This window comes from Pan troglodytes, chromosome 21, assembly GCF_028858775.2.
Source record: "Pan troglodytes isolate AG18354 chromosome 21, NHGRI_mPanTro3-v2.0_pri, whole genome shotgun sequence".
Classification (NCBI taxonomy): Eukaryota; Metazoa; Chordata; class Mammalia; order Primates; family Hominidae; genus Pan; species Pan troglodytes.
Genome location: NC_072419.2, coordinates 51,571,536 through 51,712,479, shown reverse-complemented (window position 1 = coordinate 51,712,479; position 140,944 = coordinate 51,571,536). Strand labels below are relative to the sequence as shown.

General features: G+C 46.5%; 7 protein-coding genes and 1 long non-coding RNA gene across 23 annotated transcripts in view; 3 read left to right on the top strand and 5 right to left on the bottom strand.

The window, feature by feature from the left end:
- Positions 1-7,689: 7,689 nt before the first annotated feature.
- LOC104003595 (uncharacterized) lies at positions 7,690-28,878 on the bottom strand. 2 transcript variants are annotated; one of them, XR_676272.4, is made up of 4 exons: positions 28,755-28,878; positions 26,628-26,853; positions 8,455-8,674; positions 7,690-8,027 (listed from the first exon to the last, which is right to left on the bottom strand). It is a non-coding gene; the product is annotated as an uncharacterized LOC104003595 (long non-coding RNA). The 2 variants fall into 2 exon arrangements; XR_010154036.1 differs by having other exon boundaries at positions 26,628-26,817.
- Positions 28,879-30,063: 1,185 nt separating this feature from the next.
- Positions 30,064-42,564, bottom strand: PIGT (phosphatidylinositol glycan anchor biosynthesis class T). Of its 2 annotated transcripts, XM_024352110.3 has the most exons (13): positions 42,428-42,564; positions 39,931-40,296; positions 39,580-39,757; positions 37,295-37,422; positions 36,879-36,979; positions 36,683-36,769; positions 36,050-36,137; positions 35,844-35,941; positions 35,580-35,745; positions 34,689-34,889; positions 31,903-32,068; positions 31,705-31,788; positions 30,064-30,734 (listed from the first exon to the last, which is right to left on the bottom strand). In XM_024352110.3, the coding sequence occupies exons 2-13, from the start codon at positions 40,115-40,117 to the stop codon at positions 30,482-30,484; spliced, it is 1,737 nt and encodes a 578-aa protein (XP_024207878.1). In that variant the 5' UTR covers positions 40,118-40,296; positions 42,428-42,564; the 3' UTR covers positions 30,064-30,481. The 2 variants fall into 2 exon arrangements, with proteins under 2 accessions (XP_024207878.1, XP_063658615.1); XM_063802545.1 differs by lacking the exons at positions 37,295-37,422; positions 42,428-42,564 and having other exon boundaries at positions 39,931-40,153.
- A 3,109-nt stretch (positions 42,565-45,673) lies between these two features.
- On the bottom strand, positions 45,674-50,608 carry DBNDD2 (dysbindin domain containing 2). 13 transcript variants are annotated; one of them, XM_024352109.3, is made up of 4 exons: positions 50,257-50,608; positions 47,675-47,821; positions 47,343-47,480; positions 45,674-46,349 (listed from the first exon to the last, which is right to left on the bottom strand). In XM_024352109.3, exons 2-4 carry the CDS (start codon positions 47,811-47,813, stop codon positions 46,141-46,143), a joined length of 486 nt encoding a protein of 161 aa, XP_024207877.1. In that variant the 5' UTR covers positions 47,814-47,821; positions 50,257-50,608; the 3' UTR covers positions 45,674-46,140. The 13 variants fall into 13 exon arrangements, with proteins under 13 accessions (XP_024207877.1, XP_003317008.1, XP_063658617.1 ...); XM_003316960.7 differs by having other exon boundaries at positions 50,068-50,263; XM_063802547.1 differs by lacking the exon at positions 50,257-50,608 and adding an exon at positions 50,068-50,226 and having other exon boundaries at positions 47,245-47,480.
- A 5,421-nt stretch (positions 50,609-56,029) lies between these two features.
- On the bottom strand, positions 56,030-95,097 carry SYS1 (SYS1 golgi trafficking protein). 2 transcript variants are annotated; one of them, XM_054674271.2, is made up of 4 exons: positions 94,816-94,994; positions 94,438-94,602; positions 92,761-92,828; positions 56,030-56,263 (listed from the first exon to the last, which is right to left on the bottom strand). In XM_054674271.2, exons 2-4 carry the CDS (start codon positions 94,597-94,599, stop codon positions 56,107-56,109), a joined length of 387 nt encoding a protein of 128 aa, XP_054530246.1. In that variant the 5' UTR covers positions 94,600-94,602; positions 94,816-94,994; the 3' UTR covers positions 56,030-56,106.
- Positions 80,063-84,574, top strand: TP53TG5 (TP53 target 5). Its single transcript, XM_525338.9, has 5 exons — positions 80,063-80,258; positions 80,838-80,912; positions 81,109-81,239; positions 82,902-83,415; positions 84,443-84,574. Exons 1-5 carry the CDS (start codon positions 80,211-80,213, stop codon positions 84,545-84,547), a joined length of 873 nt encoding a protein of 290 aa, XP_525338.5. The 5' UTR covers positions 80,063-80,210; the 3' UTR covers positions 84,548-84,574.
- A 14,510-nt stretch (positions 95,098-109,607) lies between the features above and the next one.
- On the top strand, positions 109,608-132,801 carry SDC4 (syndecan 4). The gene is made up of 5 exons (XM_525337.8): positions 109,608-109,771; positions 122,175-122,313; positions 125,027-125,073; positions 127,529-127,727; positions 130,680-132,801. The coding sequence occupies exons 1-5, from the start codon at positions 109,712-109,714 to the stop codon at positions 130,829-130,831; spliced, it is 597 nt and encodes a 198-aa protein (XP_525337.2). The 5' UTR covers positions 109,608-109,711; the 3' UTR covers positions 130,832-132,801.
- A 6,873-nt stretch (positions 132,802-139,674) lies between these two features.
- The window catches only part of MATN4 (matrilin 4), a 24,962-nt gene continuing 23,692 nt past the window's right edge, over positions 139,675-140,944 (top strand). The window contains exon 1 of the mRNA XM_063802540.1: positions 139,675-140,165. The gene's annotated coding sequence lies outside the window, so the exon portion shown is untranslated. The remainder of the gene's footprint in view (positions 140,166-140,944) is intronic.
- RBPJL (recombination signal binding protein for immunoglobulin kappa J region like) overlaps positions 140,294-140,944 on the bottom strand; it is a 10,876-nt gene continuing 10,225 nt past the window's right edge. The window contains exon 12 of the mRNA XM_054675014.2: positions 140,294-140,944. This exon is cut by the window's right edge and continues 486 nt beyond it. The gene's annotated coding sequence lies outside the window, so the exon portion shown is untranslated.

Sequence of the window (140,944 nt, the reverse complement as noted above, 5' to 3'; positions counted from 1 at the left end):
TATACTTTAAGTTCTAAGGTACGTGTGCACAACGTGCAGGCTCATTACGTAGGTATACATGTGCCCTGCTGGCCCACTGCACCCATCAACCCGTCATTTACATTAGGTATTTTTCCCAGTGCTATCCCTCCCTCCCTGAGTTCTTTTCTTCATAGCAGTTATCACCACCTGAAACTTATCTCACTCAATTATTATTCTCTCCAGCTGAAATGTCAGCTCCAGGAGGGTGGGGAGCTTGTGTGCTGCCTTCACTCTTGTGACCCAGCACCTAGAACAGTGCCCAGCACATACAGTTGGCACTCAATCATAGCATGGCTATTGAGTCCTTCCTGAGTGCAGGCACTATTCCAAAGTCTATACGTGTATTAACCTCCCCTCCCTCAGTAACAACCAAAGAGGCAGGAGCTGTTATTACCAACCCCATTTTACAGATGCATCAATAATGACAGAGAAGTTAAGTGACTTGCGCACACAACCAGTAAATTGGCAGAGTCAGATTTGAATCCATGGAGTCTGGTCTGCACTTTCAATCACCGAATACCCTTTCTAAGAAACGTGTGCTGAATGAGTGCATGGATAAATCAGTGTCTACTCAACATCTTTGCCTAGATATCCCGCAGAGATGGGGTTTTGCTATGTTGGTCATGCTGGTCTGGAACTCCTGGCCTCAAGGGATCCACCCGCCTTGGCCTCCCAAAGTGCTGGGATTACAGGCATGAGCCACCGCATCAAGCTTTTCCCCCTATTTGACGGAGAAGGAAACTGGCTCAGAAAAGTGAAGTGACTTGCTTATGGTCACACAGTAATATCTACTAAACAGTCACATGGTAATAGCTACTAAAGCCGAACCCCTCTAATTAGTACCAAGCTCCTTGGCTCACGCCTGTAATCCCAGCACTTTGGGAGGCTGAGGCAGGCGGATCACAAGGTCAGGAGATCGAGACCATCCTGGCTAACATGGTGAAACCCTGTCTCTACTAAAAATACAAAAAATTAGCCGGGCGTGGTGACGGGCGCCTATAGTCCCAGCTACTCGGGAGGCTGAGGCAGGAGAATGGCGTGAACCCGGGAGGCGGAGCTTGCAGTGAGCTGAGATCTGGCCACTGCATTCCAGCCTGGGCGACAGAGCGAGACTCCGTCTCAAAAAAAATAAAATAAAATAAAAATAAAAAAATAAATAAGTACCAAGCTCTTTTCCATTATAAACTTATTCATTATTATTACTAATGAATATTATTACTATTACTTTTATCATCCAAGCATTATTTATCGAGAAGTTATTCTGCCAGGTACTTGTACAAGGAATTTCACAAATATCATAGCATTTAATTATCACTATGGTTCTGTGAGATCAACATGAGAAAAAAAGCAGAGGCTGACTCACGCCTGTAATCCCAGCACTTTGGGAGCCCAAAGCAGGCAGATCACCTGAACCTGAGGTCAGGAGGTCAAGATCAGCCTGGCCAACATGGTAAAACCCTGTCTCTACTAAAAATACAAAAATTAGCCAGGCGCAGTGGCATGCACCTATAATCCCAGCTACTCAGGAGACTAAGGCATGAGAATCACTTGAACCCAGGAGGTGGAGGTGACAGTGAGTTGAGATCGCGCCATTGCACTCCAGCCTGGGTGACAGAGCAAGACCCTGTCTTGAAAGAAAGAAAGAAAGAGAGAGAGGGAGAGAGAAAAGAAAAGAAAAGAGAAAAGAAAAGAAAAGAAAAGAAAAGGAGAAGAGAAAAGAGCAGACCTGACTTCCAGGAGCTGTCCTGACACTCAGCGGGGCCTTGATGTTCTCCTGCTGAACATGAACAACTTTGCAAAACATCAATGTCAGACAAGGCCATGCTCTGCCCATGACAGATCAAAACTAAAACTGCCTAAGCTGTAATCATGTTTGAACACAGACAAAACATGAGCAAGCCACAAAAATAACCAAGCAGCCCTCTCCCCTGGCTAATATGAACATCGGCTGCTTCTTTACCAACTGCTGCTCTTCTTACAGCTCTAATCTCCATCCAGTCATCCCTTCTTACAGCTAAGATGTATTAAGATACCCAGTCATAGAACTGCTGCATTTCCTGAGCATCCGATGCAGAGCAAAGCCTGCTTCTTTAAACCGTCCTCCAAATCAACTAACACAAGCCTGAGTCCTAGAAGTCCTTTCTAACATCCTCTTAATGAGATGTCACTGTGTGATCACCCAGGTCTGTATTCTCCTTTGCCTTAGTGAGTAATAAACACACATTGTTCGACTTCTAGTTCAGCTAGGAAGAGGGGTATTCCTAGTGGTCTCTGGCTGGAGATATTGACAGGTATTGTCATCATCCATATTTTATCAATAAGAAAACTGAAGTTCAGAGAAGTTGAGAAACATATGCAAGACCACAAGGCAGTGAGTGAGAACTAGCTGTATCTAACGCCGAGTCTACGTCCTCACTTGTTTAACAATCCCTGCTATTCCAGCACTCTATGCCTCAGTTTTCTCATCTGCAGCAAGGCAGTTAGACTTTGCTCTCCAAAGGTCCCTCCAGCCCCCATCTTCTCGGAGGCAGGTGTGTGAATGCATTGTCAAAGGAGCTCTACCTGGAGGAGTGGCGAGAATGTCTCTTTGGCTGGGAACCCACTGGATTCCAAACAGATTTTTCCCATGATGCCTTGCAGCTGGAAGGTCTAATAATGAACTTGAAGAGTGGTGCATCCTCAGAAATACCTTCATGAGCCTTGGACCCCTGCCCACCCCTACCTCCTACCCCCTCCTCTCAGCCATCCTCTTTTCTATTTCTGAATTACCATTGCCACAGCTCTTGCTTAACTGGGGGAGGCAAGGCAGGGGGTGACTCAGGAGCTCTTACCCTACTGAGCACCCTCCTCTTCCTACAGTTGCCTCTCTCCCCATCCCCAGTGAGGGGCACCTCACAAGGGGGGCTACCATCTGGCAGCCTCTGCAGATATTGTAGGGAGCTTTAAAAAGAGATTCTCTTAACTATGAATCCTAAGAGACTGAAAGCTCCTGGAGAGGACTTAGCAAAATGTTGCACAAGAACCAAAAATACACTTTGTGGGAGGTGGAAGTACTTTGATTACCATTTCTCAATCTCTGCAGAACTGTCTTAGTACAAAGACAGCTGACCTGGTTAGTGGGCTTCTTGAGAGTAGTCAGGACCCATGTGGAAATGCAGGGCCAGGGGCAAAGGGGACACATATTTGTTTCTTTTTTTTCTTTTTTTGAGACAGGGTTTTACTCTGTCGCTCAGGCTGGAGTACAGTGGCACAATCACAGCTCACTGCAATCGTCACCTCCCAGAATCAGGTGATCCTCCTACCTCAGCCTCTGAGTAGCTGGGACTACAGGTGCATGCCACTACGCCCAGCTGATTTTTGTATTTTTTGTAGAGATAGGGTTTCAACATGTTGCCCAGGCTGCTCTTGAACTCCTGGGTTCAAGCAATCCACCTGCCTCAGTGCTGAGATTATAGGCATGAACCACCATGCCTGGCCCATATGCTGGTTTAATGAGAAACAAGAGTGCTCTTCTAATAATGAGTGCTATCAGCTGGAACCTGGTGCCAAGAGGAGGTGAGCTTCCCATTGGAGAAAGTATGAAAGCTAAGGCTGACTAATGAGCTGACTTCTATGAAACTCTGGGTTTTCATTATTCAGAAGCCTTTCCCAACTTTTCTTCTTCCAGCACCAAATCCCTCTCCCATCCCAACATGCACACACCTATGCCACTCCCCCAATGGGTCTGCTTCTTAGAGGTAAGAAAGGTAGTGGGCTCTCTCCTGATGAGCTGGGTGGAGCAGAGGGAAGCAGGAAACAGGCTACAGGGGAGAAGGGCATGACTCTCATGCAAATGAGGTGGTTCCCCCATCTCTCCTAGGTTACTCCTCTTCCCCTTCTACCCACTGACGGCACTCCAGGTTCACCTATATTCAGGGTTGGGTGAACTTTGAGGAATAAGTTTGGGTCTCCTATGATGCAGAACAGCTACTTGGAAACCAATACAAATACTCCTTTCGGAGAGGTGGGAGGTAAAGGAAATTAGAATCCTTTTTCTAATGCCCACATCTTTGCCACGCCCAAAAGCTTATGTTTTCCTCTTTCTTTCTACCTGATAAAATTCAGTTCATCCTTCAAAATCCAGGATGAGTGCTGCCTCCTCTGCGACGCCAGCCTTGACCTCTTCAGGTGAGATTAAGGGCCTCCACCTGGGCTCCCGCAGCGTTTGTGCTGCTGAAACTATTCCTCTGTCTCCCCTGTTCTGGTCCAGCCAACTCCTAAGTGGGGTGCACTGTGGTACAGAAAGAAAATATTTAGAAACTTCAGTTTATTCATTTCTAGCCTATACTTTATTAAAATTTATATTATTGAATACTTATAATGTACATATTAGTACAACAATATGCATATACTTATAAATACGGGAACTGCACACTCAAAAACCTTTTCCTGGGCCGGGCACAGTGGCTCATGCCTGTAATCCCAAAACTTTGGGAGGCCAAGGCGGGAAGATTACTTGGGGTCTGGAGTTCGAGATCAGCCTGGCCAACGTGGTGAAACCCCGTCTCTACTAAAAATACAAAAATTAGCTAGGCAGACGCCTGTAATCCCAGCTACTCGGGAGGCTGGGCAGGAGAATCGCTTGAACCTGGGAGACAGAGGTTGCAGTGAGCTGAGATCACACCACTGCACTCCAGGCTGGGTGACAGAGTGAGACCCCCATCTCCAAAACAAAACAAACAAACAAACAAAAAACCTTTTACTGATATGGGTGGTGTGAGGGATCAAACAAATTTGGAGGCTACCGTTTTGGTCATTACTGTTTTCCTGGTGCCTATCACAAAACAGGTGCTTAATATTTAGGAGTGAGGCCTGGCGTGGTGGCTCACGCCTGTAATCCCAGCACTTTGGGAGGCCGAGGCCAGAAGATTGCTCGAGGCCAGGAGTTCCAAACCAGCCTGAGCAGCATGAAGAGACCCTGTTTCTACAAGAAGTTAAAAAATTAGCTGAGCATGGTGGCACATATCTGTAGTTCCAGCTACTGGGGAAGCTGAGACAGGAGGATTGCTTGAGGCCAGGAGTTTGAGGTTACAATGAGCAATGATTGCACCACTGCACTCCAGCCTGGGTGACAGAGCAAGACCCAGTCTCTAAAAACATATGTATTATGTATATATGTGCACATATATGTATATAATTATACTATTCCCTACTGGAAAATGAGTGACCTGGATATCATTTACAAACACTAGTGATACATATGTGTGTATATATGCACATATATGTATATAATTATATACATGTGTATGTGCATGTATAATATATATTATATGCATATGTATATAATTATATACATATGTGCATATACACACATGTGTATATGTAATTATATATTAATAGAAATAATATGTATAAATATATAAAATACATATATTATATACATATATGTTATATACATGTCTGTTTTATATATGTATATAATTATATACATATATACACACACATGAGAGTGAATGAACAAGTGAATGAGGCTGCCTGGGTTGTCTATTATAATGATTATATATGTTAGCTGGGTGACATTGGGCAACATACTTCCCTTTCTTAGGTCTGAATTCCTCATCTGTGACATGAGGAAGTTGGATCAGATTCCCTCCCAAATGCCGTCCAGCACTAGCGTTTCTAAGTGATGTCCGGGTCACACATTTTCCAGTAGGGGGCAGTATCATTTAGTCAATAATAATCATAGTTAATGTTTAAGTTGCAGTCATTACATGGTCCAAGGGCTCAGCATGTGTTAATTCACTTAGCTACACAACAACCCCACACAGGGAGAAGACAGGTACAGAGCACACCTACAAGTTAAATCACTTGTTCAAAGCCACATACAGAGTGTGGCAGAAGATATGTGCCCTACCCTTACCCCGGACCTGACTCCTTCGGTGCCACCAGCTGATTTCCAAGTGCTAGTGTCTGCATCTCTTTGCCTGAGGGCTTCCTTGGAAGCCACACAAGGAGGGCCCAGGCCCAGATCAGCCGGAAACCCTCAGTCCATATGAAGACTGGTGCCTGAATATCTCCACTGGTGCATAAACACTTGCTCTCCTAGGGAAAGGGGGTGATAGCTGCTGCGAGGAATTGTCTGGCCCTGCTCCCAGCATTCCCAATGGGATTAAGCTCAGTCACAAACAGTGATGGGGGGCTTGATGCCTCACCCTTTCTCACCCCCATGCCCACCTTACCTAATAAGCTGCTTCTTAGATCCCCAAATTCCCAAATTAAGACAAACCCAGAATTAGGACTCTTATAGCCTGGCTGGAAAGTCTGGGCTCTAATTTACACAATCTTCCTCCCAAAGGACAAAGCCTTTGGGTCTGTCACATATGCCTGGGTTCTGCCATTTATCAGCTGTTATGGGTTGAACTGTGTCCTCCCAAAAAAGCTACTTGGAGTCGTAACCCCCAGGTCCCTCCAAATGTGACCTTATTTGGAGATGGGCTCTTTACAAAGGTAATCAAGTTAAGATGAGGTCATCAGTGTGGGCCCTAATCCAATACAACTGGTGTCCTTAAAAAGGGGACAGATGGGAGAACACTATGTGAAGACTGGATTTATGTGACCACAAGTCAAGGAGCTTCCAGAAGCCAGGAGAGAGGCCTGGAACAGATCCTTCGCCAGCTTCTTCAGAGCAAACGCAGCCCTGTGGACACCCTGATCTCACACTTCTGGCCTCCAGAATTTAAGAGGGTAAATTGCAGTTGTTTAAACCAGTCAGTCTGTAGTCCTTTGTTCTAGTTGCCCCAGGAAAACAATATGGCAGTTACGTGACATCACCATGCCTCCATATCCCCCTCTGTAAACTGGGGACCATAATGCACCCTCCTCCACAGGATTCTTGGGAATTAAATGAAATAATGCGTGTAAAAGGCTAAGCATGGAGCCTGGTACATGGTCGGTGTCCACTAAATGGGTAGTTGTTATTGCTGTAACTGAAATAACAAACCACCACCACCACCCTACAACACACATACAGAGATACACACACACACACACAACTTCAGGGAAGGGGATTTCTTAGATAAGCAGACAATTGACCCTCATGCTCCTTCCCTTCTCCTTCAGAGAGACCAGGAGAACAACCTACCCCTCAATCTGACCTGGCCCAAAAGTAAAAAAAAGAAAAAGAAAAGGCTTTAATGTTGAAACATCACTCAGGTTTTTGTGTAGCTTGGAGTGGCCATTAAGAGGTAGGTGTTGCAGTGGGTTTTCTTCTTACAACTGGTAGGGCCCAGTCTGATGGCAGGAAAAGTGGTGATGCTGCTGTTCTGCAAAATATTGGGAAGATCACCCAATATTAAGGTTCTTAGTTGCAAACAACAGTATCCAATCCAGTTTGTTTAATTGGAAAATGAATGTTTTTAAATATTGTATAAGGCCAGAGAGACAAAGCCTGAAACTACGCAGACAAGGAAAAATGTCCAACATCACAGGGAGCAAGGGGGATTCTTTCATGAAAACCCCCCGCCACCACTACTTGGTAGAGCTGATGCTCAGAACTGGATGCCAGGAACTCCACCCCTGCCATCCCCAAGGAACCCAGTCGGGGGGTGGGGGGTGGAGGACGAAGGTGAGGATGCAGTGAGAATGAGGGCTACGGTGAGAGAGTCCTGGATTCAAACCCTCAGCCTGTCATCCGTCCTGGGCAGAGGAGATGTACTCATGCCCTCATTTATTCATTCATTACGCAAATATTTACAGACTACCTTCTTTGTGCCAGGCACGGTGCTAAGTGCTGGGGGTAACGTGATGAAAAAACAAAGGAATGTGGTTTGTGTTCTCGTGGTGCTCAGTTGATCAAATCAATGCTGAAACAAGCCTGTGGGGAGAGGAAGGAGGCAGGGTTCTGCTGTGAAGGAGAAGGTTGAGGAGGAAGCAGAGAAGGTGCTGCACTATTTCAGAAAGCAGCCACAGGCCCTGTCTGGGGCATCCTCAGATGTCAGCATCTCAAGGCAGCACAGGTGACAGGCTCTCTGCAAAGAGAAAGGAATTTGTTAATTGTCATTGCTGAAGCCCTTGACTTGGACACTGTGCAGCTGGCAGATCCCAGACCCTCCCAGAAATGAGCACCTCTGGTCCTCCCTGCAGTCAAGGCAACAGACAAGAAGGCAGTGAGTTTGCCAAGCCTGGAGGGGGGTGGCTCAGGAGCACTGCAGACTCACTCTGCAGGGTGGCTGCCTCAGTGTTCCCATCTGAAAAAGGGGAACAGGTAAGACGGCTCAGATTATTTCAGAGGTGCTTCTAGCAGTGACCTCCTGCCAAGCTGGCTTTTGGAAGATGTGTTAAGTCTGTGGTTTCACAGGACACGTTGCCACTTTCTCCTCGGAAGGCAGCGAGAGCCTCAGCATCAGAGGAGGGACACTGTGTAGGTGCGAGGGGTGTAGGACCTGTGAACTCTACCTCTTTGCCTCAGATCTTCCCTCCGGACCTGCTCCTCGCCTTAACCCATGCCCTGGGTTCCCGGCTCTCTCTTGTGGCAGATCCTGGCTCACTCCTGCTTCTCCAGGAAGTGGTTCTCCTTCCTTCTGCAGCGGCCATATCCAAAGATCTTGCAGATCCTGGGGCTGGTGTTGAAGAAGGACCTGGAAGGAAGGCTCCAGGTAGAAGGCAGGTGGCGGGGCTCCAGAGACAAAGGAGGGTCAATAAGAAGTTGGTCATCACAGCGGTCTACACAGCAAGCAGCAGAAACAACCGGCATGGCCAAGCATGGTGACTCACACCTGTAATCCCAGCACTTTTGGAGGCCGAGGTGGGTGGATCACCTGAGGTCAGGAGTTCGAGACCAGGCTGACCAACATAGAGAAACCCTGCCTCTACTAAAAATACAAAAATTAACCAGGTGTGGTGGCATGTGTCTGTAGTCCCAGCTACTTGGGAGGCTGAGGCAGGAGAATTGCTTGAACCTGGGAGGCGGAGGTTGCAGTGAGCCGAGATCATGCTACTGCACTACAGCCTGGGCAACAGAGTGAGACTTCATCTCAAAAAAAAAAAAAAAAAAAAAAAAAAAGGTAAAATATTTTGATGAATATTTAAGAATTTAAGTCTCTGCAATTATTCAATGTGTTCATTCAGCCACAGACTTCTTCACCTCTTTAGTAAACCATCAGGTAAACAGACGGGAAAACAAAAACCTGGTGAAATGAGAAAACCTTTGCATTGATGTGGAAGTTGTTTTCTTGGTTTTCTTTTTAAAGCTAGAAATCACATTCTGGTAGACAATTAACACTTTAACTTGACCTTGAAGTCTGGAATGATTTGTACTCAGATTCAAAGCTCTTGGGCTGAGCAGGGCTGGGTTAGGGTGCGGAGAGCAAGGCAGGACTGTGCAGGTGCAAGGTTGGACTCGGTCTTTATTTTAAATGTTTATATTTTGTTCATGGACTTTTAAAATTAATTTTAATTTTTTAAACCATTGCATTTTAATATGATTTATCTTGATGGCTGAGGTTTTTGACTTCTTAAATTCTGTGTCCAAGACCTCATTCATCTCACCCTTGTCCGGAGGTGAAGCCCTGTCCCTTGGGGCTGGATGAATGAGCTGGATCTTTTGCTGAGAGCAGATATGATGGAGACCCAGAAGGAGGATAACACCAGAGCCCTGAGGAGGGAAGTGTGGGTGCCACAGAGTAGAAATCATTAGGAAAGGGAAGGCTGTGGTTCCTGAGGGCAGCCTCGCCTGCTGGGTAGCTCTACCTGGGGCTGCTACTCTTCCCTCTTCACCTTTTGATGAGCAAATCAATGAGTTCCTGTACATTTAGTCCTCTAAAGTAGAATGATTTATCTGTTTTCTTTGAGTTGTAGGAGTTGGAAATCTTTATTGTTTAATGCTTTTCTTTATTTTCTAAGTTTTCTATCATGAGCATATAGTACTGCATTTAGGTATCAGGAAACAGCAAAGGAAAGACATTTAATTACTTATGTAAAGAACGGAATCATCTTCAACAGAGCAAAGCATTCTTACTATTCAACAGACCTGAGACAGACCGAGGGAACAACACATACACACAGGTCTTCAGTGTTTGCCTGGACTGCTGCAGTAGCCTACTCACTGGCCCTCTGTCTCCACCCTTGGTCCCCTACAGGCCACTCTCCACACTGCAGCCAGAGGGATCCTGTGACAATTTGAATCAGATCATGATGTTCCTGTGATTTCCCATCTCTCTTACAAAGCCTAAGTTTTTATACAGTCCTACAAGCCTTGCCCCCACAGCCTCTCTGACCATATCATGTTACACTCTCCCACCCCACCCACTCAGCCCCAGCCACACTGGCCTCATCGCTGCTGCTCAAACACATCAGGCACAGTCTTCCTGGGGCCTTTGCACTAACCACGTCTTCTTCCTGCATTGCTCTTCTCCCAGCTGGTCACGATGCTCACTTACTTTCTACAGGTTCTGCTCTTTGACCGGTCTACATAAAAGAGCAGCACCTCCTTTACCCCCATTACTCCTTATCCCCTTCCACTATTTTGTCTTCAAAATGCTTGTCATGACTCACATATTATCTCCTTATTTTTCTATTGCCTGCCTCACCTAGAGGGTAGGGTCCTTTGCTGCTGTGTTTTGTTTACAGCTATGTGCTCATGGAGAACGATGCCTTGTAGGTACTTGGCAAATATTTGTCAAATGAATTAATCTGCTCATGCTCATTGATGGTGGGGATGGTGCTGCAGTCATTGAATAGAATGAGGATAATTAAGTTCCCTGGAAAAAAGTGTATTTGATCATCGGGCACCTCCTTATTAGGAATCGAGTTCTAACATGTTATAAATGGTCTCGACATGGGAGGTCAGAAGAGGGAATGATTTTTTCCAACTAAGGGATCGAGAGAAGTTTCTCAGGGGTTGGCCCTCGATATGAGCTTTGTAGCACAGTTGGATTGGGACTGGAAGAGAAGCGGGTAGAAAAGTGGACAAAGGGATCGGCACAAGCCAGGTACTTGGGGAATGGGGAGGACTTATGGCATGATTCTGAAACTGCCTTTGTGAAAATTATAACTGAGGAAATTATGACACTGAAAGAGATCAGACCTAACCAACTCTATCTTGCCTCTACCCTTTAAGCTGTCCTTGTTCATTCCTGGGTGTAGGCAGAACTAACCTTAGGAAGGAATTTAGTTTATGGTTTGACTGAAACAAAATTGACACTAGCCCTTTCCAAAACATACCTCCTTCTTACCTGGGTAACAGTCTGCCTTAATTAGCTACAAAATTAGAAATTACAGTTTAGGAATCATGCAGCAAGAGTTTGAACCTCCCCAAATTGCTCCTGGTGATAACATCACTATTGTAAAACCTAAGATCAGTGCTTGATATATTTTGCAGACCCTGCACTTGATGGATCAGCTGACACCACCCAGACCAGTAATCTGGCTCAACCAGTTCTGCAATCCCACCCAGGAACAGAAGACAGCAAGAAAACCTCACTTCAATTCCCCTGTGATTCCATCTCCAACCTGACCAATCAGCACTCTCCACTTCCCGAGCCCCTACCCACCAAATTATCTTTAAAAATTCCAATCCCGGGATACTTGGGGAGACTGATTTGAGCAATCATAAAACTCCAGTCTCCCACACAGCTGGCTCTGCATGAATTACTCTTTCTCCATTGCAATTCCCCTGTCTTGAGAAATCAGCTCTGTCTAGGCAGTGGGCAAGGTGAACCCATTGGGCGATTACAATTCCTTCCAGTTGCAGCTATTGCAGGCTCCCAGGGCCTCTCCCTTCAACCCCCATCACTTCCTTCACCTTCCTTCTGGAATGGCCTCAGCCCATGAATGGAATGGCCTCAGCCCATGAAGATGGAAGGAGGGAGGAAGGCTGTGGGCACTGCAGGAGCAGAGGGCAATCAGAATGTGTAATTTAGAAAGTAGCCCAAGGACTCAGCAGAGGACCTCAGTTCCCCTACTCCTCCATCACCCTAGATGTCTTTTAAGAGATGGAGTCTTCCTCTGTTGCCCAGGATGGTGCCACCATGCCCAACCCTCACCTCACATGTGGTTCAACCCCAGAACCACAAAGCCAGAGATACCTTAGAAACTCAGCAAAGCCACAGGAAGTGAGGCTTATGGAGAGCAATGCCTTGTAGGTACTTGGCAAATATTTGTCAAATAAATTAATCTCCTGATGCTCACTGGTAGTGGGGGGTGCTGCAGTCATTGAATAGAATGTGGATAATTAAGTTCCTTAGAAAAATGTGTATTTGACCATGGGACACCTCCTTATTAGGAATCTAGCTCTAACATGCAGCACTCTCATGCTATGAGATTCACCAGCCTGAAGACACTCAAAGATCTCGAGAGGATAATAGTTGAGACATAGGAAAGTGAGGGCCTGGAGTTATTACTAATATCTTGACAGCTTGGGAGAAGCACACCTTGGCCCTCGAGCAAACCTCCAGCAAACTCTCAGAATACAGAACAAGTTTCTTGCTTTCTGCCTACAGGTGCCTCAGGCAGTTAAGCTGTTCTAGATCCTTCTGATTAATTCTTAGAAGGGGGAAATAAAATAATGATTTCATATCGGATTTTCTTACTTGGAGGAAGGAGGTAGGTAGACAAAGTCTTTGAGAATAAGACATTTTAGTAAAAAATGAGCAAAGAATCTGTGAGGCAGGCATCCCCACTGCACAGATGAGGAAATTAAGAATAAGTAACTTACTCAAGATCACACAGCTAGTAAGTGCTGGAGCCAGGACAAGCTACCATTAAGCCACAACTCAATCATTGAAGAATCTGGCTTCTATAGGGAATTCCTTTTTTTTTTTTTCTTTGGAGATGGAGTTTCACTTATGTCACCCAGGCTGGAGTGCAATGGCACGATCTTGGCTCACTGCAACCTCCGCCTCCTGGGTTCAAGCGATTCTCCTGCCTCAGTCTCCCAGGTAGCTGGGATTACAGGCATGCACCACTATGCCTGGCTAATTTTTATATTATCAGTAGAGACAGAGTTTCACCATGTTGGCCAGGCTGGTCTCAAACTCCTGACCTCAGTTGATCCACCTGCTTTGGCCTCCCAAAGTGCTGGGATTACAGCTGCGAGCCACCACACCCAGCCAGAGAATTCTTAAAATGCAGATAACTGGTAAGAGTCTTGGGGAGGAGCTACCCAAACTCATTTCTCCCCTTAGCCACCAAAGAACAGGGATGAGTGAGTCTGGAGAGTTTTTTCCTAACACCATATACATGGTATTGTCAGAGGCGTTTGAGTCAGAGAGATGCCATCTTGAATAGGAGCTGGGTAAAATAAGGCTGCGACCTGCTGGGCTGCTTTCCCAGGAGGTTAGGCATTCTAAGTCACAGAGTGAGATAGGAGGTCGGTACAAGGTACAGGCCACAAAGACCTTGCTGATAAAATAGGTTGCAGTAAAGAAGCCGGCCAAAACCCACCAAAACTAAGATGGCAACAGAAGTGACCTCTAGTTATCCTCACTGCTCATGATATGCTAATTATAATGCATTAACATGCTAAAAGACACTCCCACCAGCACCATGACACTTTACAAATGCCATCATAATGTCAAGAAGTTACCCTATATGATCTAAGAAGGGGAAGAACCCTCAATTCCAGGGACTGCTGACCCCTTTCCCGTAAAACTCATGAATAATCCACCCCTTGTTTAGCAAATAATCAAGAAATAATGAAAAAAATAGCCAACCAGCAGCCCTTGGGGCTGTTCTGCCTATGGAGCAGCCACTCTTTTATTCCTTTACATTCTTAATAAACTTGCTTTCACTTTACTCTATGGACTCACCCTGAATTCTTTCTTGCACGAGGTCCAAGAACCCTCTTTTGGGGTTTGGATTGGGACCTCTTTCCAGTAACAGTATCTTTTCCAACACCAACAAATTCTCCAACACCAACTAGGTGTTCACAAATTAATTCACTTCTGACACTCCTGAGTTAGAACTGTAAACCAAAAGTATCTGAAACAAGTCTCAATTTTGGAGTTTATTTTGCCAAGGTTAAGGACATGCCTGTGGCACAGTCTCAGGGGAGGCCCTGATGACGTGGGCCCAAGGTGGTCGGCCTATAACTTGATTTTATACATTTTAGGGGGACATAAGACATCAATCAATACATGTAAGATGTACAATGGTTGGGTTCAGAAAGATGGGAGGGGCTTCCAGATCGCAGGTGGATTCAAAGATTTTTTGATTGGCAATTGGTTATTATCTAAAGATCTGGAATCAGTAGAAAGGAATGTCTGGGTTAGGTAAGGGGTTGTGGAGACCAAGGTTTCATCATGCAGATGAAGCCTCCACTTAGCAGGCTTCAGAGAGAAGAGGTTGTAAATGCTTATCAGCTTAAGGTCTATGTTAGTGCTAATGTCCAATTCCCCCTTTCCATCATGGCCTAAACTAGTTTTACAGGTTAACCTTGGAACGCCTTTGGCCAAGAGGAGGGGTCCATTCAGATGGGTGGGGGCTTAGAATTTTATTTCTGGTTTACAGCACAGACCTCACAGGTTAAGGGCTCAGTCCCACAAGACCCTGCTCTCACTTCAGATACAAGCGCAAATTCCAGGAGTCACTCACACTTCTGACTGATTGGCTATACAAATTTCAGTGTTCCACAATCGCCCCTCAAGTTGGATAACTCACTAGAATGACTCTCAGAACTCAGGAAAGCATTTTGCTTACTGTTGTAAAACCAAAATAAAATTCTAAATTCCCCAATCGATGGAATGGAGCCCCTGTCTCAGCCAAGGAGATTCCAAAGAAACCTGGAAAACTAGTTCAGGCCATGATGGGAAGGGGGGATTGGACACGCCACGTTGCACTCCCCTCCCTTTGGAATTCAGGCACAACTGACCAGCAGTAACATTAAAACAGAGATCTTAAGACTAACAAAACAGATTAGCAATAGGATACCAAATTCCAGCCTCACTCTGGTGTAAGTACCACATGCCAGAGAGGCCCTGAAAGAAATCAAAGTATTTTACCCTAAAATATATTTTTTGACATATTTTTGAAATAGCCCTGCAAAACTGTCCCTTGTGGGGAAAATCTACATTCTGTAGAGAATCCCCTTCCCTTTCCAGGTTGTTTGCCTGATTCAGGTGAGAATTAACTAAGAGTCTGGCACTTTTTTAAGTCTGATAAGAAACATTTACCATCTATTGTCTCTGAAGCCTGCTACCTAGAGGCTTCATCTGCATAATAGGAACCTTGGTCTCTATGACCCCTTATCTTAATCCAGACACTCCCTTCTATGCCTTCTGTGGATTCCAGGTCTTTAAATAAACTCCCAACCAATTACCAATCAGAAAATATTTGAATCCACCTATGACCTTGAAGCGCCCCCACCCCATGCTTCCAGCTGTCCCATTTTCCTGGACCAAACCAATGTACATCTTACTTGTATTGATTGATGTCTTATGTCTCCCTCCCTAAACTGTATAAAGCCAAGCTATAGCCTGATCACCTTGGGCACATGTTCTCAGGGTCTCTTGGGGCCATGTCACAGGCCATTGGTCACTCATATTTGACTCAGAATAGATCTCTTCAAATATTTGACAGAGTTGGACTCTTTTTGTCAACATAAATGTGCATATGCGTGCGAACTGCCTGGGGATCTTCTTGAAATGCAGATTCTGATTCAGCAGGTCTGGGGGATGAGATGCTGTGTCTCCAACAGGTGCTCCCCCATGTCCATGGAAAGAGTTAAACTCTGTAAATATTTGAAGAGATTTATTCTGAGCCAAATATGAGTAACCATGGCCCATGACACAGCCCTCAGGAGATCCTGAGAATGTGTGCCCAACATGGTTGGGGTACAGCAAGACAGGAGACTTCAATCAAGTACATTTAAGAAATACGTTGGTTTGGTCCAGAAAGGTGGGACAACTGGAGTCGGAGGATGGGGCTTCCAGGTAGCAGGCTTCAGAGAGAATAGAATGTACATGATTCTTATTGGGCTTAAAGTCTCTGTTGATGTTAACACTGGAGAGTATAACGAGGAATGCCTGACCCCCACTTCCTGTCATGGCCTGAATCAGTCTTTCAGGTTAAATTTTAGGAGTGCCCTGGCCAAGGAGGAAGCTCATTTAGATGGTTGTGGTGCAGGGGTGGGGGATGAGGGGAGCTTAGAATTTTATTTTTGGTTTACATTCTCCCACTTCTGGCCAAGAATTGCCAGAGGCAACATCAATGGCCAGCAAATCTTCATTATGTCCCATAGTGTTTCTGGGATGCCATGGCGGCCTGCCCCTGGTCCATCTTGTCCCTCGATGGGATTCCCTATGGATAAGGGACCAAGAGTCAAAAGACTTACAGCTGGCTGGGCAAGGTGGCTCACGCCTGTAATCCCAGCACTTTGGGAGGCCGAGGTGGGTGGATCACATAAGGTCAGGAGTTCGAGACCAGCCTGGCCAACATGGTGAAATCCCGTCTCTACTAAAATACAAAAAATTAGCGAGGCATGGTGGCAGGTGCCTGTAATCCCAGCTACTTGGGAGGCTGAGGCAGGAAAATCGCCTGAACCCAGGAGGTGGAGGTTGCAGTGAGCCAAGATCACGCCATTGCACTCCAGCCTAGGTGACAAGAGCAAAACTCCGTCTTAAAAAAAAAAAAAAAAAAAAAAAAGGAGACTTACAGCCAATCAAATGTTACAGGCCAGATGGAAATGGACATGGACAGGCATTCATTACTCTTTAAAATTATTATTACTATTTTAAGTAAAAAGCTAACAAACAAAAAGGCAAAAACTAACTTGTCTTTAACTCCTATGTATTCAGCTACTGTAAACTTGGTTTTAATTACAGACTTACAGCAATTAGCTATACAAAAACATAAGCATTGCTCTGTAAAAGATATATATATATATATATATATATATATATCTTTACAACTTATAACTGGGAATATTATACCCAGGAGGCTTTGTCACAAGGCATCTTTATCCTGTCAGTAAATATTTTAATTCTACATGAAGCAGAAAATTGTTTATTGTTGGGGTGGATGCAAAAGTGATACATAATAGCTTAGAAGACAAAGTCCCTTGTTTTACCAGCTGTTTAGGCATCTTTGTACCCTTCCTTGATTTGGAGGGTCTGACCTTGACCTAACTCTATCCCTCAAAACTGGCCCTTACAATCTCACGCACCCGCCTCTTCCATGACAGTCACTGGACCTAGAGGGAGGATGCTTGTATAGTTTTAGCAGCAGGGCATCTGCAGTGAAAAACAGATCCGGCCCAGTGAGATGACAAATGAGGGAGATTGACATCTCTGGTGTTCAGAATACCATGATTTGGGCTTCCTTGGAAAGTAAAACAAGGAGAGATAATAACATTAATGTTTTGACAATCAAAGGGTATTTGTGGGCCGGTGGCTCACGTCTGTAATTCCAGCACTTCAGGAGGCCGAGGCAGGTGGATCACTTGAGGTCAGGAGTTCAAGACCAGCCTGGCCAACATGGTGAAACCCTGTCTCTACTAAAAATACAAAAATTAGCTGGACATGGTGGCAGGCATCTGTAATCCCAGCTACTTGGGAGGCTGAGGCAGGAGAATCGCTTGAACCCAGGAGGCGGAGGTTGCAGAGAGCCGAGATCGCACCATTGCACTCCAGCCTGGGCAACAAGAGCAAAACTCCATCTGAAAAAAAAAAAAAAAAAAAGAACCTATTCCATCCATTAAGGCACCAACTAAAGATATGAAGAAAAATTATAATCTGGTACTCTCCAGAGGATTATTGTAGCCAAGAAATAATGCATGATTCAATCTGCACTCAAAAAAAAAAAAAACTGAGGGCTAAAATCTAGTATCAAGTGTTACACTTTTCCTTTGAAATAATTTCTCTTTCTCTAGCCCCTTTTTATCTATTAATGAGAAATTATAGTAAGACTAATTTGTGTGCAAAGTGAGTTTTAGTCTTATATACTTGACCTGATTATTGCATAAAATGCAGCAGGAAATGATTGGCTATATAGGCCCCTTTTTAGTTGCTTTGCTGGAACTTTACCTGAAAACATGCTATAGCTAATTTTTGTACAATACCCATTTTCATAAGATATTTAGGTAAAGGGGTTGCAAGTACCTTACATAAAGCCTTTTTAAACATCTTAAATTTCATAATTCTATTAACCTGTATGTTTTATGTTCTGGTCCTAGGAACTTTTTTTTCCTACCTCCAGACCATTTTACCTTTTCTGGTTCCCAGCAGGGAGTGGCATCTGTAAGACCCATGACGGATGACAAGTTGAGAAGCCTTCTCAAACAGTTGTATGATTCTGTGGGAGGGGCACCCATGTAAAAGGGGCCCCCTAAACCCCCAAATTTACCATGACCTGGGTAATAGGCATATTCAGTGGGAGGATATCCCCGTCATCATACAGCCAGTCCCACACGGCTCTCATATTTATCTGAATAAACGCCACTGTAAGATCTGTTTGCCTTGAGAAGGGAACTGCCCAACTCTCCCTGTAAAATGCCAAGTGGAGCCCCCCCGATGAAGTGGTTGATATGCTTCTCATAATTCCGGAGAATTCCTGAGAACTCTCGAGAATAAGCTCCTGTGCGTTTAGCTCACATACACTCATCAGTGATCGCCCTATAGGGAACTGTGGGTCCTGCATCAACTCAAACGAGCTCTTAAATTTTGTAGCATTTAAAATTAAGGATTTTTGTCTTTAAAGTAGTGATTTTTACAATAAATTACACAAAAGGCTTCTCAAGAAGCTGATGATACCAATATACAAAATGGAACAATTCCTTTATATTATTCCTTGTAGCTATAGTAGGTACTTGGTTTTGCCCTTCCCCCACATCGACTGTCTTCTTGGTAACCACAGGTCTCAGAGTTAACTTGGATGTAGGAATTGGAGGAAGCCAGAGGGGTAGCGGGAAATCAGGCATGAAGAGCCCCAGGCCTCACCTGCGCCCCTCTCTCTTGAGCCCAGGATTAATTTCAGACAGCAGAGACCGAACCCCCTTTGCCTATCATGTCCCTGGGAGCCACCACTGAATCAGCCACCACTGCACTTGGAAAGGGTAGGACTCATGCCAAAGATGGGACACCATGCCAACATTATCTTGAGGCCCAAGCCTACATTATCTTGTGGCAGAGGCAAGACCACCACAGTTTCATGGTCCCACGCAACATGGCACCTGGTGAGCCCCAGAAAGGCACCACACATAGAGCTTCAGAAGCTGCCATTCCCACGTCTGACCACGCGGGGGCGACGAACCCTCAGATTGGGCCGCGCCCTTAGGCGGAGCTGCCCTGATCCCAGACCCAGGGGAGCCGTGAAAACCCACTGGGCGTCCCAGGGCAGCGCTGCCCTGGGAGCTGCAAACCGAAAGTATCTGCCCCCGGCCCAGAGCGCTCGGGGCCTGGTCGTGTTACGCAGCTGGAAAGCTTGGACCCTTTGGCGGCGTGGGATAAGGCGAGTTTGCCGGCAGAGCCAGCAGCTCGCCCCCGCCTGAAATTCCAGTTCGCAGGGACGGGGATGGTGACACCTGAGGCAATTCCTCGGCTACAAAGCATCATGTCTCATCTTCTTGAGCCAGTTTCTTCTTCTGTAAAAGGGAAATGGTACTGGCATTCATAAGATTTTGCAGGATCAAAGCAGAAAATCATTAGGAAAACACTTTGCAAACTGTAGAGAACATTGCAAATGTTATATATCAGGGTTTTTAAGAAAACTTTTAAATATTCTCTATTTGGAGAAAGAGGTAGGAAAATTCTGGAGATATAGTAACGAACAAAATGTACCATATGTCTGGCAAAATCTGTACCAGGTATCTGGCAAAATCTGTCCCGGTGTTTCTTTTTGAAATTGACTTGAATTTTATTTCCATTCTTAGCTGTTTAATATTTTGCTTAATTTTGAAATTGCTCATTCTTCATGCTACAGCCAGTGTGATCTTTTAAAGAAGGAAATATGATCTACAACTACATGTAATGAACGGATGAACATCATAAACATAGCGTTGAGTTTAAAACCCAGATAGAAAACAGCACCTGCTGGATGACCGCGTTTACATGGAAAGTACAAAAACAGGCAAATAGTTGGAAGTCAAGATAGTGGTTACTCTAGGGGAATGAGTGGAGGGGGTGCTTTTAGGATGCTGGTAATGTTCTATAAAATTCACTGGGTTATACATTTCTGCACTTTTTTCTGGATACATTATATCACACCTCAGTGAAAAGTAAATACTGTATGGGGGAAGGAAGTGAATGAAGCTGATCGTGTCTCCACCCGCCTAAAAGCGTTCAGTAGATTCTGATTCTTGTGAATGTGAAATGTGTCCTCCTTTACCAGGTCCACCTGGTGCCCCTGGCTTCAACACCAATGGGCTCACCGTGGCCACACGGGTCCTCTTTCAGGCCCTTGTGTCACTCTCTCCCATGCTGACCAGCTCTGGCCACAAAGCTGCCTCTTCCATCACTGGGAGCTCTTCCCCACCTCGGAGCTGCTCCCGTCACCTGGATTGTCTTCCCTCCACATTCCTGCCACCTCCTTCTGCTCAGCCTAAAGGTCACTTTCTCACAGAAGCTGTCCCTGAGCCTCAATCTAAACTGCATCCCCACAAGGACACAAAGATGTGAGCAATAAACACTAAGGATTCCAGAAGGGGGGAGGGAGGAGAGCAAAAGTTGAAAAACTACCCGTTGGGTACTATATTCACTGCTTGGGCGACGGGATCGTTAGAAGCCCAAACCTCAGCATCATGCAATACACCCGTGCAGCAAACCTGCACACGTACTTTCTGAATCTAAAAGAATTTCTAAAATAAAATAAATTGTACCCCCTTAGTTCTTTCTGAGCACCCTCTTTTTATCTTCATAACACCATCATTTGTATTTATGGAATGATTATGCATCATTATTTGGTAAATGACCTCACCAGCTAGACTCTAAATCAAAAAGGGCTGGGGCTGTATCTGACATATTCTCAGTTGTATCAGCAGCACCTAGCACGCGGCATCTAACATAAATGATACTTATTTGTGGTTTGGCTTAACTAATACAAAAAAAAAAAAAAAACTTTGGGAGGGGAGGGAATTCAATCAACAGACAAAAAATAATGCTATGTAGGGGAAAGAGAAACAAAATGTTCACAGGTATTGTATTAGTGTTGTAAGAACATGGGCGTTCTTTTTCTTTCTTTAATATCACCTATTTAATCTCTTATGTTCTTTTTATGATTAAGAAAATAAAAAACTTTACAAATATTTTTGTACTATTTAAAATTAAGTTTTCATTTAAAACATAGACTTCTGGGTGTAATAGTCCATTCTCCCACTGCTATAAAGAACTACCTGACACCAGGAGTGGTGGCTCACGCCTGTAATCTCAGCGCTTTGGGAGGCCGAGGAGGGCAGATCACCTGAGGTCGGGTGTTCGAGATCAGCCTGACCAACATGGAAAAACCCCACATCTACTAAAAATACAAAATTAGCTGGGTGTGGTGGCACATGCCTGTAATCCCAGCTACTCTGGAGGCTGAAGCAAGAGAATCACTTGAACCCGGGAGTTAGAGGTTGCAGTAAGCTGAGATCGCGCCATTACACTTCAGCCTGAGCAACAAGAGTGAAACTGTGTCTCAAAAAAAACACACACAAAAAAACAAACAAACAAAAAATGGCCGGGCGCAGTGGCTCATGCCTGTAATCCCAGCACTTTGGGAGACCGGGGCGGGCGGATCACCTGAGGTCGGGAGTTCAAGATCAGCCTGACCAACATGGAGAAACCCTGTCTCTACTAAAAAAAAAAAATACAAAACTAGCCAGGGTGGTGGTGCATGCCTGTAATCCCAGCTACTTGGGAGGCTGAGGCAGGAGAATCGCTTGAACCCGGGAGGCGGAGGTCGCAGTGAGCCGAGATCGCGCCATTGCACTCCAGCCTGGGCAACAACAGCAAAACTCCGTCTCAAAAAAAAAACAACTACCCGAGACTGGGTAATTTATAAAGAAGAGGTTTAATTGGCTCACGGTTCTGCCAGCTGTACAGGTAGCATAGCTGGGGAGGCCTCAAGAAACTTTCAATCATGGTGGAAGGCAAAGGGGAAGCAGACATGTCTTACATGGCAGGAGTGGGCGAAAGAGAGAGGGGGGAGGTGCCACACACTTTTAAACAACCAAGTATCATGAGATCTCACTATCAGGAGAACAGAAAGGGGGAAATCCACCACCATGATCCAACCAGCTCTCACCAGGCCCCACCTCCAATATTGGGGATTACAATTTGACATGAGATTTGGGTGGCAACACAAATCCAAACCATATCACTGAGTAAAGTGCAGATGGCAGGATAGTTTCACAATAGAATGTTCATTCTCTGGTTTCTATTGAATTGGATAGGAGAAAAAAAAAACAGGTAAAAAAAAAAACAATCAGCAGCAGTAAACCACCATGGGAAACAGTAGAACCTCATTCCATAAACTTCAAAAAGCAGTAGCAACAGAAAAATATAGAATATCTTGATGTGTTTCGTCATGGGTCCTATCCCCAACTGCTCTGTTCCAGAAGAGGTGCAGGAGAAAGAGGAAATAATACAAAAGTCCTGAAAATTCTCACCAGTTGTTCCAGTTAGTTGCCTACCAGGATCCATATTTAGTGGCGCAAAACGACAACTATTTTCTGATGCACGTGGATTCTGTAGGTCTGGAATTCAGGCAGGGCTTAGTTGGGGAATACTTTTGCTCCTTGTGGCCATGTCTGAGGTCATTCTGTGGTACCCAGCTGGGCTGGGCTGGGCTGGGCTGGGCTGGAGGACCCAGGATGGCTTCAATCACATGTCTAGGGCCTTGGCAGAAAGGCTAAACTAAAAGGCTAAACTCAGCTGGAACTGTTGGCCAGTGTCCACTGTATGTGTTCTTTTCAGCAGTGGCCTCTGGGTAGTCAGACTTTTCACATAGACATCAGCATCACCCAGAGCCAGCATCCCAAGAGTGCAAGATGGAAGGACAGCCTTTTTTGACCTAGCCTCAGAAATCACACAGCATCTCTTCCACTGTATTCTACTGATCATGATGGAGTCGGCAAGGTCAGCCCAGATTCAAAGAGGGGATTGACCCCAATTCTCAATGGGACAAGTGCCAGAAAAATTGCAGACATGTTTTTAAACTGAGACAGATTAGTTAAAATTTTCCTATATGTAAAATATAACTTCCTCCAAGACCCGTCCCCACCTACCCCCACTGCCCTACTTCCCACTAAAAAAAAAAAAAAAAAAATCTTGGCCAGATGCAGTGGTTCATGACTGTAATCCCAGCACTTTGGGAGACTGAGGTGGGAGGAACACTTGCATCCAGGAGTTCCAGACCAGCCTGGGCAACATAGCAAGACCCTATCTCTACAAAAAATAAAAAATCAGCCAATCACGGTGCCACACACCTGTAGTAGTCCCAGCTACTCAAAAGGCTGAGGTGGGAGGATTGCTTGAGCCTGGAAAGTCAAAACTGCAGTGAGCCATGATCACACCACTACACTCCAGCCTGGGTGACAGAGTGAGTTTGTCTTAAAACCAACCAAACAAACAAACAAACACCTCATCCTATTTTGACGTCAAACTCAGCTCCAATTTCTGGAGCTTATCTACATCAAGTCCAGCTGCAAAGAGGCGTCTTGGGGTCTGTTCCGTGGGTAGAGTTTCTCTCCATCTGAAAACCTGTGAACTAAAGAGACATGTTTTCTGCCTCACATGCACCCAACCTGCAATGGCGAGATTGGCACAGGAAACCACTATGTTCACTACCGTTTTAAAAGGGGAAGTTCAGAGCAATCACTGAGCCCCGGCAATTCTGAAATTGAATTGTGCACCTGTTGCCAGAGGTTCTTGGCTCCACTCTGACTCACACTTCCTTTTCCATAAGAAATGGCTCTTGCTTGCAACTGAGTAGCCTTCTTGTCCTGTGTCTTAACAGAATACCTGAAACTGGGTAATTTATTAAAAACCAAATTTATTTCTTACAGTTCTGTAGGCTGGGAAGCCCAAGGTCAAGGGGATGCACCTGGTGAAAGCCTTCTTGTTGTGGGGACCCTCTGCAGAGTCCTGAGGCAGTTCAGGACATCACATGGTGAGGGGGCTGAGCATGCTAAATTATGTGTTTTCCTCTTATAAAGTCACCAGTCCCACTCCTATGATAATCCATTAATCCATTTATCGAATGGATTAATCCATTCATGACCCAATCACCTCTTAAAGACCCCACCTCTCAGTACTGCCACATTAGGGATTAAATTTTAATATGAGTTTTGGGGAGGAGTGTTAGAGAACTGCATGCAAAAAGTCAAGATGAATCCCCAGAAAATTCAAGTCCCACCCAAGCTCTTGGGGTCTCCACAGAGATAAAAAGCCCACCAAGGTTTGCCATTCCCCAAGGCTCAAATTTCTAATTGGTTGGCTGATCCAAAGCTCCAGGGAAACTTTCTCAAAAATGGAATAACACGTCACTAGAGGAAGCCAACTGTGGTTCCAGGAATTTAAGAAAATCTCCAGAGAGCAGAGCCCAGGCTGCCCATCATAGTCAAGAGACATCTCCAATAGCATTCCTTTCTTCCCTCAACCCCATGACTTTAGGCTCCACAGAAGTGTATAGAAGCAAACTTCAGACTGCAATTTGGGGGGTAGGGATGGACATAACAATAGATCTCAGATATGGTGAGAAGGAAACCAAAGAGAATATACTGACACCAATTAGAATAAGCAAAAGGACAGGGCAGAGTTGCCCAAACTGAGCCTGACGAAGATGAAGGGAAATGACAGAGTAGCTATGCACCATACTACATACTACATACTACATTACATACTACTACATAAGGAAGAAAGAAAATAAAGCAGGGAGGGAGGGAAGAAAGGAAAAAAAGAAGAAAATTAAAAAGGAAAGGACGCTGGAGAAAAGAAACAGACACAGATAACTGAATTCAGCAGAAAATCTGATAAAAGCAAAAATTTACAGGAGGGCTTTCAGCTTAAAAAACAAAAACTTTAATAAAATAAGACATTAGGCTGGGTTCAGTGGTTCAGTGTTCACACCTGTAATCCCAGTGCTTTGGGAGGCCAAGGTGGGAGGATTGATTGAGGCTAGGTGTTGAAGACCACCCTGGACAACATAACAAGATTTCATTTCTAAAAATAAACAAATAAATAAATATTTTAAAATAAAAAAAAATTTAAAAGACCCTTAAAAATGAGTGTTAAAGAAATAAATTGAAGATCTAGGTAATACCACTAAAAAAACTGCAAATAAATTGAAAATCTCAAGGAAGAAACAAGTCAGAGCTACAAATCAAATTACTAGCATAGAATAAAAGTTGGGGATAGTAAGTACCAATAGCCTGGGCCAGGCGCGGTGGCTCACACCTGTAATGTCAGCACTTTGGTTGGCTGAGGTGGGTAAATCACTTGAGGTCAGGAGTTTGAGACCAGCCTGGTCAACGTAGTGAAACCCCGCCTCTACTAAAAATACAAAAATTAGCCAGGCATGGTGGCGCGTGCCTGTCATCCCAGCTACTCGGGAGGCTGAGGTGGGAGAATCACTTGAACCCAGGAGGCAGAGGTTGCAGTGAGCCAAGATTGCACCACTGCACTCCAGCCTGGGCGACAGAGACTCCATCTTAAATAAATAAATAAATAAATCTCAATAGCCTAGAAAGAGGAAAAAAAAAGTCAAATTATTTTTTAAAATATTACCCCATAAAATTGTCCTTCAGGTATAAAGAAAATATGCAAAAATTCAGGGAAAACAATATCCATAAACTCTTCATTTTTGTAGAATTATTTTTGTTAATCAATCTAACAAAATGTTGATGAGGTTATCCTGAAGTTACTGATAGTTGCTTTATATGATAGAGCATCAATGTCCAATATGGTAGCCACTGACCACATGCAACTATTGAGCACATGAGGTATGGCTAATATTAGTTGTTATATGCTATAAATGTTTAAAGTACACACCAGATTTCAAAGACTTAATACAAAGAAAAGTAAAATATTGCATTAGTTTTTATTTCATATTAATTATATATTGAAATGATATATATACTGTACTCAGTTAAATAAACTATCATCAAATTAATTTTACCTGTTTTTTCTTTCTTTTTTTTTTTTTTTTGAGACAGGGTCTCCTTCCCTGTCACCCAGGCTGGAGTGCAGTGGCACAATCTCAGCCCACTATTAGCCTCAACTTCCCGAGCTCAGGTGATCCTGCCCACCTCAGCCTCCCAAAGTGCTGGGATTACAGGCTGAGCCACTGTGCCTGGCCCCTCTTTTTACTTTTTAAAAAAGCTACTAGGAAATTGAAAATTCAATTTATGGCTTGTATTATATTTCTGTTGCACAGCACCATAGTAGACTTTGGGGAGAGATTTCGCTTGTTTGTACTATTTAGTTTAGTTTGATCTTTTAAATAAGTATGGTTATTCATATAAAACAATAAACTCATTATTCCTAAATTGAATAAATAAACCAATGGACAAAGAGCTATGCTTTCTCCCCTGGGATGTTGAGACAACTAGCTGGGAGGCTCTGGATGGGAACCAATAACAAAAGAATGGAGAACAGCTGTTCATTGTCCAGCCCACTCCCTTTACAGATAGGAAAACTGAGACCCCAAAGGTCACTTACCACTCTAAAATCTCATGGACTCAAGTGTGCAGTAGATGAGGCTGAAGACTGGCATTTCAGCTGAGGCAGGAATACTGACTTAGGGGACATTCTCAGTAGCTCCCAGGAGCCCCTCCAAGGTGTGTAGCACCACCTCCAGACAAGGAGTCCACTTCATCCCGGCTCATACCTCTTGCCCAGAGTGCTTCCTCTTCCAAGAAATCAAAAACAAGATATTTCCTTTGTCCTGTGGAAATAGGGACTCTTCTTTTTCTGCAGGTATAAGTTCCAGCCTCCCAGCCCTGGCTCATGGAGCTCAGCCCTTGGCACCATGGAGCTCAGCAGCTTCCGTGCCCTGCCTTGCCATCTGCCTGGTGGGCATGACCAGCTCAGAAAAGACCTCAAGTGAGCTGAAGTGCTATTGGGAAAGAGGACCCTGAGACCCATAGCCTATGGGACAGGGCTGGCTCCAACAGGCTACCCGGTCACTTTCACCTCAGCGGGAGTCCAAGGCCCAGATATTGAAAGGGCTCACCTGTGGTCACCCTTCAGTCTGGGGGAAGACCTGGGGCCAGACCTCCCAGATGCCTATTTGATTTAATTAAGTCTTCATCAAATTATTATTTTATTATTATTATTATTCGAGATGGAGTCTCACTCTGTCGCCCAGGCTGGAGTGCAGTGGCCTGATCTCGGCTCACTGCAACCTCCACTTCCTGGGTTCAAGTGATTCTCCTGCCTCAGCCTCCCGAGTAGCTGGGACTATAGGCACCCGCCACCACGCCTGGCTAATTTTTGTATTTTTAGTAGAAGCGGGGTTTCACCATGTTGGCTAGGCTGGTCTCGAACTCCTGACCTCAAATGATCCACCCACCTCGGCTTCCCAAAGTGCTGGGAGTGGCGTGAGCCACGACGCCCAGCCCAAATTTTTATTTTTATTATAAACTCAACATATACTTTTGTTTTAAAAAGACAAACAATACATAAATTGTTATAAAGTTAAAAGTGAGTTCTCTGTTTTACACAATCTTATTCTGAAAAGTATCCATTGTTAGAATGCTTAGGAGAGACAATAAGTTTTCATACTACTTTAAAAATAAGACCAAGTTCTTAAGCTTGGCTACACATTGGTGTCACTTGGAGACTCTGTGAGTCCCACATTAAATTCTGATTTAACTGGTTTGGGTAAAGCCTGGGCATCAGGATTTTTTCAGTTCCCCAGGTGAATCTAGCGTGCTAGGATATCAATTTGAAATAGGGTATGGCCAGGGAAAACCTCACTGATAATAGTGGAGGTGGTGAAAAGGGGTGGGATTCTGGATTTATTTTGAAGGTAGGGTGCAAACAGGATGAGAGAGAGAAGCAAGGATGACTCAAAGGTATTTGGCCTGAGTGCCTGGAAAGACACCAATTACCTTTTACAGAGATGAGGTGACTATGGTTGGGCATGTTTGGGGTGGGGTGGAGCACATCAGAAGCTCGGTTTTGGAGATATTCAATTTGAGATGTCTTTAGACATCCAAATGGAGAAAGCAAGTAGGCAGTTGGGTAAATGAATCCAAGATCCAGGGAGGAGGTCTGATCTAGAAATATGTGGGTGTTGCCAGAGCGTAGGTTACACGTGGCATGGTAGTGGAGGTCGTTTCTAGGTACTGACAAGGCTGCGGGTATAAAAGAGAGCCAGGCCACAGCTCTGTGCTCTTCTGACTTGGCAGACACCCCATGCTATGCATGCTCCATCCCACGCTAGGCACACTACACAGACCACTTAGCTTTGTGTATCCACTCACCTGCGTTCCTGTCTCATTTACAGTCTGCTCCTTTACTGCTTTTGAAGTAAACTCAAGTAAAAGCACCTTGAACAAATTGCCTTTGCCCATGGTCTAGACTAGCTCACCGCCTTTCCTTCCTACATATGCACACATACCACCCGCATGTGCTGAGGGTTCCTAAAACCCTTCAAGGAACCTACACAGCCCATCTATGCTGGCTACAGAGACACCTGTACCACTGTGTTAAGACTGCTGCACTCACGCATGTGGAGCTTCCAGAGTGCCCCTTGCCCATCCCTATCTTGGATCCCAGATCCCAAGCCAGAATAGCCCATACCCAGTTAATACATTTAGCGTTTGCTGATTGAGCACTTACACGTCCTGAGATGGGTCAGGTCTTAATGAAAGACAGAACCTGTGCCTCCAGGAAGCACACCATCTGGTGGAAGTCAAAAGACAGCAGCCAGCTGATAAGGAACACGTGTTAAGTCCAAGGCAATCTGGAAGCAAAGGCGTGGGGCACGGACACGTCAAGGGAAACTTCCTGGAGGCAGCAACTTCTCATCTGGGGTGTGTGTGTTTGTGTGTGTGTGTGTGTTTGAGACAGAGTCTCACTCTGTCACCAGGCTGGAGTACAGTGGCGCAATCTTGGCTCACTGCAACCTCTGCCTCCCAGGTTCAAGAGATTCTCCTGCCTCAGCCTACCGAGTAGCTGGGACTACAGGCGCGTGCCACTATGCCCAGCTAAATTTTTTTGTATTTTTAGTAGAGACAGGGTTTCACCATGTTGGCCAGGATGGTCTCGATCTCTTGACCTTGTGATCTGCCCGCCTTGGCTTCCCAAAGTGCTGGGATTACAGGCGTGAGCCACCGTGCCCGGCCAGCCTCATCTGGTTTTATAAGAGGGAACCAGGCAGTTGAGAGGTGTGCATGGTTGGTGGAATAGGGCATTCTAGGCCAAACCACTATGATGGGAGAACTGAGTGGGGTAGGAGGTGGGGGGGAACTGCAAATAACACACAGTTGATGCCAAGTGTGCCAGAGGAAAAGATAGAAGATGAGGGCAGTGGGAGGCAACCGCCTAAAGGCTTGTTTTACAGAAATCCAGGGTTATGTAACCAGCAAGGGAGGTGGGTGGGGCGGGCTTCAATCCAATGAGCCTGGCTTCAAAGCCTGGGGGTGGTCTGAGGATGGAGCACAGCAGGAGCTCCTGAGAAGCCTGCTAAAAAGTCAAAGTCTGGGCCACACCCAGACCAACTGAATTAGTAGGATCTGGACCCCAGGAACATACATTATTTTCACAAGTGCCCCCAGTGACTCTGATGCACACTACAGTTAGAGACCCACCACCCAGAGCCCTCCCACCTCTCCACTCTACCCTTGCTGATGTGGACTGACTCTCAATGCCCCCAAGAAGTAGGATGATTCATTTCCATGGCCATGGATTATGCTTTCAGAAACACTCCCAAACAACCCGGGGAGTTCTGGGAATCACAATCAGATGGGGATGGGGAGGACAGGGGGAGCAGATCAGGAGAAGAAATTTCTGGCCAGGTGGGAGGAGGTAGGGTTTTTTGTTTTTTGTGGAGGGGGTTGCAGGCATAGGGTAGGAGGTCCTGTTCAGGCACTCAGCAAACAATCCCCAGTCCCCAGCTCTTCCCAGGACTCAAGGACAAGAGGCAAAGAACCAAGGAAACAGCCGTTTTTATTCCACAAACAGTAAACTCCATCCACTACACAGTGACATACACTGTGCAGCACACCCCATCACCTTGGCCAGTGCTGCCAGCCGACCTTTCTGTGGTGATGGAAATCTTTTTCTGTGCTGTCCAATACAGCAGCCACTGACCACTTTTGCTTATTGAGCACCTCAATATAGAGGTGGCCACTACAGGTGAGGAAATGAATTTCTAAGTTAATTCAAATTCAAATGCCACATTTGGCTCGTGGCTCCTGTACTGGACAGCACAGCTGTAGGCCCTGACCTGGTCCAGGGCACTTTGGTTCAAAAGCCAACTCTGAGGAGAGCAAGTGGCAGAAACAGCCCTTGGGCTCCCCTCCCCAGAGAGAAACGGCAGCTGCAGCTGCTGGAAAGGGCAAGAATCAGAGTGGGGGGACACCTCGGGCACGCCGGATAAGGTTGGCCAGCCGCTTGGCCAGGCCACCTGTGCGGGGCTCCTCGATGTGGAAGGTTCGGGTGAGGAGATTGTAGAAGGAGCCATAGCACACGGCCACCACAGTGCACGTGAGGCAGATCACGTTGTAGGGCATGCTGAAGTCCGGTGTCGGCAGGTTCACCAGCAGCGGCTCCGTGTAGAGCCGCACAAAGTAGTTAGAGCCATCAGAGACTGGGAACCTGGGGTCAGGGGAAGAGCGGTGAGACAGGACTGGCTGCTCCTCCCCATCTCACCCCATCCTCATTCCGGCAGTATTGGGCAATGCAACACAGTGTTTCCAATGTTCTCTTAGGCTCAAAACCTTTCAACAGAAGGCATAGCTCAATCTCTAAACCTGATAAAGGGGAGCGGTGGGCGGGGGGCAAGGGGAGGGAGAGCATTAGGACAAATACCTAATGCATGCGGGGCTTAAAACCTAGATGATGGGTTGATGGGTACGGCAAACCACCATGGCACATATATACCTATGTAACAAACCTGTATGTTCTGCACATATATCCCAGAACTTAAAGTAAAATAAAAAATAAATAAGAAAGAAAGAAAGAGAAAGAAAGAAAGAAAGAAAGAAAGAAAGAAAGAAAGAAAGAAAGAGAAAGAAAGAGAGAGAAAGGAAAGGAAGAGAGATGCCTGGTGTTGAGGTGGAGGAAGGGGGCCCCGCCTTTGCTTGGTTGCTTCTTTCTTAGCCTGGTTTCAGCCTAAATGCCACCTCCTAAATGAAGCCTTCCTAGATAACCCAGTAAATCAATTCCTACCCCACCTCTAACCCCATTACTCTCTAGACCAGAATCTTCCTTCTAGACTGTAAGCAAAGGGAGGCCAGGGCCAAGTCTGTTTTGTTTAATCTTGCACACTCAGTGCTCTCAGAAGCACTTGGCATTTGATAAGTGCTTGATTAAATATTTAAGAGCATCAAGGAGTAAATGTAGGCTGTAAGTAAAAGTATTCTTCTAGAAGCACTTTAAAATCATTTTATAAAGTCTTCACAAATTCCACAGACTGCCAGGATTTTTATTAGGATTGAATTAAATCTACACATCTCTTTGGAAGATGTAACATCTACCCTGAACTCCCCTGCAGGAGCCTGGTCACCTGTGTTAAGGCCCAGCAGGCAGCTGAGGATGTGTTATCAGTGAGTGTGGTCACACTTACAAGCTGTTGAAGAGGGGACTCTCTTCCCAGTCCACTGGCTTGGCTGCTACCATGCTGGGCACAAGGGCGCTGAGGACAGATGGGCTACAGAGAAGCAGAGAGATGGCCCGTGTTCCCATCTGGCTCCCCTATCAAGGGGTAAGCAGCAGAGAGGATAGGTCAGGGGGATGAGAGGTGGCCTGTGGGGGTGGAGCCCACCTGACATAGAAGCCATGGTTAGGATCTGGCGTGTACTCGGTCCACTTCAGCAGCGCCCGCTCAAACTGGATGGAAACCTTGGTGACTGAGTTGGCCGGCAGCTGAATCAGCATCTCCAGGAGGTGGGGTTGCAGCCGGTCCTGGGCAGGCTGGTAGTGGATGTAACCTGCAGACATGCAAGGTCACCCACATCTCTTTCCTGGGGTCAGGCTACCTGCTGCCCCTGTCCCTGCTGCTTGCCGTGGAGCCTCAATCTGGGTGCCTACAAGATGGGCTTGGGAGCATAGAAGCCAGGCAGGCAAGGGAAGAAAGCAGGGGCTAAGAAAAGGGAGAGGATGTTTCCAGGGCAGTGATCCCAGGATGCGATCAAGAGAGGTTGTTAGGAGTGCTGCAGATGGCTAATCAATCTTCACATCACTACAACTGGGGCACCAGACACCAAGTGCCTGATGTGACGCAAGAAGAAGTTCACAGAACCACCTGGGAATTTTTCTTGCCAAAAATGTGGGACATGAATCTAATCAGGTTTCTAAATCTAACCACCAACACACAAGAAATATAGGAGAGGAGGGGTGTGTTAAACACTAGCACAAGGACAAATCCAGAATGTGGAACATTCTATACAACAAATGACCCAGTTTCTTCAAAAAATAAATGACATTAAAAAAAAAAAAAAAGGCATGGGCACTGCTACAGATGAAGAGAGACTGAAGAGTACCACACCAAATACAAGACATTTATAATAAGGGACATTCTGGTTGTGGAGACAGGGAGTACATGGGAACTCTGTGCTTTGTGCTCAGTTTTTCTGTAAACCTAAAACTGCTCTAAGAATAGTCTAGTAATTTTAAAGAAAAAGAAACTTTTTTTTTTTTTCGTGACAGGGTCTCACACTGTCGCCCATGCTGAAGTGCAATAGTATGATCATGGCTCACTATAGCCTTGACCTCCTGGGTTCAAGTGATCCTCCCACCTCAGCCTCTTGAGTAGCTGGGACTACAGGCATGCAACACCACCCCCAGCTAATTAAAAACAATTTATTTTAATCCCAGCACTTTGGGAGGCCAAGGCGGGCAGATCACAAGGTCAGGAGATCGAGACCATCCTGGCTAACACAGTGAAACCGCATCTCTACTAAAAACAGAAAAAATTAGCCAGGCGTGGTGGCACGCGCCTGTAGTCCCAGCTACTCGGGAGGTGGAGGCAGGAGAATCGCTTGAACCCGGGAGGTGGAGGTTGCAGTGAGCTAAGATCGCGCCACTGCACTCCAGCCTGGGTGACAGAGTGAGGATCCGTCTCAAAAAAAAAAAAAATTTTTTTTTGTATAGGTAGGGGGTGCCTCACAATGTTGTCCAGGCTGGTTTCGAACTCCTGGACTCAAGTGGTCCTTCTGTGTTGGCCTCCCAAAGTGCTGAGATTACAGGTGTGCACCACTGTGCCCACCCAAGAGAGGAACTTAGTATAAAGCAACTGCAATGTGAGAACCTTGTTTATCCCAATTTAAACAAACCAATTATAAAAAGACATTTTTAAGACCACAGGGGAAAACAGAAGTGGTAATGATACGGTTACATTTTTAAAAATCCTTAAAGTATTTAAAGGTTAATTGATGCACTGTCTAAGATTTGCTTTAAGATATGCCAGCAGGCAGCGGCTTACACCTATAATCCCAGCACTTTAGGAGACTGAGGCAGGAGAATCGCTTGAGGCCAGGAGTTTGAGACCAGCCTGTGCAACATAACAAGACCCTGCCTCTATGAAAAAATTAAAGGCATGGCGGTTCATGCCTGTAGTCCTAGGGAAGCGGAGGTAGGAGGATTGCTTGAGCCGAGCAGTCTGAGACTGCAATGAGCCATGATCATGCCACTGCACTCCGGCATAGGTGACAGAGCAACAATCTGTCTCTTAAAAAAAAAAAAAAAAGGCTGCAGGGTGTGTACAGGGGATTATTACACTATTCTGTTTGGGTTTGGGTTTGAAATTTTCCAAAGGAGAAGATTTAAAAGAATAATAACAGAAAAACCTATAGAATATGCAGTTAGGATGTCTGAAATAGAGATTTTGAAGGTGGTACAAATAATGGTGCTGAAAATAAGTGAAACTATTCACCGTATGTTTGAAAATATAGGAATCAACTAAAGTACTGAAAGGTTTTTAAGTTTGGCCGTTTGGGATATGGTACAACCTCTTCCTCAGAGGTCTTTCACTTTACTACTAGTCTCCCCCTACACCAAAGAAAGGCAAGTGCTTTAGTGCTATGCCTGGCACCTAATAGGAAGCACTAGTATTATCTTCTCCTTAGAAAAATAATAGAAAATAAAAATAAATTTTAATAAAAATAGAAATAAAAAAATTTAATTAACTGTACCTCTTTACCCCTCCCAAGGAAGCAAAACACCATCTACTCCAGCTCTGCTATCTTCCTAGCTTCAAAAGCCCAACATTGCCAAACCCTTTCCCTACCTTAAAGAGTCTATGAATCATCACAAAACCCAATGCTCCAGAAAGGAGGCAAAAGTAAGTGAAAAAGGAAGCTACTGTCCTTGTACAGTCCTATTAAGAATCACCAGTATTATGTGTTTTAATTATTGCTGTTTTATAAATTACTTCTGAACCTGGCACAGTGAGGCTCCCATTCCAGTTCTGAGAAACTATTCCTTACTCTTTATGCCTGTGTAGCTTTTCAGAGGTACTTCAGGAACTACCCTGGGAAATGAGAGTTTGGGGGACCCGGAGAGGACATGAGAGGGGGTGCTGGGGGCCTGGTTCAGGACTCAGGTCCTCACTTGGTTTGTTCTCCTTGCCCTTGGAGGTGATGGTGAGGGTGTGCACATACAGCCGCAGATACCAGGGTACGGTGTCCAGCAGCAGCACCGGGAAGGCCCGGTATGGGTGGGTGTTGTACAGCAGTGTGCTCAGCTCCCCCTTCTGCAGCCCATAGCCGCTCACGTACCGCTGGGCATGCAGGAAGGGCACTGGGGGGGCCTCTGTGTAAAGAAATAGCAACAGTTAACAGCTGCCAAAGGTAAGAATCACTCCCCACCCCACCTGCCCAGGCCATGTTCAGAGTCCCAAGCCAGTGAGTAGATGGGGGAACAGCCCTGCCACTGAAACTGGGCAATCTGGGTTCTGGAATCATCCCTGTCTTCCCCAGCCAACAAGCGATGATGACAATAGGTTGCTAGTATTGAAGTGCTTACGTGACGAACACCGTGCCCCCTTCGAACCCAATCCAGGTCCTCTCAGGATATTCTGCTCTTTCCCTTGGTAAGGGAACTGAACACAACTGTAATTAATTAACTGACACCTGCCCTAGCTAGTAGACTTATATTTCTTGAGTGCAGTGTCCTCTGTCTTATTCAACACTCTATGCCTGGCACTTAGTATGAATTCAAAAGTATTTGGTTGATTAAGCAAATGCATGAACTAACTCCATTTTTCACATCATCTCATCCAATTCGCTAAGTATACTCTATTTTTCAGATGTGGATGCTGAAGCTTGGGGAGTTTAGGAACCTACCCAAAATTGTAGAGCTTGGAATACCTACAGTCAGCAGCATATGACTCTGGAGATCTGGTCTAAATACAACCCAATCATCTAACGGCAAAGACGTGGGATTGTGAGTCTTTTCTCTGTAGCCGTTGCAACCCAGCAGTCCAACCAACCACCCACTCACCATTCTCTGGGGGTCTCTTCCACTTGAGCTGGATGTTGAGGTTTCGAGAGTTGTTGATCATGGCGGTGTCAAGCAAGTCATAGATGGCATAGGTCTTCCGAGTGCCTAGGATGACGTCCTGATATGTAGTGGTCGGGGGTGGGTGCACCTCTAATGTCTCGTTGTCCTGGGGACACAAAGGCAGGGCTAAGAAGCAAGCAGAGAGGGTAGGCTGGTCCTGGGGACCAGTGGTGTGTTTGTGTGTGTGGCTGGAGACCTTGTTACCTGGTTGTAGGTGGTGATGTCCACATAGACTCGGCTCTCTGAAGCCAGGGGGCAGGGCTCCGTGAGGGTTCGGGAGAACATCCGGAAGAGGGACCAGTCTGAGAAACAGAGCGCAGGGCTGAGCAGGGGCCAGGCCTAGGCCTAGTCCACATAGATAAGGCAGGGCTGGCACGGGTGGGTACAGATGAGTTGCCAAGGTAACTTACCTTTCTTTCCCTGCCCCGTGATGAAGGCATCAAATACAACTGACAGGGTCTGCCTCAGCTCCCAGGAGATGCTAGTACAGCGTGCATTCTATCACAAGGGCCAGATGGCAGCAGTGAGGGGGTATCACTCTCACCACACAGCCCCCAAAAAGACTCCTACTCAGACTCAATCCCTCATCTATATATCTTCACATCCATCGATTTGCTACCACCCACTCCTGAGCACTTGACCTCGTGCCAGACCCCGTGCTGACAGCTGTATGTGCATCAGTTTGATAAACTATCACAACAACCCTAGGAGTGGATTCTACTATCAATGTCATGTGGCAGGGTGGGAAACCAAGCTCAGGGGAATGAAATGATTCACCCAAGGTTACGCCAGCTGGCAAGTGACTGAGCTAGCAATTGCACCCGCATAGCTATTGTTCTGAACCACTATTTTCCATGACAAATATTTATTCAGTGCTTGCTAGGCAACCACTGTTTTCTTGGTGCTTGGCCAATGCCCTGAATAACTGTCATCACACCTACCACTCAGTACTCACTCAGCCTGAGCCAGACACTGACCGCATGCTTTACATGTACCTTCTCTGAGCCCCTGGATGGCAGCTTCCTCTACTCCCCATGACTTACTCTGCAAACAGGGCGGATATGCACTGCCTGGGAGTGGTAGCTGGTGTGGAACAAGCGATCTGCCTTCAGCAGCACAGAGAGGCCTGCCTGGAGGAGATGGAAAGAGATAAGAGAAGCCCTGTATGGAGCACTTGGCATGGGGCGCAGGTTCTCTATACAACCCCCCGCCCCCGGCTGCCAGGCTCTGCGGCCTCACCTTGGAACTACAGGGCAAGAGCTTCTTCCAGGGGGTGAGGTTTTCGGTGCAGACCACCTCCCGTGGCAGCACAGCATAGCGCAGAAAGTAGTGGTCAGTGTCTGAGGGAGACAGAGGTCTGTCTGGGGTGGGCCTTGGGCTCTGACCCCTCGGGATCCACATTCCAGAGATGGGAATGACCCTCCTGCTCCCCACACCACCTCTAGCACCACAGTCTGGACAGTCCCAGCTGGGAGTAGGACTCCCTTCTCTCCTTGGGAAAAGGCATGCAGAGATGGCACAGTATTGGGGGCCTGCACACACAGGGGACTTAGGATCTAGCCCGGGCTGAGGAAGCAGGAAACTGAGGGAAAAGGAGGCAAAGGTTTGGGCAGGAGGTAAGAGGAAGAAGGAAAGGGCTGTAGGGGTTATCTCACCATTGGCCAGACCCAGGGGTTTGAAGGAGGCAGTGGGAGTGACTGTGTTGGTGGAGTCGATGAAGTTGAGAGAGGCGCAGAAGATCCCTGAGAGGACATTACTGAGCTCCTTCCAAGATTTATCCACACTGGATAGAGACACAAATCCACTCACTGTCCTGGGGCTACCTCTGCTCCCTCTTTCAAAGTCCACAGCTGGCTGCTAAACCTATGATAGGAGGAGGCTGTATTCTTAACTATTAGACGGGCCAGCTGATGGAGCTGGAACATTGCTGCCCCCAGCCAGCCCACTTGCTGGGTCTCATCCTACTCAGCCTCTTCTTCCTCACTCTCCTCTGGACATCTCTGCATCCCCATGGGTCTCTGCTCAGGTGATCCTTCCTTCCTTGCAAGCCTTTGCTCACTTCTGTCTGCCTACCTTCATGATCCGGCTCCAGTTCTTACCTCCCCTCCACGAAGCCTTTCCTGCCCTCCTTAAGCACAGTCTCCTCTGTGCAGTCACGGTTCTGACCATCCAAGCATCTTACTAGGTCCCTCCTGGGAGATGGCTAGGTGGCAGCAGCATCGTGTCCTGACCACCTTTTCTCCCTAACTAGGCTGTAAGCAACTTGAGGACAAGGACCAGTCTGGGTCATCTATGTACTTCCCCTGACACCATGGAAAGCGCCTCATATATCAGAGCTGAAATGAGCTCACTGATCTTCCTTGAATGTGCTGGGCTGCGCAAAACAATGCATACTACCCTGTGTATACTCTGGGAATAAAGGTAAGTCCTGATTCTACTATCATGGTGAGAAGTCTTATATCCAAAAAAGCTCACTGAACATGGGAAAAATAACTGTTCTAGGATTTCATAAAAACATCAAATTAAATTAATGTTCTTTTCTTGGAGAAATATCAAAAGAGATTTGCTCTCAGTAATAGAGAAAGCATAAAACTTAATAAGCACTAGAAAGAATTCTAAGCATTTGCTCCACATTTCAGGCAATTACGGGCTGAGGGAAGACAGTGACAGCAGAGTAGACAGGAAAGGGTAGGGGAGCCAGAGTTGAGGCAAGAGAGAAAGTCTTGGCAAGCCGGGGAGTCACTGCTTATTCCTTATTCCTTAGTGTTGTCCAGGAGCTTTTGATAATTATATGTTCAGAGCTTTTCAACTGCTCCAATCCTTAAGCCTCAAATAAAAATGGCAAACTTGAAGCCAGAAAGCTCTACTCAAACCATAAACATGCTTCATTTGGTATGCACAACATTGACCCGCACAGCACTCAAAAAATTTTTAAATTACTTGCTGATATTTGAATTTGCCAATTTTCACATTAAATTCCAGATTTCTGGTATCTCTTGAAAAATGAGGCCAGGTGTGGTGGCTCTTGCCTGTAATCCCAACACTTTGGGAGGCTGAGGCAGGAGGATCGCTTGAACCCAGGAGTTCGAGACCAGCCTGGGCAATATAGTGAGACCTTGTTTCTATAAAAAATTTTTAGAAACATTTGAGTCTGACCACATTAGGCCTCTATTCCCACATGGCAACAATCCATAGAAGCTGAGTGGCAGAGCTGTCCTCGTTAGAATGTCACACAAACTCTCTAGCCTGCCACAATTCCTGCTGCTCCTTTTTATTGCCCTAAAACTTGTTATATCATACTTGCACTATTGATTTCTTATAGTGGGATTAAGAGGAAAATGAGATATATTTCTCATTCCTGTGTTTGTCAATTTTAAAAATACCTTTATTCATTTCTTACCTGTGTGGCCCATGTAGACATGTTTGCAACCACTGCACAGAAAGGTTCTATTCTAAACAGGATAGCCACAGCAGCCACTGGGAAATAGCGGTTTGTAGTAGGCACAGTAACTAGACCTGCCCCCTCCCAAACAAAAGCAGTTCCTCTAACACTGTGATGTAGCATCCTGTTGGCCAGTTGTAACCCACAAATATCTTATGGCTGGCTTTCGTGGTATTTATTATCATTTAAAAAATATTAATGAATGCCTTTTAAAAGGTTATCCAGTTGCCAGTTTTCTACTGCCTTACCTCCAAATAAGCATGAATTGTTTGCTATTTGCCTCTCCAGGGATATGCATGTGCTACCTCAGGTCTGAAAGTTTCAGGATTGGGAAGTTTATTCATCTGTGGTAACATTTCTTACTTCCAATGCCAGCTCTACCCCCATGGAATCGCTGCCTACTGGAAGTGCTGTCCCCAAGAGCAGTGGCAGGATGACAACACTCTCCCAGCCACATTCCCTCCATGGCCTGCAACAGGGCCCAAGGTGTGCACTCACTCAGTGACAGTGTCTTGGAACCAGACCCACAGCTCTGCACCTGATGGGGCCTGCAGGAAGGGTGGCCCCCAGTATCGGGTCCTCCAAAAGCCTTGTGTGAATGACAGGTGCAGCTCCCGTAGAGAATACTTGGAGATCAGCTGCCCCAGGGCTTTGGGAAAGAGCCTGTAATGGGACACTGGGGAAACGGGAGCAGGTGAGTGACGATCCCCACCTTGTCGGGGTCCACACCCAGGATCCCGAACTCCACCCAGGAATTAGGCCCCGCCCCCAAAGTTTGCCTTCATCCCACGGCCCGCCAGCCAGCAGGCACTACGGAAATCTTTCCCTGGTCAGATCTCGCGCCCTCACCTCCTTCCCGCTGAAGCTCCGAATCCCAGCGCGTGCGGAACTGGAATGTGGCGGCTACGTCCCCGGAAGGCAGCGGGGTGATGACAAGTTCCTCCCGCAGGCTGTCGCGTGGGGGTTCTGCAAGGCACCAGCCGCCGGGCCCCAGGAGCAACAGGACGAGCAGAGCAAGCGGCATAGCCGCCGCCATGCCTGCGGCTACTTCCGCCTACCCAGCGGCGCTCGGCCCCATGAAAAGCCGGTATCCAATAAGAAAGGCGTGTGAGAAGTGACTTCCGCTGTCGTCCCGGAAACCGGGATGCGGTTATCAGAGCGACCGCCTGCGCAGGTCGCGAAGATTCCCTCAGAGCTGATGGGTCTAAGGGGGTACTGGGAGGACACGAGAGGGAGTAGGCAGGGCGAGTAACCAGCTTGAGGCCGCACCTAGTTCATGGCGTTTCCACCCACCAGGAAATGCTTAATAATATGAAGCTCCTTCACTGCCATTTTACCCATTTGATAGTTGAGGAAACATTGACTGAAAAAGGTCAATTACTTTTGGGAAAACCATTGTGGTTTTAATTTGCATTTCCCAAAGTAAGAGGAACCTCCTGCCCCTCTTAGCTTCTAGTGTCTCCATTTGCTGCAAAACCCCCAAATAAGTGGTTCTTTTATTACGAAAATGTTCAAACAAAATTGAAAGAATGAGCACCTGTTACAATAAACCTATTTTCCACCACCTAGATTCTACTATTTACATTATACTATACTTGTACTTTACCACATATTTGTCTATACAACCATCATTCCATCTTGTGTTTTGGTGCACTTCAAAGTAAATTGCAGATATTAGTACACTTTCCTTTAAGTAGTTAAGCATGCATATAATTAACTAGAGTTGAGTATTTGATTGCATTTTGATGTAAAATTCACATACAGTGAAATGCACAAATCCAAAGTACACATTCACTGAGTTTTGACAAATGCACACACCTATGTAACCCGAACTCCTATCATGATACAGAACATTCCTAAAACCCCAGAAAATTAGCAATACCCTTTCCTAGTCAATCCCTGCTCCTCTATCACCTTCCAGAGGCAGTTAGTACCCTGATTTTTTCCCACAATAGATTAATCTGTTCCAGAACTAAATATAAATGAAATCATATAGTATGTATACTGTGTAAGGCTTTTTTTTTTCTCATGGGAAGAATGTTTTTGAGAATCATCCATGTTCTTGCATGTATCCACAATTCTTTTTATTACTGCGTAGTATTATTAATTTATCCATTCAACTCTTGATGGGCACTTTTAAAGTTTTTGGTTATTATTAACAAGGCTGCTGTCTGTGCAAGCTCCTTTGTAGACGTATATTTCTCATATCCTTTGGCCAGGTATTTAAGAGTGGAATTGCTGGGTCAGAGAGCAGGTGTATGTTTAATTTTATAAGAAACTGTCAGACCTTTCTCCAAAATGTATCATTTTATGTTTCCATAAACTATGAGTTTCCATTGTACCACATCCTGGTCAGCATTTGAAGTTTCTGATTTTTTGTACTTTTTAGTTTTGACCACTTGGGTATGTATGTAGTGGTTGCTCATTGTGGTTTTAATTTGCATTTCCCTGGTAACTAAAAATGTTAAGCATCTGTTCATGTGCTTATTTGACATTTATTTTTTAATTTAATTTTTATTTTTTTGTGAAAGGTCTGTTAAAGTCTTCTGCACCCTCACCCCTTTGTTTACTGGCTTGTCTTTTTATTGACTTTTTAGGAGTTCCAAAGTTAAAGTCATGCTTTAGTTTTTCCACCTGCCCTATGGGAAACACATTCATGAAGGATTTCATGAACAGTCTCTTGGTGAAACTCATGACCACACTTCTAGAAAGAGCCAATTTGGTGTCAGGCAGGTCTGCCAAGATATGCACCAACCAACCAGACATTTCCAGAAAGGAAATGTCAGGAAGATGTCTTTATCTCATTATGCCTTCATTCTGCCTGCATTCTGCCTGCATTCAGTGTTCCTGCCCCATTAGACACGAAATATTAGGAAGGCCATGGGCTTAGATGTCAGAAAGACAGGAGTCCAAATCCCTATGCCAGCCTTTAATCCATATGAGCATGATCAACCCAAGTGTCACTTTTCTTCATTTGTATAATGAAGAAACCTACTTTCAAGGTTGTTGTTAAGATGAGAAATTATGTACATGTAGGATATGGAATGTAGCAAGTGCTTAATAGTAACACTCAACCCTGTCACCTAGGCACTAATATGTAAATGTAGATAATAGTGCCTAAGTGATAGGGTTGCTTGAGTGTTATTATTAAGAAGTACATAAACTAAGATAATAAAGATTACAATGAGTGATGGAGCTAGGACTATAGTCTACACTATCAAACCTCAAAATAATACTTTTTAAAAGGTAGCTGCCATCATTATGACTATTTCGTACTTCTCTGTTTTCCTTTTGAAATTGCCCATCTCCATCATTCAGGACCCAGCCACCTCTAGTGAAGACTTACCTTCTCCTCCTCTAGTGGTCTACAGGCTTCATGTACTTCTGCTACATCTCTCATCACATTGTTTCCATTACCTGTGTCTGTGTCTGCTCCTGGAAGAGCTCATGGTCACCTTAGTATTTCTGTTGCCTAAGCAAGGTGACTATCACATAGTAGGTGCTCAGTAATGTGTGAATGAATGAACAAACAAGATGACATCATAGCACAGTTCTGTATTTTCTCTACTCTGCCATGCTGTTCAGTGTCAAGTTCTGTGCACTCCTGGGGTTGCTACAGTGTAAGCCTTCTAAGGAAACTTTTTCTGAGCTGTGGTGCCTCCTTTCCGAAGTGTGTCAGGATGTCCACCCTATGACAAGTCCGTGCAAATATCAGAAGCCACGCTGTAGCTTGGAGACTGAAAGCTGGGCTCCTTGACTTAGAGTTGGCTCCAGATCTTCCTCCCACCTCCAAAGGCACTGTGTGGCCTCAAAAACCAGACAGCTAGGCTCTGGGCTGCCATAAACCACGGTTTAACTTTAATGCAACACTATAATCAAATGGTGAATCTGAAGATTATCATTTTTTTAAAAAGTGACCATATTGAATATGGTGTTTTATAATCTACTCTTTCTTTCAAGAGTTATCATAAATGTCTTTCCACTAAAAATATGTGGTGGGTAGATGATACAATCTTGGTACTATTTTGATGATTTTTTAAGCTGTATGATGAGAACCTGGGATATTTTTCTTTCTATATTTGTTGTACGTTTGAAACCCCCATAAGTTTTTTAAAAAAAACAAAGAAACAAAAAACAGTCAGCTGGAGATGATGGTTCTGAAGGCCAGCCAAGCCCCTGTGGTTCGGCAGAAGAAAAGGTTATTGTCCCAACTAGGAAGTAGTCCTGGGGTCTCAGCTGACACTAGACTTTTCCAGGCAGGGCTGGGGCTCATAGCAGCCAAACTGAAGGCTCCCCATAGGCTCAGAAACAATTCTACTTCTCTAGAGGGCTGTAAATCCCTCTCCCAAGGCAGGCTCCCCACAATCTTCGCATCATGTGCCTGGGCTACTAAGAGATTTATTGACATGTTGACGGCAACCAAGCCAGTCTAGCTTCTCGTCGTTCACCATGGAAGGAAGGGGGGTGATCCTGGGAGCTGAGAAGCCCTGCACAGCAAAGCTATTGGGATCATGGGCCGCAGCCCAAGAGATGGCTCAGCCACAGTCAGACAGGAGGTAGATAGAACCTTGCTACTCTAAAGGAAGGAAGGAGAGAAGCCACAAGAGGACAGAGATTATGTCTTCTATGTGCAGCAAGGTCATAAGCAACCCAGAAAAACCCCAAAAGTTAATAGAGGACTGGGCCCTGGCCCAGCTCAGTGGATGATCTCAACTTGGACCTAGAGGCTTTTGCACAGAAGGTATTCACTCCACAAGCTTCCTGGAGACAGGGAATGGCTGGTGGACACTCCTACTTCCCTGGAGTTCCCACAGGTTTCTCACTAGTGTTAGGAAAAACACTTAGGAACAGATACTTACACTGGCCTCCTGCAGGGGTGAGAGCAGGATGGGACAATAGGAAGACTGCAGCCTTGTCACTCAACCTTGGGTGGCACAAAAAGCTTTAGGATTTTGGCTGAAGGTCACTGATCCCATGGGTGATGTTCAATGTATGAAGGGAGGTGGACTGATTTTTTTTTTTTTTTGAATGTGAGAAATGAGTTGATGTTCCTTAAGACTGGGTCCTATAACCTCTTCTTTCATTCAGCATTCTCTCCCTGGGCATTCTCTCCTGTCATTCGCACCCATGGCTTCACTTACCACCTATACACTGAGAACTGATCGTTTTCTTTTTCCAGCTCAATCCTCTTATCTAAATTCCACATGCATGGGTGCAAGGGCCTACTCAACATATCCTCTTGGATGTCTCAAAGACATCTCAAACTCAACATGTCCCAAACCAAATTTATGGCCTTCTTCTCAAACCTGGTCCTTTCTGAAACTCCCCATCTGGGTGACTAGCCCTCTGTTCCAAAAAGGATGTCAGGAGCCAGAATGGCTGGAGTACCCCCTCACTTGACATGCCAAGGAGTTCACGTCTATCTGGAGACACTGATTTGAGAGACTCTGCTGGAAGACTATAGGATGGTTGGCCAGGTGCAGTGGCTCACGCCTGTAATTCCAGCACTTTGGGAGGCCAAGGTGGGTGGATCACCTGAGGTCAGGAGTTCGAGACTAGCTTGACCAATATGGTGAAATCCCGTCTCTACTAAAAATACAAAAATTAGCCTGGCATGGTGGTGTGCGCCTGTAGTCCCAGCTACTCGGGAGGCTGAGACATGAGAATTGCTTGAACCTGGGAGGCGGAGGTTGCAGTGTGCCGAGATCGTGCCATTGCACTCCAGCCTGGGCGACAGAGTGTGACTTCATCTTGGGGGGAAAAAAAAGAACTTCCAAAAATTTCTTCCTAAATGGGAATAGACTGGCTGTGCCCTCTTTGCCCATCCCCCATTTCCTCTCCTGCTTTCTGCCAGTCTCAAGGTCATGATGGCTGGGGCTTTGACAGCCACCTTAGATGTGAGATATTGCTAAGAATGCAAACCATGTGAAAAAGAGCAAAAAAGGAGCCCAATGCTGAGTAACGATGGAGCTTTCATGTAGACCTGTACTTTTTAACTTCTATATGAGGAAATAACTTTATATCTTAAGTCGTGATCTTTTACTAGCTGTCAAACTGAAACCTGATCCAGGCTTCAACGGATTTTACAACCTGACCTTTGTCAGTCTTAACTCTCCCTTCATTTCCTCAAATCCAACAATTCAGCCAAACGCAGTGTTTTTTAGCTCCTCAAGGATATGCTCTCTCCGTTTGAAGTCTTCACGAGCTGCTCATTCTGCCTGGCTTACGGACTGTGCCTGGCTAACTCCCAATCGTCCTTCAGCTAAAAACAGCTCTTCAGTGACCACAGAAACTAGGTTAACATGCCCCTATTTTCTGGTACCAGAGTAGTTCCTCATCATGCTATTTATTACACTGTGAATTGTAGTATTTACTTGATTTTCTCCTCCATAAACAGTAAACTCTATGAAGGCAGGTATACAGTACAGCCTGTCTTGCTCAAAACTGTATTCCAGATGCCTAGCATGGGTGTTCCATAAACATTTCTTGAATAAATGGAATGAGTGAGTGATAGGAATATGGGATCGGTTAGAGAGCTAAAGACATGTAGTGGGTTTGATATCTTTGCAATATGAAAAATGAAGTTGAATGGTTGGCATATTATTATTAGTTTATTATTTATACCGTGCTCTGTTCCAAAAAGGATGTAAGGAGGCAGCATGGCTTGAGTACCACCTTACTTGATGAGTTAAGGAGTTCACATCCATCTAGAGACACTTGTCTGAGAGACTGTATTAGAAGACTACAGGATGGTTTAGGGGAGGGAAGAGTGCTAAGAAAAGCAGTGGCATCTTGTCCAACCTCATCTTCTCTCTCCTCATTTGTAAATCATATCTCAAGAGTAAGCCAAAAACTGGTGGGAGGGTTGCAGCAGGAAACAATTAGCAGTAAAGCAGGAGAGGGTTAATTCTTAGAAAGGTACACAATCCCACCATCCTTCCCACCTCTGGTGCCTACTGCAAGTAAAGAGTCTGGTCTTCTCCCGACAGGCTCTGGCTGGGCCTATGGTCTCATGTGGAGAATAGCCAGCGTGGTCAGTCTGAAGGCAGGGGCCCACTGCTAGCTGCAGGCTCCAGGCTCTGCCCCTCCATCACCCCTTTCCTCCTCTTCATCCGACTGTGCCAAGGGCGTGTCTGCTCCATCATCACTTGGATTTGGGCTATGCAGGTTGGTGGAGGAGTCGGAGGAGGAGGAGGATGAGGTCCTAGATGTGGTCCTGTCTGATGTAGGCACTGGCAGGCTCAGCTCCTCCAAATGGTTGTCCACCCCTGCCCAGAAAGAAAAGCTGGTCAGGCCACAAACAGGGCTTCAGAGAACTCTTAAAGATTATCTGGCCAGGAGTAACTAAAGTCCACAGGGGGGCAGAGACTTGTCCAAAGTGACTTTGCCAATCCAGCAAAGAGCCAGGATTAAGATCACCGTCTCCTGACTGCCAGCTCCTTCCACGTCATTACACCATGTCTGGGATCTAGAGTCAGCTCAATCAATGGCAAGAGTTCAAGTTCCACCTACATCACTTATTGCTGCTGAGTGGCTTTGAGCAAGTCACTTTCCCTTTCAAGGACTCTGTTCCCCCTCTGCAAAATAAAAGGGATACCTACATCCCCAAAGGGTTTTGGGAATAAAACCTAAGAATGCTTATAAAATGTCTGGCATAGTAAGCCATCAATAAATAGTAGCAGTTTTAATTAAAAGAATATCTATCTTACAAGTTAAGCATATGGGCTTTGGAGTCAGACAGACATGAATTCCAGTTTATCTACCTTCTGGCTACAATGTGACTTAACTTCTCTGAGCCTAATTTCCTGCTTATAAAATAGGGATTATATCACCTACCCTGACAGGATGTTGTAAGGATTGAGATAATATATGTAAAGTACTTTAGTACAGTATTGGAACCTACTAAAGTACTCAATACATATTAATATCATTATAATTACTAAAACTACTTAAGTTGCCAAATATAAAAATTACAATTTTACATTATTTTAATTATAGTGACTAATTATATTAATATAACAAATGTAAAATTAAAGAAGAGATTGACCGTTCCCAGAATTTTGGATTAGAGATGTGTAACCCAGTTCTCCCTCAGGGTCAACTTCCCTAAAATCAGAACAGGCAGCTGTTTCATTGGTAGAAACACCCACTTCCAGCCCTTACTTGTGTACTTCCCCAGCCCAGCCTTGTAGCCTCGTTTCAGAGCCTGACATCCGGCTCTGGCTGACTGGCACTGAAGTCCCCAAAGCAGAGGGGCATACCAGACGACTGGGGGGTTGGTGGAGGATCTTCGCAAGGCAAGAACACATCTGATCCATCCGGGTCCCCAAGGTCAATAAGTTCTACTTGCTCCAGTGTGTCCACATTCACTTCCATGGATGAGATACTACCTATGGGGGCTGCGGATCAAGAAGTGGGCAAGTCAGGAGGACCCAAGCTGCACACCAGGACAGTGAGAGTTACATGTCAGGTCCCAAGTTAGAAGCATAGAGGGCCAAGAAAACCAGAGGGGAGAGAGTGCCACAAGATTCAGGACCCACAGGACATCCTCCCTACCCTACCCCAGTCCCTCTTCTCAGGACTTGGGACTTACGTCTCTGCGACTCGAGATGCAGATGGGACAGAGGAAAGACAAACTCTGTCTCTGGCTGTAAAATGTCCTCGAAGAATTTTTGCCGCTCCCGAAGGCGGAGCTGCTGGCGCTCCAGGGCGGCCCGAGGATTTGGGTCCATGTCAGCTCCTGCGGGTAGAGGAGCAAAACAAGTACAGCTGCAAAGTCGAAAGAGAAGACAGAGGGGACCCGGGCTTGGGGCGCCCCACTGCAGCCAGCATCCCAACAGTAGGGCCCCTGGCTCCAGCCTGGAAACCTCTGCCCTTGGTGACCTCTTTCCCCTTCCCTGAAACCAAGTGTGTCCCACAAACCAAGTCTCACGCCGAGGCGGGGCTTGCCCTAAGCTCCACAAAGGGGATGCCAGTTCCAGGCACCGCAAGAGAGATACTCTGTATTCAGGGAACACAGCCAATGCCCAACTCTCCATATCATGCCCTCCTGAGAGGGGTTGGAGGGATTGGTTCAGCACAGATGGAGGAGGTACGTTTTCCCCTTAATTGGCCCCGCTTGCCTCAGAAGGCCAGGGACAGGATAGGATAGAGACAGAGATCTCAGGGTGGAGGGTTCCCTTCCTCCAGTGCTGCAGCCCACCCCTTCCCATCCTTCAAAACCCAGACAAAGGCTAAAGCAACTCCTCCCGCGCCCCTCCTTTTCTCTCCACACACACAAACACGTACACACGCATGTGCCATCTACCCCAAACCCTTGCTCTGAAGTCACAGGCCTGACTTCCAGACTAGGCTCTGCCCCTAAGGAAATCACCTTTCTGGTCTTAGTCTCCCCATCTGAAAATGGCATAACCAACCTACCTGCCTCAAATACAAGACCCTGCTTGTGAAGGTGAGCTATTTAGGAGACGACCATCTTTCCTTTGAACTCCAACAGCTCTTTATGCGTCCCCCTCCTGGGACACATCTCACTGACTTATCTCCCCATTAGTCAGTGAGGAGCAATTGGAAAGGCGGGTTCTGGGTCCAGTTCAGAGCAGGCCTCCTGACCCCTAGGGCTGAGAAGCTGAGACCCTGCCAGAGCACTGAGGCTATGGGCCAGCCCAGGTCGGTGCATTCACTCCCATTCGCTCATCTTCCCGGCGTTCTGCTCTGAGCCCATCACCAGAGGCAAGGGAGTTTCTAGCTTGAGGATCAGACGTCATCCTCCGCAGACTGCCTTCCCCACCTCATCTGCACCCAGCGTATCCCAGACCCTGGCCAGCTCCACGGGCGCCACAGAGGTGGAGAGGGACCCAACCCCGACTGGCCAAGGCAGGGCCACGGAAGTCTGGGGAGACCGTGCGGCCGCGGGCTGGCGGCGGAGGAGCGAGGCGCTGACGCCGATTCCCGGGAAAGGCTCTTAGAGCTGCCGCCCAGGTCACAACGCTAAAAATACCCAGGGCCCCTGGAGCCTGTGCTCCAGCAGCGAGGAGGGGGAGGGAGAGGCCGAGGTGGGGGAGCTGACGGGAGCCAGGGGCTCTGGGACACCCCCTCTCTTTTCCCCTCCCCCTAACCCCACCGATCTCACGAGACTGAAGGAGCTGTCCCCCGGGGGGCCGCGGAGCCCAGAGCTGGAGAAAGGGAGTTGTTTACGCGACCTATAGGTACTGGAAAGGGGGTGAAGAGATTTGGGGGCAGGAGGCTGCCAGGGGCCGGGCAGGAGCCAGCGAAATGGAGAACTCCCTCTCGGTCTCAGCCCCACCCGCACTGGAGCCAGCAAGAGGGAAAAAATTCCCTAAAAAGGGACACGAGGCGTCGGCGGAGGACGGGGGGAGGGCGCTCCCCCAAGGCCGTTCCCCTCGTGCTCCGGTCCCCTCCGCGGTCCACCGCGGCACCTGCGCCCACCGCCGCCGGAGCCCCTACCTGCAGCGCTGGCGCCCCCTCTGACTCAGTCCGTCCGCTCCAGCGAGGCCGCGGCGGGGGCGTGGGAGCGAGCCGCGTCGGCCGGGGTGGGGCTGCGCCTCCAGGGCTCCCGGGGGACCGACGGGCCCTGGGAGCCGGGAACGAGGAAGAGGCGGGAGGCGGAAGTGGGGGAGGGGCGGTGGCGGGCTCACTCGCTCGCAGCTCGCCCGGCGGTCGGAGGCAGCCCCTGCGAGCGCGGCTACTGGTACTTCCAAGGCGGTCAAAAAGTTACCCGCACCCATCCTTCCTCCCTCCGCCCAGCCGGGCTCCTCTGCACCACCCTCGCCACCGACGCCGGTGCGCTAGTCTCCGCTCGCTCGGATGCACTTGCTGCGCCCCCGCCCCGCGCAGACCCGCGGCGGGCGCCCGCGCCGGCTCTGCCCACGCACACTTGATGCTCTGCGCCTTTTGGGCAGCGCCCACGCAACGACTACGCACCCGAACCCTGCCTCCGGCACCCTTGGCCACACTTGCCACACTTACACGCGCGCACTTCTCCAGAGGACGCACGATGGGAAAGAGAGAGTTGGGACCCGCAGGAGGGGGCAGGGCACTGACCCGGTGCCGCCCAGCAGGGCAGGTGCAAGGCGGCGGAGGACCCCTGCCCTGGGACTCGCCCGGCTGCCCCTGATTCCTGGCTCTGGGACTAGACAGAGCCGCCGCCCAACCTACCAAGCACACTGGGCGGGGTGGGCGCCGGGCCGGCCGGGCGGGTCAGAGCTGGAAGGGTGGGCCGCTACGCCGCGCCCCCCGACGCCGGCAAGGAGCCAGCACCTCCACGGTGCTAAGAGGGGCGCTGCGCTGCTGGCCAGGCGGGGGTGGAGGGGCGAGGCGGCAACTGCGAGAGGAGAAACGTTTGCCCTCTTTTCGCAGCGTCTCCTGGCTCAGACCAGTGCTAGAAGTGTCCAGTCTAGCAGCTCCTGGACCAAGACTCCGTGGCCATTCCCTTCCTCCTGCCTTCCATCCACCCCCTTACGGTCAGAGCTCCGAAGGCAGCGTGGTGACGGGTGCGGGGAGGGGAGTGGGGGGATCTCTCTGAGATACTTCTGCCTTGGGGTCACTGGATCATTCATTCGACAAACATCCGCGAGCAAGTCAGGAACTAGGAGTCATCCTTGCCACCTCCCTCTCCCTCGCTGCCCATATTAAAATACACCTCCATTTCCTGTCGATTCTCTTTCCTAAATATCTTTCCAGTCCACCATTCCTTCCGTTTGCCCCACCACCTCCCGCCTGGGCTCCTAATGCAGTAACCTTCTATCTGGTTTTCTTGTACTCATTCTGGCCCGGCTACACTCCATTCCCTGCATTACAAGTCAGCTGTCATTTCAGAACACAAGTCTGGTGTGCCCCCCTCGACCCCCCCGCCACGCGGCGTTGCCTAAATTTCTCCACTATTAGAATAAAATCTGGACGCTGATATCTGAGCTAAGTCTTGAAGACATGAGTTCAACAAGCAGAAAAGAGGGAGAAGGGCATGTGCAGTGGGAGGGAAGTGTGAACAAATCATTGACACATTCAGGTTTCCCTGTCAGGGGACCAGCACTCTGTACACTAAAGCACTGCCTCTTAACATTATTGGGATCTCAAAACAACCCTGTGAGATAAATACAGCATGCAACTTTCCCACTAGTTTACAAGCATGGAAACTAGTTTGTGGGAGGCAACAAATGCAATGGTTAAGAGCACAGGCAATGCAGTCAGACCCTCTTGGGTTGTAAACCTATTGATTCCTCTAGCCAGCTGGGTAAACACTTCTCTGATCCTTGATCTCTTACCTACTAAAGAGGAATAATTAATCCCTCCCTCTTATAAGATAATTTATATAAAATGGTTAGTTACAGGACTTGGGCACTTTGGAAATGCTCAGTAATCGTTAGCTGTTTTGATGGTAATGGGTTCTGAGAAAGGGAGGGAACTGCTCTCTTCCACAAATTTCTGAAATTATAGGAAGTAAGCCCTAATTGTTAACACTTCCACAGAGCTTATTATGTGCCAGTCACTATTATAAGTGCTTTACAAAAATTAATCCTTTTAATCCTCTTGCTGTTTCCACTTTACAGATACAGAAGTTGAGATACAGAGAGGTGAAGGAACTTGTCCCAGGCCCTACAGCTAGTAAGTGATGGACCTGGAATTTAAGCCCAGGTAGACTGCCTCCAGAGACTGTGCTTACAACCCTTTTATCCTGTGCCTGTTCCCCTTTTATCCTGTTGTAGTTTTCATCTTCTAAGAACTATTTCATTGGGTTGGTTTGATTCTTATTTCTCATTAATGGATAGAGTAGATACTTCATCTAATTTTCTAGCACAGAAAATGAGGGCCAAGTCAGGAGTACAGTGGATAAGAGCTTAGCTCACTCCCAGTCATGTCCCCATTTTCAGAGATGTATCCCTTTTTTTTTTTGACAGAGTCTTGCTCTGTTGCCCAGGCTGGAGTGCAGTGGCACGATCTCAGCTCACTGCAACCTCCACCTCCTGGATTCAAGCAATTCTCCCACCTCAGCCTCCTGAGTAGCTGGAATTACAGGTGCACTCCACTATGCCTGGCTAATTTTTCTATTTTTGGTAGAGGGGGGTTTTTGCCCTGTTGGCCAGGCTGGTCTTGAACTCCTGGCCTCAAGTGATCTGCCCACCTCAGCCTCCCAAAGTGCTGGGATTATAGGCGTGAGCCACTGCGCCTGGCCCAGATGTATCCTTCAGAACACGACTCCATGGATTATTTTGAGCCCAAGATGAAGAAAGATCAGGAACCTCTGTCCCTTCTCTTTGTCAGATATTTGCCATAAAGAAGGAATGGAGAGGGGGAAACATCTAACCTGAAAATATTTCAGGGGGCTAAGCTGGAAGGGTGTCACCCAAAAGAAAGACCCAAGCAGCAGGCCAGGAGTAGGTGGCCAAAACGTTGAATAGCACCGTGAAAAGGTAGACGGCTTGAGACTCCGGCTTCCATCTAGGATGCAGAAACCTGGGAAGAGCATCATTATCAAACTAATAACAGTTTTTAAAAATTGTTGGGTAATTTACAAAATCACAACTTTTGTCAAACTTATCAGAGACCTAAGGTTGCAGAGCAACCAATTAACCAGCATTCCAAAGAAGGACAGGAGCCTCCAGGAAGTGACGGGATGCAGGCACTCACTCAGTTGTGTAGCAAGAGAAAGACAAGCTCTCCTTACAAGTAGGTTAGAAGAGTTCAGCTAATGTTTATGTTTTTATTTTTCAGAGACAAGGTCTCACACTGTCCAGAGGCTGAAGCACAGTAGTGCAGTCATGACTCACTAAGCTCAAGGTATCCTCCCACTTCAGTCTCCCAAGTATCTAGGACTACAAATGCACATCACCACACATGGCTAATTTTATTTTATTATTATTATTTTTTTTTGTTAGAGATAGGGTCTTGCTATGTTGTCTAAGCTGGTCTCAAACTCCTGGCCTCAAGTGATCCTCCTGCTCCAGCCTCTCAAAGTGCTGGGATTATGGGTGTAAGCCAACATGCCAGGCCAAAATTTTTATGGAATTACTAAAGACCCAATATAGCTAGCATGACTACATAAAATTTGTAGGAGATATAGACACTGAAGTAATCATAGAAACAACAAAACTCAAACCTAATTCAACTCCTGAAAAAACTGACTGAATCCCCCACACTAATGGCCTAAGAGAAGAAGAGATACGACAATTTCCAGGCATAAATAATAATGAACTCAGTCCTTGCTATTATAAACACTGTGTCCAAAATTCAATAAAAAATTACAACACAGGCTGGGCGCAGTGGCTCACGCCTCTAATCTCAACACTTTGGGAGGCCAAGGTGGATGGATCACCTGATGTCAGGAGTTCGAGACCAGCCTGGCCAACACAGTGAAATCCCATCTTTACTGAAAATACAAAAATTAGCTGGGCATGGTGGTGGGTGCCTGTAATCCCAGCTATTTGGGAGGCTCAGGCAGGAGAATCGCTTGAACCTGGGAAGCAGAGGTTGCAGTGAGCCAAGATCGCACCATTGCACTCCAGTCTGGTTGGCAAAAGTGAAACTGTATCTCAAAAACAAACAAACAAAAATTACAACACACACACACACACATAAATTTTAAAATACCAAAAAAACCTACTGTCAAGAGACAAAGCAGGCCAGGTGTGGTGGCTTATACCTATAATCCAGCACTTTGGAATGCCAAGGCAGATGGAATGCTTGAGGCCAGGAGTCTGAAGACCAGCCTGGGCAATATCGTAAGGCCCTGTTTCTATATTAAAGAGAGAAAGAGAAAGAGAAAGAGAGAGAGAGAGAGAAAGCAAGACCAGGTGCAAGATGCAGATGCTGTAGTTATCTGACACAGAACTTAAGACAACTATAAGTAATACGTGAATATGAAAGGCTCTTGTGGAAAATGTAGACAATATGAAAGAACAAAAGGGGAATTTTTGCAGAAATATGAAGACTACAAAAAAAGAGACATAGAGAAATGCTAGAAATAAGAAAAAACACATACATATAACAGATTTGAAGAATGCTGTTGACAGGCTTATCAGTATACTAGTCCTTTCTCACGCTACTACAAAGACACACCTGAGACTGGGTAATTTATAAATGAGAGATGTTTAATTAACTCACAGTTCCACAGGGCTGGGGAGGCCTTAGGAAACTTACAATCATGGCAGAAGGGGAAGCAAGCACGTCCTTCTTTGCATGGCAGCAGCAAGAAGTGCCCAGCGAAGGGGGAAGCCCCTTATAAAACCATCAGATCTCATGAGAAGTAACTCACTATCACAAGAAAAGGATGGGGGAAACCACCCCCATGATTCAACTGTCTTCACCTGGTCCTTTCCATGACGTGGGGATTATGGGAACCACAATTCAAGATGAGATTTGGGTGGGGACACAGTCAAACCATATAATTTTGCCCCAGCCCCTCCCAAATCTCATGTCCTCACAATTCAAAACACAATTATGTGCTTCCAACAGTCCTCCAAAGTCTTAACTCATTCCAGTATTAACCCAAAAGTCCAAGGCCAAAGACTCTTCTGAGACAAGGCAAGTCCCTTCCACCTAAGAGCCTATAAAATTAAAAGCAAGTTAATTACTTCCTAGATATAATGGGGTTATAGGCATTGGGTAAATACCCTCATTCTAAATAGGAGAAATTGAAGGGGTAAATTGGCCCAAACAAAGGGGCTACAGGCCCCATGCAAGTCTGAAATCCAATAGGACAGTCACTAAACCTGAAAGCTCCAAAATAATATCCTTTGATTCCAGGTCTCATATCCAGGTCACACTGATGCAAGAGGTGGGCTCCCACAGCCCTGGGCAGCTCCACCCCTGTGGCTTTGCAGGGTAGAGACCCCCTCCCTGCTGCTTTCATGGCTGCCATTGCGTGTCTGCAACTTTTCCAGACACTCAGTGCAAGTTGTTGGTGGATCTACCATTCGGGGCTCTGGAGGACAGTGGCCCTCTTCTCACGGCTCCATAAGCAATGCCCCAGTGGGGACTCTGTGTGTAGGATCTGACCCCACATTTCCCTTCCGCACTGCCCTAGCAGAGGTTCTCCATGAGGGCTCCACCCCTGCAGCAGACTTCTGCCTGGACATCCACGCATTTCCATACAACCTCTGAAATCTAGGCGGAGGTTCCCAAACCTCAATTCTTGCATTCTGCACACCTGCTGGCCCAATACCTCACGGAAGCTGCCAAGGCTTGGGGCTTGCACCCTCTGAAGCAATAGCCCGAGCTGTCCTTGGCCCCTTTTTGCCATGGCTTGAGTGGCTGGGATGCAGGGCACCAAGTCCTGAGGCAGCATACAGCAAGGGAGCACTGGACCTGGCCCAGGAAATCATTTTTCCCTCCTAGGCCTCTGGGCCTATGATGGGAGGGGCTGCTGTGTAGGTCTCTGATATGCCCTGGAGACATTTTCCCCATTGTCTTGGTGATTAACATTTGTCTCCTTGTTACTTATGCAAATTTCTGTAAGGGGCTTGAATTTCTCCCAGAAAAAAATGGGTTTTTCTTTTCTATCACATCATCAGGCTGCAAATTTTCCAAAAGTTTATTCTCTGCTTCCTCTTGAACGCTATGCCACTTAGAAATTTCTCCTGCCAGATACCCTAAATCATCTCTCTCAAGTTCAAAGTTCTACAGATCTCTAGGGCAGGGGTAAAATGCCACCAGTCTCTTTGCATTGCAAAAGTGAAGTTTACTCCAGTTCCCAGCTAGTTCCTCATTTCCATCTGAGACCACCTCATCCTAGATTTCATTGTTCATATCACTATTAGCATTTTGGTCAAAGCCATTCAACAGTCTCTAGGAAGTTCCAAACCTTCTCACATTTTCCTGTCTTCTGAGCCCTCTAAGACTTTAGGAAGTTCCACATTTTCCCACACTTTCCTTCTTCTTCTGAGCCCTCCAAACTGTTCTAACCTCTATCTGTTACCCAGTTCCAAAGCTGCTTCCACATTATCAGGTATCTTTATAGTTGCACCTCATTCTACCAATACCAGTTTACTGTATTAGTCTGTTCTCACACTGCTATAAGCACATACCTGAGACTGGGTAGTTTACAAAGAAAAGAGGTTTAATTGACTCACTGTTCCAAAGGGCTGAGGAGGCCTCAGGAAACTTACAATCATGGTGGAAGGGGAAGCAAACACGTCCTTCTTCATGTGGCAGCAGCAAGGAGAAGTGCCTGGGGAAGGAGGAAGCCCCTTATAAAACCATCAGATCTTGTGAGAACTAACTCACTATCATGAGAACAGGATGGGGGAACCACCCTCATGATTCAATTATCTCCACCTGGTCTCTCCCATGACACGTGGGGATTATGGGAACCACAATTCAAGATGAGATTTGGGTGGTGACACAACCAAACTATATCAATCAGTAAACTTGACATAGCTGAGGAAATAACCAGTGAACTTGAAGATAGGTCAATAGAGAATACTCAAATTGAAACAGAAAAAGAAAAGAGTGAAACAAACAAACAAAAACCAGAACAAATATCCAAGCGCTAACATATAAGTGATTCACATCCCAGAAGGAGAAGAAACAGAGAAAAAAATATATATATATATGTAGATACAATATTTATTTGTAGATATAATAGCTAATAATTTTCCAAAAATAATGAAAGATATCAAACCACAGAGCCAAGAAACTCACAGAATCCAGAAAAGATTAAATGCCAATATACAAACACAACAAAGAAGCACATGCAAACACAACCTAATATATCATATTCAAATTGCTGAAAACCAAAGATAAAGAGAAAATATTGAAGGCATCTAGAGGAAAAAGGCACACTCCCTACAGAGGAACAAAGAATTACAGAAGACTTCTCATCAGAAATTATATAACCAGAAGATAATAGAGTCATATCTTTAAAATGCTGAAAGACAAAAAACTGCCAATCCAGAATTCTATACCTAGCAAATACATCTTTCAAACATGAAGGAAATACACTTTTTCAGATCAAAAAAAAAAAAAAAAGAGAGAGAGAGAGAAAATTCATTACCAGTGGACGTTCTGTAAGCAGAAGAAATATGATACCTGAGAGAAACTTGGATCTACATAAAGAAATGATGATCTCTGGAAACAGATAGAATAAAGGTAAATATAAGAGACATTGTTTCTCATTTTTACTCACTTTAAAAGGTAACTGCTTTACTAAAGCAATGCATTGTGGCCTCATAGCATATATAAAAGTGAAATGTATGACAATAACAACAGTAAAAATGAGGAGATGGAGGAATGGGAAATATGCTGTTAAAGGGTCCTTATGATATATAAGAAGTGGTATAACATTATTTGAAGATAGACTGATTAAAGATATAGTAAATTCAATAGCAACCACTAAAAAAAATTTTTTAGAGAGGTGTAAGTAACAAGCCAATAATAGAAAATGGAATCATAAAAATGCCGGAATAGGTAACTATGTGAGATGATGGATATGTTCGTTTGCTTCACTATAGTAATCACTTTACTATATCTATGTATTCCATAACATCATGTTGTATACCTTAAACATATACAATAAAATTTATTTTTTAAAATGACTGTTGAACATGAAAACAAGTACATATAATAATTTTTTCTAATGTTGGGAGGCTTCCTCCCTAGGCCACTTGTGTCCAACGTGTCTTGCTGAGTATGTCAAGATCACAAGGCCCAGACCTCTCTTTCACCTGGGTCCTTGTTCAGGATTGTTAGTACAGCTAGAGTTTTGAGAGGTGAGATCATTTCTCAGACCAAGGCAGGCTTGCTTACTGCTTGCTATAAAAATGTCCTGGGACCAGGCATGGTGGCTCATGCTTGTAATCCCAGCACTTTGAGAGGCTGAGGCAGGAGGATCACTTGAGCCCAGGAATTCGAGAGCAGCCTAAGCAACACAGTGAGACCCTGTCTCAAATAAATTAATTAATTAATAAAATAAAATAAAATAAAAAGTGCTGGGCCTAGGTCCCTCAGCTACAATGCAAACCCACTGTGTGAATACCATGCATCTGGGCTCACTGCATCATCTGTTGAATGTAGGACCAGGGGAACGAATACAACTATGCTGATGTTCACACTGTTTGTTGTGCTATGAATAATAAACTATTTCAATCAGATGCAATACATCTTGTCTACTTGCAGCACCCATGAGATTGGGAGTTTTCCTTTTCAAAACATAATCCAAATCAAGGAAGAAAAAAGAAAAAAAGCACAGATGCAAGATTAGAAAACAAATAACAAGGTGATAGATTTTAATCCAGTGTATCAGTAAAAAGACAATCAATTAAAAGACAAATTAGCAGATTGGGAGCAAAGTAAGAGGCAATAATATGTTGTCCACAAGACCCACTTTAAATATAAAGAAATATATGGGTTAAAAGTAAAAGGATGTGTAGAGGAATTGGATCCCTAAAAAAAAAAATGAATGGAATAAGACACACCATACAAACATGAAACCAAGCAAGTTGGAGTGACATTATTAATATCAGACAAAGTAGATTTAAGAAGGACTATTACCAGGGATGAAAAGTGGTATTATTTAATAATAAAAGGTTCAATTCACCAAGAAGACTTAACAGTCATAAGAGTGTATATACTAACAACAGAGCTTCAAAAATATATGAAGTAAAAACCAGTAGACCTGAAATAAGAAACAGAAAAAATCTATATTGCACCTAGATAATTCAACCCTTCTCTCTCAATAATCAATAAAATAAGTAGACCAAAAAAGCAAGGATATAGAAAACCTTAACACTATCATTAATTTCTCCTAATTATATTCATGACACTTTACCCACCAACAGCAGAATAAACATTCTTTTCAACTGCACATACAACATTCAATGAGAGATTCATCATATTCTGGGCAACAAAAACAATCCTCAACAAATTTAGAAGAATTTAAATTATGTTGTATGACCATAACAGAATTAAATAGAAATAATAACAGAAAGATAACTGAAAAACAGTCCCAATACTTCAAAATAAAACATGAGTCAAAGATGAAGTCCAAGGGATATTAGAAAATACACGGCTGGGTACACTGGCTCAGGCCTGTAATCCTAGCACTTTGGGAGGCTGAGGCAGGTGGATCGCTTGACCTTGAATTTGAGACCAGCCTGGGCAACATGACAAAACCTCGTCTCTACAAAAAATATAAAAATTAGCTGGGCATGGTGGCTCATGCCTGTATTCCCAGCTATTTGGAGGCCTGAGGTAGGAGGATAACTTGATCCTGGGAAGTGGAGGTTGCAGTGAGCTGAGATGCCACCACCGCACTCCAGCCTGGGCAACTGAGCGAGACCCTGTCTCAAAAAAAAAAAAAACAAAAGTGTTGAACCAGGCACAGCAGCTCATGCCTGTAGTCTCAGCATTTTGGGAGACTAGCTGGGAGGATCGCTTGAGCCCACAAGTTTGAGACCAGCCTGGGCAACATTGGCAGAAACTTCATCTCTACAAAATATACAAAAATTAGCCAGGCATGGTGGTGCATGCCTGTAGTCCCAGCTACTCATGAGGCTGAGGCAAGAAAATCGCTTGAGCCTGGGAGGTCAAGGCTGCAGTGAACCGAGATCACACCACGGCACTGTAGCCCAGGTAACAGAGTGAAACCCCATCTCAAAAAAATAATAAAATAGGCCGGGTGTGGTGGCTCACGCCTGTAATCTCAGCACTTTGGGAGGCCGAGGCAGGCGGATCACTCGAGGTCAGGAGTTCAAGACCAGCCTGGCCAACATGGTGAAACCCCGTCTCTACTAAAAATACAAAAATTAGCTGGGCGTGGTGGTGGGTGCCTCTAATCCCAGCTACTTGGGAGGCTGAGGCACAAGAATCACTTGAATCCAGGAGGCGGAGGTTGCAGTGAGCCTAGATCATGCCACTGCATTCCAGCCTGGGTGATAGAGCGAGACTCAGTCGAAGAAGAAGAAGAAAGAAGAGGAGGAGGAAGACGAAGAAAAAAGAAGAAAGAAGAAGAAAAAAGAAAGAAGAAGAAACAGCCAGGTGCAGTGGCTCATGCCTGTAATTCCAACACTTTGGGAGGCTGAGATGGGTGGATCACTTGAGGTCAGAAGTTCGAGACCAGCCTGGCCAACATGGTGAAACCCCGTCTCTACTAAAAATACCAAAATCAGCCAGACATGGTAGCATGCATCTGTAATCCTAGCTACTTGGGAGGCTGATGCAGGAGAATCACTTGAACTTGGGAGGCGGAGTTTGCAGTGAGCCGAGATCACGCCATTGTACTCCAGCCTGGGCAACAGAGCGAGACTCTAAAACAAAAAAAAGGAAAAAGAAAAAAAGAAAAACATATTGGATGGAATAAAATGGAAATTTTTGTAGCCACAGTCAGCCACAAAACACCTCCCAATGTTCCTTACCACCTATCATGTACATCTGGGCAGTCCTCTCCTACACTGTACCAAGGTTATGTCACGGGATCCTTTGGGTGTCACTTTGTCAGTGCAAAACCTCTGTGGCTGGTGGTGCCTCTGCTGGAGTTTTGCTTGTGCCCACCCATTCTGCCCACTCACCTGGCAGGCTGTGCTTGGCTAGTGCTACCAGCCCGGATCCCATGCCTACCAAGGGTAAGCCAGGCATGGAGTGGTGGGGGGGTGTGTGAGCAAGCGTGAGGTCCAGTCACCACACAGAGCCAGGCACACAAGCTGCCGCAGCCACGTGAGCAGCTCCAGGCACTGGCACAGGCACCAGCTCCATGCAAGGCTCTGGCTGGACCAGACCTACCCCAAGCGACCTCTGCTGTAGGCACCAGCGTCTGGACCAGGGGAACGCAGTGGCACCTGAAAGCTCTGAGACACCAGGAACTGCAGAGCCCCAAAGAGGGTGTTACAGCATGTCACAGCCCTGCCTCAGGGAGCCCCGAGATCTGGGCCCCCAGAAGGGCTGCAGCTCTTCTCTCTTTCTCATCACCGGCAGCAGCTCAGCGAGGTGGGGGTGCTGTATTTCAGGGGGTGGAGTTTCAGCCCATTTGTGTTACTGCTCTTTCAGTCCTGCCACCCTGCTCCGGCCTGTGGCTCCTGGGCTGGCCTGGCCCCGCCACTGCTTCCTGTTGCATGGGGTGGCAGCCTGGCGCTGGCAGAGGGCAGGAGAACTAGTGTGTTACCGCTCTGGCTCGGAGAATCCCGAGGTCTGGGCCTCCAGAAGGGTCTCCACTCTTCACTCCAGCAGTTCAGGAATGTGTCACCACCTGCACCTCAGCGAGCTAGCCAGGAACGTGTTACAGCCCCTTTAGCTCCCACCTGCAGCTCAGCGAGCCGGCCAGGAAAGTGTTACAGCTGCTTTTACTCCCGCATTTGGCAGGTCCTGAGTTCTTGACCAGCATCCGTGAAGAATGAGGTTACACAGACAACTGGAAGGTGAGCAAGGCAGAGAACAGCTTTATCGGGTGACCAAACAGCTCTCAGAGGAGAGGAGACCCAAAGTGGGTAGCTCCTATCTGCAGGCAGGTAGTACCAACGAGTCCATGAATCTGGCCGGGTCAGGAAAAAGCACCATCTGATTGGCCAAAAGGCATCAAGGAAGTTCTCACTTTAGGTAGTGGACTCCACACAGAACTGGCGGCCTGGCTGTCAGGCTTCAGGTCATCCCTGGCTTGAAGGTGGGGTTTCACCAAGGACCCACCCCTTCCCACCTAGGAACCTGTCTGCCTCCTGCCACCATTAGTTTACCTATGTGACCCACAGGATATGCCAGAAATGATGGTATGTCACTTCTAAAATTCAAATTAAAAAAAAAAGACTACAGCTTCTGTCTTTAGTGTGTACTCTATTTTTGGGGTCACTCACTCTGGGAGAAGCAAGCTGCCATTTTGTCAACAGCCACTATAGAGAAGCCCACATGGCAAGGAAAGGAAGCTTCCGGCCAAGAGCCCGTGAAGGCTGAGGCCTGCCAGCAACCACATGATTGAGTATGGAAATTGATAAAATTGCCCTAGTAAAATCTTGGGATAATTACAGCCCTGGCCAGCAGTTTGACTGAAACCTCATGGGAAACTTAGGCAGAACCACTCAGTTAAACCACTCCTGGATTCCTGATACTCAAGCACTTTGAGATAGTAAATACTTCTTGTTTTAAGATGCTAAATTCTGGGATAGTTTATTATGCAGCAATAGGTAACATATTAAAAATCTGTTCATTGGAACATATAAAGAAAAAAATTTTTAAAGGGGAAAAGAAAGATTTTGGTACTGGGTAAAGTACTGCTGTAACAGTACTCTCATATGCAGGAGTGGCATTAGAATTGGACTTTGACAAGAGTGTAGTAAAAACCTAAAGCGCCTTGAAGAAGCTGTTAAAGAAGCCTCGGCCCTTAGATAAGGTGCAGTGAGGGTATGCAGGAAAGTGAAGTAAATACTGTTTTTCTGTTTTTTTGTTTTTTGGGGTTTTTTTTGTTGTTTTTTTGTTTTGTTTTTGACAGAGTGTTGCTCTTGTTGATCTCAGCTCACTGCAACTTCTGCCTCCCAGGTTCAGGTGATTCTCCTGCCTCAGCCTCCCAAGTAGCTGGGATTACAGGTGCATGCCATCACACCTGGCTTTTTTTAGTAGAGGTGGGGTTTCACCATGTTGTTTAGACTGGTCCAGAACTCCTGACCTCAGGTGATCCACCTGCCTCGGCCTCCCAAAGTGCTGGGATTACAGGCACGAGCCACCATACCCAGACAAGTGAAGTAAATACTATTGGAAACTATACTGTGACACAAAAATTAGCAACCCTGTTGCCTTCAATAAAGTGGAAAACAGAAAATGTGCCTAATGAATTTGATGATCTGAGTAAAGCAATTTCCAAGCAAAATGTTAAAGGCGCCACCTGCTTTCTTCTTGCTGCCTATAGTGAAAGGGAGGAGCAAAGGGATAAACTAAAGCAAGAGCTCTCCAGTGAGAGTGACACTGCCTCCCAAGGGATATTTGGCAATGTCTGGAGGCATTTTTAGATGTCAAAGCTGGGGAGGTTGCTACTGCCATCTAGTTGGCAGAGGCCAAGGATGCTGTTAAACATCCTACAATGTATAAGGCAGCCCCCCTCAAACCACCCCAATCCCCCCACCAAACACACACACATCAAATAATTATCCTAGCTGAAATATCAATAGGGCTCGAGTTGAAAAACGCTGAACTTTTTAAAAGGAAAGAATGTTAAACATGAAAGAGCTAAGACTTCATGATTTAGAAAATGCTTATCCTCTCCAAATAGCAGATGATAGTAAAATTTAAAAATGGCTTCCTAGCAAAACTCAAATACAGGGCACTGCCAGGAAAGCCTGGTCCAAATATGAAACTGAGAATATTAATGTACAGCCTGGCCAACATGGTAAAAGCCCATCTCTACTAAAAATACAAAAAATTAGCTGGGCGTGGTGGCACATGCCTATAATTCCAGCTACTGCAGAGGCAGGATAATCACTTGAAACTGGGAGGCGGAGGTTGCAGTGAGCCGAGATCATACCACTGCACTCCAGCCTGGGCGACAGAGCAAGACCCTGTCTCAAAAAAAAAAAAAAAAAAAGAATATTAATGTAAAATATTTTGTTAACATCTCAGAAAGACTTAAGGCAGTGCCTCAGAATACTATTCAGTCATATTTAAAGAGTCTAAACAAATTATGGATATGTCTCACAGATCCTCCAAATCAAAACAATAGTGATTCTGGAAATCTTACGGCTGATTGTTGTCTCTTAGCCATCTCAGCAGAAGCCTAGAGTAGAGAAGGGCTTATTGCAAAGAAATCTGTGGGCATGTCTTTTGTCTAACAGAGTAATATTGAATAAGATTCAAAGTGACCCACAAGTTTTAAAAAGGATTATATATCCAAAAACATCACCTTGGATTTGCAGGGATAAAAAGAGTACAAATAAAAAGAGGATTTCGGCCAGGCAGGATGGCTCATGCCTATAATCCCAGCACTTTGGGAGGCCAACGTGGGCAGATCACCTGAGGTCAGGAGTTCAAGACCAGCCTGGCCAACATGGTGAAACCTCGCCTCTACTAAATATACAAAAATTAGCTGGGTGTGGTGGTGCACACCTGTAATCCTAGCCACTCGGGAGGCTGAGGCACGAGAATCTCTTGAACCTGGGGGCTGGAGGTTGCACTGAGGGGAGATTGCACCACTGCACTCCAGCCTGGGTGACAGAGTGAGACTCCGTCTCAAAAAATAATAATAAAAATTTTAAAAAAGAGGATTTCTAGTTTTGGACAAGATAGAGGAGATGTATTCCTTTCTATCTCTGCCACTATATACATTTACAATGCTGGGAATTATATATAAAACAAGCATAAGAAGGCAGAACAGCCTGAAATCTCAGTATTGGAGGAATGATACAGAAGTGAGTCCCTGGATTTTTCCTTTTCCAAAGCCTACAACCTGGAAATGCCACAGGTACAGACAAAAATGTTCCCATGAAAAGATTGCTCTCTCTTGTCAAAGGACTGGGGAAGGGGCACCCTAGCAAGACAAATCCTCCCTTTTTTTTTTTTTTTTTTTTTTTTGAAATGGAGTCTCACTCTGTCACACAGGTTGGAGTGCAGTGGCATAATCTCAGCTCATGGCAACCTCCGCCTCCTAAACTCAAGTGATCCTCCTGCCTCAGCCTCCCAAGTAGCTGGGACTACAGGCATGTGCCACCACGTCCGGTTAATTTTTTCTATTTTTAGTAGAGGTGGGGTTTCACCTTTTTGGCCAGGCTGGTCTCAAACTCCTGACCTCAAGTGATCTACCTGCCTCGGCCTCCCAAAGTGCTGGGATTACAGGCGTGAGCCACCGTGCCAGACTCCAAAAGCCTTTTGATATTGAATGCCTCCAGCAAAATCTCAGGGGTGGGAGGGGGGAACTTCCTCCCAAACTCCATTAGCACAGGTAGAGGGAAAAGCTAGACTTTAATCTTTGGTGATAACAAAACATTCCTCCCACTCACCTCCAGGTGGTGTCAGAAAAGGCTGAGTGGGAAGCCTGGGTTTTCATCACTGCCCAGCATTAACTAAGTGCCTCTCCCCATCACCTCCATGATATTCGTGGAGGCCATGTGGAGAACCTGTGCTGCTATCCCCATCCAGTAGTAGCAAGGCTCCATTCCTTTCCCTACAATGTAAAGGAGGACAACTGTGGAGCCTAGATTTCCACCTCTTCCAGCAATAATAGAGCAACCCTCCCTTTTCCCTATGGGGAGGTGTCAATGGAGGCCATGTAACAAGGCTGGACTACCAGTTTCAGCAGAGGCCTGTTAAACAGAAGATGTAAATAAGATCTCATAACATAATATCCAAAATGACCAGATTATAAGTGAAAATAACTCACCATGCCAAGAATCAGGAAAATCTCAACTTGAACAAGAAAACACAATCAACAGATCCTAACACAGTTTGTTGGAATTAGCTGACAAGGATTTCAAAAGAGGGACTACAAAAATGCTTCAACAAGAAAGCACTTACAAATATTCTTAAATAATTGGAAAAAAAAGAAAATCTCAGGAAAAAAGACACCCAGAACTAACCTCAGAATGTACCTTTATTTGGAAATAGGGTCTTTCCAGATGTAATTAAAGTGAGGTCATACTGGATTAGTATAACCCCTAAATCCAATGATTGATGTCCTTATAAAAACGCTATATGAAGACACAGAGAGGCACACAGAGGAGAACAGGTGGAGATGGGGCAGACATTAGAATGATGTGTCTACAAGCCAAGTAACAACAAAGATTGCTCCCCACCATCAGAAACAAGGAGAGAAGCATGGAACAGATTCTCCCTCTGAGCTTCCAGAAGGAACCAACCCTGCCAATATCTTCATTTTGGACTTTTGGCCCCCATATTGTTAGAGAATAAATTTCTGTTGTTTTAAGGCACAAAGTTTGTGGTCCTTTAATACAGAAGCCCTAGGAAACTAATACAGTAGCCAAAAATTGTTTAAAACTCACCAGATGGGTTCAATAGGACAGAAATATGTAATGGACAGAATGTTGGTGTCCTCCCTCACCTCATTCATATGTTGAAGTCTTAATCCAGTGTGGTTGTATTTGGAGATGGGGACTCTATGGAAGCAATAAGGTTAAGTGAGGTCATAAGGGTAGGACTCTGATCCGATGAGTATCTTTATACGAGAGATACCAGTGAACTCTGTGTGTGCACACAAAGATGTCACGTGAACACACAACGAGATGGTAGATGCTTACAAGCCATGAGAGGAGGCCTCAGAATCAATCTATCTTGCTGTCACCTTGATCTTGGACTTCCAGCCTCCAGAACTAGGATAAATAAATGTATATTATTTAAGACATCCAGTCTGTGGTTTTGTTATGTGCAGCCTGAGAAGACTAATACAAGACAACCTACGAAAGAATCAGTGAATTTGAAGATAAAACAGTAGAAATTACCCACTCTGAAAAAGAGAGAAATTGGATTAAAAAGAAAGGAAAGAAGGAAGAATGGAAGCAAGGGAGGGAGGGAAGAAGGGAGAGATGAGAGAGAGAGAGAGAGAACAAAGCTTCAGGAACATGGAAGATTATAACAAAAGATTTAACATTTGTGTCATGGGAGTCCTAGGTGAAGAGAAAAAAAGAAGGTGGAGCTAAAAATGTGTTCAAAGAAATAAAGCTGAAAGTTTCCCAAATTTGATGAAAGACATACACACACAGATTCAAGAAGCTGACTAAACCCCAAGCATGATAAACCAAAGAAATCCATACAAGACACACCATAAACAAATTTCTGAAAACTAAAGTCTTGAAAGCAGTTGCAGAGAAATTAACCTTACCAATAAAAGAGCAACAATTTAAATTGCAGCAGATTTCTCATCAGAAACCGTGAAAGCCAGAAAGAAGTGGCACAATATGTTTAAGTACTGAAAGAAAAAACTGTCAACCCAGAATGCTAAGCAAAGTGAAAAAATCCTTCAGGTATGAAAGTCAAGACATTCTCAAATGAAGGAAAAACTAACATAATTTGTTAACTGAAGAACTATAGTAAGTCCTTAATGTCATCAATAGTTTCTTGGAAACTGCAACTTTAACCAAAATGATGTATAATGAAACCAAGTTTATCATAGACTAATTGATATTAACAAGGTAAGTCCATACAGCATACTTCTGGTCACAAAAACAATACCACGCTTCTAAATAAATGCCCAGACACATCTAGTATTAAACATTAAAATAAATGTGAGCTATACATACATTTAAGAAAGATTAATAAAACAAGGAAGTTCATTATTTACTCACCTGTTGGTGATGTAATTAAAGTGAGGTCATGCTGGATTAGTATAAGCAGTGAGTGACAGCAGTCATCATGGTGGTGAGTTAAACCAAGGAATAAATCTTTGCAGAGCAAAAATTGTAAGGAGTATCTCCTACCACCATGCAGTTCAAAAACAATAATAAATATGGCAGGCTGGCTGAGTGCTCTTATACCAAATTATTTACTGTTATGCATTTGTATGATTATTATATACTTTACAAATTTTTATTTTACAATAATTTGTATTCACTTATTCTTCATTTCCAACCTGCTTATTCCATTTCAGGGTCCTGGGTGGCTGAATCTTATTCTGGCAGCTCAGGGTGCAAGGCACCCTGGAAAGGATGCCATTCCATCACAGAATGCGTGCACGCACACACACACACCCCTCACTCATACTTGGATAATTTAGATAATTTAGATACACCAATTAACCTAATGTGCACATCTCTTGGATGTGGGAGGAAATTGGAGTGCCCAGAGAAAACCCACACAGACATGACGAGAATGTGCAAACTCTACACCCACAGTGGCCATGGCTGGGAATCAGTTGTTGTTTTTTTTTCTCATCAACATTATAAAGAAATGACGTTAAACAAAATAACATTATTTGAGGACCTGCTGTACCGTAAAAGAATGGCTAAAGGAAGTTCTCCAAACATAAAGGAAATGATGAAAGAAGAAAACCCGAAACATCAGGAGTGAAGAAAGAACAATGGAAATAATAAAAATATGGGTAAATATGATGGGCTATCCTTCTTCACTTGCATTTTCTAAATTATGTTTGATGGCTAAAACAGAAATTATATAACATGGTCTGATGTGGATTCAATTTATGTAATGAAGATATTTAAGACAATTACATTATGAAAGGAGAAGGGTAAAGGGACCTAAATAGAGGTCAGGCTTCTATCCCTCACTCAAAGTGGCAAAAGTGTCGATACCAGTAGATGGTCATAGATTATGTTATGTATGATGTAATATAGAAAGCAGCCACTAAAAAACCTACACAAAGAGATACATTTAAAAAAAAAAACTTCACCATAGATTAAAAAAAATGGAATTCTAAAAACTGTTTAACCCATAGGAAGAGTAGAGAAATAGAAGAATGAAAAGCAGAGGGAACAAAAAGAAAACAATCAAATGGCAGGCTTAAACCCTAACAAATAATTGCATTAACTGCCAGTAGTCTATAAATATACTTTATAACTCTGAGACTGGCAAAACAGAGTGAAAAAAATGACCCAAAATAAGCTCTCTACAAGAAACTCACTTCAAATATGACATAGGTAGACTGAACATAAAAGGATGAAAAAAGATACACCATACAAAGATTAATTAAAAGAAAGCAGAGTTAGCAATTTCAATATCAGATGAAATAGACTGCTGAGCAAAGAAAATCACCAGGGCCAAAAAAAGACATTAAATGGGTCAAATCACAAAGAAGACATAGCAATCATACATGTGTACATACCAAACAACACATCTTAAAAATCTATGAAACAAAAATTGGTAGAACTGAAAAAAAAAATAGACATCTACTATTAAAGTTGGAGACTTCAACACATCTCTCTCAACACTTGATAGAAATACTAGACAGAAGGGTGGGCATGGTGGCTCACACCTGTAATCCCAACATTTTGGGAGGCCAAGGCGGGTGGATCACCTAAGGTCAGGAGTTCAAGACCAGCCTGGCCAACATGGTGAAACCCTGTCTCTACTAAATATAAAAATTAGCCAGGTGTGGTGGCGGGCGCCTGTAATCCCAGCTACTCGGGAGGCTAAGGCAGGAGAATTGCTTGAACCCGGGAGGCGGAGGCTGCAGTGAGCCGAGATTGTGCCACTGCACTCCACCCTGGATGACAGAGCAAGACTCTGTCTCAAAAAAAAAAAAGAAACACTAGACAGGAAAGCAGCAAGGATGTATAAGAACTTTAAAAAGCCATCAACCAAAAGAATCTAATTAATATTTAGACAGTACTTCACATAACAATAACAAGATTCACATTCTTTTGAAATGCTTATGGAACACTCACCAAGACTATATCTTAAGTCACAGAATAAAAGTCAACTAAAAAAAATTTTTTAAAAGAGACAGCATCTTGCTCTATTGCCCAGGCTGGAGTGCAGTGGTGCCGATCATGGCTTACGGCAGCCTTCAACTCCTATCCTCAAGTGATCCTCCTACCGTGGCATCCAAGAGACTTGGGATTACAGGCATGAACCACTGCTCCCGGCCTCAAGGAATTTTTGAAAATCAAAATCGCACAGCATGTGTTCTGAGATCACAATGAAATCAAACTAGAAATCAATAACAAAAAGATAATAGGTAAATCTCCAAACATATGGAAATTAAACACCACATTTCTGAATAATACATGAGTCAAGAGGCGCAGTTGTGCACTGGGTCACCAAGATGACTCTCCCAAAGTATACTCCATCATACCTGGCCCCTCTGCCCATGACCCTCAATCCAGCTGAATATGACATACCTCCACAAACTGCAACCTGAGCATTTGGCCATAAATCTGGGTTTAAACAGGGGTACTTATTCAGCACAATGACCCTAACCAATGATGATTCATTGAGGGCTCATCAAACATCTTGGCTTAATTTGTTGGACTTGTGTAAGATCAGCACATGTCTATCCCAATTTCAGACCCATTATCAAATACTCATCCAGTAGCTCTATGTGGAATCGGATCCGGTAGGGAAAGGAAAGAAAAGCTTATCCAGGAAGAAAAATTGGATTAAACATTTAACATCTCATATTAAGTCTAGCAATGATGATTTTATGTATTCCTGCTTAAATACACTTCTATTAATCCAAAAATCCCACCACATTTCTAAATAATACATGTGGGCTGGACGCGGTGGCTCACACCTGTAATCTCAATACTTTAGGAGGCCAAGGTGGGTGGATCACCTGAGGTCAGGTGTTCGAGACCAGCGTGGCCAAAATGGTGAAACCCTGCCTCTACTAAAAGTACAAAATTAGACGGGTGTGGTAGCATGTGCCTGTAATCCTAGCTACTCGGGAGGCTGAGGCAGGAGAATCACTTGAACCCAGGAGGCGGAGGTTGCAGTGATCCAAGATCACGCCACTGCACTCCAGCCTGGGCAACAGAATGAGACTCCATCTCAAAAACAAACAAACAAACAAACAAATTTCTAATATTGGTAATTTGTATCTTTCTTTTTCTAAAAAAAATTGGTTAACCTGGCTAGAGATCTGTTAATTTTATTGATAATTCAAAGAGACAGCTTTTGGTTTCACTGATTTTCTCTATCATCTTCTGGTTTTCAATTTCATTGATTTCTGCTTTGATTTTTATTATTTCCTTCTACTTACTTTAAGCTTAAATTGCTCTTATTTCTCTAGTTTCTTCTTTCTGAAGCTTAGATTGACTTTAGATCTTTCTTCTTCTCTAATATATGCATTTAATGCTATAAATTTTCCTCTAAGCATGGCTTTTGCTGCATCCCACAAATTTGGTAAACTATATTTTTCATTTTAATTTAGTTAAAAATATTTTTAAGTTTCTCTTGAGACTTTTTTTTGATCCATGTGCTACCTACTAGTGTGTTGTTTATTCTAGAAATACCTTGGGGACTTTCCAGCTCTCTCTCTTATTGGTTTCTAGTTTAATTCCATTGTGGTTTGAGAACATACTTTTTATGATTCTATCATTTTACATTTGTTCAAGTGTGTTTCGTGGCCCAGCATGTACTATCTCTTGAATACTCCATGTGAGCTAGATATGAATGTGTATTCTATTATTATTGTATTAGAATGTATATTCTATTATTGTTGGATGGAGTGCTCTATAAATGCCAGTAGATCAAGTTGATTGATGGTGGTATTCAGATAAAATATATACTTACTGATTTTCTGCCTACTTGATTTATCAATTATTGAAAGAGGGTCGTTGAAGTCTTCAACTATAATGGGATTTGTCTATTTCTCCTTGGAGTTCTACCAGTTTTTGCCTCATATATTTTGGTACTCCATTGTTAGTGACATATACTATATGTGTCATATATCCACTCAAGATCAAAAATAAGGCAAGAATGTCTGTTCCCACCACTTTCATTCAATGTAGTGCTGGAAGTCTTAGCTAGTACAATAAGGGAAGAAAAGGAAATAAAAGACATACAAATTTAGAAAGAAAATACTTGCAAATCACACATCTTACACAGGACTCATATCTAGAATATATAAAGAACTTTCAAAACTCAAAAGTAAAAATACAGACAAACAGGTTGGGCACAGTGACTCACACCTGTGCCCAGTGCTTTGGAGGCCGAGGTGGGAAGATGGCTTGAGGCCAGGAGAATTCAAAACCAGCCTGGGCAACACAGCAAGACCCTGTCTTGAAAGAAAAAAAATTAGCTGGGCATGGTGGCAAGCGCCGGTAGTCCTAGCTACTTGGTAGGATCACTTGGGTCCAGGATTTCAAGGCTGCAGTGAGCTATGATCATGCCACTGCACTCTAACCTGGGTGACAGAGCAAGACTCTTTTTCTAGAACAAACATCCAAACAGTCTAATTAGAAAATGGGCAAAGGAAGTGAACAGATATTTCACCAAAGAGGATACAGAGATGGCAGATAAACATATTAAAATATGTTTGTTTGTTCATTTGTTTGTTTGTTTTTGAGACAGAGTCTTGCTCTGTTGCCCAGGCTAGAGTGCAGAGGCACGATCTTGGCTCCCTGCAACCTCCACCTCCTGGGTTCAAGCAATTCTCCTCCCTCAGCCTCCCAAGTAGCTGGGATTACAGGTGCATGCCACCACACCCGGCTAATTTTTGTATTTTTAGTAGAGAGGGGGTTTCACCATGTTGGCCAGGCTGGTCTCGAACTCCTGACTTCAAGTGATCCACCCGCCTCAGCCTCCCAAAGTGATGGGATTATAGGCATGAACCACTGCACCCGGCCTAAAATGTATTAAACTTCAATAGCCATTAGGGAAATGTAAATTAAAACTATGGTAAGATATCATTACACACCTATTAAAACAGCTAAAATAAAATAGTGACCATTCTAAAAGCAAGTCAAAATGCAGAGAAGGTGTATCAATGTATGAACATTGCTGATGTTCTGGAAAATTGTTTGGCAGCATTCATACTCCTTGAAGGTTATTCCAGAGAAATGAAAATTATGTGTGGAGACAAAAACCTGCATAATAGCCCTAAATTGGAAACAAACATTCTTCAGTGGGTGAATGGCCAAACTGTGTTATATGTAATAGCACTCAGCAAAAAAAGGGACAAACTACTGATACAACTTAAGTGGATATAAAGGGCATTATATGGAAAAGCCAGTACAAAAGCCAATCTTGAAAGGTTACATACTATATGATTCCATGTATATAATATTTTCAAAATGACAAAATTATAGAGATGAAGTGGGACTTTTAGGGATTGGGGTGAGAGGAAGGAGGGGTGACTGTAGCTATGAATAGCATGAGGAAGCCTTGGGATAACAGAACAGTTCTATACTTGATTGTGATGGTGGTTACCTGAATTTATACATGGTTCTGATATTATACCAAAGGTATGTAAGCTTTTCCCACCTATTGGAGGAAAATGAGCAAAGGGTACACAAAACCTCTATGTATATTTTTTGAAACTTTCTGTGATTTTTAAAGTACTATTGATACATGCAATAACTTGGATCTCAAGAGCATTATGCTGAGTGAAAAAAGCCAACTTCAAAAGGTCACACACTGTATGATTCCACTCATACAACATTTTTAATACCTTCACTTGCTTTTATTCATATACTATTCTTGAAATGACAACAATTATAGAGTAGATAATAAATTAGTGGTTTCAGGCTGGGCACAGTGGCTCACACCTGTAATCCCAGCACTTTGGGAGGCTGAGGCGGGTGGATCACCTGAGGTTGGGAGATCAAGACCATCTTGGCTAACATGGTGAAACCCCACCTCTACTAAAAATACAAAAGATTAGCCAGGCATGGTGGCACACGCCTGTAGTCCCCGCTACTCAGGGGGCTGAGGCAGGAGAATCACTTGAACGTGGGAGGCGGAGGTTGCAGTGAACCGAGATTGCGCCACTGCACTCCAGCCTGGGCAACAGAGAGAGACTCCATCTCAAAAACAAAAACAAAAACAAAAACAAAAAAACAAAAAACAAATTAGTGGTTTCCAGGGATTAGGTACTGAATGGAGGAGGGAGGTATAGATGGCACAAGAGAGATCCTTTTGGTGATGAAACACATAAATGAGTGCATGTAAAACTGGTACAATCTGAACACGGTTTGTATATTGTACTACTGCCCATTTTATGCTTTTGATATTGTACTAGCTTTGTCCAGTGTTACCTCTGGAGGAAACTGGGAGAAAGGTACACAGGACCTTTCTATTTTTGCAACATCTTTGACTCTATAATCATTTCAAATTTTTTAAAAATCTTAAAAAGTAAAAAGAGGCCTTTGCATCCCAAAATTCTACAGGCAGGAAGCAGATTGAGAAAAAAACTCAACTGCAAATGCACAGAAAAAGGAAGGAATGACTCAGAACAATGAATCCAAAGGTGAATCAAAATCCTAGTAGGATTTTATGTAGAAATCAGTAAGTTGATTTTAAAATTCAAAGGAGAGAGGTAGTCTTTTCAAAAAATCATGTTGGGGCTGGGCATGGTGGCTCACACAATGGGAGGCTGAGGCAGGCAGATCACTTGAGGTCAGGAGTTCGAGACCAGCCGGGTAACATGGTGAAACTCTGTCTCTACTAAAAATATAAAAATTAGCCAGCTGTGTTGGCACACATCTGTAATCCCAGCTACTTGGGAGGCTGAGGCAGGAGAATTACTTGAACCCAGGAGGCGGAGGTTGCAGTGAGCTAAGAGTGCAACACTGCACTCTACCCTGGGCAACAGAGAGAGACTCTGTCTCTGAACAAAACAAAACAAAATCCTGTTGGAATAATTGGATATCTATAAGCAAAAGAAGAACTTTAATCCATACCTTAGACTATATACAAGTTAACTAAAAAATAGATCAAATATCTAAATTAAAAAAACTAAAACTATAAAATGTTTAGAAGAAAATATAGGCATAAGCCTCTGTGACTTCAGGTTAGGCAAATATTTCTTAGATATGACACCAAAAGCATAGCCCATTTAAAAAAAGTGATAGTGGCCAGGTGTGGTGGCTCATGCCTGTAATCCCAGCACTTTGGGAGGCCAAGGCAGGTGGATCACGAGGTCAGGAAATCGAGACCATCCTGGCTAACATGGTGAAACCCCATCTCTACTAAAAATACAAAAAATTAGCTGGGCGTGGTGGCGGGCGCCTGTAATCCCAGCTACTCAGGAGGCTGAGGCAGGAGAATGGCATGAACCCGGGAGATGGAGCTGGCAGTGAGCCAAGAGAGCGCCACTGCACTCCAGCCTGGGTGACAGAGCAAGACTCCATCTCAAAAAAAAAAAAAAAAAAGTGATTAAAGTGATTGGACTTCATCAAAATTAAGAATCTGTTCTTAAATAGATAGTTAAGAAAACGAAAAGATAAACCACAGGCTAGTGGAAAATACTGGCAAGTCATATATCTGATAAAGAGATCCTGAATTAGTGAAGAACACTCAACACAATTATATTTAAAAGAAACAACCTAAAAATGGGCAAAAGACTTGAACAAAAACTTCATCAAAAAAGACAGATGGCAAATAAATACATGAAAATATGTTCAACATTATTTGTCATTAGGGAAATGCAAACTAACACAACTATAAGATATGATGACATACCTACTAGAGTGGCTAAAAACAAAACAAACAAATAAAAATCTAACAGTACCAAATACTGCCAAGAATGTGAGTCAGCTAGACCTTGAATATATTGCTGGTGGAAATATAAAATGGTACAGCCACTTTGGAAAATTCTGGCAGTATCTTCTAAAGTTAAACATATAATTACCATATGATCCAGTAATCCCACTCCTAAGTATGTATCCAAGTGAAATAAAAACTTGTATTCCCACAAAAACCTGTACACAAATGTATTTAGTAACTTTATTCATAATCACTGAAAACCAGAAACTAGCCCAGATGTCCTTTAATGATTACACATACAAACTGTGGCATATTTATAGAATGAAATACTACCTAACAATGAAAAAAACCCAAATTATTGACATACCCAACATGTGCAAATCTTAAGTGAAAGAAATACAGATTCAAAGGGCTGCATACCGTATGATTCCACCTATATGGTGTTTTGGAAAAGGCAAAGCTATAGAGACTGAAAACACACATCAGTTTGTTGCCAGGGCTGGGAGTGGGAAGAGGAGTTAACTACAAAGAGGTGGCTTGAGGGAACTTAGGGGGGTTATGAAGCCATTCCATATATTGACTGTGGTATTCTACACTAGTATGCATTTGTCAAAACTTAAAGAACTGTATACTAAAAAAGGTAAATTTTACTGTATATAAAATATACCCCAGTAAACCTAACTAAAGAAATTAAAGAACAAAGTATGAGAGGAAATAAAACAAAAGAGTGGAACTCCCACCCATTAAGATGGCTACTATCAAAGAAACAGAAAATACCAAGTGTTGGCAAGGATATAGGGAAACTGGAATCCTTGTACATGGTTGGTGGGGATGTAAAATGGTATAGCCACTGCGAAAAACAATGTGGTGGTTCCTCAAAACATTAAAAAGGGAATTACCATATGATTCGGCAGTTCCACAATTCCACTTCTAGGTATATACACAAAAGCTGAAAGCAAGGCCTTGAAGAGATGTTTGTATATCTTTGTTCACAGCAGCATTATTCACAATAGCTAACAGGCAGAAGAAACTCAAATGTCCATCGATGAATGAACAGAGAAAGAAAATGTGGCCTATACATACAATGGAATATTATTCAGCCTTAAAAAGAAATTCTTTTTTTTTTTTTTTTCTGAGACAGAGTGCTGTTCTTTTGCCCAGGCTGGAGTGAAGTAGCACAATCTTGGCTCACTGCAACCTCCACCCTCCAAGTTCAAGTGATTCTCCTGCCACAGCCTCCCAAGTAGCTGGGATTATAGGTGCCCGTCACCATGCCTGGCTATTTTTGGTACTTTTAGTAGAGATGGGGCTTCACCGTGTTGGCCAGGCTGGTCTCGAACTCCTGACCTCAGGTGATCCACCTGCCTCGGTCTCCCAAAGTGCTAGGATTACAGGCACGAGCCACCGTGCCCAGACAAGAGAAGGAAATTCTGACACATGCTACAACATGGAAGACATGTTAAGTGAAATAAGGCAGTCACAAAAAAAGACAAATATTGTATTAGTCCACTTATATGAGGTTCCTAGAGTAGTCAAATTTATAGGGACAGGAAGTAGAACGATGGCTGCCACGGGCTGGGGGAGGTAAAAATGGGCAGTTATTATTTAATGGAATACAGAGATCCAATTCCATAGGATAAAAAAAGTTTAAAGATGGATATCCATGATGGTTGTACAAAGAGAAGGTACTTAATGTCACCCAACTACTTTTTTAAATGGTTAGGGCTGAGTGCGATGGCTCATGCCCATAATCCCAGCACTTTGGGAGGCCGAGGTGGGCAGATCACTTGAGGTCAGGAGTTTGAAACCAGCCTGGCCAACGTGGTGAAACCCCGTCTCTACTAATAATACAAAAATTAGCTGGGCGTGGTGATGTGTGCCTGTAGTCCCAGCTACTGGTGAGGCTGAGGCACGAGAATCACTTGAATGCAGGAGGTGAAGGTTGTGGTGAGCCAAGATTGCGCCACTGCACTCCAGCCTGGGCGACAGAGTGAAACTGTATCTCAAAAACAAAAACAAAAATGGTTAGAAGGTAAATTTTGTGTTATCCATATCTTATTATGCCATACTTAAAAAAAAAAAAAAAAAAAGAGTGGAGGTTTTCACTCAAGAGTCTTGGATTTAGTCCACAAGGCTTACCAGCTGTGTGTCATTGGGTAGGTCTCTTTACCCACTTCTCCAGTTTTCACCCCTGCCACTCTTGGCTACTGCTTTCTATTCTAGCAACATCCAATGTACAACATAATTCCATTCCACACTCATATTCTTTAAGCTCCCTCTTTTGAGAATGCTCTGCCCACCTCCCCCGACCTGCCCCATACCGCTATGCTTGGCCAACATCTACTCATCCTTCATTCCTCCTCACCATCTCTAGGAAGATCCCCTGACATCCTCAGGCTGGGTTGGGAGGCTCCACCTCTGTGCTCCTACAACCCTCAGTATTACCCGTATCATGCTATTTATTTCATTTTTCAAAAAATACTTTTTGGGCACCCATTGTCCACCAGGCACTGTTCTAGGATCTGGTGGCTTATCAATGAATAAAACGGACACAAATCCCTGCCCTTGAGGAGTCTACCTTCTGGGGTACCTATCCCCTTGGCCTGTGAACTCAGAGGCATGCTCTGTCTATAATGTTGCTGTCCCTTAGTGCCTAGCACACAGTGATTCCCCAGCCCTGGAAGCTCAGGAGTTGAGTAGCGAGTATAGGTGATTCTGATACAGCCCACCAGGCACCGGGGCCTCAGAGCAGCATTGTTCAGTTAAGTCCAGTTGATCAGAGCTGAAATTGTGTGCAAGGAGGGGTATGTCTGAGCAGGCAGAGCAGCCAAGGAGTATGGGGGTAGACAGGAGAGAGAGAGGGTGCACCCTCTGTGTCTTCCTTGCCAAATTACCACATTGCTTTCTTTCCTAGGCCACAGCAGCAGTTTAACCCACTACCTAACCTTCACTTGAATAAGAAAGGATATTTACATATGAGAAGCTGTCCCACAGCCTAGGTAGGGTTGGCCCCTCACCCCTCCATTCCGAGCTAAGCACCCACCCCCTGTGCATGTACATCTCTCCCCACTAGAAGTGGAATGGTGTGGAGTGGGTCCTACATTTGATTGGTTATCTGACTGGCCTGCTGAATGGGGTGGTGCCCACAAAAATGTTTTTCACAAGCTCTTCATACTATTCTGATGCAGCCAGCTGGGCACCAGGGATTCAGGGCAGCCAGCGCCCTTTACAGCCTGTTGTGATCTGCCTAACCCACCACGACTCCCTCTCTGCCTCATCTTCTCCCACCATCATTCATTCTCCTCTTCCCTCTCTCTCTCAGGTGTCTGCTCAAATCTCATCTTATTGGTGAATCTTTCCTAGACCACCTTTTTAATATACCAAATCCTCTACCTCTGCCCTCCCTGTTCCCTTTACCCTGGTTGCTGTTCTCCAGGCACTTATTTCCATCTGACGTAGCATTGGCGTGCTGGGGCTGACTCATAAGGGCTCACAAGTCTACTGTTATACTTCTAGGAATTCTGCAGGCTGGTTGTTAGGCATGGCCATCATTAAAATGCAATTGATAGCAACTTCCAATTAAATAAGTGATATTAAAAACATAGGGTGAAAAATGCTTAAACTTGTCACTTTCTATTTTTTACTACCTTTTACTATTATCTATGTTCTTAGGATTCTTTATATCTGTATATCTGTAGAGTAGAAATATATCATATATGAATCATATGTAGATCTGAAAAAAGACCCCCCAAAAACAACAAAAAAAGAGAAAACATAAGCAAGTGTCCTGCCCATAGCTATTCGATTGTAAATAACAAAAAGAATCTGAGAAATATACCTCCAGTATTCAAAAACTATGGTCTAATTCAGAAAATAGGTCAATGAAATCATTGATAAATGAGTTAAATTTCAATATCTCTGTTGTTTCACTTTTTCACCTTCTTCTTACTGTTTAGTGTAAATGAAAATACAAACATTAATGTTGGTATTATACTTGTTTATCCATTACAACCATAGGTTGGCTATAAATAGAGGGGTTAGGCAAAATCCAAGAAAAGCATACTATAAGAAGCAACTCACTAATAGAAGTTACAATAAAGAGTATTATAGGATTTTATTATTTGTTGATTTCTATCAGTAAAATTTATAATACAAACACATATACATTTTGCTTCAGAGAGCCAATTATTAAACATTTACAAGTACACACACTGTTTCCCCTCCACTAGAATGTAAGCTTGAGGGCAAGAATTTTCTGTTATTCTAGCACTTAGAAAAAGCACCTAGCAAGGCCAGGCGCGCTGACTCATGCCTGTAATCCCAGCACTGTGGGAGGTGGAGGTGGGTGGATCACAAAGTCAAGAGATCGAGACCATCCTTGCTAACATGGTGAAACCCCATCTCTACTAAAAATACAAAAATTAGCCGGACGTGGTGGCAGGTGCCTGTAGTCTCAGCTACTTGGGAGGCTGAGGCAGGAAAATCGCTTGAACCCAGGAGGCGGAGGTTGCAGGGAGCCAAGATCTCACCACTGCACTCCAGCCTGGCGACAGAGCGAGACTCTGTCTCAAAAAACAAAAAAACAAAAAAAGAGAAAGAAAAGAAAAAGCACCTGGCATGTAGCAGGCGCCCAGTCAAAACAGGCGACATGACTGAATGGATGAGCATGGTTTGGGAATCCCTGGTTTCATGGGTTGACTATCAGACCTTGGTTAGGTTTCCAGCCCACTATGATCTAGCTGGGCTAGATCTAGTGTGGCCTTGAGTAGATTATTCAACCTCTTTGAACCTTGGCTTCCTCATTTAAAAAGAGGGGATAATCCTCTTACCCCACAGGGAGGTTGTGACAATGCACACAGCTGTCTGTCGCCTATTGTCTATATTTCTTTCTCACCCTCTACCCCTCACCTCTGCCACATACACTCCTTGGAGACCCAGCCCTGCTACTGTCACATTTCAGTGATGTCACAGCTGCAGGTGGTACAGAGCCAGCACCACCATCTGATGACCAGCCTGAGTGCTGGCTGAACTGAGAGGAACAGGGTTGGTGCCTGGCACTGGTGTTGCTCCATTCGTCTCTGAGGTCTCACAGCCCCAGCATGAGTCCATCAGCAAAGAAGAGGCCCAAGAACAGCAGGGTTTCCAAGGTCAGACTTGGGACTAGACCCTGGGGGTGAGTCCCTAGAGGGGACCTTAACAAAGAATCCACCATGCCAAGGAAAGGGGCTTTCCAGCATGGGAGAAAAGGAAAAGGTGAAGGGTGAAGGGAGGTCAGGAGAGTTAAAATGGTCTCCCAGTTCTGTCCCCAGACCAAGATGACAAAACTCCCAGCCTAGGATTGGTCAAACCATGCTCAGCCAAATGAAGAGGCACATGGAGGAGTTCAGGAGGATTCCTCCAGTGCCTCACTCTGTGTCGCCCAGGCTGGAGTGCAGTGGCGAGATCTCAGCTGACTGCAGCCTTCACCTCCTGGGTTCAAGTGATTCTCCTGCCTCACCCTCTTGAGTAGCTGGGACTACAGGCGCATGCCACCACACCTCGCTAATTTTTGTATTTTTTTTTTTTTGGTAGAGTCAGGGTTTCACCATGTTGGCCAGGCATCTCAAACTCCTGACCTCAAATGAGCCACCCACCTCGGCCTCCCAAAGTGCTGGGATTACAGACATGAGGCACCACACCTGGCTGATTCCTCTGGGTTTATGTCTCTCTTATCCTCTGTCCCTCAGATGCAAGATGAGAAACTGCGGGACGAGACAGAGCAGCCTGTGAGCAAAGTAATTGAGCGGAACCGTCTGAGAACGGTGAGACGCCCTGTTTTGGCCCCAGCTTGGGGAAGCTCATATACTCATGCAGTACTGCCCCTGGTTGCCAGGCTGAGTGGCCCAGGGGAGCCAGCAGGCCGGCCCTTGGCTGAGCAGAGCCAGAGGCCGGCAGGGGAGAGGGAGGCTGTCCAGGAAAGCTGAAGCTTCTATTTACCTGGTTTCTTGACCCTGGCAGGTGTTAAAAAACTTGTCGCTCTTGAAGCTACTCAAGAGCTCGAACCGCCGGATCCAAGAACTGCATAAGCTGGCCAAAAGGTGTTGGCATTCACTGCTCAGTGTTCCAAAGATTCTCCGCATCTCCTCTGGGTAAGCTGGGGCCTGGCCCCCATAATGGACCCAAATGCCGTCTTTCTGGGAACAGGCATTGTGCTAAGGAATTTAGAGAACAAGTCTAATTTTCACAAAGCCTCTGTGAGAGAGGTATTTATTAACTCTATTTTACTGCTGGAGAGCTGAGGCTGAAGAGGTGAAGTGACTTGTCTCATTCAGTTAACTCAACTGATAAGTGGCAGAGCTAGGATGTGAAGCCATTCCTGTCTGATATTAGAGCTGCGGCCATAACAATGGTTGTAATCATCCAGTTGTGGCGCTCACTTCACCCTGGGGCACTGAGACAGACAGGTTACTCCTCCTCCTCCTCCCCTGCAAGTCAATATAACCCAGAGAGTCACCTGCAGACTGACCCCTGAAATCTGAAGATTAATCTTGCTGAGGCTTGGTTTCTTTATTAATTTATTTTTATTTTTATTTTTTTTTTTACCATGCCTCCGAGACAACTTCAAACCGTTTCCTCATAAGTCACATGACAGTATTAAGAAAGCTAACATTGATTGGTGCCTGCTAAGTGCCATCCTACAGTGTTAAGCACTTAAGAATTTTCCCATTTAGTTTATTCTTCACAACAATCCTGTTAGGTAGACAGAATTATCCTAGTTTTACAGATAAGGAAGCTAAGGCTCTGAGAGGTTAAATATCTTGCCCAAATCACATAGGTGGTAAGAGGCAGAAGCAGAATCTGAGCCCGTTTGTCTGAATCCAACACCTGTGCTCTGTAAGCCACTCTGCTTCACTGCCTTCTACTTCACAGAAATAGTAAGGATCCCAAGTTGTAAGGGTCCCGAGTCTGGCATAGAGCGAGGACTCAATCAGCGGGAGCCATTATTATCATCACAGTATTGCCATTATCTGCAGCCCAAGGCCTCATCTCTCTCCACGCCCTTGGCTAGGATGGTGTTGCCACTGGGGGTTTGCAGGGGGCCCAGTCTGTTACAGACACCCTTTGGGAAAGTCTCAGCATTTAATATTTCTGTCAAGGCCACCTTTCTGGGCTCCTCTTTCTGATTTGGCCTCTAGTCGCAGGCAATCAGGAAACATAGAGCTAGAAGGATCAGGATCATCTAGCCCCATCATTTTCCAAGTTAAAAAATTTTTTTTTGTATGGAGACAGAGTCTCACCATGTTGCCCAGGCTGGTCTTGAACAGTTTTCCAACTTTATTAAAGCAGTGAAACCTCTGTTCAAATATCTATTTCCAAGCCCCAATTGTGTTGTTATGAGCTGGGGGGAGGTATCCTGCCCCCAGTGGGTCAGGGGAGGTGACATTGAGACACCTCCTCAGAACCCTAAGGTTCTTGGAGCACAATTTAGAAAAACTACTGGACTGTTCACCCTCCCAGCTGAAGTCCAGAGAGACAGAACCCTAATCTAGTGGCAGATGATGTAGACAACATTCATTCTTAGGGGCCTTAACTACTAGTCATGGCTTTCACCTTCCCAATCTCTCACATCCCTCTGCCAGTGCTCATCACACCTCCTCACACCAGCACAAGGCCTCTGGGCAGTAGAGAAGTTTCTTTGCAGGCCCCTCTAGCCTTTCTTAACAGGCTCCCCTGAGCTGGCTACATAGCAACTGTCTCGGGAACCAGGGCCTCGGTCCTGCTGTGCTGACTGCCTTTCCTCTCCCTGCCAGGGAAAACAGTGCCTGCAATAAAGCAAAACAAAATAATGAAGAGTTCCAGGAGATCGGGTGCTCCGAGAAGGAACTCAAGTCCAAGAAATTAGAGTCCACAGGGGACCCTAAGAAAAAAGAGTACAAGGAGTGGAAGTCCCAGGTGCAGTCAGGGATGAGGAACAAGGAGAAAACGTCATCGGCGGCAATGCCACGGAAAGAAAAGCATATAGAGCCTGAGGTTCCAAGGACATCGAGGGATGATAGCTTGAACCCTGGAGCCCAGGGGAGGCAACCACTCACCGAGGGCCCCCGAGTCATCTTCATTAAGCCCTACCGCAATAGAACTCCCATGGGGCACATGAAGCAGCTGGATGTAGCCGACCAGTGGATCTGGTTTGAGGGGCTGCCCACACGAATCCACCTCCCGGCGCCCAGGGTGATGTGCAGATCCTCCACCCTGCGTTGGGTCAAGCGCCGCTGCACCCGCTTCTGCTCCGCATCACTTGAAATGCCTATGTGGCATCCATACAAGGTGGGTGTGACAACAACACTGCCAGGCTAGGTGAGATGCAAGCCCCAAGCCAGGCCCAGAGCTGGGCCCCAGAGTCAGGGTTCAGGATCTGGAGTCTTGAGTGGTGTGTGGCTGGCAGTGCTGGGAGGCTCCGCCTTCATGTCCAGAGAGGGGGAAGCCTTAGACCAACATCATACAGAAGGGTAGTGACTAGGTTGAGGGGTCTCAGGATACAGCTAGGAGATGTGTGGAAGGAGGGGCACTGAAGTGAGCCATCTCACTGCCTGAAGGCCTTAGCAGAGGTGGAAACTGCTGTGGCTCTGAATCTCACAGTCAGAGGCCTACATAAGTGGGTTTAAGGATTTCCAAATGTGGGAGGGGGGAGATGGTCAAGTAGGGCTTTGCTGCATCCCATTCCCTCTTAGATCAATTCAACTCTCCATTTATGTTTGATTGATTCATGCCTCAAATAAGATTTACTCTGAACAGGCTAGGCATGGTGGCTCACGCCTGTAATCCCAGCACCTTGGGAGGTCGAGGCAGGAAGACTGCTTGAGGCCAGGAGTTCAAGACCATCCTGGGCAACATAATGAGACACTGTCTCTACAAAAAATTTAAAAATTAGCCAGATGTGGTGCCTTGCGCTTGTAGTGTCAGCTACTCAGGAGGCTGAGGTCGGAAGATCGCTTAAGCCCAGGAGTCGAGGCTGCAGTGAGCTGTGACTTTGCCACTGCACTCCAGCCTGGGCAAGAGAGCAAGACCCTGTCTTAAAAAAAAAGAAAGGAAAAAAAGATTTACTCTGAGCAGAAAGTTCCTTAGCAAAAAAAGAAGAAAATACCGCAGCCCTTTCGTGGGAGAATGAAAGTCCCACGAAAGGAAGGGGGTGAGTGCCCACCGGGTCTAGCTTAAAGGGAGGCTTTTCCTTTTTAGCAAAGGCATTTCCAACCTACCAGACACCACAGCACCCTTGTCCCTGCGCCCGCTCCCCAAACGACCAGCGCCCCCTGGGGACAGTCTTAGCGCCTAACACCGAGGTTTCTGCTGGCAGGTTGATGTGACCTGGACGAGAGCCAGAGGTGCGAGCAGAGGGTGGAGATCGCGCAATCAGCTGAAGGGGAGGGATGGGTGGCGAAATTCACGAGTCTACAAATAAGATCTTCCATATGGCACCTAAGACGAATACTGCTTACTCTGCCTGTTTGTCTGGGGCTGGGAAGGATGAAGGAAAGAGGCCTTCGGTAGAGGGAGCCTGTGTCGCGACTTCAGGCTTCCCCCACCCCCACCCCGAGGCCCCTAAGGTCAGTCTAGAACCAAAGAAGCCAGCGAGCAGCACCCCTCCCCCACCTCTGCGAGCTGGTCTCCTGAGTGGCGCGCTCTGTGAAGTCAGGGCGCTCGTGTGCTTCCTGGGTGCAAAGTGCCTCACAATCGCCCCGCGAGCTCGCAAGAGGAAACCGCGGCGCGGAGGCAGCAAGTAACTTGTCCAGGCTCACTCAGCTAGAAAGTGGCAGGAGCAAGGGCTCCTGGTTGCTCCCCATTCCATTTTCCCAAGAAAGGGAAAAGGCGAAATGAGAGCCTGCTCAGAAGTCACGAGGCAGGCGGAATAGCCCCAGCACCCTGTAGGTCATGCGCGTGCATTGCGACCTGATTGTCAAAAATTGATTGTCAAAAACTGATTGCACTGTGGCTGGTGTCAAAAAGTGGATGTCAGCTGGGCCTCCAAATGTGTCCTGCCTTGGTCACAGATCACAGAAGGCACCGGATCAGGCGGGGGAGCTGGTACTGCATCTCTACTGCTCCAGGGTGACATGGCAGGTCCACCCTCAATCTGAAGACCTCAACCCCAAGCCCTGGTCGACCCCATCTGGCCGGGGTCACCCTCTGTCAGTAGGAGTCACAGGGTCCTAACCATGCCGTTGGGGAGAGGAAAGCCAAGGGAGCTCGAGTTTTCTCCGGACGAAGACCTCCATATTCCCCAGAGGCAGGCTGCATGGAGTGGGCGCCCTCGGGAGAGCAGTGGAGCCATCGAGGGGCACAGAGCTCTCCGGGATTGGGGGTCAGGGCAGCGATGCAGATAGATCTCCAGTTTGGGACAGAGGGAGAACGATTGGATGGACTCTCCCCCCCTCCCACCCCGCCCACTCACACACTCCTCCCCACCATTACTGGGCACCAAGACTGGGCATCAGCTGCCGCGCGGACCAGCCTGGGCGGAGCCACAGCGCGGGGACTGCTTAGCACCTCATAGTGGCTGCTGCGTGCTCCCGAGCTCCTGCTCCCAGCGCAATCTTCCTGGAGCTCCCCTACGGTCGGTGCCTACCTCCGCCCCCACCACCCCGCTAATTCCCGTGCAAATTCCACCCCAGTAACCACTTTCAGCGGTCTTCCCACCCAGCTTGCACTCCAGCCCATTTCCTGAACAGTCTCCCTTGCAGTTCCCTTGCTGGGTATTTTCAATCCCATCAACTTTCGAAAATAATCTCTACTCACTCTTCCATTCCATCAACCTTTGCGTGAACTTCTGTCCTGAGTGCGCTGTCAGCCGGCAGTCAAGACAGCGCCCTCCCAGCTAAAAAATCTGACCCTTTCTGGGGAGCTCCCTTGCACTAGCCTTCGTGGGGGCCTGCCCAGGGAGCCCCAAGTGGAGGCTGGATTGGGTTGGGCCTGAGTGAGACTGGCAACTTCCACTTTGCTCCAGAGAGCCGGAGTTGGGCCCCAGTTGCCCACTGGGAACGCCACCGAATATATGGGAGGGCTGTATACGAAGGCGGGGACCCAGCATGGCCAGGGCAGCAAGGGGCAGGTCTGGGAGTGAGGGAATCCCAGCAGTACATCCTTCCACCTCATCCCACCTGCCCCAGCACTTAGGCCTCTGGCCACCTGCCTCCCACAATTCCACAACCAGGGTCTCCCCACTACCACCCTCTCTTTGTTTAACCATTTCAACCTAAAGCTCCTCCTCTGGGCCCAGTAACACAGATTTGGGGAGGAAGCCACCCTAGAAATGGCTGCTTAACAGTTAACTGGGAAAAAATTGAAGTGTTTGAATCTGATTTTATATTGAGTGACTTTTTAGAAGTCACATGACCTCTCTGAGCCTATTTCATGTTTATAAAATAGTGATACTAATGTCTGTTTCAGGGGGTTTAAGCAAATCAAGCTTGATGTAGGAGAAGCCAGTTTGTGGGGCATTGAACAAATGTTTGGCCTTTTCCCACGCCACGCCAGGGCCATCATAATAAAGCCCTGTGGCCAGTCAGTCCCGGCTCCATTTCTCACTTATCAGCAGCTACCTAACTACTCACCTTTATGGAACTAGCTGCTTGTTAACAAGCCAAACGTACGTTTACATTCACAACCTTTTGCTAATATGGCATTTAGATCCCTAAGACTGTCCGTCTCACAATTGTCTGGATCACACATAAACATAACTGGAACGTGAAAAGCAGATGAGGCAGACAGGCCTAGCTTCTTACCAACTTTGTAATGGGGAAAAAGTTGTTTACGCCCAATCCTCTGTTTCTTTGTCTGCAAAATGGGGGAAATAGCAGTGCTTACCTTATTGGACTGAGTAAGAATACACATAAATCACTTTGCAGTACATGCCAGATAGGAGCTCAATACTTGGTAGTGGTACCTAGAGGAGTGGCAAGCCTATCCCCCAACATTTGAAAACAGAGGCTCAGAAGAAAAATGTCTCCTGTTCTGTAAAATGGATAGGGGGGCGGTAGCCTAATAATTGTCTAGAATTATGGATCACTTCCTACGTGCCAGGGGCTGGGCTAGGCGCTTTACACGTGACATCTTATTGCATCTTCACAATAAAACCAGGGAGGGAACACTTTTTCCATTTTAAAGAAGTAAGTGTTGACCTACCAGAAAACAAGACAAAACAAAACCCAGGGAAATAAGTACCATTATTACCCTCATTTTACATATGAGGAAATCTAGGTAAGGGAGGTAACATAGCTTACCCAAGATCTCACAGCTAGTAATGGGACTCCAGGACTTTGCACTCCACTGCAGCTCTCTAAAGCCTTCCAGAATTGGACCTATGACTGTGACTTGCCCAGGTAGTGGCAGGGCAGGGATTAAAACCCTCAGCTCCCTCTACTCCCTCCTGCCTCAATGCTATTTCTACCACCCTTTATTACTTTACAACAGAAAACCTTAAGACAGTGGTTTTTAATCTCTCCACAGAGGAGTTCTCTTGTACCTTGATTCCATCCCTACTCCTCTGCCCTAGGTCCCCAGGGCCCTACTTCTGAGACTCCGTGGTCCCTGGGCTGCCGGTACAAGGAGGTGTTGCATACCTGCGCACTGACTGCCTTCTGGGGCTGGCAGAAGGAAGCTACTCTGACCTGGGAGTCGCTGAGGAAGGAGTCCAAGGGGATTCCTGTCCAGGGGAGACTGTTTGAGCTGTGTACCCTCCAGGATGTTGGGAGTCCTGGAGCTTCCCATTGTACCCCCTGATGTCTGCTGGCTGCCATCGTGGCTCTCATTTGGCACTGATATGGACAGGGCTGCCTAGAGCGAGGGGTTAGAAGTACCCTCTGAGCCAGACATCCCTTTTTCCTTTCCTGTCCTCCTTTAAGGGTTATAAACTATTCTGACCATCAGCTATGTAGGAGTCTCCACTTTTCTCTCTGAATGGCCAGAGTTCAGGTGGTGGGTGGGAAAAAGGGAGGTCAACTTCAGACACCTGGAGAGTTAAGGGATATGCCAACTCAGTAGTGGGCTAGTACTCTCTTATCTAGGTACCTTCCTTTATCCTTTGGAAATAGATTTCCCACATTCCTAAGATCATCTGAAAATCTCTGGCCAATGCTGGGCACAGTGGCTCATGCCTGTAATCCCAGCACTTTGGGAGGCTGAGGCGGGTGGATCACTTGAGAGGCCAAGAGTTCGAGACCAGCCTGGCCAACATGATGAAACCCCGTCTCTATGACAAATACAAAAATTAGCCAAGCATGATGGTGCCAACCTGTAATTCCAGCTACTTGGGAGGCTGAAGTATGAGCATTGCTTGAACCCAGGAAGCAGAGGTTGCAGTAAGCTGAGATTGGGCCACTGCACTCCAGCCTGGGTAATGAAGTCGGAGTGAAACTCTGTTTCAAAAAAAAAAAAAGGCCAGTTGGGCTTGGTGGCTCACACCTGTAAAATCCCAGCACTTTGGGAGGCCGAGGCAGGTGGATCTCTTGAGCCCAGGAGTTCGAGACCAGCCTGGGCAAAGTGGCAAAGCCCTGTCTCTAAAAAAATAAAAATAAAAATAAAAATACAAAAATTAGCTGGGCGTGGTGGCATGTGCCTATAGTCCCAGCTACTTGGGGGGCTGCGGCAGGAGGATCATTGAGCCTGGGAGGTTGAGGCTATGATGAGCCAAGATCACACCAGTGCACTCCAGCCTGGGTGACAGAGTGAGACCCTGCCTCAAAAAATAAAAAAAATTAAAAAAAAGGAAATCTCTGGCTATATTTAATGTACTGCATATCAGCTTTTCTTAGAAAGCTAGTAATGTTTATAAAGTACTATTCATCCTCGGTATTTAAAAAAATTGACAGGACAAGAAGATATGATTATAAGGTGATAAACTATTTAACCAGACTGTTTAGCCAGTCAGAACTTATACATCCCTAACTACTGACCTCTTCAAAATGAGCTTATTAATATCACTATTACAGCCCAAATCCTGGCTCTGCCAGCTCCTAAAAAGTCACCTTGGGTAAGTTCCTTACAACTCCCTCATCTGTAAGATACAGATGACGTTACTTCTTACTTCAGAGGGTTCTTGTGAAGATTTTGAAAAGAGACATAAAGCACTCAGCCCACACTGCTGGACACCTCTTAAGCACTCAATAGATGTTATTTATTATTAAAATGACAAACATGTCACTGCCATTGCCCTGCCCTCTCTGGAACTCAACTCTAAAAACTGCTTTTATTGTTACTTTAGAAATCATAAAAATCTCATTAAGGTCACATATTTTTGATCCCCAACTACCATGCAGCTCAGTCTCCATATTACTGAAAAAAAGTTTGGATCACGTGACTTTTGGCCATTTCTAAAAATCAAATTAACACTCAGGGGACAGAGATTTGTCATCACAGAAGATATGCAGAAAAATAGGCACAAGACCTTGAAGTGAATCCCAAAGAGGCGCTCCAACCACAGATGGAGTAACCACCACCACGGCTGGTCAAGGGTGACAGCAGCCACATGATGGGTGTTCTTTCAAAGTTAGTCACATGCCTGCAGAGTTTGTGTTGTCTAGAGGGAAACTGATTAACCCAGGGAAGGTCATCCCAGCTGGTCTTACCTCCTAGACCCTGCAGCCAGGATTACTGTGCCTCATTAACAAACTGCTTCCTTCCAACTTGGCCAAGGTACCATGAGTTACTGAGGTGCCTCACCCTAGAACCTTCCCAGTCTCTTCCCAGGCATATTTATTCCTAAACCTTCATCCTGTCAGCATCAACTCCCTACTCTGTAGGGCTGAGAGTCAGGAGGTCAGATGAGCTTCTCAGAGAGATAGCAAAACTCATTTGTGTTACCATAAACTCATTTGTGTTACTGACAGCTGAAAACTGACAGCTCTCTTGGGAAAGCTCTGAAGAAACCAAAGAGGAACAGTGAAGGTTTCAATGCGGAAGTGGGTCTAGACTGTGTGCCGCTCCATTGAACATGTTCAGAAATCACTAGCAAGTAGGAACGGAAACCCAAGAATTATGTGGTTCACCTGAGGCATAGCAGGGGACGCTGCAAGTGAAGGAGATAGGATGTAAGAGTTCCCTGCACTGAGTATTTTAACCAAATGGAGGAATGACTCTGGGGTCCAGGAAAGGGAGAAGGTGGCCTAATAATTCTTTAAAGTTCCCTTGCCTGGCTGCGCTGATCTCTCTCAATCTCAACCGTGGCATTACAAAGTAAGTGCAGGCAGAACCATGGAAAATACTGTATTTGTATACACAGGAAGGATAGCTGCAAGCCCCTCACAGAGGAAACTCCACCCCAAAGAAAAATCTTAGCAGCAAATTCCTATCTCCCTCAGCACTATCAGCACAGCCCAGGCCAGAAGGTTGGGCTTCTTGTCTCTGGGAACCCATCATACCCTTCCCGCCAAAGAATTCTAAATAAGGCAGGAAAAAAAATTGGAGTCCAGTGGGAGCTGGGTGCCTGGTCATTCCTAGAAGACAGGCAGTGTCTTTATGATGGTTAGACTTTGAGCAACGCTGGGATTCTTCTCTGGGTCCTATGGCCTGCTATGTTGAGAGCTGGCAGCAGGATGGGGACCTGGTAGAAGGAACTGGAAGAAAGTCATAGGTTCTTGGGTGCACACGAACGTGTGTATAACAGGGCACAGGTTGTGCATTTTCCTTGTGCTTGGTGCCTCCATCTGCCATCCTCTCCCTGACAGCAGCCTAATACTTCACACCTACATTTCTTTCTGTGGCTCTGGATCCGGAAACCAAGCGTTTCTCCAACAGAACTGCTGTGATTCGGCAACACTGCAAAGGTAACTGCTGTGATTCGGCAACACTGCAAAGGTAACAGCTGTCCCAGGGAGGTAAGACAGATGACTAAAGAAGTGGTTTGCTCCAATCGGATATCCTTGATTTTTTTTCTCTCTTAAAACAACAGGCTGGTGACAGGTATTGTGGCTCAAGAGTGGTATGGTTCCAATTCTGTTATTACCCTCAAAGAGGTCCCCTTCCTGACCTCTCAGATACCAAGGCTTCAACAGACAGAGGTCATTCTTGCAGCTGTCATGCTGACTGCTACCTGCCTTCTTTGACAGGCCCTCACTATCTCTCCCACACCAACAGAGACTTCACATTTCCAGGGTTCCTCTCAGATCTGGGCTGGACCTCATCTGGAGGGTCTGAGCAGCCCAAGGTGTTAAGGGGCCCAAGTGTCAGCAGGATGTCCAAAGGGCCTGATTCTAGACATTGGATTTAGGGGCTGAGTTGAGGGGTATCTCCTTGAGCTCCGTCCGCATGCACAGGTACTCCCCGATGACAGCCATGAGTGCAATGCACACGGCTTGGACCAGCCACCAGGTCAGCGCCGAGGGGAAACGGGAGCTGTAGAACCAGCAGCCCAGGAGGTGAAAGAAATGGACAGTGACAGTGAAATCCAGACACTGCTTTCCTCGCCGGATGAAGTACAGCAAGCCCAGGGCACTGTGGGGAGAGGACAGCAGTGAGTTGTCACTGGGTTGTCCTGGCCTTAGGTTATTTGGGAGGGTAGGGACAATTAGGACGGCAGCATAGTGGTCAGAAGTGACGAGATAAGTGTGAAGCAAGGGTTATGATACTAGACGCCTAGAAGAACCTGGCGGGTAATGTCAAGAGTGAAGCTGACTGAGTATGAGCTTGATGATCGATGGCAATTGTCACTAGGGGATCCTAGGAATTGGTGGGGATCGTGACACCCTGAAGCATACATGTTCTAGCTAAAGGGGGGCAGTAGCTACTTGCATCTAGGCAAATCTTATCATGCTAGAAGGTTGGCCTGGAATCAGTCAGTCATTCCATTATTCAAGAGAAGCCAGAAATCTGGATTTTTATATAAAATAGCCTGATTTTCAACTAAGTGAAAAAAATGTTTTAAACACCATGTGTGGGCTGACATCTATGTAAGCCAAATAGAACCTATCTGGAAGACAAATTTAGGTCAAAGTCAGCCCACCAGTTTTCAACCTCCGGTGTAAGGACAAGAATAATAATAACATGCAAGGCACTGTTCTAAGTCCTTCTTGTGAATTAACTTATTTAATCCTTACAACTATGAGGTAGGTAATATTACTAGCCCCATTTTACTGATGAGGCAACTGTGGTAGATTAACTTGTCCAAAGTCACTAGACTAGTGGTAAAGCTGAGGTTCAATGCCAAATGAGTCTGCCTCCAGAGCCTGACACCTTGACCACTATGCTAAACTGCCTCTTAAGAGACAGGCAATGATTACGTGTGACCTTAGACATCACTGAGTCCAAACCCTCATGGACAAAAGAGGAGCCTGAGGCCCATGGCAAGTAACTTGGCCAATGGCACACAAACCAAGAACAGAACCCAGTTCTCCTGCCTCTCGGTTGAATCCTTTCTCAGCTCACTCCACATCAGGGAAGTTATCTGAGATGGAAGTTGTCTTGCAGGCAGCACAAACATAGTGACATAAGAGCTTTCCAGGTAAGTCAAAACAGCAATGGAAGGAGGCCCATTATACAGCTGGTCCCAGAACTGGCCTCTGTCACCCACTTTACTCCACCACTCCCCAGAAACAAGTGCCAGCCTGTCTCATGTTCAAACTTAGGAAGTTAGTCCCAGCACTAAGAGCCCAAAAGCTGGATAGCAAAACTGGTGATACTCACCAGGTGAGGGCGTTGAGGATGAAGGACATCATGGAGAGCCGGCCTGGAGGGGTGGAAAAGCCCAGGATCTGAGGGGGAATCACAAATGGAAATATACTGGAGAAGTGACTTGGCAGAGCCCCAGGATCTCAGCAAGCCTCCTAAGGAACAAGCATTCTTCCCAGAGCACAGAAGATAATACCTCCCTACATCTGTACGGCAGCCTATTTCCAATAGGTGCTTTCATAGACATCCATTATGGGATTTCATTTGTTTCTCACAGCAGGTGGAAAGGGATTATTCTCATTTTACAAAGGAGGACGTAAAAGCTCAGACAAGTTAAGTTGCCCAAAGTAATAAACAACAAGAGTAAAGTCTAGAACAGCGTTCAGCTGACTATGGCTCCATAGGCCCGGCATCTGCTCCTGTACATAAAGTTGTATTGAAACACAGCCACACGTATTCACTTATATATTTGTCTATAGCAGCCTTCTGTGCTACAATGGCAGAGCTGAATAATTGTGACCTAAAATCCTTACTACTTCACCCTTAAAGGAAAGGTTTGCTGATCCCTAGGCTAGAACTCAGGTTGTGTGCATCATATGGCTCTTCAACAAAGCCTGGCATTCCCACAGCTCTTCCCAGGAGGATAGAGTCTCCTACGAGACTACAACTAGGCATATGGTGGGTGTGCAACCTCCACTATCCAACACAATACTATCAAATGCCAAACATCTGCACCACACTTTCAGCTGACAAAGAAAGGTCTTTGACATACATAATCTCATATTATCCCTAAAAAAACCTCACAAAGCCATTCTTCTTCTTTTAATTCTTCTCACTTTTTGGATAATAACTTGCCCAAGGGCTAACACAGAGAACAAGCAGCAGGAGCAAGGACTCCATCCTAGGTCTCCTGGCTTTAAGAACTGTGCTCATCACCACGCCACAGCTGCCTCTTAGATGTAACAACTTATAGGCCTCCTTTACACTTTACAAAGTACCTTCTTATTCCTAAACCCCTCTGGGCCTTGTAACATTTTGTTGAGGGCAACATGGTAGGAGCATCCAGCCCACTTTTCAGAAAAGGCTCAGAAAGGGGAAGCAACTTGCCCAAGGTCCCACAGCTAGTTTTATATGTTTAGGCCTAGACTGAACCCTTGCTTTTCTGAACCCAAAGCACATGCTCTTTATATTGCAGTCCACGACCTCTCTGCAACTAGTCTCATGGTTTTGAAGACAGGAAAACAAGTTCACAGAGGTGACATTTGCCCCAGGTCACACAGCTAGTAAGTGGATCTTAAACGGACGCCTGTCTGACCCCAAAGTCCAGGCAGTTTCCACTGTACCCGCATGAATGCTCTTTTATCCACCCCTCTCTCCGATGTGGCACCTGACAACCTAGCTCAGAGAAATCAAGTCACTTTCCCAGAGTATCAGAAAGGAAATGTATCAGAGTTGCCTGGAACACAGACGTGTTTATTGTATTAACATCCAGGCCCTTTTCTTTGTACTAATCAGCCTCTGCTGTCATTCCATTTTATGGATGAGGCAGCTGAGGCTCAGAAAGGTGAAATCCCTTTCCCAGGGCTACAAAGAAAGAAGGTGACCCAGCCACGTCTACACCACAGTAGTGATGGACCACAAAGCCTACTCGGGGAGGCCGAGACCCCACCCGCCCCAGTCCGGGGACCCTACCTCGGCGTCGAACATCTGGTCCAGCGAGGGGCTGCTTCGCACTAGCCCGTCCACCAGCGCCAGCCACAGGCCCAGCGAGCCGTAATACACGGTCTGCATGAGGACGATCTGCGACAGGATCAGCACCGGGTCCCACACGTAGCTGCGGAACTGACCCGCCATGCCCTGCAGGGACACGAGCCGGGCCTCAGCCAGCGGCCCGTCTCCATGGCAACGTCGCCCCGCCCGGGAGGAGGGACTGGAACCAAGGGGTGAGCCCATTCCAAGAGTCAGGGGGAAGGCGGGGCGGACAGACCCATTCTCAGAGTGAGGGGAAATCCAGCCCATTCCGCCTGCGCGGCCCCCGCCCGTACACGAGCTCCTCTGGGGTCTACTCACCAGTGACAGACTCGACGATCGAAGTGTCTGAGCGTGGCCCGGCCTCACTGGCGGGCTCCCAAAACAGCGCTGACAGACAGGACCATGGAGGAGAGGCGCTGCCGGCCTAGAGAGGCAAAGCTCCAGCGACCACAGCGGCAGGAGCGGCTGCGTAGGAAAGAAACGTTTCCGGGGAAAGCAGCGGAGGGGCGGGGCTGAGGTTGCGCAGGCGTAGTGGGTGCAACCTCTGCCTGAACCTCCTGAACCAGGTACAAGCAGCCGGAGAGCGAACTGAGCACATGCGCAGAAGGAAGAGTGAAGGCAAACGGAAGAGAGGAACGAAGGCCGCAGAGCTTGCGCGCCCTCTAGAGGGGAATTCTTTTTTTAAAGGAAGGCGGCTAGGGGAGAGGGAAGTGGGGTGGCTTAGGACGCGGTAATGATGTTTGGGAATTAACGAGGTGATAAACTGTGTCGTTATTTTCAGCCTAAATTCTCAATGTTTTCTCCTAGTTAGAGTCTGATAACTTGAAGTGGACCTGCAAGCTCCTCCACGTAGGAGTTTGCCAATGTTCCCGCTGTACAGATAGTTAAGCTAAGGGCCAGAGAAGGAAAGCAACATACTGTTTCAACGACACAGTTAGTAGCAAAGTAAGGATTAAAATTCAAGTGTTGGTCGGGCGCGGTGGCTCACGCCTGTAATCCCAGCACTTGGGGAGGCTGAGGTGGGCGGATTACCTGAGGTCGGTGTTTCGAGACCAGCCTGACCAACATGGAGAAACCCCGTCTCTGCTAAAAATACAAAATTAGCGGGGCGTGGTGGCGCACGCCTGTAGTCCTAGCTACTCGGGAGGCTGAGGCAGGAGAATTGCTTGAACCCGGGAGGCAGAGGTTGCGGTGAGCCGAGATCACGCCATTGCACTCCAGCCTGGGCAACAAGAGCAAAACTCCGTCTCTAAATAAATAAATAAATAAATAAAATTCAAGTGTTTCCTCAACACTACAACATTGATTTCGCACCTACTGGGTGGCAGGAAGGCTAGAACATGTATATATAAGACAGCCCCTGCCCTGAGACACAGATGAACTATATTAGAAGGCAGAGTAGTGGGTGTTTTAAAATGTGGGTGTCCAGTGGAAAAAGGCACAGGTTCTGAAGTCGCACATAGGAGTAAATCCTGACCCTCTCTGCTGCCATGACTGTTTTATCTATCTTCCAAATCCGAATAGTGGACAGTCAGTAGATATTTGCTGAATGAGTTAAGAACAGAAAAAGCAAGAGCAAATCGATAACTCACTTACTCCTACTCCAGCAGACGAAAACCCATCAACTTCATTGATCCTAGGTTCCCCCTCTCTGGAGTGGAAAGACGGGAAGTAAGTGGTTCCAGGAAAAGAATTTGGGTTTTAGGGCCAGCTATGCCACCCAGTGTGACCAGCAAGCCACTTCCTTCTTTAAACCTCAGCTTCCCTGTTTATGAAATGAGGAGTTGGACATGATTAACGTTTTCCACCATTTAATCTACCTTCCAGTAATTATTTTCTCATTAAAAAAAAACTTAGGCTGGGCACAGTGGCTCATGCCTGTAATCCCAGCACTTTGGGAGGCTGAGGCGGGCAGATCACAAGGTCAGGAGTTCGAGACCATCCTGGCTAACATGGTGAAACCCCATCTCTATTAAAAATACAGAAAATTAGCTGGGCGTGGTGGCAGGCGCATGTAGTCCCAGCTACTCGGGAGGCTGAGACAGGAGAATGGCGTGAACCTGGGAGGCGAAGCTTGCAGTGAGCCGAGATTGCGCCACTGCAGTCCAGCCTGGGCGACAGAGCGAGACTCCGTCTCAAAAAAAAAAAAACTTATCAAAGAGCCATGTAACTGCCAATCAGAATTTCTGAACAGCTTGTGATAGCCGTGTTATCACCTTGAGCTGATACAATTCCAGACAGAAGTAAAGAAACTTGAGACTTTATTGAGAATGTGCGATTGTCCTTATCATTTGGAAATACCCTGAACAGTTCCCCTGGACTCCAGTTTGGGAGTTATTAAGGCCCAAAGATTTCTTAGGTGCTTTCCAGCTCAACCATTCTTTTAGGCACCTCAATTCAGTCCAACAAATATGTATTCAAATTCCTCTAGTTCCCTGATTATGCACATGATCTAGTGTTTCTGAGAAAACATCTGTTTCTTAAGTGCCTACATGATCTTGTTTAATTCTCACAATCTGAAAATATAACTATTGTCCCCTTTTTATAGGGGAGGAAACTAGGCTGGGGGGGAGGTGGTGTGACTCTCTAGGTCAGAGAGCTCACAGGGAGCAGAGCTGAGATTCAAATTCAGGACAACTGACTCCAAACATCAAGATGCCTTTTAGTTTAGTTTTGGTTTGGTTTAGTTTGGTTCTTTGAAACAGGGTCTCAATCTGTCACCCATGCTGGTGTGCAGTGGTGCAATCATGGCTCACTGCACCCTCAAACTCCCAGGCCCAAGCCTCGGCCTCCCGAATAGCTGAGACCACAGGCATGTGCCGCCACACCTGGCTTTTTTTGAAACGGAGTCTTGCTCTGTCGCTCAGGCTGGGGTGCAGTGGCATGATCTTGGCTCACTGCAACCTCCGCCTCCCGGGTTCAAGCGATTCTCATGCTTCAGCCTCCTGAGTAGCTGGGATTACAGGTGTGTGCCACCATGCCCAGCTAATTTTTGTATTTTTAGTAGAGACGGGATTTCACCATGTTGGCCAGGCTGGTCTGGACTCCTGACCTCAAGTGATCTGCCCGCCTCAGCCTCCCAAAGTGCTGGGATTATAGGTATGAGTCACCATGCCTGGCCCGCACTTGGCTTTTTTGATTTTTCATTTAATTTTATTTTTTTGTAGAGACAGGGTATCCCTATGTTGTCCAGGCTTGTCCTGAACCCTGGGCTCAAGCAATCCTCCCACCTTGGCCTCCCAAAGTGTTAGGATTACAGGCATAAGCTGCTGTGTCCAGCCAAGATGCCATTTTAGAATAAAAGAACAGGAAAGAAGGGAGGAAGGGAGGGAGGGAGAGGGAAATAAAGGAAGGGAGATAGTAAAATAGTCAGGTGGTGGAGTAGCAGGAAATGGAAAAGGGGCAGTGAATCTCTCTGCTCAGTTAGCCCTGGGGTGAGGGATTAGGGAGAAATGGGAGGAAAGGCTTAGAAAAGGGCTGCAGAGGTTGACAATACCCAGGGCAGCTGTCTTCCTTGCAGATGCTGGAATGCGTGGCTCTTCCTGGACTCTGCTCCCTTCACGTCACAGCTGGGCCCACTCCACCCCATCTCCTCCCAATAGGAAAGGCCCTCCCTACCCATTCTGCTGAACTAGAAAACACAGGTAGCTTTTGATATTAGGGCTGGCTGGAATGTCTGATGTCATCCCTGGAGTCCGGAGCTCACCTCTGGGAAAACCCCACTGGGCGTGCAAGCTAACCTCCTGCCCTTTCCTTTCCCCTTTGGGAGTTCTTGGATTCCCGCCTTGCCAAGCTTCGGAAATGTACACCATCCTCCGTCTTAATTTGGATCCAAGAAGGAAACCAAGAGCTGGGGAAAATCATGGCAACCCCCTTGTTTAGCTTCATTGGCCCATTTTCAAATTTGACCACAAGCAGTCTGCTTCAGACCACAGAGTCTGAACTAGAACCCCACTGGCTTGCTATGTGACCTTGGGCGAGTCCCCTGGTGGGTCCCAGTATCCCAAACTATCAAATGAAAGAGGGACATTGGACTCCGATTGCAGATGCTGTCATGGCCCTGTGCCATCTGAATCACCTGAGGAACATACTGGATATTCAAATTTCCAGTCCTTGTTTGCAAACCTAAGTCCAGTTCAAGTCTCCCAAAGCAGAGTGTGGAAATCTGTGTATTTAGAGAGCTCCCCAAGTGATTCAGAGGTGCACCCACATTTGATAACTACAGCACAAGATGATCTGTAGTTGACCCTAAACCGGCTCCTTCATCCAACAGAAAACTGCTCTGTGACCTTGGCGAGTCACATTCTGGCTTCAGGGTTTTCTTCCATCTGTAATATGAGGGGGTTGGATTTGAATAGCTAGCTGGTCTACGAGGGTTCTTCCTACGCTGCCAAGTCTGTGGTTCCAAACTTATGAATGAAATGTTAAACTTTAGGTCAGAGGCAGAGTGACGAAAAGCCACAAGCTGGGACAAACTGTCCTTTGGGGGGAGGGGAGGGGACTGCCTCTGGTCACTTGGTCTCTTTCGTCACTTTCACACTGGGGCCCCACTGCATGCATGTAAGGACAATCGCTAAGGTCACCTTCTGGATCCACCCCCATAAATCCCTTGGGAAATGTTCTCCCATAGGCCCATAGGCTTGAGAGCCCTGCTTAGATTCGAATCCTGGCTCTCCGGCTGTCTTGCTGTCCTGCTGGGTGACCTTGGGAAAGTTACTTCATGTCTCTGAGTCTCAGTTGGTTTCCTCTTCTATAAAGTGGAGTTCAGAATAGTACCCACGTTATGGGCTGTCCTGAGGGTCAAATGTGTGCTTAGTCCACCGCCTGATATGCAGTGGGCACTATGTTAACCTCAGCAATGTTAATATGATTGTTATTATTTCTTCCTTTGGAATGTGGGAACGGAAATGCCTGATCTCAGATTTATGGCAAGGATCTAACAATGTATCAGACAAGTCAAGCCCGGTGGCTGGCCCATAGTAAGAGCACATTAAATGTGATACCTTCTCTTCCTCCTCTCACCCCTACTCTCGTGTTCTCTAGATCCCTCCCTCTCTCCCTTCCTCCCCCGCTAGGCTGCCCTACTGCCCTGCTCACATGTTTCCTTTCGGGGAATATTTGATGAAGACACTTCAGTAGAAACACGTGTCTCAGGGACACGTTATGCAACTCTGTGCTCACAGGTTTTTGGAAACCCCACGTGGGAGGCTTGGAGTTGGCTGCCTGTCCTCTACATCGGTGACCATCCTGGGCTCTGGCCAGTGAGTTCCTCTCTTAGAAGGGAAACCGGAGAGAGAGCTCATTAGCTGCCTGTTTTCTCCTCCAGACTGAAAACCCCTTTGTTACCCAGGTTGCTTTAAGTGCTGTTTGTATCTGTGTTTGGGGAGGAATATTTGCTGAGCATCTACTGTATGACAGGCACTTATATAATTTAATCCTTATTTAATTTCTAAAACAAGCCTGTGAGTCGAGAACTATTAATAGCCCCACTGAACACATGCAGATCCTGAGGCTCAGAGAAGGGACATTTACCCAAAGCCATGCTGCCAGTGAGTGGTAGAGCTGAACTCCAACCCAGGCCAGTTTGACTCCACACACTATTCCTTCGCAGTGTGTAACAAAAAGTGCACTGAAGGCCAGGCAAGGTGGTTCACGCCTGTAATTCCAACACTTTGGGAGGCTGAGGTGGGTGGATCCACCTGCAATCAGGAGTTGGCGGCCAGCCTGGCCAACATGGAGAAACCCTATCTGTACAAAAAATACAAAAATTAGCCAGGAGTGGTGGTGCATGCCTGTAATCTCAGCTACTTGGGAGGCTGAGGCAGGAGAATTGCTTGAACCTGCGAGGCAGAGGTTGCAGTGAGCTGAGATTGTACCACTGCACTCCAGCCTGGGTGACAGAGTGAGACTCTGTCTCAAAAAAAAAAAAAAAAGGCACTGGACATTACAGTGACATACAGCTTTCATCTACCTGACCTCATCTTATTGTTGCAACAGCCCCAGGGATGTAGGTATAAACATTGTCCCCATGTTACAGGTAAGGAAATTGAGGCTTAGAGAAGGAAGTGACTCACACTCAGTACACATTGAGGTGTGGCGTGTCTTGTCAGCTGGAATAATCAAAAGTTAAGAAACATCTGGGGTGTCTGTCTTTCCACTCTAACTTTCCACCCCAACCTCCCTGTTCTTTCCTTCACACCAGAGGGAGTCAGGAAACTGGTTTTCTGTGTTCTGTGTCTAATGATCAGGGGTTTTCTGCAAACCCTCTATCTATGCAGGGTGGATGATGCCAGGCATGACAGTGGGTGGAAGGACCTCTGAGTACAGCCATCCCTCAGCATCCATGGGTGGTTGGTTCCAGGACTCCTGGCAGATATGAAAACCCAGAGAAGCTCAAATCCTTTATATAAAATGGTATAGTATTTGCATATAGTCTATGCAATCTTCCCACATTCTTTAAGTCATCTCTAAACATCTAATACAATGTAAATAGTTGTGAAACTATATTTTAATTTTTATTTGTATTATTTTCATTGTTGTACTGTTGTTTTATTTTATTTTATTTTTAAGACGGAGTTTCACTCTTGTTGCTCAGTCTAGAGTGTAACGGTGTGATCTTGGCTCACTGCAACCTCCGCCTCCTGGGTTCAAGTGATTCTCCTGCCTCAGCCTCCTGACTAGCTGGGATTTACAGGCATGTGCCACCATGCCCGGCTAATTTTGTATTTTTAGTAGAGACGGGGTTTCACCATGTTGGTCAGGCTGGTTTCCAACTCCTGACCTCAGGTGATCTGCCCACCTCAGCCTCCTAAAGTGTTGGGATTACAGGTGTAAGCCACTGTGCCCGGCCTTTGTTGTTATTTTAGAGACAGGTCCTTGCTCTGTCACCCAGGCTGGAGTGCAGTGGCGCTATCATATCTCACTGCAGGCTCACACTCCGGGGCTGAAGCAATCTTCCCACCTCAACCTCCTGAGTAGCTGGGACTGCAGGTGCATACCATCAGGCCTGGCTATTTTTATTTTATTTTATGTAGAGAAGGAATCTCACTATGTTGCCCAGGCTGGTCTCAAACTTCTGGGCTCACGTGATCCTCACGCCATGGCCTCCCAGAGGGCTGGGGTTACAGGCATGAGACACTGTGCCCAGCCTCACACCTTCAAGTTTTCTTACCTTGATTCTTGACCCCATGATGTACTAAACTTTCTGTCCCTACCTAGAAATTATTCTTTATTCTGACCTTAAAGGACTCAGGGCCTTGTTTTAAGATGAAAAGTTGTTTTTTTACACTTCCTTTTTATCATTATTTATTCATTCAATCATCTACTTGATAAATATTCATTGAGCATTTATTATGTGCCAGAAACTGATCCAGGTGGTATGGATATAAATGAATAAAGTGAATAAAGAGAAAATACTCTAATCTCGTAGAGGAGAGAGATGATAAACAAGTCAATCAACAATATAAAATCTAGCGTCAAGGAATGTCAGTATACTCAGAACACCAACAGTGCGGGATTCTGTTATAACATCAGAAAATGGATGAATACAATATTTATCTCTGCTCCTTTTAGGACAGGACACTTGGGAATCAGGAACAGGAATCAGGGCTGTAAGTTCAGTGAGACAGCATGGTGATGCAGACAGAATCAAAGAAACTTGAGTTTGAATCTTGTATCAGTCAGCTTTTGCTACATAACAAACACCCCACAAATCTCAGGGGCAACAGCAATGGATTTCTCAATTGTAGATTTGCAGGTGGGTTAGGGCAGCTTTGTTACAGTTACGGTTTTGTTGTCATTTCTCCTTGCTCAGCCTGTTTTCTCATCTGTAAAATAGAGATAAAACTACTTACTTCACAGCATCCAAGTGAAGATGATGCTCAACACTCCCTTCTGATTAAACATACACTCTGCTCAGGGTATGTGAGAAGCTAAATGTTCACCCTCTAGGCCAAATAGTAATCCAAAAAGTGGTCTGGGCTGCAGGCGCTTACTTAAGGAATAAGGAAGGCCATTGGCCAAGCCAATGAGTCTTGTGGTCCCCTCCCAAAATTTAGACTAGAAGAGAGAACCAGTAAGTCAGTAAAAGAGAGAGAGGCACACATCCAGGAAAAAGAAGAGACACTCTTAAAGAAAGAATAAGCAGGCTTAAAGAGCAAGAGATGAGTCAGCCAGCCTGTGGCATCATCTCAGTCCTTGATGTTTCCCTTTCAGTTTTAACCTTTAGCCCTCCTGGTCCTCCTAATAACTCCTAAGCCTTTTCTTAAGGAGTCCTGAGTGAGGCATGTTTCCTCGCAATTGCAAGAACTGAGCTAAGACAGAGAAGATGCATATAAAGTTGCCAGCCCACAGCTTGGCATATAGTAGATCCTCAGTCTACTGTATAGCTGGCAGCTATTGTCCGCTAATCAGGGAGCTGCTTAAGAACACGGACAGGTCTTGTTCACCAGGATTTATCGAAAAGCTTCTCACATACAAGATATTCATCCGATGGTTTTTGGATAAATGACCAAGTGAGTGAATTGCTACATCTGAGCCTCTAAGGGAAAATGTCCAAATGGCATTCATCCAGTTATCCATGCGACAAGCATTTACTGAATGTAAACCTCTGCCAGACCTTGGACGAGGTGCAAGGGATGCAGTTGTGAACACAACAATGTTCTTGCCCTCATGAAACTTACATGTGGCAGAGAAAACAGAAAATAAACAAGTAAAAGAATAAGTGCGTGATGGCAGGTAAGGGAAATGTTACGACAAAAAAATAAAGCAGAGCAAGTGGAAAGAGTAATTGGAGGTGTTATTTTTAGAATTCTTCAAAATGCCTGTGGTGGATGCTGACTCACCATGTGGGCCTCGGTTTGCCTATCTTACAATGCGGGTACTGTTGGATTGAATGATTTGAGAGGACCCTTCTGGGCCTAGTGTTCTTAGTTTCTGTGGTTATGCAAGGCAGTGGCTGGACATTCCACAGCCCCTGGAAACTCTAAGCTGTCATTATCTGTAGCTGGAGAGAGATTTACATAAACTGAGGAAGACCAGAAAGGGTTGGCACCATTCTGGGCGAGAGCCCTATGGCCCATTCCTTTTTCTGTTCTGAAAATAGTAATGTGTTACCTGTTATTAACCATGTGTGAGGAGCTGCTGGGGAGGGGAGTAAGTCAAGACTCTTATGGGGAGGCCCCCTTGATTATAAAAATAGATAACACTTTGATGCTCCATATTGTGCTAAGCACCGTAGTCTTAACATTTTTATGATGTTAAGAACTATAATGACCCTCAAATTACATGGGGGGACACATGAGAAAACTGAGGCACAGAGAGAAAAAGTGTCCTGCTCCATACCACCAAGATTGCAATCTAGGTCTCTTTAACTTTGAAGACTGTGCTCTTCACCTAAAACTAACATGAGTGAGAAAGGGATGCCTGCCCAAAGAGTGGGACAGATAGAATCCTAGAAACCTCAAGGCAGGAAGAAATGAGAATTAAAAGAGGATGGAAGATTCCAGGAGAAGGTAGCATTTAAGGTGTCTCTGGATGTACCAGGTGTGCACCTAGCCTTGGTTAACTCTGGCCTAGGAAGTCTGAGAAAAGGGGGAGGGACACCACCTCTGCTATAGGCTGGGTCTCAGCTCATTTTTTAGCTCCATGGGAGGGGGCTGCCTGTTGATGTCCTGGATCATTTCCTTTTGCTTGAAAGGAAGCTAGGGGGAGGATGTAAAGTGTTTGACCAATGCCATCTCTCAGACTCACTCAATCTCAGGTTAGAATATACAGAAAGAGTGCTGGACCCAACATAGGTGAGTATATGTTATGTGTTCACCACTTCACCTTATTCCATTCTCCTAATTAGTTCAAGAGGGAATTATCTCCATTGTAGGGAGGAGCAAAGGGACTCACAAACTTTCCTCCAGTTGGCAAGTCCTGGAAACAGGATTTTAATGAAGAACTTCTGGCTGTAAACACTGTGGGTTTTGTTTGGTTGTTTGGGTTTTTGTACCTCAGCCCCATGCAGGAAATTAGGAACTCCTATTCAGTATTACAAACCTTTGACTACTGCATTTTGTTTTTTGGAGGCCAAAGAAGAACCCAATAAAACTTCTCAAAGAATCTCAGGTTTTGGACAAATTATTTTTAACTCTTTGGGGGTCAGGATCACCCAAAAGGAGGATCCCCCAAACATCCTCTTTTTGTGGATATAAAGAAAGAATCTGAAGTTTCTTGCCCCAAAATAATGTATGCAGAGACACATAACCTAGAGGAGTACTGACCATGCATGTGTCCTCTGCCCCCAGTCATGGAGCCCAGGTTAAAGACCCATACATCCACAAATAATTATATTCAAACATGTTGCATCCCTTTAGAGATTCTCAGAACTTGGGGAAGGGGAAATTATTTCCTTAATTCCAGGAGGTTAAGATAGTTTTATAGAAGAACTTCCATTAACTCTCTAAACGAGCTGTTTTCAGTTTTTGTTTTTGTTTTTTTGCTAGTGTACTCTGTAAATGATTATTTTAAGACTAGGTACTCCTTGACACAATTTTTAGTTGATAGCTTAACATTTTTCATCAAAAGTTTAAATAGTTGCAAAGGTTGTAATTTCTGGCATATTGTAAATTTATACACGTAAAAGTAAAACAATTACATCACTCTTTTAAATGTATCCAGTTAAATTAAATGCCCTAGCAATTCGATACCTACAATCATCCATTTAAAAAATACATGAACAAGCTCTTTTCTAAGAGTCAGACATTTTGCATCATTTCTTTTTCTATTTGAAGTCAAATTTCTACTCCATGTTCCACCACAAAATTTTATCATAATGTGTTTTTTTTAATGCGTCAGAGGCTTACTGATGACTCTTTTAAAAAGTCCTACAATAATTTAAACAGCTTCATTAAGGTACAACTGGCATAAAATAAGCTATACATATTTAAAGTATACAATTGACATAAATATATGCTTGCTGTGTTAGGCTGTTTGCGTTACTATAAATACATGAGATTGGGTAATTTATAAAGAAAAGAGGTTTAATTGGCTTACAGTTCTGCAGGCTATACAAGCATGGCTCCAGCATTTGCTTCTGGCGAGGGGCTCAGGAAACTTCCAATCATGGCAGAAGGTAACGGGGTAGCAGACATCTCACATGGCATCAGCAGGACCAAGAGACAGGGAAGGTGGAGTTCCCAGACTCTTAAACAACCAGATCCAGCGTGAACTGAGAGTGAGAATTCATTTATCACCAAGTGGATAATGCTAAACTATTCATGAGGGATCTGCCCCAGGATCCAGTCACCTCCAGGCCCCACCTCCAACATTAGGAATCACATTTCAACATGAGATTTGGAGGGGACAAACATCCAAATCACATCACTCTCTAAACCAGTCCTACAAACTTTGATAAATAATTATTAAGTAGAAAAAGTAAAGTTGTTTTAGAAATACCTGTCTTAATTAGGTGGCTGTGGCAATTTTTCTCTCCAATTAGCTCACTAAAACCTCCATGAGGTTGGGTATAGTCGCTCATGCCTGTAATACCAGCACTTTGGAAGGCCGAGGCAGGCGGGTCACTTGAAGTCAGGAGTTTGAGACAAGCCTGGCCAATGTGGCGAAACCCCATCTCTACTAAAAATACTAAAATTAGCTGGGCGTGGTGATGTGCACCTGTAATTCCAGCTACTTGGGAGGCTGAGGCACAAGAATCACTTGAACTCAGGAGGCTGAGGTTGCAGTGAGCAGAGGTTGTGCCACTGCACTCCAGCCTGGGTGATGGAGTGAGACTTTGTCAAAAACAAACAAACAAACAAACAAACAAACAAACAAACACCTCAACGAATATGGCTAGAATGAAACAGGTTTTAGCAATAATTTTATTCCTATTTTTCATTTTTTATAGCTGTCAAACCATGGTGTGCTAAAGCCATCTTGTAGTGGTTCATGAAAGTCAATTTTTAGAAATTTTGTGGCTGGGTGCCATGTAATCCCAGTACTTTGGGAAGCTAAGTTGAGAGGACTGCTTGAGCCCAGGCATTCAAACCCAGCCTGGGCAACATAGTAAGACTCTGTCTCTACCAAAATAATAATAATAATAATAATAATAACAATAATAATAATAATTAGCTGTGCATGGTGGCATATGTCTAGTCCCAACTACTCAGGAGGCTGAGGTGGGAGGATCTCATAAGCCTGGGAGGTCGAGGCTGCAATCAGCCATAATTTTGCCACTGCACTCCAGCCTGGGCTACAGAGAGAGATCCTGTTTTTTTTTTGTTGCTTTTTTTTTTTATGTCATTAGCCAGTTGTTAAACGTAACTATTACTAAAAATTAAATTATATGAACATACAATTATATTAAAAACAAAGGAGGCCGGGTGCAGTTGCTCACACCTGTAATCCCAGCACTTTGAGAGGCTGAGGCGGGTAGATCACGAGGTCAAGATATCGAGACCATCCTGGCCAACATGGTGAAACCCTGTCTCCACTGAAAATACAAAAATTAGCCGGGCATGGTGGTGTGTGCCTGTAGTCCCAGCTACTCAGGAGGCTGAGGAGAATCGCTTGAACTTGGGAGGCGGAGGTTGCAGTGAGCCGAGATTGCGTCACTGCACTCCAGCCTGGGTGACAAATTGAGACTCTGTCTCAAAAAAACAAAAACAAAAACAAAACGATAAAGGAAATAAATACTCAAAACTCATCACTTATTAATTGTCTCACTACACTTTACTGTTATCCATGCTTTTGAGATTATTTGCACCTATTGTATCTGTGTGGTAGAAATATATCTTCCCAGCTCCATGTTCAGTGACATCTCATTGGTAGCTTGAAATCAGCCATGCTGGTAGTATTTACACTACAGAAATTGGCAAATTAGCACTCGCCACTTCCCCTAGCCAATTGTCAAACATTTACCAGCACACCACTGGCTGTAAGTGCTGAGAAACTTATAAAAGTTGGTAGGAACAGAAGAACTCTTGTTACAACAATGTGACAATAGATAACTAAAATCACAGTTATCTATTCTATATTTAATGATCTATCTACTGACAACTAGATTAGGCCCCCCTGCAATTTTGTGGAAAGCAAAGATTGCAAACCATTTAACTTGCAAAAGGATTTCTTATTCTGGCATGAGATTTCTTCATTTTCTCAGTTTTGTTCCAAATCCTAGGGAAGCATGTTAAAAACCACTGAAAGTCATTGCTTACCTTTAAATCTGTGGAAACCCCGTGGTCAGCATTTGAAGTTTGCTTTACTGCCAAGGTTCTCTGCCACAAGAGACTTTTATTCTTTGATAATAATTAAGAGGTGGAAAAAGGGAAGTCACTACCAATTCTCCACTCCACAAAGTATATGAATTCGTAATATGCCAACAGTGGCCAAAATGTCCTACTTCTAAGGCTATGTTACACCCTTAGAAAGATTTATACATAAGTCAGGGAGAGACAGGGTTAGGCTTCTTTTGTACTTCGATCATCGTAGGATGCCCACCTTCACACCCTGCAATAATTCCAACAGTACGTGTGCTTGGGGACCCAGAGAATTTTACAGTCTCCATATAGCACCCCCCTCCACTTCTTCCCCCAACCTGCTCCAACCAATGCACTGTTAGGAGGATGAAGGGTAAGGAGGACACACAACTTTCTCTTATAAAGGGTGGAAGCTGACCCTAAGAATGGAAATAAACTTGCAGACCAATTCTCAGAGAGATCAAACTTTTGAAAAAGTTCAAAATCTGGCAGATGAAGCCCTTAGAACAGACGTCAGCCACTCTGAGACCAGCGTCAGAGTGGTCTCAGAGTGGCTGAGGCCCACCGCCTATTTTTGTTCAGCCCACTGCTAAGAATGGTTTTTGCATTTTTATTTTTTATTTTTTTGAGACGGAGTCTTGCTCTGTTGCCCAGGCTGGAGTGCAGTGGGGAGATCTCAGTTCACTGCAACCTCCGCCCCTCGGGTTCAAACGATTCTCCTGCCTCAGCCTCCAGAGCAGTTGGGATTACAGGCGCAGGCAACCATGCCTGGATAATTTTTGTATTTTGTAGAGACGGGGTTTCAGCATGTTGGCCAGGCTGGTCTCAAACTCCTGAGCTCAAGCGATCCGCCGCCTCAGCCTCCCAAAGTGCTGGGATTACAGGCATGACTCACTACATCCGGCCTGCATTTTTATTTTAAAATGTCATTTATTTATTTATTTATTTATTTATTTATTTATTTATTTTTGAGACAGGGTCTCACTCGGTCACCCAGGCTGGAGTGCAGTGAGCGATCATGGCTCACTGCATCTTTCACCTCTCTGGCTCAAGCAGTCCTCCCACCTCAGCCTCCAGAGTAGCTGGGCCACAGGGGTGCACCACAATGCCTGGTTAATTTCTTAAAAAACTTTTTGTAGAGATGGGGGTCTCATTATGGTTGCCCAGGCTGGTCTCCAATTCCTGGGCTCAAGGGATCCTCCTATTCCTCGGCCTCCCAAAGTGCTGGGATTACAGGCGTGAGCCATAGAGCCCAGCCGATTTTTGTATGTTTAAATGGTTGGGAATAAAGTAAAAAGAATAATAATATTTCGTGACACATGAAAATTATATTAAATTCAAATGTCGGTGTCTATAAATAATGTTTTATTAGGACCTAGCCGCGCTCATTCCTTTAGTATTTATGGCTGCTTTTGAGCTACGACGTTCGAGTTTGAATAGTTGCCACAGGGATCGTATGGCCCGCAAAACCTAAAATATTTAGCCCTTTACAGAATAGTTTGCTGTCCCCTGTCTTAACACTGTTCACATCCCATTTGGGAAGTTCTGTGTCTTCAGAGGGGAGCACACCCGGTTTGAAGGCTGGTCTAAACTCAACACCCTAGGGAAGTCCTTCCCGTCCCTGGGCCTTAGTTTCCCCAACTATAAAATGGGGTTAGCCGCAGTGATCTCTGGGGACCTGCCTGGCAGTGGGTCAAATAAATAAAGGGAGTTGGAGCTCCCGGAGGGTAGGACTAGGGGTTGAGTAGGAGCCGGCGGGCTCGGGCAGGGCGGGTCCCTTGGGGTTTCCAACTCCGCGGGCGGGCGCAGTGCCCCGCAGGCCTCGCTTCCACTGGGGAATTCCGGGCGGGGTGCGGGCGGCGGGGCGGGGGCGGGCCGGGGCGGGGCCGGTAGGCCGCCTATAAGACGGGTGGCGCGCCCGCCCGGGGCCACTCGCCGCAGCCTGCGCGCCTTCTCCAGTCCGCGGTGCCATGGCCCCCGCCCGTCTGTTCGCGCTGCTGCTGCTCTTCGTAGGCGGACTCGCCGAGTCGGTGGGTGCTTGGAGGTTCCCAGGCTGGGGGCGAAGCGGGGGCGCAGGCCGGTGCCTCCTTTGTTCGTCGGAGCGTGGGATGGGGGGGGCAGATCAGGGGGTACGCCACCCCTAACCGGACACCGAGGCCCGGGAAACTTTGTTGGAAAGTTTGCTCCGGGGTCACGGGCCAGCTCCGGGATGGCTTCACGCGCCGTGCGCCCCTCGCCTGTTGCTCTTCCCGCCTCCCCGGGCCTCAGCCCCGCCGCGGGCTACGGGCTCGTTAGTGACTAAGCCGGTGTCAACTCTTCAACTCCCACACCCTCGTCCCTTCCCTGGTGACCCTGGGGCAGGCTTGGAGCGCTGAATCCCCTCCTCGCTCTCGGGGCGCCCAGAGCAGACAGCTTTAGGATCCGAGATGGCCCTGGGGATCGGGGGGCTGCGTGTACTCGGAAGGGGGAGGGTTTTAGGGTTGTGCGAGGCCCTCTTTCACACACCAGGGAGAACTGAGCCCTAACCTCAGTTCTGGCCCCAGCTCTGTCATTGACTTGTGACTTAGGGCAAAGTCCTGCCCTTCTGAATCTCTTCCCAATACTGCACCAAGGGTCTGAGGGAATGGGGCAAGAGGGGACTGCTACTGCGTTAGGGTTTCTAGAAAGTTGGGGACTCTGCTCTTTTCGAGGACAGAGGAGAGGAATGGTTTAGACTCAACACTTAGCCAGGAGCTGAGCCTCTGCTTTCTGCAAGAAGTGTGTTCATTTTTTCTCAATTGCAGATAAGAAAATTGAAGCATCCACCTTGAGTGAGGTGAAGGGGGTGGGCGGGGAGAGAAGGCCTCAATCAGCCCAGGGAAACCTTTCCTTCTCACTGTCCACTGGCCTCCGTCATAGCTGTCCCTGGGCCAGCAGAAGCTCTATCCATGCCCGCAGCCGGCTTAGGAGGAGGGGGGCAATCTCATCTGGGAAGTTGGGGGGCATGGGAATTACTGGTGAAGGCAATCTGTCCCCCACAGCCTGAGCTTTGTGCCCCCTTTGTGCCCTTTAGCCCCAGTTTTCAGAGCGAGTGAGTCCTTGCAGTTTAACCATTAATGTTAATTTCTTTGAAAGCCTTGGGGCTCCTATTCCTCTGAATTTACTTAGGGGAAGGTTGATTCTGCCTGCAGGCTCTTCTTGAGGAATGAATGAGACCCTAGGCAATACTTCCAGCACAATTCCAGGCATGCCATGATGATTGCAAACATGGAGCGCCTTTGTGGGGGGGCCAGACATTGCTCTAATAACTTTCTAATGGGTATATCAAGGAGCTTAATTCCAACAGCAATCTTACTGTGTACTGTTCTTAAACTGGTCCTGAGGCTAGAGAGGTTAAGTAACTTGCCCAGGGTCACACAGTTAATACACAATAAATGGGTGAGTCAGATTGAAATTTAGGCAGCCAGGCTTTCAAGTTTCTGCTTTAGCTTAACTTCTACTCTTTGTGCTACTCCAAGTGTCCCATCGTTGGTAACTAAAGACGGGTTTAGAATAGGTTGAGATTTTAGGCTGGAAGGCAAAGGAATTCTGAGGTGGAAGGAAACAAGGCCAGAGTGAGGTGATGACTTAACCTAAACCAAAGGCTACCTTGCCTAAAATGTTAGTGGCTGAGGACCCAAGCCTCCTGCCTCTAGCACAGTGCTCTAAACTAGGCCCTGAAGGATGTGTCGGGTCAAGCAACTGGGGAAGCATCCGAAGGGATACCACCTAGGCAGTACAGGGAAAAAGAGGAAAGGACCCAGGAGGTTGCTGAGGTCACCGTGTGCCCAGTCACATGCCAGTTTCCTCCCAGGGGCTGCTGAGCCTTCAGGTGCTTCAGGGTGCTGAGCAGTCAGCTGTGTCCTGGGGGCATTCTGAAGGATGTGGTTTGGGGGAAGGGGACTGTGTCAGTCCTGCCTGGGTGACCCATCAGCTGCAGGAGACATCAGCCCTGGGCAGCTGCTTCCTGAGATAGGTGTCAAGTCTCATCCTGACCTCAGCTCTCCCCTTCCTGGCTAATGTCACAGACCTCCTGCCTGTAACTGGGGCACAGGGCTTCCCCTTTGGCCTATCCCCTCCCTCTTTTCTAGGTTGTGGTTGGAAAAATCAGACATAGTCACAGTTGGCTCGGACTGAAGAGATGAACCAGCGTGTCCTTTTCTTTTTGCAGGTAGAGAAAAGTGAGGCCCAGGGAGAAGGACTTTGCTAATAGCAGTTAGGAGTGATAGAGTACTTTTTATATGACAGATCTGGTGCATTTTGTCCTCACAAAAAGACCTATCACATGGGGATTCTATTATGCCCACTTTCCAAATGTGAGAGGTAAAATGGTACTACTTTGGGTTAGTAGAGGGCATCCAGGACCCCAGGATCTCTGACTAGTAGCCCTCCCATTGTGGGTGGTGTTCCCCCCACTGTTCCATCATTCCCCTTACCACCCCCATATTTTGGAAGGGAACCCAGGCACAGTACCCAGCTGTCCTCTCCTCTGTTTGGCTGGGCTTGCTATACTAAACCAGTTCTTCCTGTCCAGCTGGGAGCATTCCCTGATCTGCCTTCCTGCCACTCCCTCTCAGGCCAATTAAAGGCAGCCTTGTTTTGGGAGTCCCCTCCACCCAAAGGTGTTCCTACCCAGGGGCACAGCCTACTGACTTGGCCCCAGGCCCAGGCAGTTGTGGGGAAGTGTCCCCCACCTATCAAGTGTACTTTAGCTTAAGGACATTTCTGGTCTTCTACAGCGTCCTCTTCTTGATTACATGGTAGTTGGGGTGGGGGCGGAAGCCTAGGGGCTTCTAGGACCCTTGAGTGAACAGTGAGAGCTCTTGGGACTTCTCGAGCCCAGGGAGTTATCAAACACCCAGGAAAATATTTGGGCCATGATTTGGAGGGTTCCATGAGGTTGGGGGCAGGCCTCTTTCCCCACTGGGCTGACATCCCCCACCTTAAAATGAAAGGTTTGAACAGGGTAGCCTCCAGAGTCCTTTCCATCTCTCAGTTTGATTAATAACTTAAGTACCTGCTATTCAAAAGAGGTCTCTCTCTTGAAGGAATTAACTTGAGGGAATTAACGTACTCCACCAAATTCTGAATCCCTCCCTCTCTCCCCCCACACACCGAGGGCAGGAACTCTGCTCTATTTGTTTTTGTGAAATACCTGTCCCCTAGTTTGTACTCAGGAAATGCTTGTATGAATGAATAAATTAGTGCATGTAACTTTATTCTAAATAGTTCATTAATGTTATTTACTGCTAGTATGAATATCTCCCAGTACTGTGAGGTACCATTTTCTCTATTTTTACAGGAAATTGATGCTCGGAACAATGCAGTGGCTTGCTAAGGTCAGAACCAGGTCCTTCTGATAGGGCAAGGTGTCTGGTTTGAGTGTCCTCAGAATATTCCAGATGAGGAAATTTGCTGGGTTTGAAGGTAGATACCTTAGGTCCTACTTCTGCGTTGCTGGGTGACCTTGAGCAAACATGCCCTGTCTCTGGGTCTCAGTGTCCCCAACTCTAAAATAAGGAGGCTGGACCATTGCCTTCTAAGGGTCCTTCCTGCCCGGAGAGCCCATTGATGAGGGGAGGCGCCCTTTGCTGGCCTCCTTGGTGAAGAGTCTAAACAAATCCCAGTCTCAGAAGAGAAGTTGGGGGGGGGGGGGCGGGGACATTCAGCTCCTGCCATCCCCAGCTCCTAGAAACAGAGGGCTTTTCCAAGGACTTGGAGTGCTGAGCCTGCCTGAATGAGGAGCTGGGGAAGCCAGGCTGGGCTCCCAGCCCCAGCTCCCTGTTGGGAGAAGTTGGCTCCTAGCTGTCCTTCAACCTCCCGGACTGGACAGGCGAGTGTGATTTCCAAATGAATGCTTAAAATTGGGGTAAGGGGCTGGACCGAGCGCTGTGAGTCACTGCATGCTAGTGTAGCCTGCCTGAGTCACCCATTTCCTTTCAAACTCTTGGCTAATAGGACAGCTCTGTGGTGGGGGTGTTGGAATGAGCTCAGAGTTTTACCTCGTCCTTTGGGAGTCATTGTTTCAGTGTCCGGGGCCTTGAGGGGACATACAGGACATGTTTGTACTAGGTTCTGCACTTTCACAGCCCCTTGCCTGCATGTAGACTTTGACATTGTACATTGTGCAGCCAGTCCTCAAAATTGGGCTTTCGACCTCTGCAGAGCAGGTAGTACTTTTTCCCTCTTTAAGGCAAAACTGAGGCTGCAACTGACCTGCATTTTTTCATAGAGCAAAAGCTGGTACTGTTCAGGTTTGGTGTGACTCCAGGATTTTCTGATGTTTGTGAGGACCCCTCTTTGCTTCCTGGGGCTGGCCAGAGAGCATTGAAACATTGGCTTGGTGTTACACAGACCTAACTCCAGACGTGCGAAGTCCACCTCTTACTGGCTACATGAATTCAGTCATGCTACTCCACCTCTGAGCCCCAGCCTCCTGGTCTGTTAAGAAGATCATGATACCGGTGTGGCGAAGCTTAAAGGAGACGACAGGGCTGTAAATAAAGGCACCTAGTACCATGCCTGGTAGGGAGGAGGTGTTACTTAGTGACAGTTCCCTTCCTTGCCCAGGCCACCTTCATGCCAGGGGGTCCTATCTCTGAAGATTCTGAGCCCAGGTCTCCTGGAAAGCTTTCTCCAACCCCCTTATCCCCCTTATCTACCCCCACAGCTGGGAGGTGGGAAGGGAGAAATCTAGGGTGGGGCTTTTGGAGTCCAAATCTCCTATTTGTTTATCTTAGAAGTGGGCTGTTTGCTAATTATCGAATGGGTTTATGTTTAAACAAGAACCAGTTCTGGGCAGCTCCACCTCTCCTGCTGGGATTTGCTGGAGCCTCGTGCTGAACAGTTTGCAGCCTGGAGGGAGAGGGGGCAGGGGGTTTGCCAAGGGTACCGGACCACTCTGGACACTGTCCAGGACCTGGGGTCACCCTCCTGTGCTGGAGGGGCAGAGTTTCTACCCTTAAGGAGGCTGAGTGATTGCAAATAGCACTTTGAGGGGTGGGGTGTTGGTGGACAGAAAAGGTACAGTGTTCTGAAAAGCCAGTTTCTCGTATGCTTTCACTGCATGGTGCCCTAGAGAGGGAGGAGAGAGAACACATATGTCAACAGTTGGGGTCTCATTTAACCTTAGAAGAATAAGCCTGACTTCTTGGGCTGGTTTGTCATTAACTAACACAGTGGTGACCTTGGGCACATTCTTGCACCTCACTGGGGCCTCTCTGGTCCCATCTGCTGAAGGCTGGGTGACTGAAAAAGAGGGTACAGAAAACTCCAGCCCCCGTCCTAGCTCTGCTGCTCACCCAGGGACACACACAGTTAATATGTCACTTTGTTGATGTGAACTCCAGTGTCCTCTATAAAACACCTGTGGCACTCAAAGGTCATCATCGCTGTTTGGCAAACTTGTAAAGTTCTGGCTTTATTAGCACCTAGACAAGGGTTCTTAACCCGGCCAGAGTTTGGCTTTGGGGAGGTGGTGTCTGTGCATATCTTGAAAATGTAAACTCAGAGTTACAGTTATTGGGGTTTAGACCTTTTTATCCTTTTCAGAGGGCTGCAGTACTCCCCAAAAGGGCACTCTGATCTCAGCAGTTCTTTCTGGCTTTGACCTTTCTACAGCCATCCTTCCTCCCTCCCCCACTTCCCAGCCTTGTTCTTGCCTCCTGCTTCCCCCAACCCCCACCTTCAGCCCAGACCTTCCTATTCAGCGGCCCCCACCCCTTCAGGCTGCATCTCACCCCTCCCCCGTCTTCCAGGCCAGGGAGCTCGGCTGCTCCAGTTTTCTCTGGCACAGTAGAAGAGGCTGCTGGTCAGGTGACACCTGGGGTAATGGAAAGGGGAGGCAGGGAGAGGCTGGTATGTGTGGAAACAGTGACTTGGTGAAGCCCAGCAGTCAGTGGCCAGGACTGCGGGGACTGGCGGTGTCACTCTAGCCTCTGGGCGTGGGGGCAGATGTGGCACATGGCTGGCCCGGCTACCCAGAGTGGGGATACTCCTTGCCTTGGAGAAGCCCTGCCGGAGCCGTCTGTGGGACAGACTGACCTGGTCTGGAGGATGGCTTCCTTGGGGGGCGGTGAGGGAGGCTGGGAAGAGGCAGGAAGCCAGCACCCAGGGCTGATCTAATCAGCCGAGATAAGGCTGCAGCGTGGGCTCTCTACTCTGCTCTGAGAACACAGGAGGTTTGTTTACATCCCGAGAGCCTCCCTAGCCCTCATATCCAGCAGGGATTTCGGATCTGCTGCCTAGATTACAAGCTCCAGCTTCAATGCACCTCTGTCTCTGAGGCCCTGAGGGAGCCAGCCCCCTCCTGGCTGTCTCCACCGGTAATCGGAGCAATGCCCAGCTTGGTTACTGGGCTGGGACAGAGGGAGGCTTGTCTCTTTGAGACCTGTCTTTTACAGATTGGAAAACTGAGGCTCAGAGAAGGGAATTGTCCACGATCATCCAGGGAGTTAGTAACAAGGGTGCTGGGTCAGCTCCTGGCAGGGAGACATCCAGAGGCTCCTGAACCCTTCCCCCATTTCTAGCTGGCACCCTAGGATCCTGGAGTTCTTGCTGTGGGAATGGGCTGCCCTGGGGCTTGGTGAAAAGCTGGTTGCGGGCAGTGCCAGGCCTGGCTCTCTCCTGAGTGATTGTGTTCAGAGTAACCCGACCTTGAAGGCGACATTTGAACCCTCACTCCACCCCCACCCCCAGACCTGGTTTAACCATTCAGGCACCAGAGCACCAGACCATGGATTGGTGTGTAGTTTCTTTTTACCTTCTAGATTTTTATTTATTTATTTTGTCCCTGGGGACCCAGGTCCCCAAGTAGAATTTCAGGTGTTTCTGGTCACTGTCATTTGCACCTTCGGGGAAAATAAAAATGGTCTTTACCTCTGTCTGCTTAGGACAGGTGGTCAAAGCTGTGTCTTGGGCAGGTCTCTGACTATCTCTGCATCTTTTTTTCACAGTCTGAAGGGACCTGATTGGTTGTTGAAAAGTCTCTGGGCTCAGAAGCAAAATGATAACCCATTATAGGTTATATTCCTTTACAGTTTACAAAGCACCATCTCCCTGTCCCCAGGCTACCTTCCTTCCAGCAACAGAACTGCCTCTGCAAGTTTTCCCAGGCCTCTGATCCTTTGAGCACTAATCCCACTGGCCAGGAGGAAGGCAGGTGGGGGTTAATCACAGCCACTATTCATTGATCACGTGCTGGGTCCCTTGCACACACAAATGCATTCCTCTTAATCCTCATCACCCTGCAAGGTGCTACCAGCCCTGGTCACAAAAGAAGAAACTGAGGATTTCAGAGATGAAATAAACTCCCAAGCTCATATAGTTAGGAAGTGGCAGAACTCACACTTGTGAATCTGCCTTGATGCACAACCACTCTGGGTGGTAGAGTCACAGTTGTGGGCCCCCGGTTTTAGCCATTCTGGGGAATGTCTGGCCCTTAAGAAGTGGGTGGGGTGGGGAAGAACAGTTACGAGTAGTGTACGCTGCTGGGGGTCTCCTGCCAGAAATCGTTCTGGTGGGTCCAGGTGTTGGAGCCCCAGGTACTCACCATCCCCTCTCCCCACTAAATTTGGCTTGCCCAGTTATTACCCTTCTGGTCTTGCCTCCTGAAAGAAGGGTCAAGTGTGTCCCCGACCCTACCTCCCCTGGGGAGGAGCCAGGTGTGGGGAGGCTCTCATTAGTTCACAGTTATCCAAGCCCTGACCCTGAACTCCTCTCTGGTGCCCCAGCCAAGTTTCTGTTCCTTTGTTTAAGTGATATCACTTTCACCTTTGTTTACTCCTAGGCAGGGACAGGGTTGCCCTGGAGCCCTGGTCCAGCCAGTGTGTTGTGGACTGGCGGGTTAGGCTGGAGAGAAGTGAAGAGTGGGTGGCAGTGAGAAGCCTAGTTGTGGTTGGGACGTGTTCTTGAGGAAGATCTGGATTTGAATGCCAGCTCTAGCTTTCTAGTTGCATGACGTTGGATAAGTGACTCAGCTGAACCTCAGTTTTCTCATCTGCAAAATGGGTAGAGCACCTTGCAAGGCTATTTTGCCATTTAAATGAACTTGTATAAACAAAGTACCCAGCATGGTGCTTGGCATGTAGTGGATACTCCTTTTAGTCACTCATGCTTTTCCTGGGGTGATAGAAGCCATAGGATTTGGGGATAGGGTTGGGACAGGACCTTTTCATAGCTTCATGCCTATAGCCAAAAGACTAGATGGGGAGTATAACTGTAATGACAGCTGCTGCCTGTGGATTTGCTGAGACCCTTAGGGGCAGCCAACACCCTGGAAGGGGAGAGAAGGTAATTCCAGTCTGGGAGCCAGGAGACCTAGGTTCTAAGTCCATCTCTGCTGCCAGCTGCTTGGATGACCTTGGCAAAGTCCCTTGTCTTGTCTGTTTGCTAGGTTATAAAATCAGATACCTTCTGTTGGCAGGTGTTAGTTTCTGTAGAACAAAAGAGCACTTCCCCTCCCTTCTTTCTCCCCAACAGTCTGGGGAAGAGTGTAGGATCTCTAAACCCCCAGGCACTAATCCCAGATCCCCACCAGCCACAGGGCCAGCAGAGTCTGTGGGACCTAGGCCCATTGCCCTATTTTTTATGTTTTGGAGACAGGGTCTTCCTCTGTCACCCAGGCTGGAGTGCAGTGGCACGATCGTAGCTCACTGCAGCCTCGAACTCCTGGGCTCAAGTGATCCTCCCACTTCAGCCTCCCGAGTAGCTGGGACCACAGGCGTGCACAACCACATTTGGCTAATTTTTGTAGAGATGGGGTTTCACCATGTTGCCCAGGCTGATCTCAAACTCTTGGGCTCAAGTGAGCCTCCCACCTTGGCCTCCCAAAATGTTGGGATTAAGCCACTGTGCCTAGCCACCACTGTCTTATTTAGTTGGTAATTTCTGTTGTGTGTTCATGAAAGGGACAAAGATACAAGGAGACTTGAGAGCCCAGAGAGGGTGCCTGTGCATGTACACACACGAACACACATGCCTGGGCAAAGGTGGGGTGAGCTGAGGAGAACAGACCACATTCTTAGCCAGGAGCAGGGCGGGGTCCATCTCTGGTCAGGGCTGGGCCTGGCTGCTGGGTGGCCTGGTTCTTCAAAGTCACCCCAGACTCAATGGGCTTTATCTGAAAAGAGGGCGGAGGAGAGGAGGACCGTTGGTGCCTTCCCAACCTTTACACAAAAAAGAGTGATTGCCCACAATCCCACGGGGCTTGGCCCCGTCTTGCTGGCCTAGTCCTAAATGGCTCTTGTCCACTTTGGAGTTTCCTTCCCTCTTGTCAGAGGTCATGGGTGGAGAAGGGACCAAAACAGGGCAGAGAGGGGGCTTCCAGAGCTCAAGGAGAGATTTAATTCCCTGTGTCCTCCTATCACCACTGGGAGCTGGAAGAAGTTTCTTCCCAGCCCCTTGACTTGCTGTAGGAGGGAAATCCTGGGCTCATCTAAATGCAGCCTTTGAAGACTCCATCTTTTCAGAGCTTTGGAATAGGATCGAATCCCAGCAGTGCCACAGAGCCCCGGGGTGACTTTAGACTAGACTAGTTTCTTTTTTGGAAACTGAGTATAAAAATGAAGGGTTAAGGATGAACAGGTGCCCGCAAAGAGGGCTGAACTGGGAATAAATCTTGGTTTCAGCCTTGGTTTTGCTGCTGACTTGGCTGCAAGATCTTCACGCCCCACTTTCGCTCATAGCCTTCATTTCTCTAATGTAAAACGGAGGTAATTCCTAACAGCCAGTGGGCATGCTAATCCCATGGGTTGTTTTGAAATACCTCTTAGCACTTTCACATACTGAAAGAGAGGCTGGATGCATAAACTACCTTCCATGGCTCCTGGGGGCAGTGAGGGGTGGGAAAAGGTCTCTCAGCCTGAGACAAGTCTCCTGATGGAACTACAGCCCCTGTTGAGGACTTTGACCTGGTCAACAGTTGGCCAAAGTGTACCATTCTTTCTTTCTCCCGGCTGGATTTGACCCCCCTACTTAACAGGGCTCCCTTGGAGCCTGGGGCAGGCTGGTGACCCCGTGTACATATGTGTTCATGCATGTGTTTATGTGTTTGTGGTTAAATGTCCAGGTCAGTGAAGCCTGGGTTCTGGCCCAGTGTGGCTACTTCCTGCTTGTGTGGCCTTGGACAAGTGACTTTACTTTTCTGAGCCCTTGTTTCCATCTCTGCAAAAAGGGACTATTAAAAGGACCTAGACAGGCTGTGTGCTTGGTTAAGGCCTGTCACTTGGGTTCTTGGGGGATTTGCCACAGGAGATGGAGGTAGGAGCACAGGGACCCTGCCCTTAGGTATAGGCACTTGGGCAGCCATGAGGAGCCTTCCTCCTGCTCTGCCAAACCAAAGCCACAGGCACGGGCTATGTGCGGGGGCTTGAATTCCAGCACCAGCAGCCCGGCAGCTCCTGATTCCCGAGTCATGAAGTCATCTCTGAGCAGCACTTAACCTCTCTGGCTTTCCACCCCCACGGGTGCCAAGCGTTCAGCATTCTCCCCGCTCCCCGGGAGAGAGTGATTCCTGGCCACTGCCTTCCTTGTGGCCTGACCCCGCTCCCTTCCGAGAATCCAGCATTCTCCCTCTGTGGGGGTGGAAGAGGGGGCATGAGGGTCAGGTTCCACCTGCCTCTCCCCAGAAGCCCAGTGGGGAGAGTACAGGAGTGGCTCTGAAGCAGCTTTCCTGGGCCTCTCCTGCAATGATAATAACCTTATCTTAGGGACAGATGTTCCTTCTCAGACACCCTCCTTTGTCAATGGCAGTCTCAGCTGAGTGAAGGACTGCCTGGGGTGTCCGAAACAGAGACCTGACCTCTTTCTATCCTGAGTTATGTAGCGAACGCTCTGTGTGACCTTGGGCAAGTCCCTGCCCTGTTCCAGGCTCAGATTCAAGTTGTGTGAAACGGGAGGACAGGAGCTCCTTGGGTCCTGGCATTCTGTGATTCTAAGCAGACCCCCAGCTCCTGCAGTTATGGCGTCTGGAGAAGATGGGAATGTCTTTCAGCGGGAGGGGCATGGTGTATTGAACTTAATGAAAAACCCCAACTCTCCTGGCAAATACTAGGCACTTTAATGTTTGAATTAATTAGTAGAATAATGAACTTTGCTCAGAGCTGCTGTTCTCTGGGCAAACAGAAGCCTGAGCCCAGAAGCTGGAGGAAGGGTGATGGGCATCCAAATGTTTCCTGTGCTCTTGAGGGTACATTGTTCCCACTCCGTGGAGCTACAGGATGGGAGCAGGGTAACTGATGTACTGTAGGGCTGCCCGGGACCTTTGACACTTTCTTTTGGCAAGCGGTTTGGTGGGAGTGGACCTGAGACTCTGTCCTGATCAGCTGTGTCTCCACAGGGTAGTGGCTGAGTGATGATTATGGGTCCTGGAGTGGATGGTCTGTGAGGGTAGGATTGTGCCTCTCAGTGTCTGCATGGTGCTGGCAGCAGAGTAGATCTGTGGGAGATGTTTGTAAGGCAAGACTGAATCCAGGAGTGCACTCCTGAGTCATCGGGTCTGGGCAGCGCCCTGACTTGAGGCTGTCTTAGGGTGTGCGTGAGGCAGCCCTGTCTGTCCCGGCCCAGACTGACTCAGCTGGGAAAAGTATCCTGGACTGGGCAAGACCAGAACCAGCAGCCCACTCCCTGTCCTGTGTGAATCAGCTGCCACTGCATCACAGAGCCCTGGAGTGTAGCATCCCAGGGCCCTGTGCATGGAGACTCCTGGCTCTGAAGTCAGGCAGCCCTGCGTATGCAATCCTCGCTCTTCCATCTGCCAGCTGTGTCACCAAAGGAAAATGACTCCCTCGGCTATAAAAATAAGTGAATAACATGCCTCCAGAGTTATTAAAACAGAGCCCGGCACACAGCAAGTGCTTGGTAAAGGATATCTAGCCATATTAATAATTTGATTATTACCTCATTTACTGTTTTTATTTTTTTTGAGATGGGGGTCCCACTCTGTAGCTCAGGCTAGAGTGCAATGGCGTGATCCTGGCTTATTGCAACCTCCGCCTCCCGGGTTCAAGCAATTCTCCTGTCTCAGCCTCCCGAGTAGCTGGGACTACAGGCGTAAGCCACCACGCCCAGCTGATTTTTGTATTTTTAGTAGAGATGGGGTTTCACCATGTTGGCCAGGCTGGTCTTGAACTCCTGACCTCAGGTGATCTGCCTGCCTCTGCCTCCCAAAGTGTTGGGATTACAGGTGTGAGCCACTGTGCCCAGCCTCATGTACTATTTTTATTTGCCCAGAATGGGCAAGAGACTTGCCTAAGGACACGCGGTGAGTTAGAGGTAGAGTGGGATCCAGGATGCAGGTCTCCAGGCCCTGGCCTGGTCTCTTTCTAGTTTCTGAATGCCCACTTCACTAGCTTTTGGGCATCAGCTGTCATGGAGCACTGGGGATGTTGGCTGATGTGTCTCCTTTCTTTATCTTAGATCCGAGAGACTGAGGTCATTGACCCCCAGGACCTCCTAGAAGGCCGATACTTCTCCGGAGCCCTACCAGACGATGAGGATGTAGTGGGGCCCGGGCAGGAATCTGATGACTTTGAGCTGTCTGGCTCTGGAGATCTGGGTACGGAAGGTGTGGTGGGCAGGCGTAGGCACAAAGCTGGAGGGAGTGGTGGCTTCACCAGCCAGGAGGGTGACCATGCCTTGAGACTTGGATTTTTGTGGGACTTTTCCTAGAGTGCCCTTCTTCCTTCTCAAAAAAAGGGGAAACAAAAGTAATGGATTAACCTATTCCATCCCTGAGAGCCCCTGGGGACAAGCTGTTTGCTGCTTTGAAGTCATTGGTAGCTCTGGGTTTTCTGAGCTCCAGCCTGAACCTGTCCTCATAGGCTCTTCTCTTTTCTGCAGGGCATGGTGGGGGTGGGGTGAGGGTAGGATGGGTGGCAGGACAGGGTGGGAGTGGGGAAGGAGGACCCATAGAGTGTTTTCCTTTTTTTGAAAGGAAAAGTTCCAGCCTGGGCCACATGGTGAGAACTTGTCTCTACAAAAACACAAAAATTAGCTGGATGTGGTGGCGTGCACCTGTAGGAGACCCAGCTACTTGGGAGGCTGAGGTGGGACGATCCCTTGAGCCTAGGAGGTTGGGGCTGCAGTGAGCCAAGATCATGCTACTGCACTCCAGCCTGGGTGACAGAGTGAGACCCTGTCTCAAAACAAAAAAGGAAAAGTAGCAGCTTAGAAGTGGGGATGGGGTGGGAGGGGGCATGAGTGGGCAGAGATGTAGTTGGGAAACCAAGAACAAGTCCCTGCTTCAGTGGGGGTGGGGGCGGGTGAAGGGCCCAAGGCCTCTAGGCCAGACAGCTAATAAGTGTCCCTCCTATGTGCAGAGAGGTGTTAATGATTGCAAGTTTTAGCTTTGCAAGTTTTAGCTTTGGAGTCACATGGTCCTGAGTTCAAGCCTCCATCCTGTGTGAACTGAGCTTCAGTTTTCTAATCTGTAAAATGGGAATAATAAAGATAGTACATCAGTGTTGTGGGGACTGAACTGACTTAAAGCTTTTGGCACCTACCAAGCACTCAGTACGTGTGTGTTTGGTTTAAAAAAAAAATAAATTTTATGGCCGGGCACGGTGGCTCATGCCTGTAATCCCAGCACTTTGGGAGGCCAAGGCAGGCAGATCACGAGGTCAGGAGTTTGAGACCAGCCTGGCCAACATGGTGAAACCCCGTCTCTACTAAAAATACAAAAATTAGCCAGGTGTGGTGTCGAGTGCTTGTAATCCCAGCTACTTGGGAGGCTGAGGCAGGAGAATTGCTTGAACCCGGGAGGCAGAGGTTGCAGTGAGCTGAGATCGCGCCATTGTACTCCAGCCTGGTGACAGAGCAAGACTCTGTCTTGAAAAAAAATAAAAAAAAAAAAAATAAATTTCATTATATGCATACAACATGATATTATGGGATACATATAGATACTAAAAACGTTACTACAGTGGAGTTAATTAATATATCCGTCATCTCACATAGTCGCCCAGGAAATGTTTTAATATTGCAGTTAGAGTTTTCTTTCTCAAAAGTTAATTCCCTGGGGATCTTGTTAAAATGTAGATTTTGGCCGGGCGCGGTGGCTTACACCTGTAAGTGAAGCACTTTGGGAGGTCAAGGCAGGCGGATCACAAGGTCAAGAGATTGAGACCATCCTGGCCAACCAACATGGTGAAACCCCATCTCTACTAAAAATACAAAAATCAGCTGGGTGTCATGGCGCACCCCTGTAGTCCCAGCTACTCGGGGGGCTGAGGCAGGAGAATCGCTTGAACCCAGGAGGCAGAGGTTGCAGTGAGCCGAGATGGCACCACGGTACTCCAGCCCAGGCGACAGAGAGAGACTCTGTCTCAAAAAAAAAAAGTAGATTTTGATTCAGTCAGCCCTGAAATTCTACATTTCTTCTTCTTTTTCTTTTTAACCAATGAATTATTTTTACTCTTTTTAAATAAGTGAAATATTAGCTTTAATGTTTTCTGATCATGACAATATTTTTAGATAAGAACATTTTAAACATTCAACAGTAAGAGACTATTGAAAATAAATGAAATTCAGTGAATAGAAGTAATTAAAATAATAATGTAACTCTTTAAGCATTGTAATGGAAAGGTGTTAATGATATATTGTTACGAGCCCATTATTGGGAAAAATGTATTTAGGAATACGTATGGAGGGAATTTATTTATTTATTTTTTTGAGACGGAGTCTTGTTCTGTCGCCCAGGCTGGAGTGCAGTGGCACCATCTTGGCCCACTGCAACCTCTGCCAACCGGGTTCAAGTGATTCTCCTGCCTCAGCCTCCCAAGTAGCTGGGATTACAGGCGCGTGCCATCACCCGTGGATAATTTTTGTATTTTCAGCAGAGACGGGGTTTCACTATGTTGGCCAGGCTGGTCTCGATCTCCTGACCTCAAGTGATCTGCCCGCCTTGGCCTCCCAAAATGCTGGGATTACAGGCGTGAGCCACTGCGCCTGGCCTTGAAATTCTACATTTCTAACCAGCTCTCAGGTGTTGCTATTGGTTTTTGGATCCACACTTTGCAGAGCAAGGGTTTAGAGCTGATGAAGCCTCTGCCCAGCTGCCAGCTCACACATTCCTGTGAAAGAGCCAGGGGGTGGGTCTGAGGAGCCCCATTTTACAGATGAGATGACTGAAGTAGGGGTGGGGAAGCTCGCTTGCTGGACATTGAGCATTTGGAAGCTGGTTGTAAGGTGGAGCTCCCACCGGTCCTGGCTGAAGGGGTCATTTTTCTGGGGTAATGGACCTCACTCACACAGCTATTCTGACCTTACAGATGACTTGGAAGACTCCATGATCGGCCCTGAAGTTATCCATCCCTTGGTAAGTAGCTACATGCTTCTGCCTCTTCCACTTTGCTCCTCTATAGCAGACCTATTGGGAGAGGCAGAAAATACAGCCCCCATAGGCAGAATAAGTGAGGGGTCTTACCCCACTATGCGGGAAGGCTTTTTAAAAATCTGGCCCTGGGGTGGGCATGGTGGCTCAGGCCTGTAATCCCAGCACTTTGGGAGGCTTGAGGTCAGGAGTTCAAGACCAGCCTGGGCAACATGATGAAACCTGTCTCTACATAAAATACAAAAATTAGCCAGGTGTGGTGGCATGTGCCTGTAGTCCCAGCTACTTGAGAGGCTGAGGTGGGAGAATGGCTTAAGTCCAGGAGGCAGAGGTTGCAGTGAGCCAAGATTGTGCCAGTGCACTCCAGCCTGGGTGACAGAGCCAGACTGTGTTAAAACAAACAAACAAACAAACAAATCTGGCCCCAGGCTCATTTTGTAGGTTGCTGGTAGGCCATCCTCCCTGCAGGGATAGTCACCGTCAACACCAACTCCTTTTCTCTACATTTATAGCTATTTCCTAGCATTGATAGAAAAGTATATATATAGGCCGGGCGCAGTGGCTGATGCCTGTAATCCCAGCACTTTGGGAGGCTAAGACGGGCAGATCACCTGAGGTCAGGAGTTCGAGACCAGCCTGGCCAACATGGTGAAACCCTATCTCTACTAAAAATACAAAAAATTAGCCTGGCACGGTGGCGTGCGCCTGTAGTCCCAGCTACTTGATTGGGAGGCTGAGGTAGGAGGATCGCTTGAACCTGAGAGGCAGAGATTGCAGTGGGCAGAGATTGCACCATTGCACCCCAGCCTGGGCGACAGAGACTCCCTCTCAAAAAAAAAAAAAAGAAGTATATATATAATTCTATGAACTGCGTTTTTCACTTAGACTGGTCATGAGTATTTCCCTGCATAATTTAATGCTCTTGTCATTTTTATAGGCTGCGTAATAGTTTACCTGATTCCCTTTATTGACGGAAAAATGGCTTATAATTTGTTAACATTTTAAAATTATAACACTGCAGCAAACATCTTTTTTATTTTTGCAAAGCGATAACAAGTTTATTAAGAAAGTAAAGGAATAAAAGAATGGCTACTCCATAGGTAGAGCAGTGGCATTGGCTGCTGGTTGCCCATTTTTATGGTTATTTCTTGATTATATGTTAAGCAAGGGGTAGATTATTCATGAGTTTTCCAACAAAGGGCTGGGCAATTACCAGAACTAGGGGGTCCTCCCCTTTTTAGACCATATAGAGTAACTTCCTGACTTTGCCAGGGCATTTGTAAATTGCCATGGCACTGATGGGAGTGTCTGTTAGCATGCTAATGTAGTATAATTAGCATATAATGAGCAGTGAGACCAACAGTTTCATTGCCATCCTGTTTTGGTGGTTTTTGGCAAGCTTCTTTATTGCAACCTGTTTTATCAGTAAGGTCTTTATGACCTGTATCTTGTGCAGACCTCCTATCTCATTCTGTTACATAGGATGCTTAACTTACTGGGAATGCGGCCCAGCAGGTCTCAGCCTTATTTTACCCAGCCCCTGTTCAAGATGTAGGCACTCTGGTTCAAACACCTGACATTTTCCCTCTCCCTTTTGTAAGAAAACCCTTAATCCTAAGGGTTGCAGAGGGACAGAGATCCATCTTCTGTAACTTCTTCATGCTGAATAGGGTGATGATATTCCTGCTTAACTATTAGGGCCTCTTGTATCCATGGTAGAGAGGGGTTCAGTCAGAAAGGGCCAGTATGGTGAGGGCCATTCATAACTCTTAGTTCTGACAAAAGGTGATATCCAAAGTCCTCCAATCAGTGCTGCAGTCCATTTCCTTTGATTCAGGGGTCTCCTCCATCTCATCCCTTCTGTGGTTCTCCAGAAAGATGTTACCAGAAAGGGGTCCCGATCCAGACCCCAAGGGAGAGAGTTCTTGGATCTTGCACAAGGTAGGATTCAGGGTGAGTCCATAGAGTAAAGTGAAAGCAAGTTTATTAAGACAGTAAAGGAATAAAAGAATGGCTACTTCATAGGCAGAGGAGCTGCAGCAAGCATCTTTTACACGTAGTCTCTGAAGAGCTCCTTACAATAGAGTTTCCAGGGCAAAACTGCCACCTTAAAGGGCAAGCGATGTCTAAGGTTTTGCCAAATTGCTTCCAGAGTGGTTGCTCTAGAATAACCAGTGGCCAGCAGTGCAGGAGAGCACCTGCTTCCCTGTTCCCTTGGGTGCATTCATTTTTCATTTGGGACAGATATACTAAAAAAGTTGGGGATAAGGATTTTGGCAGCATAATTGTGGAGACGGTGTTGCCAATTCCTGCTCCAGGACCATATGGTTCAGCTGAATATGGCAGAACCAGATTCTCTGCCTGGCTGAATGTCCCTGTCCCCTGCCCTGAGTCTCTTCCAAAATACGCTGAGTGTTTCTTCTCCTTTCCGCCCATCCAGGTGCCTCTAGATAACCACATCCCTGAGAGGGCAGGGTCTGGGAGCCAAGTCCCCACCGAACCCAAGAAACTGGAGGAGAATGAGGTTATCCCCAAGAGAATCTCACCCATTGAAGAGAGTGAGGATGTGTCCAACAAAGTGTCAATGTCCAGCACTGTGCAGGGCAGCAACATCTTTGAGAGAACGGAGGTCCTGGCAGGTAAGTCCCCATGCTGCTTATAAGATGCCTTGAAGGTGGAATGGGGCTCAGCGGGGGAGAGCACCTGCAGGCAGGGATGCCTCCAGCCATGAGGCTCCTTGGTGCCCCTTCCTTTTGCCCATTCAGGTTGCCCTAGAACATTGAAAGACTACACCTTCCTTATGGGGTGGCTCTGACTGTGCAGCCTGGTGGAGGGAGAGGAAAAAGCGCCTATCAAAGGCTTCTGGAAAATAGGCATTGAGTCATTCTTTTGCCTTAAGTCCTTCTCATTTATTTTGCAAAGGACTTTCACTGTATAAGTTTGGCATCTGGGAGTTAATCATTAAAAGTTAATTTCCCTTGTAAGTCTGGAGGCTCCTTCAAATTGGGTTAGCTTCCCCTCCCCCTACTCTATCACTTGGCAGCCTTGTGACCTTGGCTGAGAAGCTTTTGAACTTGATGAGCCTCGGTTTCCTTATCTGTAAAATGGGTACAGTGATACCTTCTGGGGTTGATATAATGAGTCCATGAAAAATAAAATATGAAATAACTTTGCACACTGTAAAGGGCTATTCCGATTTGGCCTCAGTTGAGAGCTCTTTACTGGAATGTGCATGGTGAGGAATGCTTTGTCCCAGGTGTTGACAAGAGGGATGGAGGGAACTCCCCAAGGTCATGGCCAAGGGCCAGCCTGGATGAACCGGCCTGGCAAGTGGGCACCCTGGGCCCATGCTGGGTAACTCCTGTCTCCTGGGAATCAACAGGGCCAGCAGCTCCAAGGAGGCTTGAGCTATAGGGACAGAGCTGACTTCATCCAGGACAGATGGAAGGTCTCACCTGCCTCTTGTAAAGAGGGTTCCTGGGAGCACAGCCCCTGGTGACTGGGCCCACCTCAGACCTGACCCTGGCTTCCTGGTATCTGAGCCAAAGTTCTTTTTACTTTTCTTTCAGAAGTAAAAAGATTTGCATAAGACTTTGGATTTGCATAAGGTTTTGCTCTAATTAACTAAAGGTGCTATTGCTTCTAAAGAAAAATTTGAAAACCATTGATTAATCCAAGCACCTGCTTCTTATACATGGGGAGACTGAGGCCCAGGCTTTGGGCCACATAGTAAGAAAAGAACTGAAGCCAGGTTATTTCTTTAATCTTCCATTTGAGAATTATACAAGCCTAAGAGCCTCATGTGAAAAGTTATATTGTTAGCTGGTGTGGTGGAATCCCCCATTCCAGAAGCTTTAATCAGCACCCAGGAGCCTTATTAAATGCTTGCTGTATGCTGTATGATTCCTGTGCCCCTCATTGAGTCCGTACAACACAAAACTTAGTCTAAAGAACTTATCCGAAGTCACAAAGCTGGAAGTGGCAGACCTGGCATTTGGACTGAGGACCACAGTCAGCTTCTGAGCCTGTGCTTGAAACTTGACCCTGTGGGGCATCCCAGTGCAGACCCAGGAACTCGTGGAGGAACTGGGGTCATCAGAGGGAAAGGTGATAGAGACAAGAATGGGGTTGATGCCTGATATTCCATGTGCTTTCTCTGGCACCTCCTGGGGGTACTTTTTTGTTGCTTTTTCATAGGATTTTACCCAAGAAAGAACCTTGCTTGACTCCTCTGTGCCACTCTGTCCCCATTGTGTACATAGATTTGTAGTGTGTGCAGGGATGGAAAATTAATCTTCTTAGCCCAAGTAAGACCGAATTAGGGGACTCAATCTGCCACAGAAGGGATTCTATGAAGCATCCCTGCCCCTAGCAAACAGGAATGAGTCATTCAGGCCACCTGGCAGAGTGGACAGGCCAGACCCACTCACCGTTAGAAGCCCATCTCTGCCAGACACTAGGCAGGTTCTCCTCTCAGAGCCTGAAAGTGTCATTTATTAAGCACCTCCTGTTGTGCACACCTGATTCAGGGGGTTCGGGACACAGATATAAACCTTAAACCCTTACAGTTAATGAATCTTGAGAATATGCTATGCACTAGGCATTGTTCTAAGCACTTTGAGTGGATTAATTTATTTAATCCTTAGGACATGTATGAGAAAGGTATGGCTATTCCCATTTTGCAGTAGGGAGATGAAGGAAACTTGCCCCAAATCACACAGCCAGGAAGTAGGAGAGGTAGGAGTGGAAACCAGGCCTTAGCTACTGAGTTCTATATGTAATTGTAACATAAGAGTTTGGAATTAGTATGTTCTGCATGTGTGCACTTTGAATGTACATACCTGTCTATGAAGTGTAGGCTGTATAGGTAAATATGCACACAGGGAGAGCTAGAGAGTGCCCTGTGCTAAGGACTGCAGGATAAATATGTCTACAGGGATTTCCATAGCCTACTGTTTTCTCCTGTTCCTGGTTCAGTTAGTGCTAGACTGTTGCAGGGGAGTCCGCTTGGTGTTTGGAAAGAGCCTAGGCTTTAGATTCAGGCAGATGTGGGTTAAAGTAGTGGCCTTGGCCGAGTGCGGTGGCTCACGCCTGTAATCCCAGCACTTTGGGAGGCCGAGGTGGGCAACGTCAGGAGTTCAAGACCAGCCTGGCCAACATAGTGAAACCCCATCTCTACTAAAAATACAAAAATTAGCCGGGCATGGTGGCACGTGCCTGTAGTCCCAGCTACTCAGGAGGCTGAGGCAGGAGAATTGCTTGAACCCGGGAGGTGGAGGTTGCAGTGAGCCGAGATCACGCCACTGCACTCCAGCTTGGGCAACAGAGTGAGACTTCGTCTCAAAAAAAAAAAAAGGAGTGGCCTTACCACTAGCCCTGTGGTCTTCAGTGACTTAAAATGCCAACGACCCACTTCTTATAACTGGGGTCATGAGGTCAACTTAAATAAGAAATCAGCTTGCCTGGCACAGCCAGTGGTGATGGTGAGGATGTCTGGTTGTAAGAGAACTGACAGTGGGGGAAAGAGGGGTTCATCCTTAGGTCCTGATGAGGAGCTCTCACCCCCGCCTCTTCTCTCTCCTCCTCTCCAGCTCTGATTGTGGGTGGCATCGTGGGCATCCTCTTTGCCGTCTTCCTGATCCTACTGCTCATGTACCGTATGAAGAAGAAGGATGAAGGCAGCTATGACCTGGGCAAGAAACCCATCTACAAGAAAGCCCCCACCAATGAGTTCTACGCGTGAAGCTTGCTTGTGGGCACGGGCTTGGATTTTAGCGGGGAGGGAAGCCAGGGGATTTTGAAGGGTGGACATTAGGGTAGGGTGAGGTCAACCTAATACTGACTTGTCAGTATCTCCAGCTCTGATTACCTTTGAAGTGTTCAGAAGAGACATTGTCTTCTACTGTTCTGCCAGGTTCTTCTTGAGCTTTGGGCCTCAGTTGCCCTGGCAGAAAAATGGATTCAACTTGGCCTTTCTGAAGGCAAGCCTGGGATTGGATCACTTCTTAAACTTCCAGTTAAGAATCTAGGTCCGCCCTCAAGCCCATACTGACCATGCCTCATCCAGAGCTCCTCTGAAGCCAGGGGGCTAACGGATGTTGTGTGGAGTCCTGGCTGGAGGTCCTCCCCCAGTGGCCTTCCTCCCTTCCTTTCACAGCCGGTCTCTCTGCCAGGAAATGGGGGAAGGAACTAGAACCACCTGCACCTTGAGATGTTTCTGTAAATGGGTACTTGTGATCACACTACGGGAGTCTCTGTGGTATATACCTTGGGGCCATTCTAGGCTCTTTCAAGTGACTTTTGGAAATCAACCTTTTTTATTTGGGGGGGAGGATGGGGAAAAGAGCTGAGAGTTTATGCTGAAATGGATTTATAGAATATTTGTAAATCTATTTTTAGTGTTTGTTCGTTTTTTTAACTGTTCATTCCTTTGTGCAGAGTGTATATCTCTGCCTGGGCAAGAGTGTGGAGGTGCCGAGGTGTCTTCATTCTCTCGCACATTTCCACAGCACCTGCTAAGTTTGTATTTAATGGTTTTTGTTTTTGTTTGTTTCTTGAAAATGAGAGAAGAGCCGGAGAGATGATTTTTATTAATTTTTTTTTTTTTTTTTTTTACTATTTATAGCTTTAGATAGGGCCTCCCTTCCCCTCTTCTCTCTTTGTTCTCTTTCATTAAACCCCTTCCCCAGTTTTTTTTTTATACTTTAAACCCCGCTCCTCATGGCCTTGGCCCTTTCTGAAGCCGCTTCCTCTTATAAAATAGCTTTTGCCGAAACATAGTTTTTTTTTTAGCAGATCCCAAAATATAATGACGGGGATGGTGGGATATTTGTGTCTGTGTTCTTATAATATATTATTATTCTTCCTTGGTTCTAGAAAAATAGATAAATATATTTTTTTCAGGAAATAGTGTGGTGTTTCCAGTTTGATGTTGCTGGGTGGTTGAGTGAGTGAATTTTCATGTGGCTGGGTGGGTTTTTGCCTTTTTCTCTTGCCCTGTTCCTAGTGCCTTCTGATGGGGCTGGAATAGTTGAGGTGGATGGTTCTACCCTTTCTGCCTTCTGTTTGGGACCCAGCTGGTGTTCTTTGGTTTGCTTTCTTCAGGCTCTAGGGCTGTGCTATCCAATACAGTAACCACATGCGGCTGTTTAAAGTTAAGCCAATTAAAATCACATAAGATTAAAAATTCCTTCCTCAGTTGCACTAACCACGTTTCTAGAGGCGTCACTGTATGTGGTTCATGGCTACTGTACTGACAGCAGAGAGCATGTCCATCTGTTGGACAGCACTATTCTAGAGAACTAAATTGGCTTAACGAGTCACAGCCTCAGCTGTGCTGGGACGACCCTTGTCTCCCTGGGTAGGAGGAGGGGGAATGGGGGAGGGCTGATGAGGCCCCAGCTGGGGCCTGTTGTCTGGGACCCTCCCTCTCCTGAGAGGGGAGGCCTGGTGGCTTAGCCTGGGCAGGTCCTGTCTCCTCCTGACCCCAGTGACTGCGGTGAGGGGAACCACCCTCCCTTGCTGCACCAGTGGCCATTAGCTCCCGTCACCACTGCAACCCAGGGTCCCAGCTGGCTGGGTCCTCTTCTGCCCCCAGTGCCCTTCCCCTTGGGCTGTGTTGGAGTGAGCACCTCCTCTGTAGGCACCTCTCACACTGTTGTCTGTTACTGATTTTTTTTGATAAAAAGATAATAAAACCTGGTACTTTCTAAACTGCTTGCCTCTGTCATTTTCGTTCATAACAAGTCACCCTTTTTGGGCTCTGTATCCCCTTGATCTCAGTGGAGCATGAAGAAACTCCCCGGACCAAATCCCCTACGGGGTGCCAGACATGCCGGGGGTGGGCAGAGGGTGGGGGCAGAGATGTAAGAAGGCAGGAAGGGGCCTAGAGAAGAGGGAAGACTTCAGAACATGCACCCTGATGGCCTATGCAGCGTATCACCCCTACTTCAAGGTTTTGTTTAGGTGGCACTGTGTTTAAATAGCAAACACAAAAATCTTTGCGTCAGTTGCCATCCATAGAAATCAGGAGGTTTCTCATAAAAATCCAGATTTCTCACTTTTCTTGGGAAAAAGAAATAAAAAAATTGGCAACTGTCAGCCTGCATGGCAACAAGAGAGCTGCTGAGCGGCAGGCACCCATCTAGATGTGGGCTCTCCGCACCACTGTCTCCGCCTGCTTCACTCAGGCCACTGCTGCACCCAGGCTGGCTGGCAGTCTCCGGAAATAGCATGGGCCATCTTTCTTGACCACTGTAACAACCCTGTGAGGTGGGTAAGATCCTTGTTACCAAGAGGGCAACCTGCCCCTAGTGTGTCTGGAGAGTCGAACCTTAATTTCAGGTCCTTGGACATTGGTGATCTTCCTTTGGCACCATGTTGCCCAGTACTTTGCTGGGGTTGGGGAAAGGACGCAAACAGGAATTGGTGGTAGTTGGAGCAAACCCTCCCATACACACCATGTGGCCAGGAACCCATTCTTAGGGCTTTATATCAGATCCCATTTAATTGTCACATCTCCACAGAGTAGGTGCTATTAGTAACCCCATTTGACAGATAGGGAAACTGCATCTAAGAGGTTAAATACCTTGCTCAAAGCTACACAGCTTACCAGTTGTAGAGGTGAGATTTGAACCCCGGCAGTCGGGCTCTAGAGTGCTAACAACTGCACTGCCTATCAAGGGGTTTATATCACCCAAGGCTCCCTCACTGGGGGCTGTTCATGCCCCCACAAACCCCCTCTGAACCAGTGAGTCTGGTCTCAAATCTCGTGGCAGCTTAAATCTCTCCTGAGACTTTGCCACACTGTTTTTCTGAGTCCTGTGAGGTTGAGTGGGTCTCTGTTCTCCTAACTTGTGTCTTGTAGAAGGCCCTCACATCTGTTAGATCTGTGCTGACCACTATGGTAGCCACTGGGCACTGTGGCTATATTATAAATTTAAATTAATTATCATTGTAAAAATAAAAATTCTGCTTCTTAGTTGCACTAGCCTTGTTTTAAGTGCTCAACAGCCACATGTGGCTAGTGGCTACTGTATCAGGTGGTGCAGACACAGAACATTTCCAGTTGTAGAAATTCCTGTTAGGGCTGCTTTGGATGGTGTGAGACTGAGTCAGGACCTCTGGGTTTGGGTTTCAGCTTTTACCAGCTGTTACCTTGTGATCCAACAGCCTATAGGAAGGCAAGTCAGAGCTTAGCACACAATAAGTGCTCAATATATGGTGTTCTCATCATCAGTGCCATCTTTTTGGGTAAAGTATTAGTTTAAGAAGACCCCCCCAGGAGATTGAGACCATCCTGGCTAATACGGTGAAACCCCATCTCTACTAAAAATACAAAAAAAATTAGCCGGGCGTGGCGGCAGGTGTCTATAGTCCCAGCTACTCGGGAGGCTGAGGCAGGAGAATGGCGTGAAGTGGGGAGGCGGAGCTTGCAGTGAGCCGAGATCGTGCCACTGCACTCCAACCTGGGCGACAGAGCGAGACTCCATCTCAAAAAGAAAAAAAAAAGAAAGAAGACCCCCATATTATCTATTGATATTTAAAATTACTCCCAAACTTAGGGGCTTATAACAACATAAATATTATCTCACATTGTTTCTGTGAGTCAGAAGTCAGGAGCATTAGCTGGGCGATTCTGGCTCCATCTTGTGAGGTTGCAGTCGATGTTGGCCAGGTCTTGCTGTCATCTGAAAGCTTGACTGGGCTGGAGGATCCACTTCCAAGATGGCTCAGTTACATTTCTGACAACTCGGTGCTGGCTATTGGCAGGAGGCCTCAGTTCCTCATTGCGTGGACCCACATAGAGCTGATTGACAGTCCTCGTGATGCAGCAGCTGGTTTCTCTCAGAACAAGCGATCCAAGAGAGCCACCAAGTGGAAGCTACAGTGACTTTTATGACTTAGCTTGGAAGTCACCCACTATCTCTTCCATAATATTGCATGGGTCACATGGGTCAGCCCTATTCATTGTGACAGGAGACCACCCAGGGGCAGGAGCACCTGGATACAAGACTCATTGGAAGCCATCTTAAATGTTGGCAGACATAGCCCCATCAGTGGTCAACCTCGACTAGGGCTTTATCTGTCTGGAGAGCCAACTCTGGTTATTTCTGATGATATATAATATTTCCGAGAATTGGGCAGTGGATGCAAAATGGATTTTGGACACTATTGGTCCACTTTTTGTTTTTTAATTTTTTGAGGTGGAGTCTCACTCTGTCGCCCAGGCTGGAGTGCCGTGGTATGATCTCAGCTCACTGCTATCTCTGCCTCCCAGGTTCAAGTGATTCTCCTGCCTCAGCCTCCCAAGTAGCTGAGATTACAGGCTTGTGCCACAATGCCTGGCTAATTTTTGTATTTTCAGTAGAGACAGGGTTTCACCATGTTGTCCAGGCTGGTCTCAAACTCCTGATCTCATGCGATCCGCCCACCTCGGCCTCCCGAAGTGTTGGGATTACAGGCATGAGCCACCACACCTGGCCAAAATGTAGGCACAGGTTTAACTAGTTTTCTGTTTGTTTCCAACCTCGATTAAACTCACTAAATTTAGGGGGAAAATCTCGTGTTTTGGCCTGGTCTCAAACTGGTGACCTTTCATGTGGGAGGCGAATGTGATAACCACTACATTACAGAAGCCAGGCATGGGCCCACTTTTTGTTCATGATCTTGCCAATCTTCAGAGGTAGCAAAACCATGGGACAATGCCTGCATGGGGTGTGGGAAGGCCTACAAGCGAAACACATCTCCCCTACTTATGATTTGCTATGTTGTTTGGGGAGTAGACAGAATTCTAAGATGGCCTGCAAGATTTCTGCCCTATATATACAACCTGTATAATTCTCTCTCCTTGAGGACCTGTAAATATGATGGGATGCCACAAGGTTTATGATTAGTTTACATTAGATAGCAAAGGTGAAAGTGCCCATCTGGTGGCAAGCAGCCAGCTGTAGTGGGGGTTTATCACTTTGCCCTCTAAATGCATTATTGTGCCACTGCTACCCTGCCTGCCTTTGTCCCTTAGGGTCTGGAACAGGGCCAAGTCTGTCTAGGAGGCTGTTCTGAGCTGGTCTGTGGCAAAACCTTATAGATGGTTTCGTTTGTTTGTTTGTTTTTCTTTTTTTAGACAGTCTCGCTCTGTTGCCCAGGCTGGAGTGCAGTGGCACAATCTCGGCTCACCGCAACCTCTGCCTCCTAGGTGCAAGCGGTTCTTGTGCCTCAGCCACCCAAGTAGCTGGGACTACAGGTGCACACCACCACGTCTGGCTACATTTTGTATTTTTTATTTTTTGAGACAGAGTCTTGTTGTCACCCAAGCTGGAGTGCAGTGGCGTGATCTCAGCTCACTGCAACTTTCGCCTCCTGGGTTCAAGCGATTCTTCTGTCCCAGTCTCCCAAGTAGCTGGGATTACAGGTGTGAGCCACCGCGCCCAGCCTATTTTTGTATTTTTAGTAGAGACGGGGTTTTACCATGTTGGCCAGGCTGGTCTGGAACTCCTGACCTCAAGTGATCTGAAGTGATCTGCCTGGCTTGGCCTCCCAAAGTGCTAGGATTACAAGTGTGAGCCACCATGCCTGGCCACAACCTTATAGATGTATTATGGGTTTCACTTCCCTTAAAACCACTTCCTCTTTCCCTTGCCATCTTCACAGGTCTGTGCCCTACCCAGGGGGAAGCTGTCAGAGAATTTTACCTATGCTGTGGTTATAACTTAATAGAAGTTAAAAAAAAAAAAAAAAGAAAAAAGAAAAAGAGAGAGAGAAACCCCAAGGTCAGTACTTAAACTGGGGAACTAGCTTGTTAATAATGGTGGAACACCAGGCAGCATGAGAGCTGGTAAATTGGAGATTTGGGCCTTATCCTCACTACATGCCCCATCCTCACCCTCTGCAACACACATGTCACCTACACACAGCAGCGTGGTAGAATGAGAATGAAGAGAAACTCAGAGCCCCAGATTTAGTGGTAGGAGTGCAGGATTTGAATCAATTGTAGGCTTTGCCATCTGCTGTGACCTTAGCCTCCTCTCTTGGAGCCTCAGTTTCCCCATCTATAAAATGAGGAGGAAATACTGACTAGGGCCATGATTCTTAACCCTGGCTGCTCACTAGATTCACATGGGAGGGTTTCAAACAATACAGATGCCTGAGCTCCACACTCAGAGATGTTAATAGAATTGTTCCATGGCGTGGCCGGTATATTATTATTATTATTATTATTTTGAGACGGAGTTTCACTCTGCTGGAGAGACCCTAGGCTGGAGTGCAGTGGCGTGATCTCGGCTCACTGCAGCCTCCGCCTCCTGGGTTCAAGCAATTCTCCTGCCTCAGCCTCCTGAGTAGCTGGGATTACAGGCACACGCCACCACGCCTGGCTAATGTTTTGAATTTTTAGTAGAGACAGGGTTTCACCATGTTGGCCAGGCTGGTCTCAAACTCCTGACCTCAGGTGATCCACCCACCTCGACCTCCCAAAGTGCTGGGATTACAGGCGTGAGCCACTGCGCCCGGCCCGGTATATTAATTTTTATAGCTTGGCAAATGATTCTAATATAAAGAGGACTAAATTAATCCATAAATAGGTTTTAGTGTTAGGAAATTCCCTGGAAGTATGTAGAATTCTGTGCATAAACCCCCAAAGGGTCTCCCTCTGTCACCCAGGCTGGAGTGTAGTGGCACAATCACAGCTCACTGCAGCTTCCACTACCTGTGCTCCAGTGATCCTCCCTCCTCAGCATCCCCCCGCCCCCACCCCATAGCTGGGACTACAGGCGTGCACCACCACACCGGCTAATTATTATTATTATTATTATTATTATTATTTTTTTTTTTTTTTTTGAGACGGAGTCTCACTCTGTCCCCCAGGCTGGAGTGCAGTGGCACGATCTCGGCTCACTGCAAGCTCCGCCTCCCGGGTTCACGCCATTCTCCTGCCTCAGCCTCCCAAGTAGCTGGGACTACAGTCGCCCGCCACCACGCCTGGCTAATTTTTTGTATTTTTTGGTAGAGACGGGGTTTCACCGGGTTAGCCAGGTTGGTCTCTTATCTCCTGACCTCGTGATCCGCCTGCCTCGGCCTCCCAAAGTGCTGGGATTACAGGCGTGAGCCACTGCGCCCGGCCCTATTTTTACAATTTTTTGTAGAGATGGGGGGGGGGGGTCTTGTTACGTTGCCCAGGGTGGTCTCGAACTCCTGGGCTTAAGTGATCCTTGCGCCTCGGCCTACCAAAGGGCTGGGATTAAGGCCCGGTTTTTAAATATAAATAAAATGAGAACTTAACGCTCGGGTGGAGAACAGTGCCACCTGCCGGTTTCACTTTGCATTAGCAATATCTAAATATCTGCCAATGCCATATAATGCAATTCACTGTTTATTGAGCACCAACTCAACATGCGAGGCATTGTGATGCACCCTTTAGGACATGCAGAGATAAGAGCTCCTTTCCCCATGAAGCTGGCAGCCTAGAGGGGACAATGGGCATGTAGGTAAAACCTTTGATCCAAAGCAGGCAGTCGATATGGTCCCATTGAGGGTCTGTGGGAATACAAGAAAAAGCCTGGGGCCAGGGCTGGCTTCGTGGTTGTGCAGCCTGTGCTTGGAAGGCCCCTGCACTTGGTTTCATCATTTCCTGTGGCTGTCTTGAAGTTCTTTTTTTTTTTTTTATCCCATGTTCAGTCGAATTGAAATTCTTTAATAATTTTTGAACAACGGGCCATTTTGCACTGGGGCTCACAAATTATATAGCTAGTTCTACCTAGAGTAGTTTGGGAAATTTTGGAAGAGGCGACACAGGACCTGGCAGGGCAGTAGTGGAGGGAGAGGAAAACAGGAGGCATATGGTAGTGTGGAAGTGGGGGTGGGATCCTTAGGCCTGGGTGACTGGGTGGTGTGGGGGAAGGAGCTAGAGCTGGTGCTGCAAGGCAGGTGGAGAGGGAAAGGAGTTTGATGTTAGATGGCTTCAGACTCAGTGCAAGGAAGACCTCCAAGGACAGTTTCAGCAGCTGGAACTCAGAAGCTAGGCCAGGGCTGGAGCTTTGGTCACAGACTTCCAGATGGATACCTTGGGGACACCAAAGGTTATAGGATCCCCTGAGATGGGTGAGGACTAAGACAGAGCTGTATGGCTGGGTCTGGGCTTTTGGTCCAACCTAGATTATTGGCTTCTGGGACTCCTGCCTTGAGGAGTGGTGGAGGAAGACTTTGGGGGCAGGGCTGGACGATGAGCGCTTGAGCCCCAATTCCCCATGTGGTGCGCTATGACACTCTTCTCAGCCTCCTCCCTCCTGGCTGCCTGCTTCAACACCATCATGGACGGTGAGTCAGGCGCTCATTTCAGGGACATTTCCCATTCAACTCATTTGCTGCCTTCCTCAGCCAAGATTCACCTTCAGGGGCCACAGGCTTCTTCCTCACCCCTCACAGTGGGTTGCAGCCTGCTGATGGCAGATGGCAGAACTTAGTCAAGACTTTGGGAAGGCTAAAGAACATACCCCATTTCCTCTCCTCTGCGTATTGTTTGTTTCTTTTTTCTCATGGGACTTTCCATACCCTGGGGGAGGAGTTTTACAAGAAATGAGCTCTTCCTTAGGAGGGCAAGCTCTTCCCCAGAGGGTTAGAACCTGGAACCCACATTTCAGACCAGTTTTCCCATCAGGCACCACCAGAGGCTGGTGCAGGTAGCTGGCACCCATGATACTTATCTGTGTCCTTGATTCCAATAGCCCAAGCCAGTGTTCTGCCTGGTTTTTTTTTCCTTCCCTATAAAGCACAGACTGGGTAGAGTGGTACCTAGGGTGGGTAGGCTGGCGAGGAATAGATTGTGATTCTGTCCATCAGCCCCATGCAGAGAGGCTCCCCTCTCAACTACATTATTGCCCAGTCAATCCCAGGAGTTCTGCCCAGGGCTATCCTGGGAAAGCTTTGTTTTGAAAGGGTCCCGTGGTCACCTCTGGGCCTGGGGTGCACCCTTGCTTGGGATGGAGAGATAGCTAGTAGGGTAACAACCCCAGGGCAGGGACAGGGACTCAGGATGCCAGCTGCCTCTACACCCTGTTCCTCCTCTAGAAAACGTCCAAAAGGTAGGCTCTCTGCTCCATCAGACTTGTGGTTCTTTTCTTTCTGTGCAGGTCCCCTCTTTTGTGTGTTGGTGCGAGGGTTGGGGGAGGCACACTTGGGGAGGTGGCTCATACAGACCAAACTCTGCCTTGGATAGGATTGATTTTAATGCAGCTGTAGAATCCCTGATCCTCAGGACTGCGTCCTGCTGGGCCTGTGGGAGAAGTGACTGGGGGGGACAGTTAAGGCGGCAAGACCTCATCACTGTCCAGGCACCTGCCCAGCCACCAAACCTGTGGACCAGGGAGCAAACACAGGCAAGGGTACTATGCCTGGCTGCAGTCAGAGAGAGTCTCGGGAGGAGCAGGTCTTTGTGCTCTAGGGCAGGACACAGTGCTCTAGGTGGGAACTGGTGCCCCAGGTGAGACTGAATGCCCCAGGTGAGACTCAGAGAGACCCGGTGCTCCAGGTGGATCTAATATTCCGGGAAGGACCTGGTGCTCCAGGGTCCTGATGCCCCAAGAGCTTGCCCCCTATGCCTGGATGTGTGAAGCTGTGTGTTTTCTCTTCAAGAGGGGACACAGATGCCTGGAGGGTAAATGTCCCAAACTTGGCTCCTCGGGGCATGTGAAATTGTGTGTGAGAGGCAGGGAGAGATGAAGAGAGAAAAGGACAGAAGCATAGGGACACGCACATAGGTCTGTAGACTAAGTACTGAGGGGGAAGGGAGAGAGAGAGAGGTTTAGAGACAGAGTGAGAAGAAATGAAGACAGGGAGAGCCATACACGATGGACACAAAGAC

Bases quoted from the DNA above. Each gene is read 5' to 3' on its own strand.
- PIGT (XM_024352110.3), bottom strand. From the start codon at position 40,117: ATGGCGGCGGCTATGCCGCTTGCTCTGCTCGTCCTGTTGCTCCTGGGG. The intron at 39,758-39,930 runs GTGAGGGCGCGA...CCGTTTCCCCAG, and splicing joins GGAGCTTCAGCGGGAAGGAG to TGTCCCATTACAGGCTCTTT. The intron at 36,138-36,682 runs GTAAGTCATGGG...CCCTTGTGATAG, and splicing joins ATATCCGCCCTGTTTGCAGA to AATGCACGCTGTACTAGCAT.
- DBNDD2 (XM_016937988.4), bottom strand. From the start codon at position 48,119: ATGGAGAGTTGGGCATTGGCTGTGTTCCCTGAATACAGAGTATCTCTC. The intron at 47,481-47,674 runs GTAAGTCCCAAG...CTTGATCCGCAG, and splicing joins GCATCTCGAGTCGCAGAGAC to CCCCCATAGGTAGTATCTCA. The intron at 46,350-47,342 runs GTATGCCCCTCT...CTTTCTGGGCAG, and splicing joins ACCAACCCCCCAGTCGTCTG to GGGTGGACAACCATTTGGAG.
- TP53TG5 (XM_525338.9), top strand. From the start codon at position 80,211: ATGAGTCCATCAGCAAAGAAGAGGCCCAAGAACAGCAGGGTTTCCAAG. The intron at 80,913-81,108 runs GTGAGACGCCCT...TGACCCTGGCAG, and splicing joins AGCGGAACCGTCTGAGAACG to GTGTTAAAAAACTTGTCGCT. The intron at 83,416-84,442 runs GTGGGTGTGACA...TTCTGCTGGCAG, and splicing joins CTATGTGGCATCCATACAAG to GTTGATGTGACCTGGACGAG.
- SYS1 (XM_054674271.2), bottom strand. From the start codon at position 94,599: ATGGCGGGTCAGTTCCGCAGCTACGTGTGGGACCCGGTGCTGATCCTG. The intron at 92,829-94,437 runs GTAGGGTCCCCG...ATTCCCCCTCAG, and splicing joins ACCAGATGTTCGACGCCGAG to ATCCTGGGCTTTTCCACCCC. The intron at 56,264-92,760 runs GTGAGTATCACC...CTCCTTCCCCAG, and splicing joins ATCCTCAACGCCCTCACCTG to GCACTTCTCCTTGCTGCTGC.
- SDC4 (XM_525337.8), top strand. From the start codon at position 109,712: ATGGCCCCCGCCCGTCTGTTCGCGCTGCTGCTGCTCTTCGTAGGCGGA. The intron at 122,314-125,026 runs GTACGGAAGGTG...CTGACCTTACAG, and splicing joins GTCTGGCTCTGGAGATCTGG to ATGACTTGGAAGACTCCATG. The intron at 125,074-127,528 runs GTAAGTAGCTAC...CCGCCCATCCAG, and splicing joins CTGAAGTTATCCATCCCTTG to GTGCCTCTAGATAACCACAT.